We start from the raw sequence: 121,896 nt of genomic DNA, 5'->3' as shown, positions 1-121,896 counted from the left end.
AAGGAATAGAAAGGTAACCTCAAACACGGCTGAAACTGTCAGAGGATAAGGAGCTTTTGTGGGTTGTGTTAGAGGTGAGAATTGTTTGTGGGTGGTGTGGAAAAGGCATTTCGCGAGAGGAGGGGGTCGCGAGCGCAGGTCCGACGGGTTCCGTGTTACCCGCGGCCCCTCGGCCCCCGACCCCCGGCCCCCTCGGCTCGTCTGCGCCGGTGCAGGCTACCCGTCTCGTCTTAAAGCAATTATGTGGATTAAAAGAGCGTGCATCAATTTAGCTTGGACCTCTTATTCTTTATTGGACAGGAATTCATCAATGCGTTTTTGCATAGGCCAATGTTGGCCGTTATTATGGTCGTGGCGTTGGAATGTTAAGCGGTTTGATCTTCGTTTGTTATGTAATGCCGGTATAATGTTATATCACACATTACCACACCATTTTATAGAGTGGCGATTGATTAATTCAACATATTTCCATGTTTCGAGCTTTTAAAACCTCTTATTGGTTTTATTACTAAATACGGTAATGTTTTCCCACTTTTCATCAGTGAAAAGCTCAACTTATCTCATTAAATAAAGTTTACATCCAAAAGTGGACTGCTATATGCTGAAATGATGATGACAATTAAGGGTTAAATATTTCGTTACTCAATGAGGTGGTAGGTAGATTTTCAACAATCAGTGAAAAACTCTACTTTTCTTCTTTCTTTCAATTCTATAGATCCGGGGATCCCCCCACTGAGTGCGTCCACGTTCGCGATCCCTGGACCCTGACCTGACCCCGGTAACGCAGGTGGCAGGCAGGTGACTGAAGCTCAGTGCGAGCATTGCGACTCACTTAAATTTAATCATATCATTTACCACACAAACATGTCCTCAGACGACGAGTTTGGCTTTGGTTCGCCGATTTCTGGCTCTCCCTCACCGACACCGTCCAAGGCAAAAGCCGCCCCACCAAAATCTACGAAGAAAACTTCTGGCAAGCCGGTTATTCTTCCACCTTCCAAGGCAACAAATAGCTTGGAACGTNATTCTTTCTTAGTAAAATTGTGTAACCTTTTTTGACATATCCAAGACCTGACCATATTATATAAAAATAAGAAGAAGACTTTGACATTATAGTGTCACTCTCGACAATGCGTTAGAGGTGGTAAGCATGGTGATTGAAACTTGAACAGGTAGCCTGACGTTACGGCACCGCCTATGTTTAATTCCACGCAAAAATATGGAGGTAATTTAAATATGTAATTAATTTCTCAGCCATTTCTTGATGGATTTCAAAAATAACTTCAACGGCTTTTTTATTTGGTCTATATTTTAATTCTATTCAGTTAAATCGAATGTTTTCAACATCACGAAACTACTCCATTGTATAATAATCATATTGTAGGGTAATTGCGCCGGTTTTCCGTCCAGCTCCTGTTTTCGTCCATTTGACCGACTTGCCACAAACAAATACGGAAAATTAGAATACAAACCTAACTTTCCGTGCAAGTTTGGACTTGTTACAATCTATAATATCTAAGTAACAGTTCTGCCTGCATGAAATAGTAATTTGATAAGTAATAACTCCAAAAAAAATCTATGGAACTTGCTGCTGCACACAGGTGAATGGAAAACGTCGTCAAGTTAGAAAAAAAAACGTGCTGGTAGGGAACTTGCATGGTATGTTTAATTACTGTTTTAGCTACTTTATGTAAATGTTTTTGGCACGTATGTCTAATTATTAGCATAATAAACACTATTTTAAGGGTTTATTAAAGCTTTTGTATAGAAATCTTAGATAATTAAGTGGACTAATACCAGAATAACAATTTTGCAAGATTTTGGTTTTCGTCCACGTGGACGGAAACCCTGACACCTAGTTAATATTTTTAATAATCATTTTACTTCAATGGACCTACAAAATACAATGTTTTTTCTTCCAATATGATCTTTATTGCTATTACATTAAACATTTTAGTTTACGTCCACTTTTTAACAGTGATAAACCCATAAAAACCGTTAAAAAGATGTGGACGAAAACAAAAAACAGCTTTAAACGTTGTTGTGTTTTCGTCCATGACGTCATGAGCAAGCACTGGGGTGGACGAAAACCAAAATTAGCTATTCCTGTAGATTAGTTTTCGTCCATTTGTCCTTCGACCTATTGAAATATTTTCCTGAATTTAGGTAAGAAACTTATTTAAATCTTTTTGATATCATTTGAAAGCTAACAAAATTACCTTTCAAATGATATACCATAATCCATAGTTACTGTATTGTAGAGTTGGTTTTAAGTTAATAATTCAACTGCACCCTTTTTTCTACACAGTGGTCGAAAACTAGCGTACACTAGGACGAAAACTGATTTTTTTGGACGAAAACTAGTGAAATCGCCTCTTTTGCATAAAATATTTTTTATAAAAAAACCCGTGGTATTTACTTATTGTCATATAATATTAACGTAAAGTAGACTATGTAAGGACTAAAACGACATATGATACATATGAGTAAGGGTATTTTAAAATATTTATTTCGCATCACAAAGTTGGCAACTCCGATAATTGGACGAAAACTAACGCACTTACCCTACCCAACTTTACCATACAATTTTGAAAATATTTTAGTCAATCATATTTGGAGTTTACTTATAATAGCATAATTTACTTATAAAGATTAATACAATAAGGTGCGCACGCCACGGGCGTGCATTACTTTGAATTAATAGGCGTGATCCTGTTTTATCGAAATCGTCCCGTTAAGTGTATTTTTTCTCAAAATGTATTAATTCTAGTAAAAAAGTAATTAACTTAATCTTCAGAAAACTATTTCAAGGACAGTGGTTTTTAAAGAGTCCTAAGTAAATCTACGAATACTTTATTTACTTGCATCACTTAAATAATACTTCATCTATACTATTTAGTATTAAGTAAGCATACAAAAAATCATAATTTAGTAATAGAAGATTTTTTTTAACTTAAGCTAAGAATAACTTAAGACCCAATTATCTCAAGAATACTTAACTTGGTTTTGGATATTCTTAATTTGCTTAAGTAGTGCTCGATAAAGAATATAAACTCTTAAAGAGAGAAATCTCTATCCTAAGTTTATTTGGTTTTAGCTTAAGTGTAAATTTAGATAGAGTTAAGACAAGTAAGATTTTACCATTAATACCAATTGCTACTTGGGGGTGTTCCAATGATATAAGCCCACAAAAAATTCAATAGCCATTCCAAAAAACAAGGCAACAGAAAATACGTAAGGTTTCAAGCTTGGAATAGAGACGGTAACTAACTTTGAGCGTAGCCTTATAAGCAAACTTGAGTCCTTCAAAGTCCTGCTGGAAGAAGTTTCTGGACGGAGTGAGCGGGTCGTCAGCTGGCGGCGCTTGCGGCGGCGTCGGCGTCAGCACCAGGGTCACGGTCGGGAATATGCCGTCCTGCTGCAGGCAGCGCGCTTCGCGGACTGTGCACGGGTGATCTAGGCCAGGAGAGATGGTGCCACTATTATATGTTTACAGTCTCAATTTAATTTAATGGTTGTCAGTGTTCCAAGGTACTTTTAGTCCACATTTATTATCTAAACGGTATTTTAGATAATAAATGTGGACTAAGCTTACAGAAATATTGTTAGAAAATGAAAAAAACAAACCGAACATAAGCCAGCCAGCTTGAGCGACGGGCTCCTTGCAAGCAAGCTGTTTCGTGACCTCTGACATCAGCACCGGCGAGATACAGCCTGGGATGTAGTCATCATGCTGCGCGTGACATCATCAAAGCATTACAATTACTTACTTAATTTGATGACAAAGATAGAAGGTCTAAACCTTTGGTAAGAAGATAATTAAGGAAAGATATCAATTTAAAAAATAATACTGAAACTAGTGCCAATAAATATAGTTTCCAAGCAAAACCTCGGACGGACAGACATGATGAAACTATAAGGGTTCCTTGTCAGGAATACGGAACTCTAAAAAGTATCTATTATCTATTTTACCCTTTCGTAACGGTCCATCACACATCGGCGAGTTATTACTATGAATCCCATATCTCTTATCAGCTCTTTCGTCAAACTTTTGATATCTAAAAAAAAGACATGAAGGTGCTTAAGAACGTATTACTTAGTAAGCTACAGAAGCTAGTCAGAATGTGTATTAGGTAATGCTTACAGTAATGCTTGCAGGGCCAGGGTATGGTTTATAGAGTGTTATCGTCACCCTAAACAAATCTACATTATATCTACGGAAAAGTAAGGTGGTCGTCTAACATATTATAATTTTGGGTTATTCTATAGCTATAAAACATTAACTTTAGAAATAATAAACATTATAATATCGCACCTATTTTTAGATTGGGAGAAACGAGCATCATGATACGCTCTATGTCCCCTGTACTATGTAAATGTCGTCCAAGGAATACCTTCATGTGTATAAGGTGGTCCTTCGGGAGATGGACAATTAAATCTTCGGTCATGTCCTAGAAAAGTATTTATCTATAAACTTTTATAGCGGTCAACATTTTACTAAAGTTTCGGAGGAAGAGAAGCTTGGAGGAGGATCAGGAGTTGTGAAAAAACCCTGAGGGAAGTAAAGATAAAACTTTACCTTGAAAACTTTATAAACTCTATACTTTTCAAGATACGGTATGAACTTTTCAGGCATTGTAAGCGGTCTTTTTGTGGCGTCAGTTTCCGTCATTTTTACAGTTTCTTTCTCGAGACTAGAGTACTTTTTCAAGTTTATCTCCGTTAAGAAAAATCGTGAAAAATGGTCCTATTTGACTTTGACCGTGTCATTTGAGGTGTCATTCATATCTTTCAGTTTCAGTTTTCATGCACAATTTTTTTTATGAATTGTTTTTTTTTATAAATGAAAATGTTCGTGTTTCAGAACGGAATGCTAAAATGTCAATATGTCACTGTCAAACTCATGCTTCCGTGTCCATCTGTCTCATCTGTGGTGTCCATCCAGCTGATATTCCGATAACCTCAAAAGTTTACAAAACATGGGCAATTGAGTTGTTTTGGTCTTAAATTTTAATAGTTAATTGTTCAGTTCATGATATGACGACATCCGATGCCGCGGGTTAAATGTCGCCGCGATCAATGATAAGTGGGGAAGACTCGTGGTTAGTTTGATCATTGATAGGTTGTGGAGCCGCGTCGAGGTCAAACTTTTCGTTTAATTGCATCGTTATTACGTTTCACGTTTTACTAGCCAGTCGCCGCATAGCAGGCTGATGTGTAGTGCTATCTTGCGTGGTGTAGTAGTGAGTAGAAGCTTAACTAGAATGTTTTCATCAAAACACTCCTATGAGGTAAGTGTTGTATGATTTCATCAATTTGTAACCATTTTATGCTTTGAAAATTGTTTCTTTAAGTATGTATTTGTTACATTTTAGGAGGCTGTACGTAAACTAAACTCTCTACAGTCGCTTAAAGCAAGAATTGAAGAGATTGTTAAAGAGATTAAAGCAGGAAAAGTAAGTATGATCTTATTAACACTTGAGGACTCGCGCCTTAATTTGTAACATTCATACTCGCTACCGGGTGCGCTGGACCCAGTATATAAAATCCTATGTATTTTTCAAAAACTCTTAATAAAAGTGAAAACTTCTTTATTAGAAGGATAATATGATATAAACAAAGACAAAATAATAAACCAAATAGTCATATTTATTGCCTTTTTCTAAAATAACAACTTATTTAAAAAAATTAAGGTTTTTTGGCAAAATGAAGGTAATTTTTGTAATTAATTATTTAAAAAAACACCTTGTTTATTTTCGTAAACTACTATAATTTGCCTACTTATACCAATTACCAATTAATGAAAAATTTGTATAGAACATTAAAAAATTCACTTTGTTTACCGGGTCCAGTGGACTCAAAAACACGTTTTTCGTCTGTAGCAATCACATGCAGTGGGCTATTTGACGATTATGACCGCTATTGGCTGTGCTACAATATCGTGAAAAGGTACTAAGAGTGACAACATCGCAAACGTCAAACTTTAAAAGTTATTACTAGTGACCGACCGAATATTCGTTTTCGTTTTCGTTTTCGGCCATTTTCGGCCAAAAAATGGACATTCGGCCATATTTTCGTTTTCGGCCAAAAACCAGCCGAAGCTTCGGCCAAACCGAATATCAGAAATACGTGAATAAGATGGTGACGTTTATCGTTCCGATATCTTCGGGAGTGAATCTGATGCACTCATGGTTCCAATCAGACTTGAACGGACGCGGTATTGTCACACTCTTTTGAAGTTTTGAAGTGAGGTTACATTGTAAAGGGTGTCCAGCGAAAATTTTCCAAGTTCAAAATTGAATACAAATAAAACCAAAGAGTTTTCATTAAGTTTAATTGTTTCAAAATAGAGTCTAATGCGGATTTGAAATACGCCATGAGTCACTGGTCGATGTGTCTTGCTTCACAGCAAGAAGGTGTCTCACCACACACGGAGAGTACCTCGATGGAGACACTGAGGACTATTTTTTCTAGCCGCCTCGGTCATCAGATCTCACACCATGCGACTTTTTCTTGTGGGGATATCTCAAGTCAAAAGTTTACAGCAAAACAATCCTTAAATAATTCAGGTTCTGTAAGAAAATATCCGCCGTGAAGTTGCAGGAAAATTATTAGCGCGATTTGCTCTCACATAGTTGCGAATGTAAGGCTGTGAGAGTGCCTATAGTAAAACGGGCATCATTTAAAAGATATTGCCCATAAAAAAATAAATCCGCATTGTTAAACTCCAGTTCGCATTAGTAATAAATAATAAAAAATCATTAATTTATTTGTATGAATCATTTTTGAAGTTGCAAAATTCCCACTGGACACCCTTTATTTCTTCTTCACTTCCCAATATTTCAATATACACCGGAAATAATATTCTACTTTTACCGGTTTTCTTTAATCAATCCTTATCAAAAACAACTGTCAAACATCATTATGTTTTTGGTCAAAACATTAACGGTTTTCAAAGTTTTTACATAATTTCAGATTGAAATTTGAGAGTTGAAGGTCATTTTCGTTTTCGTTTTCGTTTTCGGCCGAAAATGAGACTGCAGCCGAAGCTTCGTTTTCGTTTCCGTTTTCGGCTGAAAATCCATATTCGGTCGGACACTAGTTATTACACAAATATTGAAGAACTGGGTCCGTTAGACCCATTAGCGAGTCCTTAAGTGTTAAGTTAGATGTAAGTTAAAATCTTACTTTTGAGGTATTTGTATTCTATTGTGTGCGAGTATTTTAAATGAAAAGTATTTTAATCCACTTTTTGTTTATTTATTCAATTAAATTCATTCTTTTTAATTTTATTTGTACTTATGTAGTGTTGTAACTTTAAGATTATTGATTTTATTGTTGTTATTTCAGAGATGTACAAATATGGAAGATATGGAGAATTATTTACTAAGGACTGGAGTTACTCTGTCTGACTTAGACCAACTGTCTGTGATACATGTAGCAGGAACCAAAGGGAAGGTTTGTTCATTTTTTGTTTGTAATATTTACAATAGGTACCCCTAAACTTAGTTCTAGTAAAATGATTACAATACCTATGTGGTTCTAGTTAAACCAGACTTGGTTGGTGTAGTAGAATAGAAATGATATTTTGTCACACTTATACATGATTATAGCTTATGATTAGGTTTAGGCAGTTATCTTTTTCATAACAATAACATTATTCTTGTATTATATCTTCATCAACAAAACTTGATTTATTTGGTTTAAACTGGACATGTTATTAGTAGGTAATATGTTTTAGCTTTGTTATCACTATCAGCTTCCAGAATTACAAAGTCATGTTTCATTGCAACATCTAGTGATGCTATTTCTGTTTCTAAAAAGCTACATCTGCCTTACAGCATTGAAACAAAACAGTGAAACATGTAAAGGTACTGTTCTGAACCAGGCTACAGAAAGCAGTTGCAGTGGGTTTTGGAACGTATTTCGTTTCGTCGTCAGTCGTGCAATATGCTATAAGCAGCTGCTTTTTTCGCCCACTTAGAAATAGCACCACTGTGTTGGATTTTCAATAACATAGAGCAGTGTTTCTCACGTAGGGTTCAACGAGCGCGATGTGCGAATCAATACTACGGCGGCACGGGTTTCGCACGGGGTTCTACTCGTCGCCTCACCTTGTCGCCGTGCGTGAGCGCATTCGCCTCGGTGGCCGCGTGATGAGCGAGGAGAACTTCGCACGTCACTTCCACCGGGTGTACGACAAGCTGGAGGCCTCACAGGTCAGTACACATGATAGTCAACTCACAGGGAGCCGTATGTCTTATGTATAGGGTCGATATTGCGGGGGCCGCGTGATGAGTGAGGAGAACTTCGCGCGCCACTTCCACCGGGTGTACGACAAGCTGGAGGTCTCGCAGGTCAGTACACATGACAGTCTACTCATAGCGAGCCGTGTGTCTTACGTATAGGGTCCATATTACTGTGGCACGGACTCCGCACGGGCTTATATTACTCGTCACCGCACCTTGTGACCATACTAAGGCGCTGCCTGAATTTCCAATCGGTGTGATCCCATATCCACGAGATCGTATATTCAACTCCTCCATCAGTGAGCAAACTCATGCACGGCCGTATGCGGATGAGCTGAAATGACAGAGCTACAAAAGAAACTTGTTTGATCTCGCCATTTTTATTAGCCAATTTAGTAATTTGATGCCCCAGCGCGACGTTTTAGCGAGGATAATTTTTCTAACTGGGATCTCAATCAGCGAGTCTCTACTCTTCTATCTATAGGATTACTAGCTTTCCGCCCGCGGCTTCGCCCGCGTGGAATTTTGTCTGTCACAGAAAAACTTTATCGCGCGCGTCCCTGTTTCAAAAACCGGGATAAAAACTATCCTATGTTCTTTCCCGGGACTCAAACTATCTCTATGCCAAATTTCATCAAAATCGGTTGCGAGGTTTAAGCGGGAAAGCGTAACAGACAGACAGACAGACAGACAGACAGAGTTACTTTCGCATTTATAATATTATAGTTGGGATGTTGCTGCTTTATGAAGAGTATCTTTAATGACAATTCCAGGCGTTCGAGGGCGACATGCCGACGTACTTCCTGTTCCTGACGGTGCTGGCGTACAACGTGTTCCTGCAGGAGAAGGTGGACGTGGCCGTCGTCGAGGTCGGCATCGGCGGCGCGCTGGATGCCACCAATGTGATAAGGTGAATTTCATCATCACCATTTTAGCCATAAGACGTCCAATGAAAGAAGGAAAGAAAGATACATTTATTACAATGGACATCACACAAATACAGGCAATTACATAGACATGACAGTGGCACATAATAATGGAAGAAGAAAAAATAAAAACAAGAGTCAACTGAGCAGTGCCACCCATCCACCAACAAGATGCCCACTGCAACGGGACCCCACTCAGCATATGCCGTGGCCCACGGTGACGAAGGCCACGGCGCTGGTTTTCAGTGTGCCCCATGCCGAGTGAGGGTCACGGACCATTGGTAAAATAAATAAAATAGTAAGCTGCATAAAAATTGTCTAGATAAACATACATAAATAGTAATATTAGTGCACAGATATTTATCTGTGCACTACTATTACTTAAGGCTACTATATTACAAAAGGCTTACTATATTACAAAAGGCGGGAAATCGGTAAGGATGATAAGACTACGTTTATTAAGAATACTAATGAAAGGAATACTAATAAAAAGATGCAATGCTGAACATAGGCCTCCCCAGTGATTTCCATGTTGATGGATTGGTAGCGGCCTGCGTCCAGCGCCTTCCTACTACTTTTATGATGTTGTCGGACCACCTTGTGGGTGCACGTCCCACGCTGCGTTTTCCGGTACGCGGCCTCCATTCCAGAACCTTGCTGTCCCATCGGCCGTCAGTTCTGCGTACTAAGTTCCTCATAAGTACTTTCGGGATACAGCTCGACACGTCTAGGTAGTAAAGTGCTTATATTCGGAGGTCCTAACATATTATTGACCTATGTTCAAGTTAATGGTAACTAATGTTCAAGTTATATTGTAACCAAGTAGGTACATAATGAGAAACAGCTACACCTGCGTGTCTGAGACTCAGATTCTTGAGCTCATTATAGGTGTACGAGAAATATATTACTTAAGTATTTGAATGCTTTGATCATTCACAATAATTACATCTCGTTTATAAAATAAGTGAGAATAGGTATCATCATCTAGACCAGGAAATGTAAATTTATAGTGATTAGTATTTATCACTCAAATGCGTCATTAATTGAATGATGCCTTACCCATTCAATCAGCTTCAATTTCGCATGGTGATAAAATATTCTTACGATATTGTGAAATAAATGTGGCTTATTTGTCCTTTTCAGAAAAGTTCCTGTAGTAGGCATAACGGCGTTAGGGCTGGACCACACAGCCATCCTAGGCAACACATTGCCTCAGATAGCGGCCGCCAAGGCTGGTATTATGAAGCCGGGCTGCGAGGCGTTTACAGTGCGACAGCCGCCAGAGGCTATGGAGGTGTTGAGGCGCGTCGCTGGTGACGTCAAGGTATGATGGGAGACAAAATGTCGTCGAATGACGTCCACTATTGGACAAAGGATTTCCACAACGACCGGTCCTGCGCCGCTCGCATCCAGGCACCTCCCCAAAATGTACTTAAAAATAAAAGGGACTTTAGCTAAGTGAGGTCTGCAACGATGTTACGTTTTTTTTCGTGACCTTGGAACGCCACTTGTGGCACACAAGTTTAGCACGCTTTATAATCAGTAATACGTAATTTGGGTGCTGATCACGTTCCGAAAGACATAATATAGGCAGGCCTCTCACTCGGTGACGACGATCTATCAAACACCTGGATGCGCAAGACTGATCGTTGTGGAAATACCCTTAGTCTAACAGTGGACGGCATTTTATTTAAAAATACTAAAATATTTTTCATTAGTACATTGAGGCACTAATTTAAGTTTTATCTCATTCCAGTGCACACTAAACGTAGTTCCCGATTACAAATCTTATACATTCCCGAACGGGTACAAGACACATCTTCAAAACAACCTTGACGCCTTCCATACCAACGCGTCGCTCGCCATACAACTGGCCCACAGCTGGCTAAGGATCAACCAGCTACAAACCATGAACTTACGCAACGCTCTCAAAAGAACTATTGTCAATAGCAAAGTGATACAAAACGGTTATAAAAACCTAGACGCGCCTTATGGGTTGGATGTGGAAAAGAATCTCTTGGATGGAGGCATGGTGTGTCAAGTACCAGCCGAGACAGCGCAAGGCCTGAGCGAGTGCAAGTGGCCTGGGCGATACCACGTGGTGGACGCTACGTATGCGAAGTTTTACTTGGACGGGGCTCATACTAAGGAGTCGATAGAGATCTGCGCCAGTTGGTTTAGTGATAATAACAGGTAATAATAAATACAGTAGCAAGCTATTATATTGTAGTTGACGAAGGAAGTCTTTCGATTTTCATTGTTTCTTTTTTTTTTTTTCAAAATAGAACGTAGAATTTCGTCCAATGAACCCAAGCTACCCATCCTTATCGCTCGTGCGTAATTATAAATTGCTGTTGCGTCTGAGCGACGGGCAGCCGCAGTGAGTGTGCGAGCGCGATAGCAATATAATTACGCGCGAGCGATAAGGATGGGTAGCTTGGGGTCATTGGACGAAATTCTACGTGCTCGACGACCGGACTATAGTTGTATTGACCCTACCGAGACTTGACGCTCAATGAGATTTTTCTTCCGAGTTAATTATGTTGACTGGAAGAGAAGCTTACACTCTAGGTAGATACTGATTAGTTAACACTAGTTTTATTTCATTTCAGAAATCAAGACAAAATCCTAATATTCAGCGTGACAGGAGACAGAAAGCCTGAAATATTGCTGAAACCGTTAGCAGACTTGGGATTCACGCATGTCTACTTCGTGGTGCCGACAGCGCATAAAGCGATAAACGAACACAACGACAACTATTCGAAAGTGGAGCAGGCAGATTTTATATCTAGATGTGAGAGAAACGCCGAGGCTTGGAAACAGCTGAATGAAAACGCGGGACATAGCAACATTAGTGTTCTAGAATGTGTACACGATGCGCTAGTAAGCATAAAGAATAACAACAAAAACTGCAATGTATCTGTGCTAGTTACAGGTTCCCTACATTTAGTAGGTGCCACTCTATGTATTTTGGATCCGAATTTAAATACTTAATGTAAGGAAAAGTGATAATAAATTAATATTTAAGTAAACCTATTGTCTTTTTCTATTTTCTCAAACATGTAGAAATGATTTAGAGTATCTCTGAGGATTAAAAAAGCAGTGATCTTGTTAGTACAAATATATTTAACAGCAATTAAAAAAAAGATTCAATACATCAATATCACATAAATTAAAGGCTTAATTAAACAGCAAGAGATAACGTTATAGATTTTAATTGGGCATTATTATAAACTTTTATTTTAGCACTAATGTATGTACCTTTAACATGACTGGGTTTTTTGGCCCAAAATTAATATTTGCATGCTTCGTGTAAGCAAAACATGACTGAACATTTTTCTGTGTAACATCTGTATATACCGTGTTTTAAGCAAATAAATGTATTATTCGGCATGTGACGATGCACAGCATCTGGTGAGAGAGATGCGTCTACTTCCGGTGTAGTTTTCTACCTTTTTATACCTTAAATGACGTCATTTCCGCAATTATTTAATAGGAATTGATTTGACTTACTTCCGTTTGCCGCCATTTTAGTCACCTGGGGGCGAGCTTGCTCGGAGTTCTTCATAGCGTCTTTAACTTCCAAACTAGCAACATCGTAAGCAGAAACTCTGCTCAGATTTTTACTGAAATAATTTATTTCTCAAGGTTCTTATACTAAGTTTAAAATTAAAAAGTGCAATTGACCGCGCGCGTGTGTGACCACGAACGACATGTACGTTGGTGGTTGGCGCAAAAGGGGACGAGTGTCTTCCGGACGACGAGCAGGTGGACCCAGAGCGTCGGATACCGGAGAAACTCGGACCCCGGCGAGATTCAAAACGGATGAAACGAGGTACGTGGGATTCTGATAGCTTTAACACTCTTTTCGATCAAATGAGCATTCTCGCGAATCTCTATATTGTATTAATAGATTGAATAACGTACCCACAACCATCTTATCCAATTTTAACGGCGGCCCCGTCAGCCCCAATCGCAAACATTACCAATCAAAATACGTTGTTAGCATCACCACAATCGAACGATAACTCTTTCTGGTACGAGTTTCTTAATAAATACCCATTTAAACTACAACTATTAGTAGACTGGGTGGCCAACCCCAACACTGAGCCAGCTTACAGCTTGAATTATTAAATTCTAATGTTTTTTGCAAATCAAGAAGCTTAATAAGTATGAAAAAATGTGCTAAATGCATCGAACATGTATACTTTTATTTTGCAACAACATATAAATTGTAATGTGAAATGCAATAAACGTTTTTGAATTTGAATTTGAACATGTCACGAGCGTATTCTGGCTAAAATTCCTAATAAGCATTGTGCGAGGAGCACCCTCCCAGTGCTGGATTTTTGTTCGGCAAAATCACCCTGTGCCGATCTGGTCCGAATCGCACTGGTGATATCTAAAAAAAAAAAAAAAATCCGACCTTGGTTCTCTAGCCGGTCACTTCAAGCAAAATCAAAACATAATAATATCTTTATTTGCTTAGACTGATTAAATTAGTTCTTCCAAATCAGTCNTCCAACCCGCCTGCCAAGCGTGGAGATTATGGCAAAACCCTCCACTATAGTGGAGGAGGCTCATAGTCCAGCAGTGGACTGTAAAGGGCTGTTGATGATGATGATGATGATGACTTGCCTTATTATGGAAATGGATGAGAAAGACACGTGGGAAATGCCTGATTTAGTCACGTCGAAAATGTCTCTTATTGATTACACGCAGATGTGTTTAACACGTCAACTACCTCGTGCATTATTGCCGTTTCATTCGTGGTCAGTCGTCAGAGCGTCGCCTCGTGCATGATTTAAATGAAACCTTGCGATTGAATGATGAGCTCAGAGCAGACTGGAGGAAAGCAGTTAGCACGCAAATCGGCGATCGATGGAGGCCAGCGGGTTAAGGCTACGTCCGATCGCTTTGTTTTCACTAACTTATTGATAAAGATGTAATTTTCTCTTCAAATGCTGAAGGTTGGACTTTTGCCCGATTACTGTAAATAAGGCAGAGGAAGAAGCTTGTCAAAAGAAAAGCCTGGAAATGTGTCATTTAAATTGCCATGTCACTGTAGAGGGTTTTTATCAACTCGATACTAATGATTAATGAACACTCACGTGACATTTAATTTTGTGAAATCGTGGTTTACGCTAACTCATTCAAATCTGCCATCAATTGAAGATTGAATGTAAAGGTAGGTAACTCTGACTGCTTGTTTCATTCATTTACATGAAGAAATCTCTGACCAAATTTTTAATCATAGAGACATACATAGATTGACATGAAAGAAGAATAGGCTTCTCCAGGGTTTGACGTTTAGTTGGAAGCACGTAGTGGACCGTGATTCTTGTTTTAAACTAATTTTCGAATGCGAGTCATTTCATGCAGAAAAATACTGCTAAAACATAGCCCTTCTTCTGGCGCAGTCGGATAAATAATTAGTGTTAGTAGCATGTGTCGTTGAGTGCCTTTCAAATTACCGGCTCCCATAAATATGTTACCGGGGGCTGTAATATCGTGAACACGTTTATTTGGCGATGCTATCTCGGTTGATAACAATGCGCGGTCGAGGCCGCATCGATCCACGTGGACAATCCCAACTAATATTATAAATGCGAAAGTAACTCTGTCTGTCTGTCTGTCTGTCTGTCTGTCTGTCTGTTACGCTTTCCCGCTTAAACCTCGCAACCGATTTTGATGAAATTTGGCATAGAGATAGTTTGAGTCCCGGGAAAGAACATAGGATAGTTTTTATCCCGGTTTTTGAAACAGGGACGCGCGCGATAAAGTTTTTCTGTGACAGACATAATTCCACGCGGGCGAAGCCGCGGGCGGAAAGCTAGTACTATAATAATACTGTAAAACTATGGGAAAATGCTTAATGTTGTCCGTTCATTGACCATTGTCAATCACAATTTGGGTCATATACTTTTAGAATTGTAGACCAACGACAGTTCAACTCTATTGATGCTGCATCTCGTGCTGATTAATTTCGTTGCGTGTCCAATGCCAGTTTAACTTTCCCCCGAGACAAACTTGACCTTCACTGGTTGGGTTTTTATTGGCGGTCAAGCTGTAGATCCTGGCTACACATAAGTTGTAGCGGTGGGAAAAGGCTGCATCCTGTTTTTGCGACTTTGTCAAAAAGTAGAGTTTGTCGGCAAACTTTGTAGCATCAGATGCCCTCTAGAAAGAAGTAGCTGGTAGTGTTTGGACTTTGGAAAAGGGGTCGAGGTTCTTATTTCTTCTTTTTTTCTGACAGACCAAGCAACATTACCAGGAGTCGCTTGAGCAAGCAACTTGGCAATTGAGCTTTCAATTTTTATTATTGACACGAACGAAGTCACGAGCGAATGCTAGTATAGCTACTAATACCATTATAAAATACAAACTATTATTATTGTACAAAGCAAACGGCGTACAGTGGAGGTATAAATCAATTATATCGAGCACGTAATTGATTCTGTAGAGAACATCGACTCAAGTAAGGGAAATTTTATAACCTGTACTATAACTATGAAGTAATTTGTTTATGNTAAGTATAGATGAGAAATTTATCACATAAATTGGTATGAATACCGACTTTTATAAATTAACGTTGTCGTTTCATTCCATTGATTGTTATAATGGAAATAAGCCTTCATCTCGAAAGTAACGAGATAATCCTCTTTTATTCAAAGGTAAAGGAACGAAAGAAATGTAGGGATAAAGGATAAAGAAGATACTTCTGATACTAATGGGAATTTGCAAGAATTGCGTGTGTAACGGATGGTGTACGGCACGGGAACAAAAAGACAAACTTTATTTCTATAGAAAGGAGTTTTTGTATTCCTTCCACCTTCCACCTTCGGCCGGATCATCACTTACCATCAGGTGAGATACAGGCCAAGAGCTTTCTCGTTGTGAATAAAAAAAAAACTTCATCTTACTTCAGTAAATAACTTTTTGAGAAATTAAGGCGTAGTATGTAGTTCACACAGTATCTAGTATGAAGACTCGTTCACCATTTCCCTTCTTTATGTATTACCTACCTGTATCGTTTCTATAGGTTTGTTTAATAGTTTTTTCGAATGGGCGAACTAATCGCTTGCTCAATCACCTTTAAAGACAAACAACAGGCTTTGTGCTATCAACAGTTGGACAATAGCAGCTCAGCAGGGTGCCGTAGCATCATTTCACTTGAATTCCATTGAATTCTGAACTTTAAGACCTACAGTCACGGTCTCAATTCCATTACCCACGGCTAGTGCATAGGGCTGCCACCGCTTTATCTAGCACAATGGCAGATATTAGTCGAATGGACAAAGATAAAAGAGAGATGCTCGACAATTTCTGATGTCCGCTTGCAATCGGTTGTGAACTTTGATGCGCATTGTTGTTGTCTCGATTGCTTTGTCCAGGTGCATTGTGTCTAGGGTTGTCTACTAACCGTACAATAGTAAAGTCAAAGGAGTATAGTAGCTCAACCTTTCAAATACAATATACCAACGGTGCAGTCTCATATAGTCCAGGGACTGGAGTTGTTATGATCGTCAAGTTAAGCTAAAATGCTTAACTATTTCCAGACTTATGTGAACTTTGATAACCTAGATATCATATTAAGAAAACTCTCAATAAATCAATGCGAGCTTGTTCCTTAATCCCTTAATTTTAGAGCTTGTCGTCACTCCGAAGTTTGTATTCGAACACTGGCAACCCTGTCCCGGTCACGTGTGCCTCACAATATCCGGCGGGCGGCGGCGCCGGTTTTCCCGCGCCCATTGTGCCGGACTCCACGGCCCGGAAACGCGGGCGACAATGGTCCGGGCGTTGATAGGACCCGGAGTTTCCCAGGTTTGACCGTACGTGCCGAGTGGGAAAGGGGAAAGTGGGAAATTCCGCGAAGGGTCTTCCTTCCCCTTACACAGGTTCATTATTACACAGTCATTCGTTGCAGTTTATTGAAATGCAACCTTTATCAATCGTTATGTAAGTTTCTTTGTGAAATCAGATTGTGAGCATATTTTGAAGATATTTTCATTTCTCAAGGGTCTAATTTGTGAAATATGGATATTTTTGACATCGATACGGGACTATTCCCACCTCTCATTCCTGTGTAGCCAGGATCTACAGCTTTTGACTTCTGAGATACTGTAATCTGGATGAACGGAAACTACTTGCCTTGTTATGAAAATGGATGAGAGAGACACGTGGGAAATGCATGGTAATGTCACGTCGAAAATGTCTCTTATTGATATAATACACGCAGACGTGTTTAACACGTCGACTACCTCGTGCATTATTGCCGTTTCATTCGTGGCCAGTCAGTGTCAGAGCGTCGCCTCGTGCATGATTTAAATGAAACCTTGCGATTGAATGATGAGCCCAGAGCAGACTGGAGGAAAGCAGTTAACACGCAAATCGGCGATCGATGGAGGCCAGCGGGTTAAGGCTACGTCCGATCGCTTTGTTTTCACTAACTTATTGATGATCGAAGATGTAATATTTTCTCTTCAAATGCTGAAGGTTAGACGACTTGCCCGATTACCGTAAATAAGGCAGAATGAGAAGCTTGTCAAAAGTAAAGCATTTCCCATGTGTCATTTAAATTGCCATATCACTGTAGAGGGTTTTTATCAACTCGATACTAATGATTAATGAACACTCACGTGACATTTAATTTTGTGAAATCGTGGTTTACGCTAACTCATTCAAATCTGCCATCAATTAAAGATTGAATGTAAAGGTAGGTAACTCTGACTGCTTGTTTCATTCATTAACACGAAGAAATCTCTGAGAAATTAATTCACCATAGATATAATAATCCAGGATTTCACGACATCTAAGTAGATGGATGCATAAAGAGTTTTGAAGCGCATTCTTAGGTTTTAAGTTGATTTTTAAATGCTACGTAGTTGTTTGCTGAAAAATACTACTAAATAATGTAAGTGTCAGTAGCAAAGCAAGTGCCGTAGAGTGCCTTTCAAATTACCGGCTCCCATAAATATGTTACCGGGGGCTGTAATATCGTGAACACGTTTATTTGGCGATGCTATCTCGGCTGATAACAACGCGCGGTCGAGGCCGCATCGATCCACGCGGACAATACTATAATAAAACTGTAAAACTATGGGAAAATGCCTTGTCCGTTCATTGACCATTGTCAATCACAATTTGGGTCATATACGAAATTGTCGACCAACGACAGTTCAACTCTATTGATGCTGCATCCCGTGCTGATTAATTTCGTTGCGTGTCCAATGACAGTTTAACTTTCCCCCGAGATAAACTTGACCTTCACTGGTTGGGTTTTTATTGGCGGTCGGTCAAGCTGTAGATCTTGGCTACACAGGAGTTGCAGCGGTGGGAACAAGACTTGGGAATGAGAATAGTCCCGTATGCTGCATGTTTCTGCGGCTACGTTAAAATGTAGAGTTTTTTGGCGAGCCATGTGTGTGTGCCCTCTAGAAAAAAGGAGCATTGAAGAAGACTGGCAGTGGTTGGAAAAGGAGTCAAAGCTCTTCTTGGTCCTTCCGTAGCAATATAACCAGGGGTCGCTTGAGCAAGCAACTTGGTGCCCTGCGCAATAGAGCTTTAAATTTTTATTATTGACACAAACGAAGTCACGAGTGAATGCTAGTATAGCTACTAATATCATTATAAAATACAAACTATTATTATTGTACAAAGCAAACGGCGTACAGTGGAGGTATAAATCAATTATATCGAGCACATAATTGATTCAGTAGAGACCATCGACTCAAGTAAGGGAAATTTTATAACCTTTACTATAACTATGAAGTAATTTGTTTGTATTAGAAAAAGTAATATACCTACGTTCTCCTGGGAATGGTGTTTTCCATATCTTTAATGAAAAGAGGTGTTAGCAGTGTATCGGATTTTTAGAGTTCATTACTTGAGTGTGACGTTTGAAGCATGAATTCGACGATTCGAGCTTCCTAGTGTTTTGTTTGTAAATATAGATTTTAGACTCGTTGTTATTTTTAACTAACGACATTCCATTACGCATTCACAAGTAACAAGTAAGGATTTCTTACACCCAAACGGAATCATAAATTACACTTACCCAAATATTAATTTGGAGACTTGACATATAAAAGCAGTAAAAGGTTCGCCAAATGCGCCATACATTTTTAATCGCGCATTAACGAGTCGTATAAAGGCTGTGTAACGGTAATCCCGCTTTATGAAGCCGAATAGCGGCTTCAATCTTTAATTAGTAGCGCTGAAAGGGAAAAACTTGGCTAGCTCTATTGTGACTTGACTCGTTCAAATAAGAAACTGCTTAGAATAATACCTAGTGTCCTGATCACTTGTAATCGTAGCAGATTCACAAAGGAATGTTTTCTTTGAGAAAAAAAATCTATCTACAATATTAAGAGTACTTTCCCTCCAGGTGGTATTACAAAATTCCACCCTGTAGACCGTCTTCTGGCTGGATTGTTTATTAAATGTAGCTTTCTATAAGCTTGAATTGTGCTGTTCTAATAGTTTTTTTGTAATTGCGTGCGTTTGCGACCGTTCTCTTTAAACAGAGCTCAATATTTATCATTTAGCTCAATAGTTAAAAAAAGGTTTCACGCAAATAAACTGATTTGATTTTGAAAGATTTGAGCCGAATTTATGTTAGTTTGAAGTTAAATAAAAGGTAAAATTACAATATAAATGACGTGAACGTAAAACATCTGCACAAATGATTCAGCGACCTCCTTTGAACGTTGATAATCAACACATATGAATCACTTTCAAACCCCTTCGGTTTACCAAATTATACCATTTGCGTGTTCGCGCGCATTCGCAGAGTAAACATTAACATACGAAGACGTTCGCGAGCGTGTTTACACGGCGCCATGCGTTGTGCCTCCGGGGTGCCTTATTTTGGGATGAGGCAGATGAGAAACAATAAACATATCTGCATGTACGTATCATATTTGCTGCATTTCAAATCGGTCTGCTATTTTGTTATGTAGATAAAGTTAGACTCTACGTAATTTTAATCAAGGTCTAGAAGTTATAAAAATCTAATACCAGTGGTATTATTTTGTATACGTTTTGTATGAATTGGATTCTTATCCTCTAACTGACGGCTCTACATTACGAGTATACTTGTATAATGTTGTTTCCCCAGAATTTTACATTCAATTTTTGTCTTAATAATAAGAATTTTATCAAATGTCAGACACCATTCCACGATCTGAGTTTAATCAATCAGATATTTACCTAACCCTTTATTAAAATTCAATGTTAAAGCGAAAATTAATCAGAATCCAATTTATAGACATACTCCGGGATTCATTCGTGCGAGTAGAGGGGTGAGGGGGCCGGGGGTAATCAATGGTCCAATTAAAACGTTTCAATCGATCCCTCACACTTCTTTTTTTTGCGGTAGGGTCGCCGTAAAAAAGGCGAGTAGAACAAATTCGCGGAAATACAATTTCCGCACAACTCTCGAGGGGTAAAAACAAAAACATCTAAATAAGAATCAGATGTAAGGAATACTTTGTTTATTAAGAGCATCCAAACATCTTGAAAGCCTCGACAAAGTCATGTAATGAAGCATCTTCAAAGTCAAGAAAAATAGAGTCCTGAGATCAATCAAGAATCATTACGAATTATACATTATTATTAGTAATTAAAGTATTGCCTGCAGTAATAACATAAAATATAATTCAATCTTTACTATGCGCACCCTATATTGTGATTAAAATATAAATTAAATTATGACTGTGTTTAAATACTTTCAAAAGAAATACGATAAGTATTTCCCACTTAATATTTTTGGAAACAATAATTAAAATTCTTTTAATGATGCCCAAGTTAATATTCCATTGAATATTCATACAAATGCCCCGAATTCTCTATTTAGAGACTTTGAAATTTGTAATATTAATTAATGCACGGCGGCCATTTTGGCCTTGTTTAGTCGTTACAATTGTGTAGTCCTTTCATCAGTAAACATAGCTTAATTCTCGTGACAGCAGCACTTGAATGGCGGTAGTAGTAAATTAGAAAGTTTAAGGATCAATTTACCCTCACCTCAGTCCCTGATAGCTTTTTAGGAACTTACATAAACTACCATTTTAGCATTTCCTAACCAAAATCTCAAACTCTGAATTTCATTCTTTGTTCTTTATCAATTACAACATATAAATTATTATCATATCCACATTATATTGTACAAGCCTTTGTCGCATCGTTTAAAACACTTGAACTCTTATAAAGCTAATGACTTTTAACAAGCACGAATCCTCTTTTTAGCTACAAAACTAAGTAATAAACAACAGCAAAGAATTACCAACCTCGGTCCGAAAGCATATTCCCACAGGTTTTGACGGTGTCGACTTTAAGTCAACCGGGTAAGGTGCAAAATGTAGCGGCTTTTGTACCCCTAGCTCTATAAGGGATGTAATATGGCATTCCCGGTGACTCCATTGATCTCATTAAAAGTTCGTAAACAAACTCCTTCAAACGAAGACAATTAAAATCGTTATGCTATTTTCCGAGACTTAAGTCCGTATAAGAGTTTCATGAGTTGAGATTATTTCTGGGGTATGTTTTGATAATGGTTTTAGTATATCAATATAGGTTAAAGTAGCTAATGTATTTCAAGGATAAGTTAATGACTGCTATTTAATTTTTAAGGTTTTCGTGAAAAGCTCTACTATTTCCATACCCCTGTCTACACAAAAAATCTTATAGAACTTCCATCGATATAACAACTCTGGTTTTTTCGTAACAACTTAAGTCTGAAGTAGTTACTTTTTAAGGCTTTCACAAGTCTTAGGGCTCTTGCGGTTGATAAGCCGTAGCTCATCGATTGACCAGTGTTTAGTTCAGACCCTTATAAATTAAAAAAGTAAAGACTGAAGTAATACAAAAGCTCTGTAAACTTTGTGGTACTTGCTGAATGTACTGTAACCCAAGTCAAAGCATTCCCTTTAGAGATAATTATCAACTTAAATTGTTCGATCGGCTCCCTTTGGAGATATAATCTAGGGTCCAAGTAATTTAGCTGCTGTGTCAGCTGGCGTCCACGCTGGTAAACAATCTAACTTGTCCAGGGAATGTTAATTAAATCTTTGATCTTGCCAGACGTCTGTCCACTCACACTCGGCTTCACAAATAACTAATTTTAACAGAACAGAATGGAGTTCAGAGGTAACTGTTTCGAAGATTTGCGCCTAAATTAGACGCTTGAAGAAGTACGGATAGTCTTACAGAATTATCATAATCTTTGACATTTTAGTTTTCCGATTATTTGACAAAAACGCGTACGATATCTTGTCAGGTTTAGCGATTGTTATCAATACGCGGTAGTGATCGCTACAATTATGTTTGACCTCTCATAAAATATTAATGACATGTCATCATACAGGGTTACAGTTTGGAATTCAACGGAAACGTGGAAATATCCTTCGATCAATGTTTATTTACCCATCATTTCATTTTGTTGATTTGTTGGCATTAGTTTCGTATGGACTATGTAAGTAACTTCAATTTAATCTGTTGACTTGATTTGTTGGCATTAGTTTAGTATAGACTATGTATTTAAGTAACTCATTCTTCAACCCTTAGAAAACTTGTTCTATTAGTTTTCACTGTTCTTCTTCACCAGCTGTTTGAGCTTTTCAAAAGCTTCTCTTACAACAAAGTAGAGATACCTACCACTTTTCAAAGGAAAAGTAACTGGGCGGGAAAATTCCTCAATTCGTTAGCTTTGTCATAGATGGCGCTTGTGTGGCGTGTGTACTGTGTACATCAAATAGATGTCGTTAGGGAATACAAATTACAAGTTTTACTTCTATGATTGGTTGGACAAGTGGACACGGTGATTTTCTTGATTTATGGTTATAATAAAATGAACGTCTCCAAATTGCCTTTATTATGTTGACATTTGGGTGTACTATCTTTTATTATGAGCAAAATTATAACTGGTAAGAAGTATAAAAAATTATATCCCAACAAAGTAAAAAGAAAGTAACAAAACATTCCCAATCATCTAGCAGTACATCCCATTATTGTATTGTATCAACTTTTCCCGCTCGCTTGGTCGGAGCGCCTGAAACTTGGAACAACCATACATCACAAAGTGTGTCGGGAACATCGCCGCCCAACGCCGCCCAAATGACTGAAGCCACTTACTACGATTGCTACGCGCTCACTCTGCGCGGGCGACTCGACTTGTCAATGTCAACCAAAGTTACCACAGAATACAATAACGCTCATGAACGGTTGAAAGTTCCACTTAATCTCGGAAGAGGCGCTTTTATACTTAACCTTTGTTTTATGAAAAACTTCGTGAAAACGAAAACATACTGATTACTGATACATGAGGTAGACAACTTGAATGGGCCGCTATATTCCATGCTGATTCGTTCTGTTCGTGAATCGAACTACTAAATGCGAAGGCAAATATAACAGAACTAAATGCTCTATAAATATCTAGTACTAAACAAAGTTTTTATTGGACCATAGTCACCGTGCGGTAGTAAGACCCATCATATCCCACTAACATCTAAGTAGGTCATGTCCACCATAAACCAACTTTGTAGAGGCTATAAAAAGCATGGTGACATTTCGTCGTCACGCAGGCAGCTTGACCTTTACACCTCAGACCTACGTCACATGGTGTAAGTAGACTATTCTTAGAGCCACTAAAACACGGCTCGATTACTTAATGAGTTCCAGGGTGTAAAATAATACAACGGACTGTAAAACTTTGAATGAAACAACAATTTGTAAACACAATGTTGTGTAATTTTTACAATTTAGTCGATGATTAGTATGGTTAGTAATTAAGTTACGGCTTGGTAGATAAGATAGGCCATTCAGGTTTTTCATTAGGTCAAAAAGGTTCAATGCGGTGCGATATACTAACCTGATGCGTAATTTCTCTACCATTTTGTGTGTTCTATCTCATATCTCTTCAGTTTTTTATTCTAGTTTGCAATGTTTAATCTATGATTCATAACAAATAACATTTCACCATTCCTAATAAACACCACTTTAGTGAGTCAAAAATCCGAGAATAGACCATGGACGTGTCACCGAACCTTCGTGACATGGTCACGAAAGGGTTAAAGCTCTTTAAGGTTCCATAGCGAAACAAAAGGAGACCTTTATACGGTTTCTCTTCGTTTTTGTGTATTTTTAGAATTACATACTTTTATATTCTCATTAACTAATATTTTTATAAAAATATAACGTAGATCACATTTTATGATGGCCAACTATGGAATCCTCTGCGTTTTATTTCGATCACATTATCGCAAGCGGGTCATAGCGTGTTTCTTCACCTCGTGTGGGCTCGAGTTGGCACCGCATTACAAAGATGTGGGAACTGTGTCGCAATCATGGGTAACTCAGCAAAATATCTTCAAGAGTCAACTCAAAATTGAATTTAAATATCTAACAACTTGAGTCTAATTTTCATTTCTTCTTGTTATTAAAAAGTCTGAGCTACCACTCAGACGTTTTTCATAGTGAATATATCAAGGTTCCTGCAATTCCACCGATCAAACTTCATTGTATTCTAAGGAAAATTGTCATTTTAACTTCTTCCTTTTTTTCTCGGTCCTAGGACGCAATTGGGTTGGCATGCCGGTTAGTTTTTTTTTACCCATCTCTACATTATCGAGTGTTGTGAAAACCATATCAATTGCACTTTTTATGTCTAAAAATCCTATCCTTAAGTGTCTCGATGCTCCGTTAACCTTTACAAGGACTCCACCAATAGTCAACCCTGACTGACTTGTCCGACTGAAAATAAAAAAGTATGTCATTGACAAAAAAGTTTGAGAAGCGTTGGTTTAGGAAAAAGTGGTCAACGAATGACATGACATTGGGGAAATGACAACGTCTATTAAATTATCATCACAGTGGGAATCTAGCGCATGGAGCATGGACTAAAGTGGACGCGTCAAAATTCGTTAACCCCAAATTGGGCGGCGGAACAAACAATGCTTTTTCGTCCCACTCGTCCCACTTGCTGAAATGTATTTTTCAAATGTAGTACCTAGGACTGTTGCCAAATGAAATAGGATAATGATAGACAAAGTGTAAATGCCAAACACATTAAGAAAATCTCAACATTATACATTCTACTTTCCTATAATAGTTTTGCTCTAAACTTCGAATTTAAACGCTTTACGTTTGCAGGATAAGGAAAATAAAGTAACACTGGCGCCAACATAAGTTGTCTCTACCATAGTACTCGTACCAAAGCCTAGTTTTGCCATTCTAAAAGCCATAGTTTTCATTGAAAGCGCCTATTCCGTTAATGGACTCTATCTTGTCATCGCGCATTCTGTTTCCCCGCCAAAGAGCACAAAGCTATAATTAAGATAATTAATCAAGCATGCTGCGGCAGAGTAATCGCATGCACATATTAAAGCGATAACTCGCCTTTGCCGGCTAAATTATGTATTAAGTTTCCATAAAAGCTGCTCAGTTCCTCTATAGAATATTCTATAGAAAATCTATGAAAGCTGTTATTAGGTATGACGAACGGTTTTTCCATTTTGTCCCACTTTTGTTTGATCATTACTGCTTGAAAGCTACAATTATCTTGTGTGCTTTGATGTTAATGTAATACTTACATGTCAATATTGCGTTTCCCGTGTTTGTGAGTGGAATTTATTATTAATTTTCCACTTTAATAGGATTCAAAGAAAACCTACTTAACGTGTTTATCAGAACTAACTGGTTCCAAATAACTACGGATTATGATTCTATACATGTGAAAGGATTTTGTCAAGCCCTTCAAGTTTGGGAAGGTCGCAAACAATAATCGTATTAAGGAATCCCACCATTCCTGAACTTTGCCTAACGACTCTACGAAACCGAACCCTTACAAGTTGTGCAGCAGTCGTTGCCCTCGGTGGTGTGTTGTGACGCACGCGTGATCTGTGACGTCACAACTCGCGTGCCGTGTACGAAGTAGGCGGATTAAATACAAATACAAATACAAATCTATTTATTCAAAAGTAAGTACATGCATATAAAAACAAGCAACAAATGTTTAAGTACAGACATTAATGTATCTTACAAAATATTATGATTCTAAAAACATTGAGCTTTGCTTCCTAAGTTAGGGCAGAGCCCTGTATTTTAGGATAAGCAAGCGCTCTTCCCATAGCGAAAATTCGCAAAAAGATACATTTTATAGCTAACTAGGTAAATGTAATTTTTGACACTGGTAGGTATCTCGAAACAAAACGTGTTATAACAAGTTTAACAAAATTAAAATCTATTCACATTACAATGCATTATAAAGCATATTTCCCTTGAGTGTAATGATAAAGGGCATTTGTAATCAGGACTATAAATTACAGAAGTAGAAGAAAATAGTAATGATTTGACTTAAAGTTAATAAGAAGTATTGACTATTCAATCACAGTCAATAACTCTTCAGTCTCATCGTATGTTTTCTGTTGTAGCCACGCCTTAAGAGCTGTGCTACATTCATACCTACTCAATGGATAAATTTTAAGATGTCTATTTATTTTATTATACAAAAATGGTCCAATGGAAGAAAAAAATTTTTTACTAAATTTTGTTTTTGAAATTACTCTAGATTCGATAACAATGTCTTTACGACGCTTGGTTTTTATCCTCTCTGGCTCAAAATTCAATAACTGATGTTGTCTTTTAATAGTACAAAGAATAAACAGCTGACGAACTGTAAGTACTTGACAATCTTTATATAAAAATGTCGTGGAATAGGAAAAAGGTCTAAAAGTGCAAACTTTTAACACAGCTCTTTGGGCCCTCTCTAAAGTTATCATGTTAGATTTGGGAGCACCTCCCCAACAGGATATGCAATAACTTATAAGAGACTCACACAGGGCTTGATAGACCTGTAGTAGTAGACCTCGTTGAGCTACATTTCTTAAGTTTTTAAAGACATAAATTAGTTTTCGCACACGTCCAGTTAAAAGCTGCAAATGAAGTTTAAAACTTAGATTTTTGTCTACCAATACTCCCAGATACCGAATAACTTCAACCCTCTCCACATCTGGGCACTGGCAAAGTGAAGAAAGATTGGTGGTCAACGATCGATAACAATTATGGGCAATAATTTTGTATGTGTCAATTGGTTGCGTTGTGTTACGTATTGAAAATGTGAGGTACTTAGTCTTATCCGCATTTAAAGTTAATTTATTGTTGCGTAACCAGTTTTGCACAAGATTGAAAGACTGTTGTGCCACTTGAAAAGTTTTTTCCCAATCGCTTTCCTCAAAAAGAAGCACTGTGTCATCTGCATAACAGATAGACCTTCCTGAAAGCAAATTCATCTTACAGAGATCATTTATGAAAATTGTAAACAATGTCGGACCCAAAATACTGCCTTGCGGCACACCATAGTGGACAGGTAAATAAGTGCTTTTATGATTTCCGATTTTGACCGCCTGTAATCTGTTTTGCATGTAGCTCCTAAATAGGCTTAGTTGTTTTCCGCGTATTCCAAGTTTTTCAAGTTTATTCATTAGGATTGGGACAGAGACCGTGTCAAAAGCTTTCGCTAAATCCAAGAAAATTGCTAAACATCTTCTGCCAGAGTCCAAATTCTGCGTTATAAATTTAATAACTTCTTGTATTGCACCTTCTGTATTTTTTCCTGGTCTAAAGCCGAATTGATTTTGCGCCAGTAAATTATTAGAGTCCAAAAAACTAATGAGGCGCTTATTAATAATTTTTTCCAATAACTTGGATAAAGCGGGAAGAATGGCAATTGGTCTGTAGTTGTTGACTCGGTCCCTGTCCCCTCCCTTGTGTATTGGTATTACTATCGATTTTTTGAGAGCATCTGGAAATACACCAGTATCCAAACACCTGTTGAAAATATGAGTGAGTATCGGAACAAGCACATCCTTGTGTGTTTTAAGAAAACCGTTTGAAATGTTATCCCAACCGATAGAACACTCATTTTTAAGACTCATAATGAGGGATTCAATTTCAGCTTCATCAGTGTTTATAATAACGAAAGAATTTAGGGGAACAGTTGTTTCATTACAAGAGTTGGAAAGGCGATCGACTGTTTGAATTTTTTCGGCTAAAGACTTTCCGATATGAATAAAAAAATTATTTATGTGATCCACGGCTAAATCGGGTGAGTTGTGGGGATAATAGCAGTTCGTTTGGACATGATTTGGGTTTTTTAGTGAAAGTTATATTTTTGAGTACATTCCAGAGTTTCTTTTTATCCTTTCCAGCACTAGATATTAGATCTCGTTCATATTGCCTTTTTGTGTTTTTAAGTAGATTATTGCAAAAGCACTTGTATCTCTTGTAAGTTGTTTGGATGATTTCATTATTTGGATTTTGCTTAGCTTTTCTAAAAAGACTGTCTCTATTTTTTACACAACGGAGTAAACCTGGTGTCATCCACGCCTTCAGAATTCTTTTATTATTAACGATTTTGCAGGTTGTAGTGTTTTTCAGGTGTAGATTAGATATAAGCTCAATTAATCGATTAACAGCAAGGTTGGGATCATGGATGTCGTAAATAAAACTAAAATCTGTATTTCTCATATCTAAGGTTAGATTTGCCACATTTAGTTTAAGAACTGTATTTGATTCAGATAATTTAGATTCAGGAGCAATACCAGACTTCAGACAAAACAGTACCGCACTGTGGTCAGTAACATCGGACTGAATGACAATTGTCAGTGTGGGCTTTTTTGTTTTTAGCAAGACATGATCAATACAAGTCTTACTAGCGTGTCTAGTAACCAAATTATGAGCTGGTAGAAGACCATAGAAAGCTGTCAAATTAAGATACTTTTCTGTGTGTTTATCAATATTGTTAGGTAAGATATCTAGGTTTATATCGCCCATAATTGCCACACTCCCAAACAACATCATATTTTTTAAAACATTTTCTAATGAATTAATAAAAGAATCAACACTGTTTTCTCTAGAAGGTGATCGGTAAATAGCAATAATTGCTAGTTCTGATCCATTTTTTATTAATAGACAATTTCCGCCTTTAAAAATTGGTTCTTCAATGGTAACATTGAGACCATTTCGCACAAAGACTACAACACCATCATTTTGGTTACTACAGTTCTTGGTTGCAAATCCAATATAACCGTTTACAATTGGAATGATTGGGTTGCAAGATAGCCAACATTCAGTCAAAATAATTATGTCTAATTGAGTTTTTAATCTGTCTATTAATAGAATAAAATTATCCAAATTACACCCGATACTTCGTATATTTTGCGTTATAATTTTCAGATGATTGCCATTTTGTGGGATTAGAGAGTGACATGAGTCAATCTCGGATGTAACGGCCATGGATACCTCAGTTTGATCTAGATCGTTAAAATCTATTAAGTCCCCAAAAAGGAATCCGAAAAATATACTGACAGAAATAAGTTATATGTCACAAAACAAAACTCCAGAACAGCTATAAATTCCTTCCCCGCGTCTAAACAGGTGAAGGTCGACCGCAATACCATAATATAATATAATAATACTGTGTGTAGATTAAACACTCAAATTGTGTTTTATGTACGTGTTTGACTCGCAATCAACACAAATTAAATGATATTACACCTAAATGCGTTTTACGCGTCTGTTCGACGCTTAAGTCAATCATTCGCCGGTCGCGATCAGTCAGTCAGCTCACAGCGACGGACCCAGTCCCATTCGGTCTCTCGAGCCGTGCGCGCGTTCCATTTTCAAATCGAGTTCGGAAAACTTTTCCGGGTTGTCTTTTGTTTTTGTTTTTAACGGCCACTCTGTTACACGTTTTTTTTTTGTTTGAGTGCGAGCACGCTTTGATTGCGAACTTTTTTTTATAAAACAAAAGCTTTGTCCTTTTTTGTTAAACTTGCAAACTTTTTAAATACCTTTGTTTGCAGTTAATCTGTGATATTGCAAAGAAATCTTGTGATTGTAAGTGTTAAAATTCTGATGGTGTTTCGGACGTGAGTGGTATGGTGACCATGGGCATCATAATCGGAACTTGCGTGCCTGATGCCGAGCAAGACGCGGTGGCCTACGGCAGCCAGCTTCGGAGGCCTCCTAGGAGAATACTTTATGGTAATGACTTGATCAATATTTTTCTATCGAGGTTGTTTGTTTTAAAGATCTTTCAATTTTCTTTCCTTTATCGAATATTTCTGTGCATATAGAGTTATGTAGATTGAAGAATTCAATATACAAGGATTGTGAACCTCAAAACATGTGCACAACCTACAACGTGATGTTCCGTAGCAAATTGACAACGTTGTAAACATGTACATGAATAATTCTGTCACCATAGTGACGAAATATTTTTGACGCACTTCACCTCAAGTACGCGTGTGTGAACTTGCCAGATGATTGTCTGTGGGTTTCATAACTTAACAGACAGGTTTCGTTCGCGTAGACTACAAAAGGTTGAAAACTAACAAAAAACTAGACAGTTGAATATCAAGTCCAAACCTCAAAAGTAGTTATAAGACTGTTACAGTATCTGTTTGTATAATAAATCCATTCATCTGTCTAGTTACTACAGTCCTTTATTATTATTTACTAGCTTTCCGCCCGCGGCTTTGCGCGCGTGGACTACATTATGTTCATATTTTACGGAACCCTATTTTTTTCCAAAATAAAATTTAGCCTATGTTACTCGTGGATGTAGCTTTCGAATGGTGAAAGAATTTTTCAAAACGGTCCAGTAGTTTTTGAGCCTATTCATTACAACCAAACAAACAAACAAAGTTTTCCTCTTTATAATATTAGTGTAGATAAATGCATCATCATCATCATCATCATCATCATTTCAGCCATAGGACGTCCACTGCTGAACATAGGCCTCCCCCAATGCATATTGCATATGATAAATGCATATTCATATCCTATTCAAATTATATTTTACCTTCAATATCGACGACATGCCATATCAACCGCTCAGTGGTCCCAATAACTCATCAGGTCATCGATTTTTTAATAACTTACCTGATTGTAGACACCTGTTTTTAATTTGAGCCAGTAATTTCTTTATTCTAATTGGACATTTATATTGTTTCAAATCAATTTTGTTGTCATTTGTTCGATTTACATTCTATTTAAAAACTATTATACCAATTATTACGTCATAATTACTGTATTTAACCTTTAAAAAGGCGGTTATACCCATAACTAACCCGCAACACCCAGACTGGGTTGAAAACTGCACATTGAAACGCAATGGGCCCATTAAGTTATGCAAAGCTCTACAACTCTCGCTAGCGGCAACCTCCGCTGTAATCAGCTGATCAAAGATTGCTAACAGCATTGTAACTAACGATATCGGCAAAATTAACACCTTGATATCCTTTAGTTTTTATCATGTAAAACTCTAGCTTAGAAGGCATTAGTACCTAAATTAGTTCAGCATTTTGAAAAACTATCATCATAGCAATAACTGAACGTGTTTTTGTAAACAATTCCAGGAACATTTTATCGTGCACTAAGCAAGGTGATTCATTTTACCCGCTCAAGCGCTGTCCTATTTTATTTTATAATTGTTATTTATAGAGTCGTAAGTCAGTGAATGCTCATAGTTTGTTCATTGCAAGTCATTAATTAAGAAACATAGTTGTCCATCCCGTCTTTTATGCAGAAAGTGCTTTGAATAACAAGGTGAACGTGTAAACAAAAACGTATGTAGTTCAATCACAACTAAGGTTAAATTCGTTAACAAAACCCTTAATAAAACGCATGTGAACTGCACATCACCTGTTGAGGGTATTGATTTGTTGTGAACCCAAGTAACCGATTTGGGGTACTTTCGCCCCGCGTGGGACGACTCGACAGCTGACCCAGTTCACCCAGTTCGCGCTCGCAGTGGCAGGGTTATAACTTGTGTCCAGTGTAGAGATTTAAAATGGGGAACCGACGGAAAGTTGTAGTCCGAGAGGAAAATTGGAATGTTCTAACTCCGCAAGTCTAATTTTGGACGGGAAAGAGGAATGGTGTAAATTTAGTCGGATGTGTTTGTGTTGATGTAGCTTTTGGGGAAAGATAAAAATACATAATTATTTTTACATTTGTATTCACACAGTTAAAAGTAGGAATTTAAGTTACTGCGATTGTTGATTTTTTAAACTAGGTTACCGTGACAACAATATCAAAACTAACGTTTTAAAAGTACAGTTAAATTAGGATACTAAAGATCGCGTTCACCCGATAATTTCGCGAAGTTACAACTGTATGTCCAATAATTTAATACGTGTACGATAAGTGTTGAAATTAGCTATTCCAGATAGTTCTTAGGAATAGGGAGACCCAGTTGCCCTAGATTTTATTCACTGGAATGTAATAAATGGAATGTACTCAGTATAAATCAAATCAAATCAAATATATTTATTTTGCGAACATGGGTAAATGTAGGTATTACAAGTATTTTAGTATCTCCATCTTCCACCTTTTGGCATGCAAAATTATAAATCAAACTTATCAAATTTCATTTACATAAAAAAGAATTTTCACTTAAATAATGTCAGATCAATCGCAGTCATATTATAATTGAATAAACATTCCACATTACATTTAAACANATTGAGTCTGTTGTATAGGCGAGCGGATAGAATATTGAATTGTCGCCCTGCAAGTGCAGTACGACAGGAAGGTATGGGATGAATCGGATTTACCCGGCGTCTTAAGGATGTTGTTGGATCAAAAACCGTCCTATTATGTCGACAAAGGACAGTTCTGAGGACGAAGAGCTGCCTAACAGTGAGTACTTGGGACTCCTGATATAGGAGGGAAGTGGGGTAGTCCCTTCGTTTGGAGCGCATAACCTTCAGGATAGCTCTTTGCGCTCTCTCCAATTGCAGCACGATTGTTTTATAGGTTCCGCCCCATGCAGGGATGCAGTAGGTCAAAATTGACTGACAAAGACTGAGATAAACAAGCTTCAGAGTGGAAGAGTCTGCAGAGTGTCTAAGTTGCTTGAAGATGTATATCAGCCTTCTGACTCTAACACACATGGCATTGACATGAGAGCGCCAGTCAAGTTTCTCATCTATGAACACCCCTAGGTATTTTATACTGGGGACCAGAGAGACAGACATACATGAGCATCCATTTGATGTCTCAGTATCAGAGCAGGTGTGCGCTCGAATCGTAGTTGCAGTATCAGTAGGATTCTGGTTTGTCAGTGAGAATTTGATACACTTGGTCTTATCTACATTCAGAGTGAGCAAATTTAGGGACAGCCACTCCATAACCATTTGGAGAGCATGCTCAGCACTAGCTGAGGCAGACTGCCAGTCTCTGTCATACACCAAAAGGGCCGTGTCATCGGCGTAAGTAAAAATGTCGCAATTTGGGATGGATAAGCGGCACAGGTCGTTGATGTAAATCAGAAAGAGTGTTGGCCCCAGAATACTGCCCTGAGGGACCCCGAAGCCCAGTTCCTCATCAGCACTAACAACTGTATCTATCTTCACTCTCTGGGAGCGTCCGTGAAGGTAGTCCTTAAATATGTTGAGTGCAGAGCCTCGAATTCCCATGTGCTCCAGTTTAGAGACGAGTATCGGGACAGAGACTGTGTCAAAGGCCTTGGAAAGGNCGGTCGCCGCAGTGATATTAGGACTTTATTGAACTAGAATAGCCGCTCAACTCAATAAAAAAATAGTTCTTCTGCGTTTGAAACACAAATTAGTACAGTATAGGAGAGGAATAAATTGCAAATAGTTTGTACAGTATCAGTATCGGCGCGCCGACAGCTGGTCGTCGGCGGCGGCGGCGCGCCGGCGTGGCGCCCACCTCTACTACAGACTTGAAATTTTGGATTTAAAGTATGTGATTATAGCTTACTAGATGACGAAAATTTCTGCGTTCTGGTCTTATCCAGAGGTTCTCAAATAGGGGCCTGAAAATGCGGCGAAATGGTTCCAGTAAAGGATGGTACGGCAGTGTTTGCTTCGCGCTCGACTTGGCGGGGGCACTGCCGTGCCCCCAGATAATCCATCCATAGCCATCCTTTATGAAACGGCATGTCTTCCACCAAAGTAAAGAAAGAACGACAGGTGCCAATTAAGATGATGAACTGGGAAATGGACAATCAGAACATAAAAATCAAATTATAAGACTTACAATATTGATTAACGATTACAATGTTTGTGTCATGACTTCATGGCAAGTGTACCTATCATTCAGATGGTCAAGGGGATTTTAAACTACGCAATACTTCTGAAACCACATCATTTTATAAAACGTCATACGCATACAAATATTTCTCTATCACAAGCGTATTGTTGTCTGTCTACGAATGTCAAAACATTGTGAAATTACGGGCTACTTTAAAATCAATTTGTAACATTACAGAGTATTGTTTGTATAGTTTTCACGGATTCGGATCGTGTATGCGCCATTCTCTGTGACACCTTCTCACTTTTGTCTCGGTAGTACCACAGAATAATAATAAGTACTACGTACAGAAGCTTTACTTCGCGAAAGTATTAAAAAAAAAATATGCTCAATGTCATTAACAATATGGTGTAATTTAGCCTGTCTCAAGAGTCAAGCACCATTTTGTTGACAAACGTCAGTGATCGGAACTGCGCCGAAGCTATAGGGCTGACTTCGGTAAAATGATGTGACGTGAGGTGCCAAACTGCGGAAAATGGTGGAGGAAATACATGATTTAGCATGAATTATCAGGAATAATATTAACTACTTATTTACCTCTCAGTGTCTTGAGGCAACTTAAAAAAGCACATTCTGTGTTTTTATTATTATTTAGGCAGTTAAATATTGCACAGTATTTAGTACACCATTTTCTTTATTTTCTTCCATCATACACAAGAATACGCGTGCGTGAGTCAATGTTCGCTCGTATGTGAGGCCTTGTCGAATAGTATCCTGTAGGTGGGCCATCGTGCGTGTTTTGTTTTCGATGTAAACTCGCGGAGATGAACAGGCCTGGTAGTACTTGCAAGCCGACAATATTCAATTCTTCTTTTCGTGTCGACAACAAACCTACACAGTGTGATAATATTCAATACACTTGCAATATAGAAGAGGACATCATCACTTCTTAGTGGTAATCGCGCGCGTGGTCGTGGTCATCTTCTTGATAAGCTTGATAGGAGTACTCCTCCGACTCCTCTACTGAATGCTGGGACTCGACTGGGAGCAGGCACTTTGAGAGGAATCAATTTAGTTACCTGCAGTGGACCACAGGAGGGCATCGCTTCTTCGTCGTGGTGCCGCGCGTGGTCGTGGTCCTCTTGATGAGCTTGATCGGCACGAACTCCTCGCTCTCCTCGCAGGGAGGAGGTGTCGGGCACTCTTCTCTCTCATCTGAGAGAGTCGATTAGTTACCTGCAGTGGACCACAGGAGGGCATCGCTTCTTCGTAGTGGTGGCGCGCGTGGTCGTGGTCCTCTTAATGAGCTTGATCGGCACGAATTCCTCGCTTTCCTCGCAGGGAGGAGGTGTTGGGCACTCTTCTCTCTCATCTCAGAGTACATTAAGTGGAGTCGTTTAGTTACCTGCAGTGGACCACAGGAGGGCATCGCTTCTTCGTCGTGGTGCCGCGCGTGGTCGTGGTCCTCTTGATGAGCTTGATCGGCACAAACTCCTCGCTTTCCTCGCAGGGAGGAGGAGTTGGGCACTCCTCCGACTCCTCTGCCTCTCCCTCTGCTGAATGCTGGGACTCATCTGGCGTTACAATAACAGTTATTTTTTGACAAAGAACTTCTCATAATTTAAAAACGTAAAATGTTTACCCTTTTATTTTCATCAGATAAGGAACTAAAATTATTGAATTTAAAGATCTAATCGTCATGCATTATCATTCGATAAAGAAAGAGCTTGTTATAGGTACAAGTTACAACAATAGTACTATTCTGTCATAGCTATAAATTATCAAAATAAATGGCCTCATTACTACGGCATCCTAGCGAGTAATTAAGGCTACAATTATACCGGGATATTATTCCATAATACAATTATAACTTCAAAGTTTATAGGTAATTCTATATTTTCCTCATTCATTATCAATAAGTGGAGTATTATAGGTACATCATACCTATAATATTGTTATTTAAAATGTATTCCCGTTATATTTAATACAGTTTTGATTATGAATAGGCTATTTGGTAGTTAAACCTAGAAATAGGTGTCATAAAAACATTCTAATTATTGTCGCTAAAAGTTAATTCTAGTTAGATGTTCAGTCAATAAGCACTTACGTCCACTGTGATATTCTCTGGAGTGATCATCATGCACACTATCTGCATGCCGATTCATGGATTTTTTAGAGCGGCGCGTTGTACGAGCGTCTTGTCGTTTATTAGAGTGTCCTGCCAGGGTTAATGCATGTTTCTCTAAGGAGAGGTGTTCGGTGTCTATGGGCGGGTCGCTGCTGTTTAAAGTCCTGTGAGCAGGGTTGAAAAAAATCATTATTTTGTTATTTTAATCAAAATGTCAATTTTTTATTCGATTTTACAATCATTGCCTCAGTTTATCAGCGGAAAACATTTTTATTTAGGTAGAATTGAAGTATAGTGCTGGAAACACTGCCAAAAAAAGTAAATTATTGTATGTAGGCTAAGATAATATGTTATATTTTTAATGAAATAAAAAATACGTTAAAAACAGCTCGTCCTAAGTGGTGTCCATTTCCAATACAAAAATACGAATATCTTTTTTATAAGCTTTTACAATAAAAAAAAAACTGTATAGAAAAATGATTTTTTTTCTAATTCTCCATACAAAACGGCAATTTCATACTTTAATATTGTTTTCGAACATTACTGTTGATTAATATGCACTTCCAGCGATTCCGTTTTCGGATATTGATTTAAATCTGCAACCTGTGGGATAGAGGCAGGTTGAGGCGGTCCCGGCGCCGCTGCTTGCACTCGGTGCACATGGCGCAGTGCACCTCCAGGATCAGCGGGTGCTCCTTGTTCTCCCGGCAGCGGTAGCACGCGATCTTGCAGTCCACGTACGCTGAGATCTGAGGCAGGAACGCGAGCAGCAGTACGGGATACATGGGAATCTGAAAATTAGTAAGCTTATTATAGTTTGAGCCATCTTCAAGGGCAAGTGCAGGATCTATGATAGAGACATCTTCACTTGAACAGATGATTTCTTTTTCCTTCATGTCATGAGGCACTTGCAAAATATCTTGTCTTTACTTGATAAATATCATCTAACTAGCTGACCCGGCGAACTTCGTACCGCCTTAGCGTAGAGATTTTCTTAATATTTTTTCCGTAAGAACCATCCTTGGACTTCCACAAACATTTAAAAAAAAGAATTATCGAAATCGGTTCAGCCGTTCACACGTGATGCCGTGACAACGCGAAACGGGTTTCATTTTTATATATATATAGATATAGATAGCAATGACTTAGGAAAATCACTTTTTAGGTTCCTACTACTGCAACACCTGTGTGACTGTTGATTAAAGAAATTACTAGTGTCATCATCCTCATAAAATGAGATAATTGAGTGTAATATACACTCAATAGGCTAGTTGCCTAAAAAAATTTTTTTAGTCCGTAATGTTTAATATCAAAAAAAATTGGACACATATATTTTTATTTGTCAATCTAACAAATAATTACATAGTTATGGTGCGTTGAAGTTGCGCACGACGTCACAACGTGCGGCATTTTTAAGCAAGCGTTGACGTCACGGGCCTCTTCTTATGAACTTTGGGGCGCTTTATCTCTTTAAATTTTCATTAGTTTGAAAAAGTGAAAAATACGTGTAGAGTATTTTTTGATAAGTTAACTGACGGACTAATTAAAACTCTTGCTTTTTGACCCAGGCAACATCCCCATTATCTCAGAACAGACAGGTTACCAATATCACTAAAAACGTTTTAATTACCGCAGCAATGTCGAAAATAGAAAAAATAGAAAGCTTACACCGCGAAAGATTTAATTAATGGCAACAAAAGTTACCGGCTCTCTTCGCCAATTACGGAGGCTTTGTTCCGATATTAATTATAAGGTGCCCGGAGTTTGCTCGGCGGCCAACTATGCTATACTGAACGATAATAACGTTCCAAGTTTACGAGTTTGGCTATAACGCGTTATGTAATGTAGTTGCAAAATTTTATTTGGAATCAAAGGCATTGTACGAGAAAAGTAAATTACCTTCCTAAACCACTTAAATAAAAGAAGGTTGTAAGCAAAACCAACCATTATTGTAAAACCACAATAAAATGTACTTCGGCAGTTCAGTGACATCCTGAAATTACAACGAAATAAGTATAAGTATAAACATGAGTGTGGGTCAATTTCTAACTTGAACACAAAGTTAAACGTATCTAAACAGAGCAATCAACAGCAAATCAAACTTCAGTAGTGAATCAAAGAGATTGCACAAACACAATCACAATCAGTCAATCGACAGTCGAGTACGGCTCGGCACTCGGCACAACAACACGGCACAATCGATACGTTAATGCGTGGGGCAATAGCTGTCCAAGAGCCGGCCTGCTGGCTCCCATCGAAGTCGCAGAATACATTAAAGTTTATTAGACAATAATAATAGTGTTTTTGTATCGGGTAGGCAGCCTGTAGCGAATAGGGTCGCGTCTAGGGTTGACAGGCCCAAAAACATAAAATCCGGACTCAGTTACCAACTCGGAACTACCAACTATCACACCTCATGAGTGAGCAACTATCATTATCTTTGAATCGGTAGACCAACATCCTGATAAGCACATGTGATTCTGTGGCTCGATTTTCGCGCGGCAGCCACATAAAAAGACATCGGACAGGCCGGACAAGTCCGTAAAAAACCTGACACCTGGCAACCCTAGTCGCGTCGCTACCCTGTTAATAGACTCAAGACGCCAAAGCGGAATGATTCAACTTGAATCGGACTTATGGTCCTTCGAAGTATGTAAATATACTTATTACCTACTAGGTTGATTAATGCCCCACACTCTCAAACTGTTAACAATGTTCAAGTTAATTTACAATGAGTGTGTAACGTGTGTCCTAAGTGGTACCCAGTAACATTGAGCTCTGAAAGTAGCGCACTTCTGATTAGAAACAAATGGAGGATACACCTTGGTAGTTAATGTAAAATCTTTATTATTATGTTATNACGATTATTTTTTTGTTGAATAGGAATTTGAAGAAAATATTTCACCCCCAAGGGTGGAAAATTGGGGTTGAACTTTTTTATACGCAATATTTTTAATTTTTAGTTTTTTTTTGTGTTCACGCATTTGAAGTCGGTTTTATTTTTTTAAAAAGTTAATTATTAATGAAATAAAAAATACGTTAAAAACAGCTCGTCCTAAGTGGTGTCCATTTCCATTACAAAAATACGAATATCTTTTTTACAAGCTTTTACAATTAAAAAAAAAACTGTATAGAAAAATGATTTTTTTTTCTAATTCTCCATACAAAACGGCAATTTCATACTTTAATATTGTTTTCGAACATTACTGTTGATTAATATGCACTTCCAGCGATTCCGTTTTCGGATATTGATTTAAATCTGCAACCTGTGGGATAGAGGCAGGTTGAGGCGGTCCCGGCGACGCTGCTTGCACTCGGTGCACATGGCGCAGTGCACCTCCAGGATCAGCGGGTGCTCCTTGTTCTCCCGGCAGCGGTAGCAAGCAATCTTGCAGTCCACGTACGCTGAGATCTGAGGCAGGAACGCGAGCAGCAGTACGGGATACATGGGAATCTGAAATTGGGATGTTTTTTGTTATCATATAACAGTTTGACCCTTCTTCAATTGGTGTATTTGCTTCAAGAGCTATTAGAGACATTCCTTAAAGACATCTGTATCTACTTGAACAGATGTACCACTGCAACTAAACACCTGTGTGACCAGAATCATATGCGGACTATTGATCAAACTAATTACTGGTGTCATTACCCTCATAAGAGGAGATAATTGAGTGTTTATTAAAGACGTTACCAATATCACTAAAAACGTTTTAATTACTTACCGCAACAATGTCGAAAATAAAAAAAAATGGAAAGCTTACACCGCGAAAGATTTAATTAATGGCAACAAAAGTTACCTCTCTTCGCCAATTACGAAGGCTTTGTTCCGATATTAATTATAAGGTGCCCGGAGTTTGCTCGGCGGCCAACTATGCTATACTGAACGATAATAACGTTCCAAGTTTACGAGTTTGGCTATAAGGCGTTATGTAATGTAGTTGCAAAATTTGATTTGGAATCAAAGGCATTGGTGTAAAAGAAAAGTAAACAATATAAACACTTAAATAAAAGAAGTTCGTAAGTAAAAACAATAAACTCCATGAACTACTTCGAAATAAGTAAACCTGGTGAATTAAGTACTTTGTTTTCAACTTGAACACAAAGTTAAACGTATCTAAATAGAGCAATCAACAGCAAATCAAACTTCAGTAGTGAATCAAAGAGATTGCACAAACACAATCACAATCAGTCAATCGACAGTCGAGTACGGCTCGGCACTCGGCACAATCGATACGTTAATACGTAGGGCAATAGCTGTCCAAGAGCCGGCCTGCTGGCTCCCATGGAAGTCGCAGAATACATTAAAGTTTATTAGACAATAATAATAGTGTTTTTCTATCGGGTAGGCAGACTAGCGAAGGGTCGCGTCTAGGGTTGACAGGCTCAGAAACACAACAACCGGACTCGGTGCTTAGTTTGGACGGACATTTACCCTAAAACCCGGACATACTTTTTTTAACCATGTCACGGGGAGGAGGAGGTGCAACTACCAACTATCACACCACATGAGTGACTACCAACTATCATCATCGGTAGCCCAACATCCTGATAAGCACGTGTGCTAGGTATTATTCTGTGGCTCGACTGGCACGGCAGCCACATAAAAAAGCCGGACACCTAGCAACCCTAATCGCGTCGCAACCCTGTTCATAGACTTAAGACGCCGAAGCGGCTGAATGATTCAACTTGAATTGGACTTATGGTCCTTCGAAGTATGTAAATATACTTATTACTTACTAGGTTGATTAAACCCCCACACTCCCAAACTGCTAACAATGTTCAAGTTAATTTGCAATGAGTGTGTAACGTGTGTCCTAAGTGGTACCCAGTAACATTGAGCTCTGAAAGTAGCGCACTTCTGATTAGAAACAAATGGAGGATACACCTTGGTAGTTAATGTAAAATCTTTATTATTATGTTACGAATGAACTATGATCACAAAATACAGTTTTTAAATGTATGTAATTTTGCAAGATCTAAAAGATCTTTGCTACACATGTTAAAGAAAAGGTCACGCGTAAAACAGTTCTATAACATCTGCTATAACTTCGGCTCAAAAAACAAGTTGAAGGCCAAGCATTAATATTATTTCGTGAATGTCTCTATCCCTGTAATAATGATCCCGTGACTAATAGTTTTGCCGTAGATTCCTACTTTTATTTCTCGATTAGAGTCTAATCCGTTTATTGAATTCGATATCCAATCGATGGAAAATACCGAAAACGTCAGCCTTAGAGAAAACAAAATCGATTGTCGCCGTTTAACAAGTGGTCTTTAACTGTTGATAGTCATTAATCATTGAAATAAAGTGAGCCTTAGAATAAGCATTGGTAGGTACCAATGTGTGACCAAAGGCGTCAGACAATCGATCGGCAGTCGGCACCATTCTGGGCCGCAGACATATTAGATGGTGTCATTACTCAGGTATTGTTGTTTGTTACCTGAGGCAGTATATGAGCTTTATGTTTCAGTGTGAAGACCTGAAATGTGAACCGAATTATTACCTACTGAAATGTCTTGGTATAATTTCATCTCATCTTCCGTGATAGCAAAGCAACCTTGGTCTAATTCTTTGATACTTAATACTTAAATAACATTTATTCTTGTGTCAGGGTCTCATCTTCCAGAACTGTTTTATTATTAATGCTTAGGTATTTTTTTATTTCATGAACAATCATACGTCTAACATTACAGGTTTCCCCAAGATTTTTATTATGTATTTATTAAGCCTGTAGCAATTATCACCAAAATTTTACATACAAACATAGGTTTAGTTAAAATAAAAACTACTTTTGAAATTAACCTACTGTGACGCTTGTAGCCTAGTCTTATTTGTAAGTAACAACAAGCTGAATATATCAGCATAATCTGTCTCTAGATTCTAGATAGTTCAGATTGGGTTTGTACCGATAAATCATTCTAATCGATGTTTCCATTAATAAATAACTGATTATGATTGATAAATATAGCGTGTTCTTTAATATCAAGATGATCGCTATCTCTATGCAAAACTAAAAAAATATTTAATGCCTCGACCTACTTCGTTAATGATCGATTTACCTACCATGTTCTGAAGTTCTGAATATTCTCGAAATCAGTTTCATTTTCATGCTCCTTCAGTTCAGCATAAAAATCTTTAGATTCAGTTTCCAACTAAAGTACAAGATGACATAATAATATAGAGCTACAAAGAAGTTAAACAGAAAAGTTTTTCAAAAGACTAATTGCCACAGCACTACTTAATTTTTTTATACAGATCAGATCGTCGTAACGAACCCTTGAAGAGTGACATCTGACCAGATATACCTCTCCACTAAACCACCCGCACAGTTCCTTCAGACCGCTATCAGGAGACTGATCACATTTTCCCTTCACTCCTTCCCTCATCATCATCATTTCAGCCAGGACGTCTACTGCTGAACATAGGCCTCCCCCAATGATTTCCACAAAGGCCGGTTGGTAGCGGACTGCATCAAGCGCCTTCTTACTACCTTTATGAGGTCGTCGGTCCACCTTGTGGGTGGACGTCCTACGCTGCGCTTTCCGGTACACGTGGCCTCCACTCCAGAAGCTTGCTTCCCCATCGGGTCCCCTCTTTCCCTATTTACGAGTTCCTCATGTTTTATACTCATTTGTGCCACCCATGAAATTGAACTAGGGACCTTTATACGCATGAAATCGATTCCACACTCGACGAAGCGTTATAAATACACGCATTTTTATTGACAATGTTTACACAAGTATTCTCCGAAAACAATTTTGCAGCTTCACTGCCTTTTTCAGTTACAATGTTAAATATACGAATCGAGAGGGATTGTAGGGTGGCAACGAGTTGGAATTATTTAGAATTTTAAGGTTAAATGGCTGTTTCAAATTAGTCGCTTTTAGCAAAACGATAGTCGTGCAAGAGCGTAACTGTTGGTAGGTAATTTTCATTTTCAAATTTTCCAACCCAGTTTTCCGTGTGCAAAACGGAAAGCTAACTAAAGTCCGGTTAAAAACGTCTATGTTGAAAAGGCTATAGTGTGAGTTAAAAACTTAAACCAGTTCTATCTGCTTATTGCGTCATGAGGACCACGAAAAAGTTTATTGTTGCTTAATTGGTCTAACATTTTTAACATTAGGTTGATTCTGTTAGTTTTTCAGTGTCACTTCACATGACACCCAGCAGATTCGATATTTGTAGAATAACTTACTAATGTATTAAGTATCTTGGTCAACGATACAGCACCGCAAATTATTGAATAGATATTTCAATAATTAAATATAAATTGACATTAGTTACTGGTTTTGTTAAAACAACCTGCAAATTTTCCACGTTTTTCCTAAACATCCACATCTGACACTGAGCCATGGCCATCCTACCTGTGTGTCAGTCAATTATTGGGCGCGCTCAGTGGAAAACTTGAGTGTCTGCCACCAGCCGCCAGCGGCCAATGATCCATGGGATTGTGATCCACTCCACGTTTGACGTGAATTACCAATCCCTCCAATGTTGTGTGGGTTTCCACTAGTTGCTTCTAATCTAAGATTTGTTAGTAGAATTTGGTTTTTGTACTGAAAATCTAAATTAATTCCACTCAGCATGTGTTTCGGTTTGTTAGCAAATGGATTGGTTAATTAAATAAACTTTTCAAAAATCTGTCAAACTTCATACAAAAAACGCCGATTGTCGTTTTAGTTGCGGTTAATGTAGACGGTGCATCTCGGCCTATGAGGCTTGTCAAATGCAAACAGTACCTAAATCTTCATGATTGGAAGTAGCACCTCACCAAGACTAGCGAATAATGCATTCGATTCGGCTATTGTTGTACACGGCACATCAATAAAACAGTTTGCCTTATCACGGGAGTCGAACCCATTGCCTGCAGTCTACAGTCGTGTCACGCGCGCATCCAGCCATTGGCGCTTACAAACGCCCATTCTATGGCCACTGATATATCGTAACCAAATATTGGAAAATACATTTTGAGCTCTATCGTAATTGTAAGTAGAGTTGAATTTGCAATGATATATTGGCTCCAGTCGCGAATAAAATGGGTAATTAATTTTTGGTGTTATGTTTGTTTTGCGTCGTGTGCCCTCGACGGGTGACACGCTAGTGGCGCCATCTCAAACAAAAGATCAGATTTCAAGATTATAATTAATTCACAATATTTCAGAATCGACAACTTATCTCTTTAGTTGAAATTGAAAAAGATTTTCTCGCTGTCTCAAACAGGAGCATTAAATCGTCGTCTATTTTTAAACTTAATTGATTCTAGATCCTTATGTATTTTTTTCTATAGAACTCTGGAGACAAATCGATAGTAAGTAAATTGTTATCCAAAATAGAAATCAGGTAGTTTGATTGCTCGTCTCGACATCCATTTGTTTAGCCTACCTATTTGTTGTTTCCATTAAACGCTGAAAGCTTGTGGACCTGACAGACCTCTACCTATTGATTGGCAAGATTTGCCGCTCTTATTTGTATTGATTCGACCGTAGTTTCTGTACCTAACTGATCACAAATAAGCTTGTATACATATTGGGGGTGTACTCCGGAACGCGTTTTCTTTTTTCTCGGCTGTTTCTCACTTTCCCTCTTGACTATATTTTGGCATGTGTGAAAGAGACGAAGCTTAATCAAGAATATGTTGTTCCGGAATAGGAAGCCAGCTACAAGTCGTCTTGTTTGACACGGGTTCGAACTTAAAAGGATGGCTCGATCGAACTTGCCCTCGGGAGAATTGTGAATGTTTTTGATTGTAACTCGGTAAAGATAAGAAAAATATCGCGTGTAGGAAAATCTTTGACATATTATTATTTATAAAAGATCAAGAAAAGGGATTCTACTTGGATTTTAGAAGATTCATGAAAAAACATTTGCATGAAATGTCGAAACTTGCAAGATTGTCTGCAACTTAATTGAAAAGTCCATATTTCTTTTTTATTTATCTTTTATAAAAATGCTTTTCAATAAGAACTAGGCCCAAACGAAAGATTATGTATAGATAATAATATTCGTACCAAAAAATATTTAGCATGACAGTTTTTTGCCCAATAAAGTTTGGACTGATATTTCTGAATGGGTATTATTCCGATCTAGGAATAGGAACACCCCAATCCCCATGCTATGAAAATAAATATAGATACTGCTTGGCTCCATATTATGGAAATCCTTGAGGAGGCCTTTGTCCAGTAGTGGACGTTAATAGACTGAAACGAACGAACGAACTGCTTGGTTATTTGAACAATGTTTAACATATTTTTCCTTCTTGTCCGCAGGTATAAAGTGTCCGGTGTGCAGCAAGTTCGTGCTGCCGGACGACATCGAGTGCCACCTCGTCATGTGCCTGACCAGGCCACGGCTGTCCTACAACGGTCAGTAGCTTTATTACTCTCTAAAATAAGTTACTTATTTTTTGCAATTAGGGTTTTCGCGTATGAAAAATCCGCCAGATGGCAATACAGTAGACGCAAGGTCCAGATGCTGCATGATTGGTTATTTTTGACATGACATTGACAGATATGTCAAAATCCACCAATCACGCAGCAGTCAGACCCCACATCCACGTCCCGCCATCTAGCGGATCTTTCATACGCGAAAACCCTCATTAGGCTTTTTAACGTCCTATTTAAACTTTATTAAAATGAATGGGTCAAGTTAAACATTAATAATTAATAGATCAAGAATAAAAGTCTCCTTACATACGTATGCCGTTCCTAAATGCTCCTTTTCTTATGGCTTGACTATTAATTATCACATTCACACTTACAGCCACTTTGAATATGATTATCTGTATAACTCGTAAAGTTAGAGAGAGTTATATTGCCAATGCAATATCTGAGAGCAATTGAGATAGTTGCTGACTTACCCAATTAGAAAGCCTTTTGAGAGCTACTATGGTGAACATCCCCAATTCAGTAGCTTCTGTTTAGATTTCATTGCATACGCTGACACACAATTAAATGTCCTTCTAGCCATTGCAAGAAAGAACTAACAGGACATGAACGATTTGGTAGAGTATTATAAAAATTATGCATGAAAACCGCGACTTTTGCGAATATTCTTTTTGATTCGCTCTGCTGAACATGTAAATTCGCTGCTCCAATGCATTTCATAATTCATCCCTGAGAGCGACGAGCAGCGAACGATAGAATGCTTTAGTGCATTATGTTCGCCTTATGTACAAATTTATTTTGGCATAAAAGTTTAAATAAATAAATAAATAGAAGCATAGAAACTGCTTTTTTAAAATACATCAGAGCGCATTAAAATAATGAACGAACGATCGAGCTGACTTGATGTTCGCGAGGTTTTAATATTCTCGGAATCTTTATGAACATAATTTTACCTAATACGAAGTGAAAGCTAGATAAGTAGAGCTGACTCAAACGTTTAAGTAAAGTTTGGCAGTGTAAGGCCTTTTACGGCAGCTTTTTGAGATTACATGACTAATGATCGCCACGTTTATTTATATTAAGATCGTTATTCGTTATCAATATCGTCATAGCCCGATTGAACGCCAGATTAACTGTTAGGTAGTTTAATTAATTAACCATTAAAATATTCAGTAGATAACTTTTCACATTACATCAGATAACAGGCGACGAGTCCATTAGCAGCGTGAATGCGATATGCCATAATATTTCCCTACTACGAGTATTTACTTCATTCGGCCCAAACAGACCAGTTTCCAATTCATTTGCGACGTTTGTAGGATGATGACGAGTGGCAAATAAAGTTGATTACAGAGGCCCCAAATGAATTATTGTGACGTGGATAACCTTTGACTAGGTATAATTTGTGCATCTTATGTACGTTCAGGTTCCAGGATTCCTACTGGTTGTTGTCGATTCAAAAACATAATTTACTGACATTTTGAGCTATATATTGACATTTAAATCTTTGGACTTAATAATAGGCTTTTAACGTGAGGTACCTTTTTCAATCTTATTTTCTGACCACTTATTTTCCTTTAACTCGTGGGCGGGTCCACCCAAATACCAAACTTTTACTTACAAACTTGTGCCCATTAGCTGTTTATGACACCATCTAAAGACCCGATTGTGATTTATGGAAGAAAGTTCAGGAATAACCTCTACTATACCCTTTTCGTCAGTTATCTACTATGCCATTTCGTTTGGTATTTACTAGCCTCTTGTACCCATCTCAAAGATGACAGCCATGCTAATTTATTAAGATACGTACCCACTCGGTTTGTGTATGAATTAATTGAGCGTTTAAAAAGTAAGGTCAAAGATTATGTACACGATAATAAAATGAAAGCACAAGCTTTGCTTACTTTGGGACTAGATACGCCATCTAGAGTTTGAAAAATTCCAAAGACAATTTATTCCACAGTATTTAGGCCACAGTTCCAGCTACCCATTTCCATTTTTCTCTCGCTCTCATCAAATGGTGATTCTTGGCGATAGAAAAAGACGACATGCCTAGAAATGGGTAGCTGGAACTGTGGCTGATAGTACTTCATTATTAAATGAAACCTATTTGCAATGTTTCAGAGGACGTGTTAAACGACTCGAAGGGCGAGTGCGTGATCTGCCTCGAGGAGCTGTCGGCCGGAGACACCATCGCGCGCCTGCCCTGCCTCTGTATCTACCACAAGGGGTCAGTACCACCATTGACCATTAGCAGCAGCCCAGGCCAACAGCAGGCCTAGGATGCGCGCCACGATAAACTTTGGTCAAAGCATTTTATCGGTTCCTCGTGATAAGCCCATACATTTGTCGTCTAAAATCTTCGATAAGATCTTATCACGCCGCGACGCGCATCTTAGCCCGGCAGTAGGTCTAAGATGCGCGCCGTGATAACGTTTATCGACGTCAAAATGTATGGGAAAAATCGATAAAATGGCGTGATAACCGCTTATCGCGGCGCGCATCTTAGGCCTACTGGAGTCTGGACAGTCTCACTCAGTTACAAAACCAGCCCAGTCAGCAACTCTTATTCAAGCATTAGGTATCCCTTACCTAATAAAAAGTGACATCATGTTGAAACTAATTTAAAATAACATTTCCACACTAAACGACACTTTAAACCAATGTTCAACGCGCGTGTTACTAAGGGAGTTTGTGTATAACATTGGGCGCATAATCTTCACCTCAACTGTGTTTGGTGATGATAAACTAATCTTATATTAACATAGAAATTGAGTCAATATAGCCTAATAATCACAGAGTAAAATGTTAAATAAAAACAATTTATAACAGCGAACAAACTTCAAAGCGAAAAGAGCTATGGAAAATGTGCATTTCTTTCGAAATATCCCAAGACTTGATGAAAAATATTTGCAAGTCAACCAGTTCTACCTGGTTGACTTGCGTGGTTGAGTCTGGAATATAAAATGTAAGTTTTCAGCGACGGAGCTGAAGGTATTTGAAAAATTCGATAGCTGTAAGTTGTTCAGGAACGCTAGACTAGAAAGTGCGCCCTACATCGCCAAGTGGCGCTTAAAGGCGCAGGGCTGCTGTCCTTTTGTGTCGAAGCTTCGCTATTTTATTTATTTACTTTCTCGACTAGCTCCGTTTGGATTTAGTTCGTTCCAAAAAGACTTATGTATCATCGTATATCCCATAAAACAATATTGTTTTGATTACAATTTTAACTGAAAACTACAGCATCACCTGAAAATTCATTCTGAATTACTGAAAGAAAATGTCAGATGAGAGAAAAATAATATTTTCCATACAAGAACTGTAAGAAAGTCAATGTTATGATTAAAGCCTTGATCACACGTACCGACCGAGTAAACGGGCGAGACAGTGCTGTCTCCATACGATACCAACCGAATTGTACAAAACAAACACCGAGTACTCGGCCGAGAGCACTGTCTCGCTCGTTTACTCGGTACATGTGATCAAGGCATAAATTATATTATTATCTATCAGTTTTCTTTTCTATCTCTGCAATAAACATTTTATTTAGTACCTAAATTATGAATATTATCTGGACAGCCCTGTTCGCGGCCTATCAAAGGGCCGATAAGCGCAGGGCCGCATGTAGGGCGGCAGACGGCGTGTTGACCCATCGAGATAGGCCCCCGGTAACGAGATGCTCTCGATAGGGCTTCCCTCTTCACAAGTTTTGTAGTGCTAGCTAGAATGGGGTATGAAGATGGTTGTTTGCCTTGCTTATTACCAGGATGATAACACTATTTTGTCATGGTTTAGGTTGTTTATGCACATGTTTCATAGGTACTAAAAACTCGAAACTAAAAAAAGATATGATAAGCATAACCCTCCTTCAATTACTCTCGTATTCACAAACGATGCTTGCTTATGTCAAGCAGCAAATCGAACGCACAGCGTTGAATAGAGCACTGTGATTGGTTCGTGTGTGACCCTGTGCATCCACGCGCACTGTGAGACCTCATAGTAATGATTGTGAAAAGGGGCGTTAGTCGCGTAAAATATAATATTTATGAGTTGTTCTTTGACCTATAGTTTTAACAAATGTGCCTTTACACTTATTTAATTTTAATTGTTTCTCTCTCTCATTACAGATGTATAGACCAATGGTTTGAAGTGAACAGATCGTGCCCCGAGCACCCCGGCGACTAGTGGCCCGGCTGCCGCCTGCCCCGGCGGCCCGGCAGGCTCCGGCGGCCCGGCAGGCCCCGGCGGCCCGGCAGGCTCCGGCGGCCCGGCAGGCCCCGGCGGCCCGGCGACGCCCCGGGCCCGGCCCGCGGGCCCCCCACGTGCCATGTCGCGAGTGATAATTTTATACAGACAGACTTTGCCCCCGGGGCGTGTAAATATTTATGCTAGTGAGATGTTTTACCATTTAATGATTAAAATGATTAAAAACAAAGACATTATAGTAAATCGCTAATGGGAAATTCTCGGTGGAGTATTAATGATACTATTAATTGTAAATTTTACATCGTTACTCTTTAGTTAAACGCAATATTGAAAGTTTGTTTTTTAATTTGATATGTATGTATAATGTGTATCGTACAGTTAGGATTCGGTTATGAGCAAGGGTTATGTTATGCAGTCCTGTGATCTACGCGGTTTACATATCTGTTTCGTAAGCTTATATATAATATATGATTTGATCTTTTTCATCTTGATAATAAAGTTGATTTGTTTCTAAATTTTCGAAGATNGGAAGAAATTAAATACATTGCGCAGTAGTTGAGCATGACATAAAGTGGTTGCTAACTAAATCGTCAATGTACAAGCGTGTTAGAATTTTTATCACCACTGATTTCGATATCGCAGTAACTGTTACGGCACTGAATTCGTTCGTAATAATGTTTATTTTTTTTTATTTATAAGCAAAATACCAATGGATTTGCAATACTTACATGTAGTAAATGACTCCATTGTTCCTGTAGTTCTTCGTTTCACTTGTTTTATTGCACGTAACGACGCATTATCCAAAATATCGGAGAACATTTTCTTAGTACGACTGAATCGCGACTAACCTAGCTACGCGGCCGATGTTCGTTTCTGGGCATATCGCGGAGACACGCGCCACGCCCCCGTTTCACATCTATTCCCTTCTATGATCTGAGATCGTAACCAACTATTGGAAAATACATTTTGAGCTCTATCGAAATTGCGAGTAGAGTTGTATTTGCAATGGTATATTGGCTACAGTCGCGAATAAAATGGGTAATTCATTTTTGGTGTTATGTTTGTTTTGCGTCGTGTGCCCTCGACGGGTGACACGCTAGTGGCGCCATCTCAAACAAGAGATCAGATTTCAAGATTATAATTAACTCACAATATTTCAGAATCGACAACTTATCTCTTTAGTTGAAATTGAAAAAGATGTTCTCGCTGTCTCAAACAGGAGCATTAAATCGTCGTCTTTCTTTAAACTTCATTAATTGAATCTAGGTCCTTTTTTTCTATAGAACTCTGGAGACAAATCTATAGTAAGTATATTGTTATCCAAAATAGAAATCAGGTAGTTTGATTGCTCGTCTCGGCATCCATTTGTATAGCAGGCACCTATTTACCTATTTGTTGTTTCCATTAAACGCTGAAAGCTTGTGGACCTGACAGACCTCTACCTATTGATTGGCAAGATTTGCCGCTCTTATTTGTATTGATTCGACCGTAGTTTCTGTACCTAACTGATCACAAATAAGCTTGTATACATACTGGGGGTGTACTCCGGAACGCGTTTTCTTTTTTCTCGGCTGTTTCTCACTTTCCCTCTTGACTGTATTTTGGCATGTGTGAAAGAGACGAAGCCTAATCAAGAAGGTGTTGTTCCGGAATATGTAGCCAGCTACAAGTCGTCTTGTTTGACACGGGTTCGAACTTAAAAGGATGGCTCGATCGAACTTGCCCCCGGGAGAATTGTGAATGTTTTTGATTGTAACTCGGTAAAGATAAGAAAAATATCGCGTGTAGGAAAATCTTTGACATATTATTATTTATAAAAGATCAAGAAAAGGGATTCTACTTGGATTTTAGAAGATTCATGAAAAAACATATGCATGAAATCTCGAAACTTGTAAGATTGTCTACAACTTAATTGAAAAGTCCATCTTTCTTGTTTATTTATCTTTTATAAAAATGCTTTTCAATAAGAATTAGGCCCAAACAAAAGGTTATGTATAGATAACAATATTCGTACTTACCAAAAAATATTTAGCATGACAGTTTTTTGTCCAATAAAGTTTGGACTGATATTTCTGAATGGGTATTATTATTCCGATCTAGGAATAGGAACACCCCAATCCCCATGCTAAGAAAATAAATATAGATACTTCGCTCCCGCGCAGGACCGGTCAGTATGGAAATCCTTGAGGAGGCCTTTGTCCAGTAGTGGACGTCATTTGACTGAAACGAACGAACTGCTTGGTTATTTGAACAATGTTTAACATATTTTGTTGTTGTCCGCAGGTATAAAGTGTCCGGTGTGCAGCAAGTTCGTGCTGCCGGACGACATCGAGTGCCACCTCGTCATGTGCCTGACCAGGCCACGGCTGTCCTACAACGGTCAGTAGCTTTATTACTCTCTGAAATAAGTCACTTATTTTTTGCAATTAGGCTTTTTAACGTCCTATTTAACCGATTGAGTCCCAGACGGCATTAATTAATGTCATAACAATTGATTATCTATTGTGTCTAGATTCGCGGAGCTTGAAGGATTAAACTTTATTAAAATGAATGGGTCAAGTTAAAAATTAATCATTACTAGATCAAGAATAGAAGTCTCCTTACATACGTATACCGTTCCTAAATGCTTCTTTTGCAGCTTGACTATTAACTATCACATTCACACTTACAGCCACTTTGAATATGATATCTGTATAACTCGTAAAGTTAGAGTGAGTTATATTGCCAGTGCAATATCTGAAAGCAATTGAGATAGTTGCTGACTTACCCAATTAGAAAGCCTTTTGAGAGCTACTATGGTGAACATCCCCAATTCAGTAGCTTCTGTTTAGATTTGATTGCATACGCTGACACACAATTAAATGTCCTTCTAGCCCTTGCAAGAAAGAACTAACAGGTCCATGAACGATTTGGTAGAGTATTATAAATTACATGAAAACCGCGACTTTAGTGAATATTATTTTTGATTCGCTCTGCTGAACATGTAAATTCGCTGCTCAAATGCTTTTCACAATTCATCCCTGAGAGCGACGAGCAGCGAACGATGGAAGCATAGAAACTGCTTTTTAAAATGCATCAGAGCGCGTTAAAATAATGATCGAACGATCGAGCTGACTTGATGTTCGCGAGGTTTTACCAATCTCGCAATCTTTATGAACATAATTTTACCTAATACGAAGTAAAGCTAGTTAAGTAGAGCTGACTCAATCGTTTTAATAAAGTTTGGCAGTGTAAGGCCTTTTACGGCAGCTTTTTGAGATTACATGACTAAACGTCCGACACATAGGTAGGTAGTTTCATTAATTAACCATTAAAATATTCAGTAACTTTCTATGTTAACAAGCGAGCAAGCGACTAGTCCATTAGCAGCGTGAATGCGATATGCCATAATATTTCCCTATTTACTTCATTCGGCCCAAACAGGCCAGTTTCCAATTCATTTGCGACGTTTGTAGGATGACGACGAGTGGCAAATAAAGCTGATTACAAAGGGCCCCAAATGAATTATTGTGACGTGGGCAAGACTAAGGTTGACTTCCCTTATAAATGACCGGGATAGGTACCCTTTGACTAGGCAATGTTTTTTGCATCTTATGTACGTTCATGTTCTAGGATTCCTACTGGTTGTTGTCGATCCAAAAACATAATTTACTGACATTTTGAATTGTATATTGGCATTTAAATCTTTGGACTTAATAATAGGCTTTCTAACGTGTATTTACTTTCGTATTTCTCACTAAGTAGGTAGTGCTTCAGGTACCTTCTTCAATCTTATTTTCTGACCACTTATTTTCCTTCAACTCGTGGGCGGGTCCACCCAAATACCAAACTTTTACTTACAAACTTGTACCCATTAGCTGTTTATGACACCATCTAGACCCGATTGTGATTTATGGAAGAAAGTTCAGGAATAACCTCCATACCCTTTTCGTCAGTTATCTACTACGCCACTTCGTTTGGTATTTACTAGGCTCTTGTACCCATCTCAAAGATGACAGCCATCCTAATTTATTTAGTTACCTACCCACTTGGTTTGTGTATGAATTAATTGAGCGTTTAAAAAGTAAGGTCAAAGATTATGTACACGAAAATTAAATGAAAGCACAAGCTTTGCTTACTTTGGGACTAGATACGCCATCTAGTGTGTGAAAAATTCCAAAAACATAATTTATTTACTTAAAGTTAGTTCTTAAAATTAAACTAAATTAAGTACAGTGGGCCACAGTTCCAGCTACCAATTTCCGTTTTTCTCTCGCTCTCATCAAATGGTGATTCTTGGCGATAGAAAAAGACGACATGCCTGGAAATGGGTAGCTGGAACTGTGGCTGATGATATGTACTTGATGTACTTCATTATTAAATGAAACCTATTTGCAATGTTTCAGAGGACGTGTTAAACGACTCGAAGGGCGAGTGCGTGATCTGCCTCGAGGAGCTGTCGGCCGGAGACACCATCGCGCGCCTGCCCTGCCTCTGTATCTACCACAAGGGGTCAGTACCATCAACCACCATTGACCATTAGCATCAGCCCACTGCTGTTGGCCTAGGATGCGCGCCACGATAAACTTTGGTCAAAGCATTTTATCGGTTCCTCGTGATAAGCCCATACATTTGTCGTCTAAAATCATCGATAAGATTTTATCACGCCGCGACGCGCATCTTAGCCCGACAGTAGGTCTAAGATGCGCGCCGTGATAACTTTTATCGATGTTAGAATGTATGGGCAAAATCGATAAAATAGCGTGATAACCGCTTATCGCGGCGCGCATCTTAGGCCTACAGCTGGAGTCTGAACAAAGTCTCACTCAGTCACAAAACCAGCCCAGTCAGCAAGTCTTATTCTAGCATTATCCCTTACCTTATAAAAAGTTACATCATATTGAAACTAATTTAAAATAACATTTCTACACTAAACGACATTAAAACCAGTGTTCAACGCGCGTGTTACTAAGGGAGTTTGTGTTTAACATTGGGCGCATAATCTTCACCTCAACTGTGTTTGGTGATGATAAACTAATCTTATATTAACAATATAGGCTAATAATCAAAGAGTAAAATTTAAAACGGCGATCAAACTTAAAAGCGAAAAGAGCTATTGAAAATGTGCATTTCTTTCAAAATATCCAAGACTTGATGAAAAATATTTGCAAGTCAACCAGGTAGAAAGTCGGGAATATAAAATGTAAGTTTTCAGCGACGGAGCTGAAGGTATTTGAAAAATTCGATAGCTGTAAGTTGTTCAGGAACGCTAGACTAGAGCGTGCGCCCTACATCGCCAAGTGGCGCTTAAAGGCGCAGGGCTGCTGGCCTTTTGTGTCGAAGCTTCCCTATTTTATTTATTTACTTTCTCGACTAGCTCCGTCTGGATTTAGTTCGTTCCAAAAAGACTTATGTATCATCGTATATCCCATAAAACAATATTGTTTTGATTACAATTTTAACTGAAAACTACAGCATCACCTGAAAATTCATTCTGCATTACTGAAAGAAAATTAAGTCAGATGAGAGAAATATAATTAATTTTCCATGAACGAGTTACATAACGAAAGTCAAGGTTATGTTTGAATTGATGTTATTATATCTATTAGTTGTCTGTTGTCTATCTCTGTTCTAAAGGCTGAATAAACATTTTATTTAGTACCTAAATTATGAATATTATCTGGACAGCCCTGTTCGCGGCCTATCAAGGGCCCGATAAGCGCAGGGCCGCATGTAGGGCGGCAGACGGCGTGTTGACCCATCGAGATAGGCCGCCGGTAACAACGAGAGATGCTCTCGATAGGGCTTCCCTCTTCACAAGTTTTGTAGTGCTAGCTAGAATGAGGTGTTGTGAAGATAACTTTTTGCCTTGCTTATTACCAGGATGATGATAAAATAGTTACATTTTGTTATAGTAAAATAGGAAAGTTAATCATTCCAATCATTCTTTCTTTGATGATGCTGACGAAGATAACAATTTATAGTTTGTTCTTTGACATAGATTTCATTCGTTCGTTTGAACTTTTAACCAAATGCCATCCACTGTTGGGCAATTGCCTTCAACAGACTTCCTTAACGACTGTCATATACTTGCTCAATTTTAATTGTTCTTTTCTCTCATTCCAGATGTATAGACCAATGGTTTGAAGTGAACAGATCGTGCCCTGAGCACCCCGGCGACTAGTGGCCCGGCTGCCGCCTGCCCCGGCGGCCCGGCAGGCCCCGGCGGCCCGGCAGGCTCCGGCGGCCCGGCAGGCCCCGGCGGCCCGGCAGGCTCCGGCGGCCCGGCAGGCCCCGGCGGCCCGGCGACGCCCCGGGCCCGGCCCGCGGGCCCCCCACGTGCCATGTCGCGAGTGATAATTTTATACAGACAGACTTTGCCCCCGGGGCGTGTAAATATTTATGCTAGTGAGATGTTTTACCATTTAATGATTAAAATGATTAAAAACAAAGACATTATAGTAAATCGCTAATGGGAAATTCTCGGTGGAGTATTAATGATACTATTAATTGTAAATTTTACATCGTTACTCTTTAGTTAAACGCAATATTGAAAGTTTGTTTTTTAATTTGATATGTATGTATAANCTAAATAATGTGTATCGTACAGTTAGGATTCGGTTATGAGCAAGGGTTATGTTATGCAGTCCTGTGATCTACGCGGTTTACATATCTGTTTCGTAAGCTTATATATAATATATGATTTGATCTTTTTCATCTTGATAATAAAGTTGATTTGTTTCTAAATTTTCGAAGATTGTTTTATTTGTTACCAAAAGATTGTAAGCAGGTGGCACAATTAAGGCTAATTAATATGTATTTAAATTAAGACAACCTAGTCCCGATTTTTGTAATGTTTAATCGAAATTTATATAAGAACAAGCGTTTAACACGGCTGCACAGAAAGGTGTTTTTCTGTAATGTCGACGAATAACTATTACTTATATTAAATGATGATAACTAAAAATTAAAAACATATGTTGGTTTTTTATTTAATTTTATTGTACTTATAATCTATGCATACTTATTTGATTAACATAATCACATTGAAGAAAATTTTATTTTAGTTGGTTTTTATATTGTTACATTGTGTAATCTGTGAACATGTAGACAACTATAAGGAAAATAGGTATTTCACACTGCTAAATGCTGATTATAAATAAATAGGAAACCACAAAAGTTCACAAAACTATTGTCAGTTATAAAATTAATTTGTAATGTCTCTATTTTTTATCTAAGAAGATAATATGAAAAAGAAAAACTTAGTTGTAGAACTAGTAGACATTTTTAAATTGTTGTACCACCTTCGAGGCGTAGAGAAAAAGATTAATGCCAGTTCTCAACATCAATCCCTAACTTTTACGCGACCCCTATGGTAACATTTAACAGGAAATTTGTTTTCAAAGAGGTCACTTAAAAATTAGGGATTGATGGTGAAAACGACATAAGAGTATTCACAAGAGAGACATATAATAAAATTGTAAATATTATTATCGACTGTACATTTTGTGTGGGAATAAATTTATGAAGATTTACTGAAGAAAGCTTGGAATGACAGTGGCGCCATTTTGCAATATGTAAACATGTAAACATTTTGCAATTTGTCGTCTAAACGAGAATGTGATATTTGGTTAATTTGGTTGCTAGCCCACATATCACATTTTGCATATATTTTTCTCTGATATTTCAGTAGATATCATAAAAGCTCAGGACACAGCTTACTATAACAAATTATTAAAAAACTATCTAACTTCCCCGAGATATTAGTTGTGCCTCTTTGAATTATGTCGGCAGCATTCCTTGCAAAGTTATCAAGAGCCACTGGTGAGTGGCTAAGACCGCAGCGTGGCTCGGTGGCGGCGGCCGTAGCGGTGGCGGCGGCCGTAGCGGTGGCGGTGGCGGTCAGCGCATGAAGGAGCGGTGTCGCGGCGCGCGCGTCACTCGACCGCCGGGCCAACCCATGGCACCTGTGGATATTTACGAATGTAAATTTCTAGATAATTTACTAACGTATTTTTCCACTCTTCTCATAAATATCGTAAAAGGTAACCAAGAAGGTTTCCACCAAAGCAGAGAAAAGGTGATATTTTTTCATAACCAATCGGATTTCAGAACCTACGCTAGAGAGGTGTGGAATACCTGAAAACTGATTGGTTATTCAAACACATCTTCTCTTCGTCTTGGTGGAAACTAGCCCTAAGGGACATAACAGGCCTTTCCAACCCATCAGGCAAGCATTGGAGAGTGCAGGTCAACCCTCTATTTGGCTTTGAACATTTAGAGAAGGTCATACTACTACAGAGGAGAGTCCAAAGGAGGTCCCTGACAAGACAGAAATTTGGTAAAATGGTCCCTCGTGACTTAAAGGTTAAGAACCACTGATCTAAGGTGATATTTATGCCGGTTTTCACCATTCAATCACAAATTTTTAAGTGACCCTTTTGAAAACAAAATATCCATAAGGGTCACTTAAAAATTAGGGATTGATGGTGAAAACGGGCATAAATATCACCTTAGATCAGTGGTTCTTAACCTTTAAGTCACGAGGGACCATTTTACCAAATTTCTGTCTTGTCAGGGACCACTTTTTTTTTCAAAATCCTATTAAAGGGGAGGTCGATTTCTCGCCCGTTTGCGTTGTGTTGCCTCGACTCATCACCTCACGTGACTTGTTTATTACGATGTCTTCGCGGACCACTTGGAATGCCTCCAGGGACCACCAGTGGTCCGCGGACCACCGGTTAAGAACCACTGCCTTAGATTATTTATACTAGGACCTTTCCAATACCCCCCGCTACCAACCGGGCAACATGGAAAGCATTGGGGGAGGCCTATGTTCAGCAGTGGACGTCCTATGGCTGAGATCATGATGATGAATACCCCCCTACTCTATTCAGAAGTGATTCGATTTTTCTACTGGCAATACAATTTTAAAACAATTATCATAGACACGCATATCAAGACACAATTATCTTTTTTAGGATACAGAAAGAATTTATTATAAGAATGAAGCTTTCGATCAAGAATGACGTTAAAACAAGAACTAGTACTGACCCATCATGTACTGCGATGCGGGTGCGAAGTGGCCGAAGTGTTGCGCTCCCATCTCCCAAGCGCCTCGCCCTCGACTGCGAAGGGAATAGACAAACATTTCAAACAGAAAATTCAAACTTTTTGCTAGAAATGTAAAGAGTTTTTAAACAGGTACTCGCTATTTTCTTTGTAAATAAATAAATTCAGAATTCTCAAAACTAAAACCCGGTCCGTGAGCACGTAGAATTTTGTCCAATGACCCCTAGCTACCCATCCTTATCACTCGCGAGTAATTATATTGCTGTCGCGACTGTGCGACTGGCACCCGCAGTGAGTGTGCGAGCGCGATAGCAACATAATTACGCGCGAGCGATAAGGATGGGTAGCTTGGGGTCATTGGACAAAATTCTACGTGCTCACGGACCAGACTATAGTCTCGTGTGGATCATAAATAAAAGACAAAATAGGCGGCAAAGGCCTAACTGTGTCGGTGTTGGGTTGGCCGATCCGAAATTGGAGGAATGCGGGTTCGAACCCTGTCGTCCGCTGGACTATTGTGGTGATTAAACTCGTACACAAAGATACATTTAGCTAACCACAACAATAACCACAAGGGATAAATGATTTTAAAACAGCTAGAGACTAAATGAGACTCAAAAAGGTTACTTCACCCTAATTTAACAACCAGGTAAGACCATAAAGATGAAACAAAACATAGGCACTGAACATTTGATATTATGGTTTTTTGGTATTGCATTTCACAAGAGAAAAAAAAGGACTTGAATACAGTGTATAAACTATGTAAAGCCTGGTCTGTGAGCACGTAGAATTTTGTCCAATGACCCCAAGCTATCCATCCTTATCGCTCGCGCGTAATTATATTGCTGTCGCGACTGTGCGACGCGCGCCCGCAGTGAGTGTGCGAGCGATGGTGCGCGAGTAGCTTGGGGTCATTGGACAAAATTATACGTGCTCACAGACCAGACTATAGACAAACAACTTAGGAAACTTTTTAGGAACTATATTGGGAATAAAACAGTGGGGTCATACTCACAGATGGCGGTAGTGCGTGTGCACCGGCGCGGCCGAGGCGAAGCGCCCTCTGTCGGCCACCGGCGGCCCGCGCCGCATGCCCCTGTGAAACGAACACAAGATTTGAAGCGATGTATCATTGGAGAACAAGGCTTTCAAAAGTACAGAAAACAAATCAGACAAAGGTGACTCAGTTACTTTCATTCCCTTTTGTTGTTTGTTTTCAGCTGGTATATGGAAGATTTGGCTGAGTTTAGGGATCTATGAGGGTAGACCGAGATTATTTTTTAAAGATATTTGGGTCTAAATTTTATATTACATTAATGTGTTTAGTAAAACCTTACTAGGCGCTGCTGGTTTTTAGATATAATGGTGCCCTCTAGCTGGGTAGAATCGAAGGCAAGGTAAAATGGCACGTGTGGCGATCTATGTGCGCCACAATGTGAACTCATTGGTCCGCCCGCGGCGCTCCGTGCCGCGCGCTCCTGGCCGGCAATAAAAAAGAAGATTTTATATTGTCACCTTTGACACTAGCTTTTCTCTTGCTCTTTTGATTTTGTTCAGATTGATAATTTTATTTCTTTTATGTTTTTGTAATTTAGTCAGTTGTAAATATATTTGTTTATTGAAAGCCGCTTATAATTTGCTGAACATCTATCTCCGATAAATTAATGTGAGGAGACGTTCGATTCGTCTCCCACACACGTAATAGAGTGATTTCTGTGCTCAGCAGTGGAATTTTAGGCTAAAGATGGTGATAATTTTAATAATAAGGGTATCAAGCTCTATTTAAGGCTCTCGTTCTACCCTGGAGATGGTACGAGTATTAGGGTGTTGAAAGAGTACATAGTACAAATAGTTTAACTGCGCACCCGGCGGCCGTGACGTCACATCGACGCTCTGATACGAACGGGGCGAACGCGGGGGAGGTGTGCGGGCGAGTGGGAGGGAGAGTCGCTTTCCAGCGAGGTGCGCAGTTAAAAAAGTAGCGGGTGGTAGTAAAAAATTAGTAATAGTTTGTATGTAGGTGAGGGTTCTCTCTTGGCTATGCTCGGTGTTTCTTTACGAGATCGAATCAGAAATGAGGAGTAAACCGTAAACGCTACGTAAAAACGTAAACTAGTCGCTGACATAGCCCGACGGATTAGCAAGCTGAAGTGGCAATGGGCAGGGCACATAGTACGCAGAACTGACGGCCGATGGGGCAGCAAGGTTCTGGAATGCCGCGTACCGGAAAACGCAGCGTGAGACGTCCACCCACAAGGTGGACCGATGACATCATAAAGGTAGCAGGGAAGCGCTGGACGCAGGCCGCTACCGATCGATCAACATGGAAAGCATTGGGGGAGGCCTATGTTCAGCAGTGGACGTCCTATGGCTGAAATGATGATGATGAGGGTTCTCTGGTGGGCGGTCACCTGGCGAGCGGCTGAAGAGCCGTGAAGTCGTCCACGTGCAGCGAGGGCGGGCGGACGTGTTGGGACTCACCTGGCGAGCGGCTGGTAGGGCGCGTGCGTGTGAAGTGGTCCACGTGCAGCCAGGGCGGGCGGACGTGTTGGGACTCACCTGGCGAGCGGCTGGTAGGGCGCGTGCGTGTACAGTCGTCCACGTGCAGCGAGGGCGGGCGGACGTGTTGGGACTCACCTGGCGAGCGGCTGGTAGGGCGCGTGCGTGTGCAGTCGTCCACGTGCAGCCAGGGCGGGCGGACGTGTTGGGACTCACCTGGCGAGCGGCTGGTAGGGCGCGTGCGTGTACAGTCGTCCACGTGCAGCGAGGGCGGGCGGACGTGTTGGGACTCACCTGGCGAGCGGCTGGTAGGGCGCGTGCGTGTGCAGTCGTCCACGTGCAGCCAGGGCGGGCGGACGTGTTGGGACTCACCTGGCGAGCGGCTGGTAGGGCGCGTGCGTGTACTCTCGTCCACGTGCAGCGAGGGCGGGCGGACGTGTTGGGACTCACCTGGCGAGCGGCTGGTAGGGCGCGTGCGTGTGCAGTCGTCCACGTGCAGCCAGGGCGGGCGGACGTGTTGGGACTCACCTGGCGAGCGGCTGGTAGGGCGCGTGCGTGTACTCTCGTCCACGTGCAGCGAGGGCGGGCGGACGTGTTGGGACTCACCTGGCGAGCGGCTGGTAGGGCGCGTGCGTGTACTCTCGTCCACGTGCAGCGAGGGCGGGCGGACGTGTTGGGACTCACCTGGCGAGCGGCTGGTAGGGCGCGTGCGTGTGAAGCGCCGTGAAGTCGTCTACGTGAAGCGAGGGCGGGCGGGACGTGTTGGGCGGGCGCGAGCGGAACGCGTCCGCGCCCTCCGCTCGCACGCGGGCCAGCGCCACTGGGGACAAACGAGTCAAGTTAGCTATAGTATATCATGTTAATAGAATAATAGTAGAGAGGAGCCTCTAGTAAGAGAGGAGGCTTGCCACGCTTCCTCACAACTGAGGGCGTCCGCTAAAATTTGCGAGGAGCGAGTGCCTGCGGCGGCCGTACGTGGTTGGTTAGTACATTGATAGGTTATTCAATTATTCAAAACACTTCTTCGCTCTGCTCCGCCTTGGTGGAAACCGGGCTTTACGGAGATAAATTAACTTTATGAATATCAATTATAGTAAAAAGAGAGATTTATCCCAATAGGACAAATAAGGACATTACATTTAAGTTTTTATAGCACACTTATCAACCCGTAAAGGGACGAACACCATATCGAATTTCGTCCAATGACCCCAAGTTACACTTTCTTATCACTCGCACGTAATTATATTCCTGTCGCGACTGTGGGACGGGCGACCACAGTAAGTGTGCATCCGTAGGAGAACTAGAGTGACTGACATAGCCCGCAGAATCGCTAAAATCAAGTGGCAGTGGGCGGGGCACATAGCTCGAAGAGCTGATGGCCGCTGGGGCAGGAAAGTTCTTGAGTGGCGACCAGTGGGCAGGCCTCCCACTAGGTGGACCGACGATCTGGTGAAGGTCGCGGGAGGTACCTGGATGCGAGCAGCGCAGGACCGTTCATTGTGGAAAACCTTGGGGGAGGCCTTTGTCCAGCAGTGGACGTCATTTGGCTGAAACGATACGAACGATACGATACGAAAAAAACCGTTGGTTACCTGCCGGGCGCTTGTCGTCGCTGGGCAGCGGCTCTGTGCGCGCGTCCAGACAGCCGGCCAGGCGGCGCACAGCGCTCGCCAGCGCGCCCGCCCCTCCCGCGCCGCCCCCGCCCTCCAAATGCGCGTTCGCTATCTCCATTATATCGCACGGCACCTGGAACAGTTGTTGACAGTGGTGGGCGTTGGTAGGCAGGCAAGGAATATAAAAAAAATTCTGTACGGGCGGGGGGAAATGAGACACAACGACGGACGGTTGATATCCCGCTGCGGCCAAGACACCCTTAGCCGTCGCTATGATCAGTCCGGTGAGTCTGCCGGGCTGGCAGCGGGTCCCCGCCGCCTACCTGCCGTCCTAACGCTGCTGCCCTGGGCGACCTGGGCGCAGCTTCCTTCCTATCAAACCCTTATTATGTCTAAGTATCTATTGTTAGGCAGGGCTAGGGCTCTAGGGACTTAGTGTCTAAGGGAATAGGGACTCTAGACTCACTAGGGAGTTAGTTCCCTTCCTGACCTCATATCCCGGGCACGGGAGCGGTGCCTTACAAACACTGCCTCCCACCCGTACAAAATCCTTGGACATTTACACTACCCTTCTAGTCCCAAACTAAGCGAAGCTTAAATACACATATTGTGGTCAAATAACTGCCTTGTTATGCATAAAAAAAATACACGAACGAACTTAAATACATTTTTTTTCAAATACATATTTAATATGCATATTAACACCAAGACCCATCACAGAAATTAAAATTCATCATTTCAATTTCTGCCCGGCGGGAATATTAGTCCGTTCTGAACCATTACACCAAACGGCTGACAAGGAATGAACTTTTAACTTAGTTACACTGCATTCAAGATTGATCCCAGAGTCAAACTTTGGTCGTATAAAGGTCGATTCAATATTCCATAAGACTTCCTGAACTGTAAAACTTTTGGGTAGTAGCAATGGAATAAAGTAAACAAAAACATGCTGAACCACCTCCATTTGCTTAAAAAATACATTGGATTTTCTCAATCTGCTTGACCAGGGTGGGAAGCATAGACCAAATTATCTATTTGTTACTGGTTACAATCCTCTTACTTCGTTCGTTCGTTCGTTCGTTTCAGCCGAAAGACGTCCACTGCTGGACAAAGGCCTCCCCCAAGGATTTCCACAAAGACCGGTCCTGCGCCGCTTGCATCCAGGTACTTCCCGCGACCTTCACCAGATCGTGTTGTACCCACTCCTCTGAAGGTTGGAGNAAGTCGTCCACGTGCAGCGAGGGCGGGCGGGACGTGTTGGGCGGCCGCGAGCGGAACGCGTCCGCGCCCTCCGCTCGCACGCGTGCCAGCGCCACTGGGGACAAACGATTCAAGTTAGCTAAAGTATATCAAGCAGGGTACTGTCTGTGAGCATGTAGAATTTTGTCCAATGACCCCAAGCTACACTTATCCTTATCGCTCGCGCGTAATTATATTGCTGTCGCGACTGTGCGACGGGCGCCCGCAGTGAGTGTGCGAGCGCGACAGGAACATAATTACGCGCGAGCGATAAGGATGGGTAGCTTGGGGTCATTGGACGAAATTCTACGTGCTCACGGACCAGGCTTCAGCTAAAAAACCGTTGGTTACCTGCTGGGCGCTTGTCGTCGCTGGGCAGCGGCTCTGTGCGCGCGTCCAGACAGCCGGCCAGGCGGCGCACGGCGCTCGCCAGCGCGCCCGCCCCTCCCGCGCCTCCCCCGCCCTCCAAATGTGCGTTCGCTATCTCCATTATGTCGCACGGCACCTGGAACAGTTGTTGACAGTGGTGGGCGTTGGTAGGCAAGGTCAATGAACTTTCTTTTATGTTGGTTACACTGTGTTCAAGATTGATCTCAGAGTCAAACTTTGATCGTATAAATGTCGATTCAATATTTAATAAGATTTAATAAACTAGACAAATATAAGGAAAGGCTGAAACATCACACAAACCAACTCGCTAGAGAAATAGTGGAACAAACCCACAAGACCACCACAAGACTGAAAAGATGGCAAATATTACAGTTGGACCAAAGATGCTAGTGGATTGCTGAATATTGGAAGGCTGGACTAGATTGCTACGTGAATTAGTAAAAACCGAGGGAGAGAATTTACTGGAATACCCCTCCTCATGAACACAAACAAAAATGCAAGACAAAACATAAGTCTAAGTCGATTGCAGATATAAAAAGGGGAAAAAAAAAGATTTAATAAACTGTAATTATTGCAAGCTTTTTGGTAATATGCAATAAAAAGTATTCTCATATACATAGATGATGACAATGGCATAAAGTTTAAAATTGTCAACATTGGGCTTCCTCAATCTGCTTAACGTAGCCCAATGTTTGGTCTGCATAGACCAAAATTAAATTATCTATTTATCTGTTACAATTCTTCTACTTCTTCTTGTCGTGTCGACAACAAACGTACACAGCGTCAGCCCAAAACTCCTACTTACTCCACTGCGAGAGATAGTACAAGTAAAAAAGTTACAGACATAGCCCGCAGTGTTGCCAAACTTAAGTGACTGTGGGAGTCGCACGTAACTCTTAGAACTGATGGCCGTCGGGGCAGAAAACTTCTCAAGGTAACTACAGATCGGACCGACGATCTAGAAAATCGCGAGAAGCACCTGAATGCGGGCAGCTCAAAACCAGGATATCCCTATAGAAGGTCTTTGTCCAGCAGTAACGTTCTTTGGCTGAAATGATCAAGATGACGGTGTTCCTTACCAGTTCATTATCATTGACGTCATCTTCTCCACTGGCAGCCGGCACATTAAGCCAGTACCCAGCCGTCAGCCGTTCATCAGCAGGGTGCGGCGACGCATGTGTCGCTCGAGCCAGGAACTGAGCCACCAGCGGCTCTGGCGGCACCGGCGGCGCCGGCTCCGGCTCCGGAGTGCCTGGTGCTTCTGTGTCTTTTAGCTTCTGAAGGTGGCTGCAGAGGAAGCTCGCGTTGGCTATTGCGTCGTCGTCGAAGCTGCGCTCCTGAGAAGGTAAGATAAGTGGGTATTGAGGCTGGTGGTGCCATTGATTTTGATTTGGGAAGGTTGAATGTTCCTGAGAAAAGCGAGAGGAAGTTTGAGTCTGGTGGTGCCATTGATTTTGATCCGGGAAGATCCAAGGCTATGGTTATTCTATGGAATCTTTGACGTAAAAAATAAAATTAAAGCAAGTTGGGTATTAGGCACCGTTTATTCCCAGTGGTTCCATTTGACAATTCCTTCACACGAACTAATGGGAATAAACGTTAGACATTACCAAACGATTGAGAAACCTTTTATAAGACGTTTAAACTCGATTTGTCCACAGTCTTGTAATGGAATAGGAACCTATAAAAAGTTATTAATTTTTAATAATAAACTTATTTGAAACAAAATATTTTTTGTCATTCTCAAAATAATAAATAAATAATAATAATAAATTAATATCCTTGGACATTTTATACTGTGCTTCTAGTCCCAAACTAAGCAAAGCTTGTAACATGGGTACTAGATAACGGACATAAACATACTTAAATACTTTTTTGTAAATGCATACGTATTATACATAGAAAACACCCAGTCCAATACAAGCAAATATGTTCATGCACACAAATGTTTGTACTGTGAAAAATCAAGCTCAATATCAAATATTGACGAATGCAGCATACCTTCAAAGTCTTCTCCAGCGTCAGCACAGGATGGTCTTCCTCGGCCAGCGAGTAGCCCACCATATCGGCCATCTCAGACGCCGTCAGCACGGAGCGCCGGCCCGCCGCGCCCTCGCCCTCCTCTGCCCTCAGGATGCGGATCAGATCAATATACATGCTCAGGCACTCCGCCCGGTCCTCCCCTGGACCTAACAACGCCCACTTAAAAAACTTCCCCAAAGCCTCCCGCTTCTTCGTAACGAATTTCCTGAACTGCTGGAAACCGTGCTCGTGGTCCGTCAACACGAAGTACGTTCGCAAAATAGAAGACGCGACTGCGCAGGTCTTAGTCGACGATTCCAGGCAATCGGCCGACGCTTCCAGAAACGCTGCGAGAGCGTCCCTATTCGGCAGGGAGTTCGATAGCAAAGCGTCGCTGTTCGCCGATAGAGGAGTCAGAGTGATTTCGATGTCGCAGAACGCGGCTAAAGCGTGAGCGGCGAACTCCTGCGCCGCCGCATGCTCGTTCGAGCCGTTGACCGAACTGAGCACCCCGCATAGTGCCGACTGGATTTCGGTGGCCCGGGGCCCGCCGCTGTTCATCGTGTGAAGCACCGCGCATTTGACCGACGCGTGAGACACCAAGCACGCGAAAAACCCTAAAACCCTCGCGGTGCTCGCTGTGGTGACCTCACCCTGCTTCAGTTCCCTCATCACGGCCCCGACGGCGGCCCGCGCGACCGTGAACGCCGTATTCGGCGCCAGGTCCGCAATCTGAACGCAAACGCGCCGCAGCATGTGCACCACCGGCCTGTACGTGGACGTACAGATGATCTGGACCATGTCCGTCAGGTCGTTGGACAGAGCGTGCAGGTGCGCCGACCACAGCCGCCGCTCGTTGGACGCGTCGGCCAGCTCCCGTTCCGTGGGAGTTGTTTTCGTCTGCATCGGCAGCGGCAGAGGCAGCAGCTCGGAGAACACCAGTAAGCCGGGGACGAACGTGTACGGAGCCGTCATCGTGTAGGAGATGACTTCCGAACAGAGAGACGTCCAGGGTCCTCGCCGTATGGAGTCCCCGTCGTTCGCGTCATCGGCAATCGGTTGAGCGTAAGCCAGTAACGCTCTAACGGAAGCTTCGGCGGCTTTCGCGGCGGTTCGGTATCCGACGGATCCCAGGGGAAACGTTTTGGCGATCCCGTAAGTTTTCAGAAGGACCGGAGCCGCGGTCAGGTCGCGGAACCTCGGGCCGCGGCACCGGACGACTCGGGCCAGCATCTCGTCCAGTAACCTTAAGCACGGGAGGAGCATTTGTGCCAGTTGCAGTCCCTTTGCCGAGGCGAAAAACGCTGTGTGCATGCTCGGCTGCTCGAAATGATTCGCCAGGCGATCTAAAATGCCGACCAAGTGCGCCACTCCGTCCAAAGAGAACAACTGAAGAACGTTGTACTTGTACTTCAATTCGACGTACTCGTCTGTGGAGGATTCACAAGCTATGGTTGAGTTCTTATCGTAATCAGAAATGCAGAAATGTCTCAAGATTCGCAGACACGTCATCAGCTCGCCGGGCAAATCGGCGGAATGTTCCAGACTCCCTTTTAATATTTCCACGCACTCGGCCAAGTCATCTCCGGACTGCAGTATGGTTTTTTCGATGGGTTTCAGATAAGGACTGACTTCCTGCAGCACACTGGACACGCTCGGCTCAAATCTGTCGTGCTCATTCGTCACATTGATCAGTCTTTGTCCGTATTTCTTCAGAAACGAGACGTTCGCGGAGTATCGCACGGCGGACACGATCAGCTCGATCGCGTATCCTTTGGCGGGCGACTTCTGCTTCACCGGCGAGTCGGTCTTGCCTTTGCCCTTCAAATCGTTTTCAAACACTTCCATCAAGCAATCTGCGTTATCTCCCATAACGATCACGTCGGGCACGGCGGTTTTGCCGATGTTCCCAAAACTGAGACAGTACAACGACTGGAGCCTGTCTATCAACTCGTTCTCGTCAACCTTGCCAGCTTGGAGATCGCAGATGGACTTCAAGTAGTACAATGCCTTCAATTTGTACGCCATCTCTAGTCCTAATATCTGCAAGTCGCTGGAGGTACTGAGATCTTGAGGGTAGATGAACTCATCAGGATTTTGTTGGCCGTACGGCTGAATGAGCGTTTTGAACAGTAGTTCACTCAACTGCATGTTCTGATATAGAAAATTAAGACCGTTCTCCGAATTAACCAATTCGTAAATCAAATCGTTGATAGGACTTGTGACAACCAGATTGTTGCAAGTGGCCGGACAGGTCAGCAAGTACAGGCACACTTCGAGAATGTGATGGACGTTGAAGAATTCCAAGAGAATTTCGTTAGAAGATTCTTTGTTTATTTCGAATTGGGCAGACACGGGTAGGAATCGCTTCGGCTGGGAGAGGTGGAAGCATTGGGTCCGATACATGTAAAGGATCTCTTCTAGAGCGTTAATTATGAATTCTACGTCACTCTCAGACAGCTCTGTGTCCTCATTGTGGGTGTTTTCAGCAGCTGATTTATTAAAATTCAAGACAAGATCGTGTAACTTTCCCAACAGTTCGTATATGTTGAGCTTTTTTATCAAAGCGCTGATAGAAAATTTAATTCTAGCCAGTGGATTCGTCTGCATAATGGAAATGAGGGCCTGGTAGCCGTTCTTCGGCTTATTATCATTCTCGTCTTTCTTGTCGAACTTGGGGAATATTGTCTCTTGCATGAAGTGTCCTACAGACTCCTTAGAAGACAAGCAAGCATTCAAAGATCGCAATATCATCAAACGGATGCTCAGTGCCATGTATTCCTTCGAATATATTTCCAGAAGTAACATTGGAATATCTATACCTGCGCTCAGAAACATTTGCATTACTTGTCCGTTGTGACGATGACACATCAGCGCCTCGGCGAGGCGGATACCGCATTTCATGTGCCTGATTTTGTATGTAGGCTGTTGCTGCGCCAAAGCAAATTCAAAGTTGAGACCAATCCTACAGAAGGTCACGAGAAAGTTGTAGATATCAAGGAATTCATCATCGCTGTTGTTCTTGCAAAATACGCGCAAAATTATGTCACTGTTCTTGCAGAGGTTGGTGAGAGAAATAAAAAGTTGCTCGCATTGGTGCACCCATTCTTCTCTGGCTGAATTGTCAATTTCAGTGAAGGTATTGGCGAAAAACTTCTGCTCTCTTTTCTTAGCCGCTTTTGTTAACTCCGATATTTTGAATAGATCTGGGCTCGTGGCGCACAGCTCGTCGTAAGTTGCACTAATCACGTCTTTAACGCCTTCTTTTTGTGCGTTCGCGAGGAAATGAATTTTGTTAACATAGTCATACTTTAGCCATTCACATTTGAATGGGTTATAATATTTTATAATGTCGTCTACACCGCAGTATTCGTTTACGTCATAATCTACCTCCATGTAAGGTGTTTCCTCCAGATCACAGATATCTTCGTCAGACAGGATGGGTTCAAATTGCTCAGCATCCATGGATTCTTCTGCGTTCCGATTGGGCGATTCGATAGCTTTAGCTGCCGTTGCATTGTCAACGATCGGGACAGTCACGAGGGTGGAATGCTGCGGCTCAATATAGGGAGCATTCTCGACCTCCTGGGAAGGACTGCGAATAGAACTCTTGTGCCTATAGCTTGGATGGTAGAAATCGACACGAGGTATCTGTTTACCGGCTCTATCGTAATCACCGCCCTCCTCCGATCTGACCGAGTTAATAGGGCTGGAAGCATCTCCTTCTCTGGGAGAGAGAGGTCTTCGGCTGCTCTCCCCGGGGGGCGTGCGCGGCCTCTTCCTTGGATCATCCCTACTCGGCGACCGGCTGCCGTAGCTCGAGCCCCGCATCCGGCCGTAGGGCGAATGACGTTTTCTATCATACGACCCTTGCTTTTCATACGAGGGCGCCCGTCTTTCGTAGGACGACCCTCGCTTATCGTAAGGCGACATGCGCTTCTCATACGACGGACCACGCTTTTCGTAAGACATTTTACGCTCATAAGAAGGCGCCCTTTTGTCGTAGGGCGAACGTCTCTCGTAGGACCCATCCTTGTCGTAGGATCCGGCGCGTGAGCGGTCGTACGACGCATCACGATGGCGACGGTAATCGTCTTTCTTGTAGGACCCGCGGTCCCAGTCGCGATCGCCGGACAGAGCGCGGACGCGGTCCCTGTCGATGCTGCGGGACCTGGATCGACTCATCGGGCGGTACTCGCTTTTGATCGGGTAATCCCTATCGCGCGAGCGCGACCTAGAGTGCAGACGGTCGATCCTGTCCAGGCGGGGGCTCCGGTCGCGGTGTCTCGACGACTCGCGACTCCGGCCTCGGTCGAGCGACCGGCGCCTGCTCCTTGTGTCTCGCCTATCTCGGTCGTGCTCCAGGGATCTCGGGCTGCGCCTCAGTCTGTCCTCTCTCTCGCAGCTTAAGTCCCGACGGTCCTTCTCCCACTCGTTGTCTTCCAGGTGATGGTAGGTCCTCGGGTCTTTGGGCGGCTCCGCGTCGTAGTAGGGGTCGGCTCTGTAGCTGTCGTAGTTTTCGGGGTAGTTGGTGGCCTGGTAGGCCTCGGCGGGGGCGGCGACGCTGCCGGTGTAGGAGGGGATGGGGTTGGAGCCCTCGGGGGTCCAGTCGGGCGGCTGCGCGGGGGCCACGGGGGGCACCTCCCGCGGGATGGGGGGCCGCTGGATGCTGGGCGGGTTGGCGCCGATCGGCGTGTCACTGAGGACCTGCGTTAGGTTCCCGTAGACTGCCAAGGTGATGGTCGTGTACCAGCCTGTAAATAGCAGATTCACATCACAGATGATTTATATTTCCATTATCAAATCTTTACAATTATACAATTTTTAAAACACATTGTGTTGTGAACACTATGACAAACAGAAAGCATGTTTTTTTTAATTAGTGTTTTTCATAAGTCATGTCATAAGTGCCACTTGTGGTCTAAACTGAATAAATATTTTTGATTTTGATTTTCACAAAATCTGTTAAAAATACAATAAAAAGTAAAAAAAACAAAGGCAAAATATGGCTTCATAGCCAACCACCACAATTTTTTATTTATTTTACAAATATGCTAAAGAGTGATGTTAAAATAAAATGTTTTATAGATCTAAATTCTAAAGTTAGAGGCCAAAGGTACATGTGCGGCACATGACTGTAAATGTGTTGACTGGTGTCATTTCAAAATCTAGATTTAGTACAATATAATTTTGTTATTATACAAAATAAAGTAGGTATGACGTGATGTTAAGTGAGTTGTCAGTCTAGGATGGTACAGTAGGTAGCTAGGTAATATTGTTTTCTGATGTATTTCAATCTCAGCCGAAGCAAATTAAAAAATAAGAGAAAGTATCAATAATAAACTCCAAGCAGAATAACTTATTTGTTATTTATAAATTATTGTTGTATGAATTCTGTTCTGTTAATTTTACATTAATAAAGGTAACAAATAACAATTGGTAGATCTGAAGTCATCATATTGTAAGTAAACTACACAGTAAAAGGTGGAAAAAGGTAAAGGAATGCTCACTTAATTTTAGGTCCTGATGATTCTTACTTATGATTTAAATTCGCAAACTAACCTCGCAATACAAGACCATCAGTTGGTATCCGCGGGTGGTCCAGTCCAGTGCCGCATTCCATGTGTATCTGGCCATTTTGACAGTAGTCCAGACTGCCGAGGGCCTCGAACGTAGACGCGCCAGGCTTGCTGAGGTCATTCACGAAGAAATCGATATGGAATTTCGTCGGATTCGTTGCACCGAGACGCACTCCGCCGGGAAAGTCGCCTTCTACGCGAGCCCCCAGCGGTATAATGCGAATCTCTCGCACGTAAACCGACTTCGGAAACTGCACGAGGTCCAAGTTGAGCTCCTAAGACAAATTAACACGGTTAAAACAGAAAATACAACAACAAAATCGCAACAAATGTTGGTCGACATACTTCACTCGTATCGTGGGAAAACGTATCGAAAAACAAAAGGTCGGGTTGTTCAGGAGCTGCCATGTTGGAGTCCATAAATTAGGTTTCTTATTTTGTTAAATAAACATTGTATTTTAACCAAAATACTGCAAAAAGAAGAGTAAAATTTCAATGAAAATGCTCAAAGCGCATCCGCGACTTCGCGTCGTTTCGGTATTTGACAGATGACAGATGAAATTTGACAGTTTGACTTGACACTGACACTTGACATTTTGCTTCGTCTAACACAAAGGAATAAAAATTATAATGCCAATATTTTTTTTCTTGCAAAATAGGAAATGTTCTGTGTATTTTATGATCTTTCTTTGTAATTTTCCTTCCTGCACCTTTTAATTTTCGTAGGTACAGCCAGACCACTGGGTTGCTTTATGTGACAGAGTTGAGCCCGCGTTAGTCTTGTAGGTATTACCACAGATAATATAATACGTATTACCTAAACTTACATTTTTCCACCCACTTTCTTACATAGGACAATGTTTTATGAGCTTTACAAGGCTTAGGTATTTTAAGTAGTTTAATATTATTGCCATGATCGTTTTATTTATCTTTCTAAAGAGAGCCACTTGGTGTTGTTTTGTGTGAAATTATCGTCCATAATAATGGCATCGTGACTATTCGTGACGACGACAATTTTAGTTGTTTGCTTAGCTTATTACTGCTGGAGGGCATTGGAGTCACATTTGCGATATCTCCTCTCGTGTCGTGACGTGATAGGGAAAACCTAAATGCACTCTATTAAAGTTTAATTAATAGTAGATAGGTGTATCAGTTATCCAGTGCTGGATTAAGACCACTTGGTGCCCTAAACAGTCTACACCTGTGGGTCTACCGAAAACAATGCCCAATTCTTTTTTTGTACTCTAAGTAGAAAGAGAAATTAGCAACGTAGTTAGGTAGGTACCTACTTCTACTGCTTCTAGATCGTATTTATTGTCAGCATAACAAACAGACAAACAAATAATATTATCTTTGTAAGTGTCGAATTTGCTGTCTCATGTTTCAAAAATAAGTTAATGTTGCTTATTTATTACATCACAAAGAAGTTAGTAGGGTGTCCACGCTGCGAGCTCTGGTTACTGTCTGTTTCAGCTTTGTTTTTATTTAATTTATTCGCATATGTAAGCACTATTTCATTTTTATAATTAGTTAACTAAACAATGAAATAATATTCTGTGCTGTGCCACAATCTGTATGCTCATAGCAGCTGCACCTGCTCACTTTTTTAAGGCAATTGCATTTTTACGTTACTCTAGTATATACAACATACTAGGCGCAGTAGTGACTATTCTTCATTACTAGCTTCGTTTCCTAAGTCTGGTGAACCTTAGAAAAAACAAAACCACCACGATGAATCTTAAAATCAGAATTTTAATAATTCTATCAAGAATTTAAGCGTCCACGTTAGAGGAGAGGATACAATGATTTTACTTAAAATAGAAATTGGCCAAGTGCGTGTCGTGCCACGCGCATTATAGGGTTCCGTAGCTGTCCGTCGTTTTTTATTTTTATTTTTATTACAGCTTTATCGGAATTTATTTGGCTATTTATTACATCACAAAGAAATTAGTAGGGTGTCCATGTTGCGAGCTCTGCTTCTTGCTTCTTACTTAAGCACTATTTAATTTGTTATAATTACTTAGTTAACTAAACAATGAAATATTATTTTGTGCCACAATCTGTATGCTCATAGCAGCTGCACCTGCTCACTTTTTTAAGGCAAACTCGCATTTTTACGTTTCTCTAGTAAAACATACTAGGCGCAGTAGTGACTATTCTTCATTACTAGCTTTGTTTCCTAGGTCTGAAGCTTGGAGAAAAAACAATACCACCCCGTGATTTATAAAATCAGAGTTTTTATTAATAGAACATCAAGAATTTGGGCGTCCACGTTAGAGGATATAATGATTTTACTTAAAAAAGGACGAATAACAAAGCTTCATGTTTTCCTTAATCATATCACACAGACAGCCCACGCTCACACTCGATGCCTACTCGTTATAAATGGTAATATAGCCAGCATCTTGCGAGTGTCGTCTAATAACAGTTGTTTTCCTCGTGCGCCGTGCGAGCCAGTGCCAGGGGCGGCTGTTGAGGAAAACTCCAAACAACCTCCGGGAAGGTGGATGCCAATATCTGTCCGCGAGGAAAATACTGACGCGTTTCGATAGGCCAAGGTCGATCAATTGGTTTTTGGAGTTCCTTATGGTGATGTGGATTTGTAATAATAATAAGTAACTAAAGCAGCAAGCAAGGGGTCAAAGCTAGCAAAATAATTTGGGTTCTGAAATAACTTTTGATTGGGGTTTCAAGATAGAAAAACAAGTTTATAACCGACCTCCACTCTAAAGACAATCTGATCATTGTTCCATCACTGTCGCTCTAAAAATATTAAATACCTAAATAAGTAGGTACCTACTAGGATAATCCGGTTTTATTGCGAAACAAAAAGTTGTAGCACCATCTCTGACGTAGGTTGCGTTTATAAGTAGGTATAGGTATAGTACACTACTGCGAGTTGGTGAAAAAATAATTATAGGTCTACCTAGTAACTTAAACTTACTGAAAGTTCATAAAAATCATACATGCTTATGTAGGTAGGTAGTAAAGAAAGTGTAAGTGTATTGGCGCGATGAATGTCATGATCCTAAGCCCCGAGTTCGATGTCCGATTACGACTAATTAAGTAGGTAGGTAGGTATCACAACTTTCTAACGCGTGCTGTAAGTCCTCTTAAATGCCAATTAGCTTGGGCTTGGTGACTGAACCACACTGAACCTTACAAATCATAATTGGCAAAAGCTAGACAATCAAAAATTATTGAGCAGGAAAACAGCGCTTAAAATAGCTATTTAGTGGGTAGGTAGGTAATTCTTCGTAATGTCTAGTTTTGGCAATTCGTGGCAATCATTAAAGAAGATAGCTACTACCTACATAATTATTGCTAAGTAAATAAAAAAAACTAAATGAGCTAAGATTCCATTTCTTGGGCTACTTACTTAATGGCAGCTTCATCCAAAAGTATATTTTTATATTTGGTAATAATTAGGTAGGTCCTACCTATTATTAATTACATAAGAGGTAGGTAACTAATTTTGATCATTTCAAAGTATCAAAATACTAAGGTACTTTCAACTTAATATTAGTGTTTATTACCAAGATATAAAGCTTTAAAAGAAACCTTCAATGGCGGACAGTCGCCGCTCAGCCCAGACCCAGTTCAATGAAACCGCGCGGGTAAGTAGTTGGGCAGGTAGCACTTCTAGAAGCCATCCAGATAATCCAGTGTATCATAGCAAACTTATAATTTCCATGCAAGGTGTCATCATGACAGGCGAGTAAGGCTGTGTTTACCCGCTACCTGCGACCACCTGTGTGAGCGCGGGGCTGTCAGCGCGGGGTGATTTACCCCTGGAATGGGGTAACAATTTTATACCGTAGCTTTAGATAAATCAAATCAAATCAAATCAAATCAAATCACTTTATTTGTAACTAACTTTATTGATAACTCATTCATTACTAGATTATAAGATATTGTTATCTCATTTTTACTGGAAAATTAAACTGAAACTTATTATTGGTTTTATAGTTTGAAAAATACGTCATCATTCCACTACGTTATCTTTAAATAACATCTAGTCGGGCCTTGTCGAGCGAGCCTTTGAAAAAAACAAAGGTCCCATTTCAAATAAATAAATCATTCGGATGAAAACATAATTCAGTTTAAATAATTCAAGTTTAAATCATTGTGTGCTAATAATTCTGCTATTTGCAATTATTTTGTGTGGTTTTCGATTCATGTGTTTCTATTATTCATTATTATTATATGAATTGTGCCTTGAACATTATTTCACGACCCCGAGACCAACTTCACAAGTATTACATACAAGTATTTAGAGAAATAGGACAGAAAAGAGGTCAAATCAATGTGTTTTAAACTTTTAGTTAGTTCAAAAATAGAACAACAAAAATGTGACATACTCGTACTTCACATAGTAATTTTGATTGTGATAATAATATAAATTCAAGATAAATACAAACAACATAGTTTAGTCTAACCAAGTTAGGACAGATTTATTCAGTGCCCCGATTACGCTATAACGTCTCCATTATAGACGCACTTCTTCGATTTCTTCGATTCTGCGATACGGATTGGTCAATCGGATTGGTAATCGGGGCCCTGGATTCAGGATGCAGATTACACCTACAATACAAAACTACCCACATGGACAAGGTGCAAAAATTCGTCTTACGCTGGGCACCCCGCGCGGCCGGCCGGCGCGCCAGCCAGTCGCCGTCCCGCGCCCGACTTGTTCGCACGCTCGTGAGCGTCATCGCGACAAGACACGTCACCAAACTTTCCCAACTTTCAACGCGTTCCGATTCCCTCTCGCAAGGAATATTGTGCTGTCCTGTTGTTCTGTGTTGTGTTGTTGATGTGGTGGATCGTGGTATGAAAATGCGGGGCGCCGGGGAGGCGTTCTGTCTTCTGCTGGTGGCCACGGTTGCCGCGGCCCAAGTCGACACGAGGCATCTATCAGGTCAGTTGAGAAAGTTCAGTTTTGAAAATGGAACGGCTCGAAAGCGACCTTTTTGCTGCCGACTTTTGGGCGACAATTGTAAAAATTGCGTTTTGATGCACTTTCAATTGGAATCGCACTTTTGCTAAAAGTAGGTAGGCCGTAGGTAAATACATTTGAAGCTCGTTAGACTCTGTTTTGTCCCAACTGATGATGATTTGTTAAAAATATATAAGAAACAAGTAAGTAGTCGACAAACTTGGCAAGTTTCGTTAAGTCAATAAGTATTGTGACCGAAATACGAAGCTAATAAGAACCGTTACCTGCTCAGTAACTTGATTCGCGGCTGCATTGAGACGGCGCGTTAACTTAGTTAAACCTACCTACTTCTGAGTGAAGTGTTAGTTTACCTTTTGAAACTGTAAATCAATCGTTGTTTGTCAAAGACTACCCACATAATGAATAATGATAAGCAGGCAGGTAGGTAGGTAGGAGCAATTTGGTAATTTTCTGAGGTGTTAAGCAAATTTGAACGCCTTATGCCCGTTTTCACCATCAATCCCTAATTTTTAAGTGACCCCCCATGGTAACATGTAACAGAAATTTTGTTTTCATATAGGTCACTTAAAATTAGGGATTGATGGTGAAATTTTGTTTTCATATAGGTCACTTAAAATTAGGGATGGAGGGCATTAGCTATACCTTTTTAACGACTTCTTTCTTATTTTATCGATAGAATGATAAGCTTTTCGAGTTTAAAGTAAGTAACGATGAATACAACAAATAAAGTAAAATTTCCTAATAACGAAAATAGATTTATTGTGAAACTAGTGTTGATTAATGTTATTAAATTGACGAATGGCTATAAAAATAAATCAGTTTGTTTCCCAATTAGTAAGACAGTAGATTTGGCTGCAAAAAATATTGATATTCGTAATGATACAATTAATTTTATTGCAAATAATAAAGAAATACGAAACAAAAAAGTCTAAACAAGTAATAATATAGAAATAGTAGACAAGATCCTGATTTAGATAAGTAGGTAGGTAGTCCTATGTTAGTTTAATGATTTTCTAGGAAACGATTTTATTTCAAAGTAGGTAACTAGGTAGGTAGGTAGCCTAACTAGTAGTGATTATAGTAGGTAGGTAGGTACCTACTTACGTGTCAGATAACAAATTAACTACATATCCTACCTATTTAATTGTATGCAATAATAAACACAAGTTATTCGTTATTGTGTTGCAATACCAATACGTGTCTGGAAAATCACGTTCGGTCTATAAAAATAGTTCATATTTTGTCACGTAGGTGGTTACTTTGCAGTGGATAATGAGAAAATCACCTTGACCAAGTAAATAACAGGTAGGTATGTCGCTTTAACTAGAACCAGTTTGTGTAAATCTAGATATTCCCTAATAAGTTGGTGCGTCAGATCGAAGTCGAACCAGTTGTCGAATTGTTGTAGGAGTGGTACAAATTAGCATTAGATATACTACATACTACCTACCTCCTACCTGATATATTATTACGTTACTAGCGGGCACCCTGTTTGTTGCGGCGCTTCTTCTCAGCACTTGCCAAATGTTGGTGTCGAAGCGCTGCATGTAGGGTAAAAAGATTATCAGACATGTAGAGACTCCTTAAGAGCAAAATATTTGACGATTTGTAAGAGCTATTAATAGTCTATACAAATAAAGAAATTTTGACTTTGACTTTGACCCGCGACCTCGTAGGTACTACGTGTGGATCCCGTTTTACCCCCTTAGGTGTTGAATTTTGCAAAACCCCGTCTTAGTGAGCACCTACGTTCTAAAAGGAACCCCCATGCAAAATTTGAGACTCCTAGCACTTGTAGTGTCTGAGATTTCGTGATGAGTGAGCGAGTCGGTGACCTTTCGCTTTTATTTAAATAGATTACTAAAGAAAATCACTATTTAGCCTAAGCTGCGGTAGATAATAACAGCAATAAGGTAGGTACGCAAATTAATAACGAAAATCAGTACTTCACGTCACTACCTTGTTTAATATACCACGCAATTTTGTATACCCATTCTTATAAGATACACTATACAAGAATGCATGGTAAATTCAGTGAACTGGTCCTGAATCGAATGTACCTACTACTGCTATTTCTATTTATTTATATTAACCGGCAGACAGTGGTGACTGAGTTTGTTGCGGCGCTTCTTCTCAGCACTTGCCAAATGTTGGTCTCGAAGCGCTGGTAGGGTAAAAAGATTATGAGACATGTAGAGGCTCCTTAAGAGCAAAATGACGATTTGTAAGAACTATTTATTAGTCTAAACAAATAAAGAAATTTTGACTTTGACTTTCAAAATTGGCTTACTAAAAAACAAATGTTAGCCACTGCTAGCTTACTGACTGAAGATGATTGAATTTGACTGGTTTATTGAGATAAACTGAATGTTAGTAAGAGATTACGTAAACTAATAGGTAAACCACAGCGTATTAATTTATTAACACACGTTTGAAAAATTCCTTAAAAGCCGCATAGGCTTATTATGTGCCTTAGGCTTCAGCCTACTCAGCCTGCTGGTAAATCCACCACTGGTAGTCAGATTTTAATAACCGATTTGGGTCAGTAAAAAGCTATTCCGTGGTTAGCCACGTAGGCAATGTCTAACTAAATACCTACCTAGATTTTTCTTACTCAGAGATTACAGACGCAAAACCCAACTAAAAATAGCCCGGCAACTTTTCTTTTTATTAGGTTCTTAAGAGAAATAATTATGTATAATTAATATTTAGTATCTACTCGTAAATAACCACAGCCGTTATTATAAACCACTGCACGTCACTAAATTGTGTTAAAATCCACTTGTCATTACGCGCTCTTCCTCAATTTAACTAAATTAACGTGGCAATATTATTATACTTTGTTAACCGCAAATTATTTATTAGTTTCCCAATTTATTTATTGTTCTGTCACGGAAACTACATAAATTACAGGTTATGTAATTTGAATTTAAATTATGAAGTAATTAGGACTAGATTCGTAAACATCTTTAATGTTACGTGTAAGCAGTCTTATAAAAAATAAAATATTTTTTTTTTGTTTAAAACTGGCCAGTGTGCAATGTTTTGAAATTCGAACGTCCATTTTCGAAGAAAAACGCGCGTAGCTCACACAGCCGGTTTATTTTTTATCTATGCCTCATGGAAATAGGTACCCTAGTAAATGTCGTATCGAAGGCTGACTGCTAGTCCATACCGGGTGTTTTGATTAATGTTTTTAACGTAATTTAATCGATTTACTTAATTTTACGCTCGAGCGAACTCGACGACGTTCAAAAGACATCAACGAGCGCTAGTTTCGAACAAAAATACAAGTTATTGTTTATGCTACGAGCCGAACGGTTGGTTATCTGTGGAATACGCAAATGTCAAGTACTACATGATTCCTAAAGTTGGAGTGAGGGGCTCATTTTAATAATTTTCAATAGCCACACTTGTGCTTGAGTCAGGCAGGCGTGGGAGTGGTTCAGTTTTAAATGTTTGATTCTTCTCTTTTAAATCAAAGTCAATCAAAATCATTAATATTTTGTTCAGTTTAGACCAATATTTTGGTACTTATGCACTCTGTTACATTCCCTCCAATACGGTCGAGTGAAGCGATGGCTGGTTCACTCGTCATGTCTGTGAACAGACGCTGCTTTCGGGGACTGGTCAATCCAAGTTATTCAAATTTATGTATGCGAGTCATTTCTACTAGTATCTTAATATGTAAGTCTAGATATTAGCACGTCACTACCTTGTTTAATATACCACGCAATCTTGTATACCCATTCTTATAAGATACACCATACAAGAATGCATGGTAAATTCAGTGAACTGCTCCTGAATCGAATGTACCTACTACTACTATTTATATTAACCGGCAGACAGTGGTGACTGAGTTTGTTGCGGCGCTTCTTCTCAGCACTTGCCAAATGTTGGTCTCGAAGCGCTGGTAGGGTAAAAAGATTATGAGACATGTAGAGGCTCCTTAAGAGCAAAATGACGATTTGTAAGAACTATTTATTAGTCTAAACAAATAAAGAAATTTTGACTTTGACTTTTTGACTCTGTCAGTAATTATTTGCTATGATATTGCTTTGATTGGTTTGGTATCGATTTAAATTGTCATTTTATTCAATTACGTCGTTAATTTTAGTAAGTTTGCTGTTCGTTTATGAATTATTTTTTTTCTGTTAACTGGGGCAAGGTACGTAATACAATAACAAGAGGTCGGATCTATTATAACTGAAAGTGTATAACAAATAATTGTTTATTGTTTGGTAATAGTTTATTGATTTGCTTTTGCAGTTTTTTTTTATTTTTACCAAACTTTCATCATCTTAGTTCAGTCTAACTCAAGTCATTATAAAAAATAAACTATCGGGAGTAAATAATCGATTTCGCACTCGATTTGTTTCGTGCACGAACTGAAGATTCGAATGCGTTAAACGTCTACAGAGCTGTAGTGTAGACAATAACAACCGTGATAGAATTAATTTCGCGATCGCTACGCTAAAAAGACGAAGCGATTATGAAATTCAATCTACCACGAATGTTACTTTGTCTACAGGCACAGAAGGCATTTTTAATAAATTCCAATTACAATAATAATTAATATTTAAAGAACCTCGTTTACGAGTTCGTGTAAGACTTGTGTTTTCGTGCGAATTGAAATTCTATTGATTCAAAATACGTCTCCTGCGCCGATCATTCGTTGGCGAGCAACGCCACGGCACGTGACGAGTATGTCAGTCGACATTGACCGGCGGAAGTCTATTGAGACGTGCATGCCCCTACAATAGGTCATTTCCGCCTACACACCACGTCTGACCAGCACACAACACATTCTCAACCTTACACCAACTACACATGGTACAAAATAGAAAAGCATTAGAGCACATCATCAGAAGCAACACTGCAAATGATTTAGAACTCTAATTGGTAAGTGATAAGGTGCAAATGTTGTGATCGAATGAGAAGTTTTTAGAAATAAATTACTTTTTGTATTCACTAGTTATTGAAGTGGAATGATATGGTAAATGCGTGAAATGGACTGGACATTTCATTCATTTACAATGTACATATTTCAGGTATCATTAAATACTTAGATTAGTCTAGGTTTTTTTGTTAACATTAACGCAACGGCTGTTCGGATTTAGATGTGATTCGGAGACTCAAAAAGTCTAAAAAAAGTTCATATTTACTTATTATCATCTATTCAACATTGTTAGTTGTATAGTCAACCCAAGAACAACATATAAACATGTTATTTATCTATTTCTCGATTGAAGGTTAAGGCTTTCTTTGATATTTGGATGTCCACAGACCAAGTACTGCTTACTGAACAATCTGAAATGAGATCATGAAAATGCTAGATCTAATTACGAATCCACCTACAAGGTGGACCGACGACATCGTAAAGGTAGCAGGGAAGCGCTGGACGCAGGCCGCTACCAATCGATCAACGTGGAAAGCATTGGGGGAGGCCTATGTTCAGCAGTGGACGTCCTATGGCTGAAATGATGATGATGATGATGAATTACGAATAAATAAGTAATTGGTATCTCAAAATATTTGAATTCTCAGAATTTAGGGGACTTATTTTTCCAATGCTTAGGCTTTCCCGAGCCAGAATCAAGTGAAAGCCCATGTTAAAACAGAACTCAAACTGTTCAGAAGATTTATTTAAAAAATGCCGTTAGAGCAGTCGTGATTTGAGATTATTAGCCAGTTTTACGGTGCACAAAAAGTCTAGTTTACAGTAAGCTTAGGACCTAACTGGACCGAGTTCTGCGGTTAAACGCGCGGAGAAAGCAGATGTTATTGTGTTTTATTTCCGAGTTTAACCTGTTCGAGGTGAAAGCGAACTGGGATTTTAACTTGATTAATACGTTGTAAACAAATGGGTTAATAACTNCGATTATAAATCAATTTGAACGATTATTTTTTTGTTGTATAGGTATTATCAAAAGGGTGGTTTCATGCGAATTTGAAGAAAATATTTCACCCCCAAGGGTGGAAAATTGGGGATGAACTTTTTTATACGCAATATTTTTAATTTTTAGTTTTTTTTTGTGTTCACGCATTTGAAGTCGGTTTTATTTTTTTAAAAAGTTAATTATAATAATATCCAATAGCCACACTTGAGTCAGACAGACATGGGAGTGGTTCAGTTTGGAATGTTTGATTCTTCTCTAAATCAAATCATTAATATTTTATTCAGTTTAGATCAATATTTTGGCTTTTGGTACTTATGCACTCTGTCAGTAATTATTTGCTATGATATTGCTTTGATTAGTTAGGAATCGATTTAAGTTGTGATTTTATTCAATTACTACGTCGTTAATTTTAGTAAGTAAGTTTGCAGTTCTTTAATGAATTTTTTTTCGAGTAGATAGTTCTTAATTGAAGACATTTCTGTTAACTGGGGCAAGGTACATAATACAATAACAAGAGGTCGGATCTATTATAACTGAAAGTGTATAACAAATAGGTAATTGTTTATTGTTTGGTAATAGTTTATTGATTTGCAGTTATTTTTTAACCAAAATTTCATCATCTTAGTTCAGTCTAACTCAAGTCATTATAAAAAATAAACTATCGGGAGTAAATAATCGATTTCGCACTCGATTTGTTTCTTGCACGAACTGAAGATTCGAATGCGTTAAACGTCTACAGAGCTGTAGACAATAACAACCGTGATAGAAATTATTTCGCGATCGCTACGAAAAAAGTCATGGCGATCATGAAATTTGACCTGCCACGAGTTACTTTGTCTACAGGCACAGAAGGCATATTTAATAAATTCCAATTATAATAATGAATGAAGAACCTCGTATACGAGTAATACGAGTAACAAAGACGTAAGACTTGTGTTTTCTTGCGTATTTAAATTCTATCGGTTCATAATACGTCTCCTGCGCCGATCATTCGTCGGCGAGCAACGCCACGGCACGTGACGAGTATACCAGTCGACATTGACCGGCGGAAGTCTATTGAGACGTGCATGCCCCTACAATAGGTCATTTCCGCCTACACACCACGTCTGACCACCACACAACACATTCTCAACCTTACTCCAACTCCACACGGTACTAAATGCAACAGCATTAGAGCACATCATCAGAAGCAACACTGCAAATGATTTGGAACTCTAATTGGGAAGTGATAAGGTGCAAATGTTGTGATCGTAAAAAGTTTTTAGAAATAAATTACTTTTTGTATTCACTAGTTATTGAAGTGGAATGATATGGTAAATGCGTGAAATGGACTGGACATTTCATTCATTTACAATGTTAATATTTCAGGTATCATAATTGAATATGTACACAATACATCTATTTAGTGTCCGATACCAATTGGTAGCATTATCGCAATGGCTGTTCGGGTTTAGATGTAATTTTGAAACTCGAAAGTTCACTGTTCATGGTTATGTCATGGATTTATCATTATCTAGATCAAATTAAAATAATATAATAATAATAATGTTTAAAGATAACTACTTAATTAACCTAAACTAAACCTAATTTAAAAAATAAAATAAAATACATGGCTTATAAATAAAAAAAATCTTTAATCCGCTGTCTTGGGGGAAGGTGCCCAGAAGGCTGGCCACATTGCCACGCTGGATGGCCAGGCTAATTCTTTGGCCAAGGTATAGGCCAGCCTTTGGATCGTAAGATGTCTCAACTAAACGTTACAAATAGTACCTATTTCAAAATATTCGACATCCAAAATTCTAATCTAGAGAAATCATTCCTTCCAATGCCTTGGCTTTTCCAAGCCATTCTCATGTTGGAGCAAATGCCTAAGCACAACTCAAACTGTTCAGAAGATTTATTTAAAAAATGCCGTTAGAGCAGTCGTGATTTGAGATTATTAGCCAGTTTTACGGTGCACAAAAAGTCTAGTTTACAGTAATCTTAGGATCTAACTGGACCGAGTTCTGCGGTTAAACGCGCGGAGAAAGCAGATGTTATTGTGTTTTATTTCCGAGTTTCAACCTGTTCGAGGTGAAAGCGAACTGGGATATTAACTTGATTAATACGTTGTAAACAAATGGGTTAATAACTGAAGTTAAAAAAGTAGTTATTAATAAGCACATTTTAGGAAGATTAAGCAGAATCCGGCCATAAAGTTACGAGATAAGATCTACGCTAAACAGACGAACTGTTTCACTGACCGTTACGGCAAGTTAATCCACATCAAATAGATTATGTGGCGACAAAATTAGAGTCTGCATTTTCTATTAGACTTCTGCCAAAAGCTATCTTAAACTAAGCCGCATTTTCAAGTAGGTAGGTATTCTATGTTTAATACTGCATGTCAGATAAACTACTAATATCTGTGATGACTTCTTCTTAACGTTTCAAAAATTTCAACTGTCTGAGAAAAAGATGATTTCTTGCTTTGATTTTGGAAGGTACCTGTCACGTTAAATTAGCCTACATGACACCCAAAAGAAAAAGGGCGAATCCGGGTCACGTTGTTTGTTAAGATAATCGCCATACTTTGTGTTGTACCCTATCATGATACTCAACCTCTTTTCAATACTTAAAAACCATTAGTCCAAGTACCATGGTCATCTCGCAGAGTTCAAGGTGACGCGAAACCAGTTCGCTAACTCGATCGCCCGTCCCTGTCGGACAGCTGCGGAGTGAAGGGGACGCAGTTTGTTTGTCTAATGGTACCAACTTTGCGCAGGCGTCGTTTGAGGCTCGTGTTATAATAAGATGGGTTTGATTGGTACCGGTCTTGTTGGTACTTGGGGAAATACTGTGTTCGTGGAATGGCTGGGTGCGAAGAGAAATATCTTTGTAGTCAGAATTAGAGAAATAACAATTCGTCGATTAGTCTTTATGATATCGGCTCTTAGAGGATCTTGAGTAAACTAAATCTTCGATATACAGGGAGTCCCAGAATGGGTGAATCAAACTGCTAGGGGAGGTAGCTCTACTAATGTACTGTCCCTAAAAAATATGAATCGCGTATTAACGAATTCATATCACATGTAGCGACCATATACTCGGAGTAGCACTATAAAATATGACATTACAGTCTAGTAAAAGTCTTAAAACAGTTTCTTTTATAGGAAGACACACATGTCAAAAAACTGGTGTCAGTCGTCTATTAAAGTCGTGAATGTTATCGGACTGATGGCCGAAGTTGTAGCCAAATCGTATTCTTTTTCCACCAGTTTACCGATCTTTTACACTGTGTTGCGAACAATTTACCATACTCCAATTTGGTAACAGCCAAAAAACAATTTCTTTGCCAAAACAGCAAAATCATCTCGCGCAATAAACCGTATCAATTTACGATGCTAATCCAACTTTCCGAAATTACTTTCAGTCTCTAACGAGCGTAATTTTAATTACATGCGTAAGATCAAAAATGTCTTCAGCATACATATTTATATGTCGTGCAGGCTTCGAAGACTTTAATTAAAGGCGCCTTGGATATATAATTTTTCAATTAAGAATGTGGCAGGCTCGAAATTAAAACTATTTTAAGAGAAGCGTCTTAGGGCTTAACTAGGGCCCGCAATTGTTTGAATGAACAAGAAAATGGCGGTTGTAATTGAAGATTGTTCTTGTTTTTATCTTTCTCGCGAGCGGCACAAACTAGAAAACAGTTGAGTTCTTTGATTACAGAGTAAAAGAGTATAAAAATGTAGTCACGAGGATATGGCTTTTAGTATCTGACATATTTTACTATGTAATTGTCTAGGAAAACCTTGTTTTATATCTGTTTATTTTGTCGTAAAATATAATGCATATTTTCCCTACCTGCATACATACAAGTACCGGAAACGCACTAACGAAAAGGTAAACCTTGTGTTAGTACGTGGTATCGATTCCAATTTACATGTAATTACATAAAATTAAATACACGAATCGTAGTAGCACATTTTTGTGTTACAATTTCTTGTGATTGTGTACTGAAATTGAAATTAATAGAGCGATTCATATACTAAATCAGGTTTATCTTATATTCTTTCGTGCCGCTCGATTCTACCCAAACTCCACTAGTTCTAATTCTTACATAAACTCGCGAGAGCGCCGCGTGCCCGACTAGCGATTACCCGCGGTTTCTCTTGCATAACGCAGGAAGCGGGCGCAACTCGCACAAAAACGACGCGCGCGCACGCGACCCGAGTGAAAACCGCTTATGAAATGCTAAGGAGTGTTTAAGTACGGGTAAGCGGCCGAAATTGATGCCTCTTCCGGGAACCGAACCGAGGCATCACTGCGGACCGCGACCACTAATAAATTAATGATGAACCGTCGCCAACAATCTCCTTCATCTGATGCTGATGATGAATGAGTGTTGAGTAGTTCGAGGTATTAAACATTGATTAAAGCACAGTACAATCTAATTTTGGAAATAATGGAGGTTTATTTTAAAGTCTACTTATCTACATCTACATTTCTACACTAATATTATAAAGAGGAAAACTTTGTTTGTTTGTTTATTTGGTTGTAATGGCTCAAAAACTACTGGACCGTTTTTAAAAATTCTTTCACCATTCGAAAGCTACATTATTCACGAGTAACATAGGCTAAATTTTATTTTGGAAAAAAATAGGGTTCCGCAAAATATGTAGATAATGTAGTCCACGCCCGCGAAGCCGTGGGCGGAAAGCTAGTAATTTATAATCAATCCTAGTATAATATAATTTTGGTGTTGTGTAGTAGTAACAAAGAGTACCTACCTTCCCTTCTATCTAAATTAATGTGGGAACAAAGTTAATTAAAGATTTTTAACTAGTACAGTACACCTATTGCTGTAGCTAAAAATAAAACACCTTGTGCCACCATAACAAACCTTCACCTTATCACGAACTTGTAGTTTAAGGCCAAAGCCTAAACCCGCATGCGCTTCCTTATCACCGCCAATGCCAGCGCCGTTACCATGCGTGTGCGCACTCAGCATACGTCGGAAGTTTTACAGTAGTCCGTTGTACATTGACGTGTTTGCGAGGTTGGTAGTTCTAGAGCGCTGAACTGGATCTCGAATGGATACTGTATTAGAGCCTCTTTTAATAAATACATACTGCTATTGCTGTACAGTCTACACTGTCACTAATTTGTAGGTGTGGTAGGGTGCATGTCCGATACACATACATAGCTAAATAGCTTTGATAAGAACTCTATTATTTGTTTACTTTATTTTTTGGAAACTGTCTTTTGCTGTCACATGTTTAGCTAAGTTTTTTTTTAGAAATTACTCGTTATTTCTTAAGAATATTATTAAATTATTGTAATGTTAGTTACATTAATACATAGTTACCTGATTACAAATATTTCAGCACTCCTGAATAGTCTCCATTATTAAAATTAGTAAAGACCCCGGGGAAACGAATTTCTAAATAATGAGCTTGTGCTAAATGATGAAATACAACGGGTTAGCCTCAACGCTCGTCTTGTGTTTTTATACATTGATGAGTATGCAGGAATGCCCGTTATGCAGCCTTGCCTAGATGCGGCGATGGTTAGCGCCGAAAGCGACAGTCGCAGGTCGTTGACCGGTGCGCATGAGTGACGTGACGTGGTAGACATTTTGTTGGTTAGTTTTTTTAATGCACGTGGTCGCAATAGGCTGTTATTTTTTATACATTATTGGGTAACTATTAGTTACGTTCTTAGCACGTGTTGCGTTAAAAAAATGATTGACACCTAGCTACTCGCAGTCGCAAGTTGGTAATACCTAATTAATCATTTTATACTCATTTTATAAAACAAACCTGTATGTTAGACTCTTTAGTTTTGTCCGTGTGTTGACAAGTCAGTCAGTCAGGACAGGACAAATGATTTATAAGACAGGCTTTAAAGCCTGCGCATGCGATGCTTGATGACTGTTAATCTAGCCGACGTTTAGTACGAGTAAAACAGATTCTGTTATTTTCAATACAAAACTAATCGACTATTAATAATTTCACTGTGTGCTGCTTTGTGATTACAATTTTCCTTCGATCTTCGGGTTTGAATTATTTTTAACTAAATAGATATGAATTTTAAAATGAGATAGCTGGTATGGAACATCACGACAATCCTACAAATACCACCGTAGTCCAGTCAATAAAGCATTATAGATGGAAATCCGTGGAACACAATTTCTGACTTCGGGACTTTATTTAGACTAGTTAGGAGGTGAACATAGCAAAAGTCCCCGCCCTTAGCCCTTGAGCCGGCGGGGTGAGGGGGGTTTAAAGGTACCACTTTTCGGTTTTTCGTTTAATCCTCGGAAACTATGCGTCCTAGTGACATGACCACTATGAACCAAAAAAAGCTTATTCAATTTTCTACAGGTGAGACAATCAAGTTTTTCTATATCTTTTATAGTTTTCACGGCATTGGCACTAGATGGTCTGTAATATTGGAAATTTTATTTTTGTCTTACATGTTCCCATCAGGAGAAAATCGACTAAATCAACATTAAGCAAACATTTTAGACATGCGGGAGCATGTTAAGCCTAGTTCCAGGGAGGGGACTGCACCGTGCGTATATTTAGACGACCCAATTGGAGCCACTGTTGACTCCTCATCACTCAAAAACTACTGTGCATTAACACTTCAAATTTGGCTCATGTGTTGAGACTTGCAAGATAAACATCAGCTTCAAATTTCATAAATATACCTCAAACGGATCTTTAGGTATTGACGTCCAAAAATCTACATATCTGATCTATAGACCAAATTATAACAACTTCCAGATGACCTTGAAGGTTCAAATTTGGCATCCAGATAGGTAGATGTGTAAATACAAATGAACAAATAAAAAACCAGTAAATTTTAACATTTCACAGGTGATAGATAGATTTTAGTGTTCTAAATATCGATTTTTGAACGTCAATACCTAAATAACCGTTTGAGGTATATTTATGAAATTTGAAGCTGATGTTTATCTTGCAAGTCTCAACACATGAGCCAAATTTGAAGTGTTAATGCACAGTAGTTTTTGAGTGATGAGGAGTCAACAGTGGCTCCAATTGGGTCGTCTAAGTATACGCACGGTGCAGTCCCCTCCCTGGAACTAGGCTTAACATGCTCCCGCATGTCTAAAATGTTTGCTTAATGTTGATTTAGTCGATTTTCTCCTGATGGGAACATGTAAGACAAAAATAAAATTTCCAATATTACAGACCTTCTAGTGCCTATGCCGTGAAAACTATAAAAGATATAGAAAATCTTGATTGTCTCACCTGTAGCAAATTGAATAAGCTTTTTTTGGTTCATAGTGGTCATGTCACTAGGACGCATAGTTACCGAGGATTAAGCTAAAAACAGAAAAGTAGTACCTTTAAACCCCCCTCTCCCCGCCGGCTCAAGGGCTAAGGGCGGGGACTTTTGCTATGTTCACCTCCTAACTAGTCTTAATAAAGTCCCGAGGTCAGAAATTGTGTTCCACGGATTTCTCTCTACACCGTCGTTAAAGCATTCATTGACTGGACTACCGTGCGAATGGTTCAAACGAATAAATTAACTCGCACTTAGGAATAATATAATTAATAGGCACTCGTCGCTTTCCTGTCACTCCCTCCAGTTAATCTTTTAATTAACATTTAAATTGGCGAATGCGCGAAACACGGCGGCTTGATGGGTGTTCGCTGTGATGTGGTTAGGGCTTCGCCCCAAAGCTGCGAGAGCGATCCGCGTCGATAATTCTATTTGAAGTTTAAAGGGCTGTAAAACGTGTTCTAAATCTTATAATAATTCGAAATGTTTATTGTTGTTTTGCTAAATAAAGGAGTATAGAGCAAGTGGGACAGCATAATGTGTAGTTACTTTGTGCTTTCAAAGGGATATTTTATAGGTTCACTGCAAGTAATTAAAGGAAAAATCCACCAAATGTCAACCCCGTTATTTTCTTAAGACATGTTATTTAGCAAAGTTACCCTTTGCTATAGACCCCCGAAGTTCCGATCTCAAATCATCAGTAGTACCTACACGTTACTTACAATAATCATCACTACCCTCCTTTTGGCGCAGTCGGGTGAAAACCAAGTCGCTTTCCTGTCTGTCTGTCCCTATGAATAAAAGATCTAATCTTTAAAACTACGCAACGGATTTTGATCAGTTTTTTTAATAGATAGAGTGATTCAAGAGGAAGGTTTTTAAGTATAAATTGTACATGTGCGAAGCAGGGGTGGGTCGCTAGTTATAAATAAACAAACAACACCCATACCCATCACATACCTGTCATGAACATCCAAAACTCATTCACTTAACCCTCCGTTGACATGCACGGTCTCAAAGACCGCTCAATACTTGAAAGACTCCGACGGACTTCGACGGGTGAGCGGGGTTAATTTAACTTAGTTCGCGTGACGGGAAAAAATACCCCTTCACCACATAACTAGTTAAGTTGGCCAACTATTTGGACCTATTCAAGTTTTAAACGAGAAGTTTGTAAGTTTACCCGGGCTTAAGTTGGACAAACATATCGATTAATTAATTAACATGATGCTAAGCTATTTCAGATTATACGGCAGAGTTGTAATCTTTGATTGCAAAGTGAGAACACTTGACACATAAATACATACAAAATCTAGAATGTTCTAGACTTAAGCTTAGTTGTTTTATACTGTAATGCAAAATTGATAAATTGTGTCACTATTCTGTAATTATTTCTACACTTGAAAAAGTCGATACATAAAAAACAAACCACCATCAAAATAATTACCTCCAGTTGCTGATCACCGCTTTCTACAAAATTGTTACTGTTTTCCTATGCTTATTATTTCTCATAACGCAACCAAATAATGTTTTTTAAATTAGTAGGCAGATGGTAGACTTGGCCCAGATCCGAGGAAATTGATGACAGCAGCAGTGAAAGGGTTTGGGTTATTTGGCGAATCTGTGTCGGCGTCGTAAGCTGAAGTGTGTCCATCAATTCGCACCTTCGGTAGAACAAGGGCACAATTGTCAAAAATTGCAAAAATGAGTTAAGTATGCAGAAATACTTTAAAAATGTGTAGCTAATAATTAATAGCTCTCCTGTAAAATTGCAAAAAGTGCAATTGTGCCCTTGTTCTACCGAAGGTGCGAATTTCCTACTGATGTTGTAGTTTTGTCGTCATTACTACTGATTGCAGACACATCTGCATTGCTAAAGTTGCCTGCTCGTTTGCTACTCCTAACTCACACAATTCTCAGATTTTCTTAGAAGTTTTGAAGCTTATTATTTGCGTTGGTAAAAGTAAATTATCTGGTCAAATTCTTGAAATTATAGCCATTATCAGGTACTAATTTAACCAATAATGTCTCGGCTGTAATTTCAATAATGAAACAGGATCAGGATCTGGAATCTACGTTTGAATATAAATAAACTTTGACTATAGTTTCAGAATAAGCAATCTAAGAATCATTTGCTTGCTTACGTCGTATTCTAAATCATTTCTAATACTCTTGAATCTTAGTCATCATAATCTTTTAGACTCAACTAAAACAATCATTCAAAAGCATGACATTTCAACCAAAAGAGATTTACAATCGAAGCAAACGCGCAAGTACGCGTTATCACGCGTTAATTCGCTACTGACTCACTTCTAACGACTTGCGTGTTCAAACTAACTCGTAAGTTTGTGCACACGTTAAGTTTAACCATAAACAATGTAATTACGTTATTGTACTTTTGAGTTATTCTAACCGAAGGTTATTTACCCCCACTTGTTATAAAATTGGTCACGAACTTTGCGAAGTGTGGGCTCAAGAATGTGAGCTTTTAATGGTTTTAAAATTATTTGCATTACAATTTATGAACGATGGACTGCGTTTAATATTCGTAGAATGTTGTTTCTATAAGTATGTTAGTAATTGGAATATTGACTTTTATTGATTGTGGTTGTCAAAGTCAAAGTTTTTTATTCAGTGGGTAGGTACATAGTTGATTCAAAGATCACTGTTAGTTAACTGACGTGACCATTTCTTCACTTAGAATTTTCCTAATAATTCTTGGGTGTCATAATCTTTTGCTATGCACTCACTGCTATAAATAAGGTCAAAATTTAGATTTAATATTTTTCGTAATAATAATTTTGATAAAATTAATACACCCATCTTCGCATTAAATGATGTTGAAGTAGTGTTTTGAGTTGGGTAATATTACAATGATACTGGAACTAATTACTTATTGTGTACACAACTGTTCAGTTAGTAGCTATATCAAGTCAATATAAGCGGGTGGACAAAACAAAGTGCTTGTTGATTGGCTCATTTTAAAAGAAAATTCAATTGTTTGTAATGGTTTAATGATTTTATTTAGATTTTGTTTTTTTTTTATGCTACATTCAATATATTTGTAATTTGAGTCTACATACATTCAATCGTGTTACGAAATAAAGTGTAAGTTAAAATTACATTCATCAATCAAAAGTTACGTCCAAAAAAAATGTAGAGATTAAAAAATCTCATTACGTCAAAACAACGTAACTGTACTTAAGTGTAAAATAAGTTCTAAACGAGTTGTAGTACAAAATGCAGTAATTGCTAGAATGCAGCGGCGACGTGACGTCACGAACGGGAAGGCGCGACTGGTTCTGGTGCGCGTGCGCCACTAGTGATGCGCGAAGGTTCTACTTGATAAACAACTTTTGTTTAAAAAATATAAGTACAAGAAACAAATATGACACATATTTTGACCACTGAAATACACTTTCACTGGTATAGGATTCAGGTCTAAGCTTCAGTATTGTGCATATATTTCGTTAAATAAAGAACCTGGTTGGCTTACCTGGAAGTCTTTAAATAGACTTCGGACGCAGGTTGGCCGTAGTAAGGACAATCTGGCCAGGTGGGGATACTTGGATGGCTTGAACATGGAGTGCAGGTGCGGTTTTGTTCCCCAGTCGATGAGGCACCTGATGTCATGCCCTGAGTGCCCAAGGAACTGCACTCAGGAGGATTTGATGAGTGCTACTGACAACGCCACTCTTGTGGCGGAGTTTTGGGCTGACACTGTGTAGGTTTGTTGTCGACACGAAAAGAAGAAGAATAAAGAACTTCTATTTCTATTATAACTATGTATGTCAAGTGACACTTATGATATTGTACCATTAGAGGACGTAATAACATAGACATTACGGTCCACTGTCACGGCCGTTTGTAATTTACTGTTAGGAAATTAAAATGCCTATTCCATTAAGGTAAATTGTCAAATTAAAAACGGTGACCACCGTGTTTTTTACTGGTCACAAAACGACAAGTCAGTCACACAAATAACCACTGATTCAACAAACAATTGAAAGCTTATTAACTGCTAACAAAGAGCAATCTTAATTAACTGTGATTAAGTATGATCTCTTATCGTCATAGTCACTTAGATCGCTTCAGTTTGGTAACCCAATCTATATTTTCAATTCCACATCGTACCGTATTTAGTAGATACGAGAATTCTTGAAACTTCCATGACCTCTAATAGTTCACATACAAGGTTTTACTAGTTTATATAATTTACCTACTGCATGTATATGTTATTAGCTAGCATAGCTCTTGATATTATCCTCATTTCAAGTATGTAATTCTGTTTGGATTTGTGAGCCTGCATCAAGCAGCCTTTCCTGTAACCTAAAAATTGTATTGATAAAAATATCGAAGCTAGCTTACTGAAAACAATCCATTGATTCTCGAAACCCTTCCATTCAGAGGCCGCTGTGTGTTTGCTAGTTGTTGCAACAACACGAGCGCGGCACTACGCGCCTGGCACCGGCCGGCACGGCGCGGGCGCATTGTGTCGCACTTACTTGCTATACACTTACAATGCGGTACTTGGACCGCTGTTTTGGTTGCTTGTTGACGTTCATTTGACCCTTGAGACCTGGTTTTTGTAACACAAATCATTGTATTTATGGTTCTAGTCTTTATGTACGACTAGAACGCAAAAGAGGCTACCAACTTCCCATCTTAATTTCAACTTTTTAAAGTAAAAACATCTGGTTTTTGTAACATAAATCATTGTATTTATGGTTCTAGTCTTTATGTACGACTAGAACGCAAAAAGAGGCTACTAACTTTGCATCTTAATTTCAACTTAAGTAAAAACTAATTTTGTTGCGATACAACTTAAGTTTAACCTAATTATATTCTATTTTACGCGATTTCTCGTTCCGTACAGGGATCAACCATGGATCAGCATTTCAGGATCACACAATTTCAGGTTCTCACGAACTCACAAACACTTGTAAACGAATTCAGTCTAAAAATAGCTTAATATTCATATTATACTGCGATTTCGTGAAATAAATTAACGAAGTTGCCGAAAATGACGTCAGTGTTTGTGTCAAGTGTTTCTTCAATAACATATGTTGTTCATGTGTGTCACACAGTGACCTGCTGTCTGTGTGCAACGCATCACTTTTCGTCAGGTCAAGTTTGCTCGTTGAATTTTGCTAAATAAGGACATATTTACACGATTTGGCTTAATATCTAGGTCGAAAACGATTTTATAATAATTTTAACATTTTAATGAAATGTCAAGTTTTAGCTGTTAAGTCAACATCAACAAAATGCAGTTAAGATTATCTATCTAGGATTTATACCAAATGGTAATGTGTTAGATATTTTTAGCACTTTCACTGTAGCTTTTTTTGTTCTTTGAACATTATGGATAAAAAATGGGTTAAACACATTTTAAATCAGAAAGTAGATATATTGTTGCAAGAAATAAAGCTATAAACACGATAACTGAATGTGTCTGATTCGCGTGGCGAATCGAAGCTTGTGGAAGCCATTGAAGTCTTACTTTCTTCTTGTTATCGTTTCACTGGCACGATAAATCACATTACTTCTTATTCATCAAAATTAAACAGTCTTATTAGGTAATTAGATCAGATCACAGTTTTAAATCAAACATTGTTTTGTTTCTTTTCAACTTGAAATTAATATTGGACTGAAAACTGATAGTTTTACTCGTTGGTGTTGCTGTTAAGCGTGCTTTTTCAAAAATAACATTAATAAAATCTATCCCTATAATTACGATATTTTTGTTAATCTTATGGTTTTTTTAGCGTTTATCGAAATCGGTATTTTGTCTTATTCAGCAGCATTTGTTGGTTAGTTGCTAACTACGCACATTGATCCGGAAAAACTTACCCGTATATTCTGAAATGCCTAAATCTTTAGAAGAACTATTATGGAAGTTTATCAAGCGCGGCAGGCGGCTTAATTATTTAGCAGAGTTAATGCTATCTGCCGCTGCCAGCCGCCAATAATATGCATCGTGTTTGTACAATATAATTGTCTGTCTGTTTGTTGGCTGTTTTGCGTAATCGTGTGGCACTTACGGCTGCGCTGTCACCATTTTGCTGATACTTTGTGCTAATGAGATACGGTTAATTAAATATAAATACGCGTCGAATTATTTATGCAAGGAAATAAGTACGTCATGTGTACGAAGTATTAGAAAATAGATTGTCGTTTGTATACAGCCAGAAGAAAACAATTTTACCCGACTGCACCAGAAGGAGGGTTATGTTTTTCGAAAAACGTACCCCGTCACTAAACTGTCAATCAATTGTTACTTCAAACTGTTTTCAAAATTCAAGTTAACAAAAGACGATTGAAGTTGAATTATTACTCAAGTATAATAATAAAAATGACTCGTGCATTATTTGTATAAATAAATTATCAAACACCTAAGCAAATAACATGCTATTGTGATCACGTCCTTGCATGCCTTCTTCGTTTTCATTTATAACTAGTGTTTCTTTCAGTAAAACCATTTTTTGTACCTAACTCTTTTTTTTTAACTTTTACATCACGAAACAAAGGGGGCAGGGAGGAGGCGCTGTACAGTGTTTATGAAATAAAATAAATAAAATAAAGTTAGATCCAGTAGAGATAAAATACGCTGAAATTCGTAAAGTAGAAAGTTTTAGGACATTGGTAGCTTATGTCTGACACCAGGTTTTGGTTTATATGGAGAGCTTGGTGTTTCGAGAGAAAGCCTCTCACGTTAATACCAAAGTAACACGCATTATACGTAAGTTAATTTTAATTTCCAGCGTTATGGCATCCTTCCGGCCGCCATAAACGTGCCTCTGTAATTGCATGTTTAGCTAAATATTAACGCAAAGGTCGAGCAATTAACGGAACTGGATAAACTCGGATTTACTTTCAGGAGAATATAAAAAACTTTAATTGTATAAATTGTTCTAATTTCTTACTTTAACACACGTCGAAGTTATAGTTACGGTGAAAGATAAAATGATGTAACTCGGCCTTAATGTAGACTAAATATCAACAGATGAACATAACGAAAGATATTTTGTTTGTCATCTACACTGACAGCACTATTTCAAAGAGCTAGAAATTAATTGATAAGATGCAAGAAAACGTCAAAACACCCTCGTCACAGCGAGTTGGCTATTGACAACTTATTTGCTTACCGAAGGGATGAGCCAAAGCTAACTAGGTGTCCGGTACAGTGGTCCGCCGTCCGATCCGCTTCCGGCCCGCGTCCGGATCGTCCGGCGACCGGAAAATTTATCTTGACCGGGATACAGTGAGAGAGTGAGACTAAATATTTTTCCAGTGCAAATCTTTAGACTCTAGCTGCTAGAGAATAATTTTGGGGATATAGGAAAAGAGCATAAAAATTACATATTATATATATCTATGTTTAAAATCCGTCGTTCACTCGATATTTAATACATAGTTCTATAGTAGGTAGAACATAAAATTAATGCCGGAAACATCATTTCAAAACTATCCAACCACAACAAATAAATTGTTTAATTCATTAATTGACTCTATTATCTTTCAGGTTCTTAACATCTACATATTATCATAGCTAAAGACATGGTATTTTGAACTTTATTAGTTTGTGGTAAAGTCCATTAAGCTTTGACGCCATGGCTGCGCAAACGCATCATCTTAGAGCGATTTTGTTTCCTGATCAGCGAGTGAGGAGTGTTTTATTATTATGTGATCTTTATGTTAAGTCGAATGGACACGGTAGCATCCAATTCACATTAATAATAAAATATAATGAGTAATAACATACCATAATAATAAAGCTTAAAGGTCTTCAATTTGTACATGGTAAGTTAGTAATGGTCTTGTTTATTAATATGATTTTTTATTTGATTAATTAAAAGAGGCTGACAATAGTAGTGACTGAGTTTCTTGCACAGCTTCTTCTAAGCACTGCTGCCCTAGCCCATTTACTGTCCCGAAGCAGTGGTAGGGTTAATACTGGGACGTGTAAAAGTGCTTTTTAAAAGCCTACTTGCAAAAATAAATGAGTTTTATGAGTAAAAGTTAAAAGGACTGTCTAACTTTAAAATTGTAACATATTTTTTTTCAATTGGTTAAACTGGCGTTAACACAGTTGCGAATGAAAACAAATACACAGATATTTGCAGAAAAACGTTTATTAAATGGTTGTAGATATATTATGTAGTTTAGGTCAATATAAAACTGATATAACATGGCGTCCAAATATTTGACGTAACAAAAATGTACCCTCAGTATTACATACAAAACCTAGTTCTCAGTGTAGAGACACGCGGGAGCGGGGAAATGTTCACTTTACAACTTGTTTTATTGAAATAGAGACGTAACTCGCGTGGAAGAGTGTTTTTCGCTTTGTTTTACAAAATGCACTGCAGACTTGTTAAAAGTTAAACGTAGTAGGTACTATCTGCCTTTAAAATTAAAGTACATAGGTACTTGGTATTATTTCATTGACGGATGTGTTGCTTTTTATTTTGAGGCGATAAACAAACGTGAAATTTATACTTAGATGCCAAAAAGTAAATTGTAACCTGCTAAAAATCGCTTTAATGTTAATTTAATAGGTGCTTGAACCTATCTTATCAGCTAATTTAAAATACTGCATCGTATTTATAGCATTAATGTAAAGAACGTGCAATGTAACATTTTCAATCCTTTTTTCTTCACTGAAGCGTAGCGCTTATCACAAAAACTTAACCTGAAAAAATCCCCGATTCCCCAGACCGGGTCCAAACGACCTGGGACGTGCGGCGGCGTAACTCATTTTGTGCTTTGATCTGCTAACTCGCTGCCCCGTGAAGGTTTTATTAATTTTGCCTTTTTCGTATGCGAGACGAACTTTGTAGTTATAGGACTAGGCTTATTACTACATTTTGTTTATTTGTCTATACGCCTGCATAATATGTATGTGTTACTGTAAAAGCTCGAACTACGGTTAATCTTAAGATTTAAGTGTAAGTCTTAGGATTTACCGACATGAGTTGGTAAATGTAAGTATTTCTGAAAATACGACGATTTTTTCGAGCTTTTACCATTCGAATTCAGTATATGCTAGGTTTTACCTCTGTCAGCTGGTAGATGTTGGTTTTAGGAATAAAACAATGAGTAATTCTTAATGGGGAATAATAAAAAGATCGACCAAAAAATAACTTAGCGATTGATGATGGCATACTTACTGTTTTAATAACTTGAGCGGTATGAATTTGAGTAAGCGAAAAATTAACTTAACTAACGACGAATATTGATTAATATAATCAAATGCAGAATGAGCTTACAAAAAGTGGGTTATGTTTAATCTATTTTAGATATTAAAATTCTGTCCGTGCGACTAAATTACTAAGTGAGCGACTAGAAATACAAACAGGGAAACTTCAATATTAAGATAGATTCGATTTTTTCCAATTGAAGTAATTTCTGATGATGATGATGATGATGATGAGATGCGCTGAGCACATTATGACATGTTTTGTTTTTCAACATTTACCGTGCCATTAATGTAAATCCTAAGATTTACCAACGAAATGGTGGTAAGAGTTCGAATCGCAAACCTTTTGGGACATTTACCATTAGAATTTGGTAGATCTTAGGTTGTACTGGAATATCTTAGGATTTACTGTAATTCGAGCTTTTACAGTAACATATGCATGCACTGGTTTTGCAAAAGTAAAGTTACTTTACCACAAGGTGGAGCGACGACATCATAAAGTAATAGTAACCTCGATATATTTGTAGCGAATCATAACACCTTTCGACGAACCGTCAAACGTATCCTCGGCTGAGCTACTGTTCTCTCTTTGCTTGTTTGCTATTGTGAGTAGTAATTACATATATGCTGAAACTTGTGAATTCTAACGCAATATTATTTGTTTTTGTTTTCCTTTGCGAGTATTCCTTTATTATGTGGTATTATACCTGCCCGCCCACCTGTTCAATATTGTTACAATTGTTTTACTTTTATGATTTTATAGCGAACGGGTTGCGCCTGTGCATTACTTGACTTTATGGGTAATTCATGGGCGCAGCTTACTTTTGTGTTACTTTTACCTCTATAACACAATGTTTGCGTGATTGTTATTGCATGCTGTGTGTACACATTTTTAGGTTGCAATCTAGATTTATAAGCATTATTCTGTAATAATTGCAATTATTTGTAACTACCCTTGTATCCCTTGATTGTTACCTGTTGTGTATGCCTTAATAAATAAATAAATAAATAAATAAATAAAGGTAGCAGGAAGGCGCTGTACGCAGGCCGCTACTAACCGGGCATCATGGATAGCATTGGGGGAGGCCTATGTTCAGCAGTGGACGTCCTATGGCTGAGATGATAAGGATTATGAAAGTTACTTTAAAGCTTTAGGTACAAGCCTCGTGCCTCGTAATTTTCGAACTGTCATAAAAGTGATAGATTTCTAGATTTCTTTTTATGGAAACCTTTACTATATTTATTTATTCAATGAGAATACAACGATACAAAGTGAACATAGACAGGAACTTTTATGTGGTGTGGTGTGGCCAATTACAGAATTCTCTAATTACAAAATATTTTATGTTCTGGGCTTAGAATCTTTTCCTCTCATTAATTAGGTTATATATCTGCCTACGTATTTACACTTACAGTACATTCTGCAAAACCTATTAAAAGTGTCTACAAAACTTATCTAGCCAACAAAGTAATATGTCGGAATGAAGCGAGGTTGCGAAGGTTGTTTCCAAACAGCGAAGTTCCCCGAAGTCGGATCAATGGCGCGAAGTACCGCGGAAGACGCGCTTCCGGCGCCCGCGCAGCGTGAGTCGCGTGCGGTAATAAAGCGCCTGTTTATCATTTAATTGTTCCTGGGTGTTGGGGGTAGTGTGAAAGAAAAAGAAATAGGCATGTTTACAGCTGGACTATGAATATACTTTCTTAATCGTTTAAAAACTTAACACTTATTTTAAGGCATGAATCTGTATAATTCGTACACGAATTGGTATTGCACATTTTTTTTAAATCTTCTACTCTAATGCGAAAGACGTCCACCCCAAGGTGGATCGACGACCTCATAAAGGTAACAGGAAGGCGCTGGATGCAGGCCGCTACCAATCGTGTGATGTGGAAATCATTGGCATATGTTCACCAGTTGACGTCCTATGGCTGAAATGATGTACTTAATGATGAATAAGTAGTGCAATCGCTTCCTTTTATTATCTCTTCCGAACCTCGGATTTTGAGCTAAACCCCCTCCAAACTGTGTCGTCAAACGTCAAGGCTGAGGGCCGAAACTTAGTTTCGGCAAATTTCGGTTTCAATCACTCCGCAAACGGAACTGAACCCGCCACTAATCGCCAAAGCTATCTAATATCGGCATTCGCCGGTTCCCATTTACCAATCCACCTGCAAGGCTTGTGATCAAACGAACACCCATTCAACTGAAAACAACCCTCCAACGTGACCACGGGTCTAAACCACCCTGTTGTGTGAGAAAGTTCAGGAATCTTGTGTAGATACGTCACCAATTTGTCAAATCTAAATTACTTTTTAAGTAAATGAGCAAATTAGAATTAATTTCGGAAGTAAGAACTTGTAACAACTATGATGGGCATGATGGCTCACAATTTTAATATTATAGCACCAACGATTCAATGAATCGACCAAAATGATTACCGAAAGTCAACCGTTGTAAAAAACCGTACAGCAATTTCAATAATTTTACCGGAAATTATTAACACGGTATGCACAAGTTTAACCCGTCGTGTGCCCATTATCCACATTTCATGCGACTCTGGCTTTAATAGTGAACGTAAACGTAACCCTAAACCACCGGCCCATGAGATCCGCGGCCGATTCGACCCGCAAGGCGCGGATGCCGTGAGGACCGTAATGTGCCAAGGGTTATAAATACAGCTACTGCTTAATGGAACTTTTATAGGTATTATAGGTGAGCCTCTTCAAGCAAACCCCAAGAGTAAAGAGGCACTTACATGACATAAAGTTATTTTACACTTATGGCCCAGAACAGACGCGGACGGTGAAACGCAACTGCAACGAAACTGCAACTTTCTGATGATTCTGATGAATGAAACTGAAAGTTTCAAACTGGTCGCGTCATGTGTGGTCTCTCAACGGACGCTATGGCAGAAACTTAGATACAACTCAAAAGTAACTAGCAGTTGCAGTTTTGTTGCAGTTGCGTATCACCGTCTGTTCTGGGCCTTAGAAGAATCCAACTGCTCGTAACATCAAAGTACCTTTATAGTATTTCCAGAAACTTTATAACATCATAATATAACCCTAAATGGGATCTTCTTAGATATTAGATTATCATCTTTGAAGGATTTATGTACAGCCTGACAGGTCAATAATGATCTATCATTGCCGAAGATTTACTTAGGTTCGGCAACTAAAACATCATCTTCAACGTTCAAACCCAATTTTCTTCTACACGTACTTTCTTACGAAGCACGCAACGCAGTTTAGCTCGGGCTGCGGTGTCGCCGCGATAAGCGCGGGGTGCTAATTCAATTTTGTTGTCGCGGTCGCCGGGACCGTGTAGGCTTGAGAGGGTTATATTATCGGGAATTTAGTGGATTTGCTTGTTTTTATTGAGTTGTTAATTTTTGAAGCATTTTAGTAGCTTTGTTGTCGTACTGTATGTTTTGTTTGAGTATGTTTTAAAAGTTAAGGGATATCGAATACTAATTTTACTTGATAAGGTCTTGAATTCTTGGCTCTAGAACTACCTTTAAAACTTTTTAACTTCTATCATATGTTTTTTGCGTTGTCTGTGTAAATATGTTTACCGATAATTAAATAACCTAGAGTCCTTCAAACACCCTTTCAAACTTATTTCTTTTATGACTAACTAGCTTTCCACCCGCGGCTTCGCCCGCGTGGAATTTTGTCTGTCACAGAAAAATTTCTTCGCGTCCCTGTTTCAAAACCGGGGTAAAAACTATGCTATGTCCTTTCCCGGGACTCAAACAATCTCTATGCCAAATTTCATCAAAATTGGTTTAATGGTTTAGGCGTGAAACCAAGACAGACAGAGTTACTTTCGCATTTATAATATTAGTATAGAAGTATATAGATTTTTGGTAGAGTTAGTCAATATTCTCAAGGAAGATTCCTTGCTTAACCTCTAAATAAACTCACAAACAAAGTCACAGACAGCAGCTAGCACATCTTAATCATCGAGTCGCATCATCGTCTGTCTTCCGTGCAGACATTAATTACCGTCGCGGCCGCCCCGAGGAAAACAGAGCTTCCTCGTCTTAAGCTGGCCTCTAATGCACTTCACGAGGCCAGGGCTGCCTGCTTGGACAAATTAAATACATATCGTAACATACATTGTACGAGTAAAGTTTTATCAAAATCCGTCCAGTAGATAGTCACTGTAAGATATGTTTTAACTGTCTGAAATAAAGTAGAGGCATTAAATGAATAACAACGATAAAGTAAAATATATCTGTTGTTGTATTTCAAACTAGAAATTTCGAAAAATTTTGTCATAAAAATAGCAGAACGCCAAAGCTATTTTTTGGTTTATAAATCCGTAGAAAGACATAAATAGGACACATAGACAATACTGCTCACTTCTCTGAAATGTCACAATGAACAGAGAATACATTGGTTATAATAAAATAGCATAACAATAGTTCGATTGTCTGTATCTAATTTACATTAAATGAAAAAATGTGCATTCACATACAGGCAACCCTGCAGAGGGACGGTCCGAGAGATTGTCAAGTGCAATAAAACAAAGACCATTGTCACGTTATTTGTGCAACGCTAACGCAGCATTCGTCACGTATTTAATGATTAAATGATTTCGCAGCCCGGGTATATCAGACAACCCACAAGTATACGCAATCATCATCATCTCAGCCATAGGACGTCCACTGCTGAACATAGGCCTCCCCCTACTCCCAATGGGGAGTATACGCAAATCTACTTGAAAATATCACCAAGGTGACTAAGGCTGAGTTGCATCACCTAACTTTAACGATAACCGCTGTTTTGTATGGAGTTAGACAGATTTTTGACGTTTGTTAAAGTTAAAGATGGTACAACCCAGCCTAAGTTTCATCCGACACTTCTTCTCGGCATCAGCTCATATGTTGTCCCGAAGTGGTAGGGCATTAGGGACGTGTTATAAGCCCTGAAAATAAATACCAAAACATTTAGATTTTATCATGAGCGTCAATTAATTAACACTGGAGGTGAATTTTACCACAAATTAGACGGTATTTTAAATGATTGCGGTATTATACGAGTATATCGTTGTATACTATACACTAATGCACCTAAAAACCTTGGCAGCATATCCCGGTTTGACAAAAGTTTAGGAATAATAAGTTATGAGATCTTTTGCAAAAATAGAGTATCAGATTCTTAACCATGGAATTGGATTCTTTTTTTGGAACGATGGTGACCATTTCAAAATTGTCGTTTAACTTAGCAGTTACTTTCTGCAGTCGCGTAAAAAGTGAATAGACCGTTTTGGTCGGGCTGTAAATATTTGGCAAATGTAAGTTTCGTGACAAACGCATTCTGGGACGGTTATGGACAAATACTCTTATACTTACTTGCGGTTTCGGGGCCCAAATATAATGGTTTAGAAAAGAATCTTTTCAAGTTTTCTAGACTGAGTTTCTATAAAAGTCCTTCATCCCCAATGGATGGCTTCTCCATTGTCTTCGCTGGACGTTGAAGAATATAGGGCGTGTCTAATGACAAATCTCGTGAGGAACGTCAGCCGGGACGTCTCTCATATTGGCCGCACAATAGGCCTGTAACAAAGGATGCAGTTAGGGCAAGTGCACACTGGAAATGTAGAAAATGGTAAAGTAAAAATATGAAATTAGTTAGAAAACTTCCTTGAATCCTAGAGTTTTCCCCTAAATTGAACTACTATAAAGATTTTCAGAGCACACGTTTTAAATGATGACGCAAAATATTCTCAGTCTCAGACTTTACAAAGCGCCATTTGGCTAAATGTAGAGACACATGGTGCCCATAAGCCTGGTCTTTATTAAGCCCCCGACGCAAATAGATGTGTTATCTCATACATATTATTAATTATTATGCTTACGGAAATGTGTAACACAAATGGGTATGCCATTTGGCTGTGATGTCATCGAGCTGGCGTCCAAGCCGATTTCGATTATCATTTGATAATGTATATCGTTTTGTCTCCCATGTGCACTCGGCCGTACATATGAGATCTATCTTGAAAGCGTTGCTCATATAATGGACCTGGCCTGCCTTTGTCTCCAGGCAAACATGTACTAAATTATAACCCAGGGTTAATAGGAATCTGTCTCCATTTTGTCGCAGGGAACGCCTTTATTTAGGTACATGAAATCATCCTATTTTACTTATTGTTGTACTATGTTAGTCAAAATGGAAGGCATACTCATTGCTCACATTGTCCATGAATCTGTCTGTGAGTTTTTGGGAATTCTCACGGATTTACAATATTTTCAAAATTCCGAGTTTTATTTGTTTCCGAGTACAATTCTACACTGTTTTGTATTTGGATTATGTTTGTTTTAGCCTTTCTCGTACGTCGAAAGCACAAAAAATCTGATAGTAAAATGTTACAGGGAACTCTCTCGGGTATTTCATATTTTAGTTTGATAATATGTAGGTACTATAAAACAAAGCTTTTTGTGTGTTATGGTATATAGCGTAGCGATTTGAGTAACAAAATTTTGGACAATGGTAAAATTTTGGTAAAACAACTTTGCTACAAAAATTAATAAATTAATAACATATTTTAACAAAATGTTCTACTTGTTTCAGGTAACTATTCAACAAAAAACTCTGGCCAAAGTTGCTCAATTGTTGTTAACTGGTAAGCTCGACCGATTGAAGAAATTAAACTGCGATTAATCAGAGTGCGGCCGAACCGAAACAATTTAACAAAACGAAATNAGCACAAAAAATCGGATAGTAAAATGTTAAAGGGAACTCTCTCGGGGATTTCATATTTTAGTTTGATAATTTGTAGGTACTAGAAAACAAAGCTTTTTGTGTGTTATGGTATAGCGTAGCGATTTGTGTAACAAAATTTTGGACAATGGTAAAATTTGTAATTTACAAAAATTTATATGTTTTATATTATATTTATACCTAATTAAACATGTTTTAACAAATTTTCAACTTGTTTCAGGTAACTATTCAACAACAAACTCTCTCCAAAGTTGCTCAATTGTTGTTAACTGGTAAGCTCGACCGATTGAAGAATTTAAACTGCGATTAATCAGAGTGCGGCCGAACCGAAACAATTTCACAAAACGAAATATGATATTTTGAGTTTAAAACTGGTTGAAGTTTTAATTTGAAATTGAAGCGATAGTAAAGGGGATAAAGGACATTATGCACAGACGGTGCGGCCAGTTGGCTGTTATAGCCATAAGTTGTAAGTTGGCTCTAGGGATGCGCCGGCGCTGTATCGATAGTAATCGAGACACCGTCCCCAGCGAAGGATACGCTCTCGATTTATGGTTCACTGCAGCAAGCGGCGAACGGCATCCAATATGCAGATGAGGCATACTGGAACCATTGCGGCTTATTTATTAGGTTCTATCACAGAATAAGTACGTTCTATGTCGGCATGGTGTGGTAATATCAGATAAATTAGTGTTTGGAGCCAAATATGTATTTGCGTTATTGAAGGTATTGTTTAGGGACTGGAACGGTTCATTGATAGTTTCATTATAATTTTTGACCTGTTACGAAATAATAAAATGATGCCGCGAGAGCCGTGATTGCAAATCGCGAGAAAATTAAAATATGTAGAACTAAGTGACACATTTTACTTAATTATCGATAAAAATTCTACCGCAGCTAAACCCTACCTCCGTTCGACACTTTGACACTTGTCGATAGAACGAAGGCATCCTGGGGGCGCTTTAATGGACAAACCTGCAGCAGACTGAACGGAATCTACATTTTTATGAAATACTACAGTTAGCCTTTCGAAACAATACTTACTAAACAAGTAAACATAATGCCTGAGTACTTACAGTAAGTTCTGATTAAAAATTCATCTAAATTATTTAAAGAATAGCTCTGCTGTTCAGTATGTAAGATAGGCACGGTTAAAATATATACTGGTTTACTCGTTCAAAAAATGCTTTAGGATTTGTACTAAATATTAGTAAAGAAAATGATAGTCTTTGAACACTGTTGTAGGTATGTCAGTTTCGACTGATGAACATTAGTCAGCGATGAGTAAAAAGACAGTTCCTTCCTATATAGCTAAGTCTCCTTGTTCTGATATTAGAGACTAGCTGTGCCCGTGACTTCGTACGCGAGAAAACCCGTTTCCGCAACATTTTTCGTTGTTGCTTTGCTCCTATTGATCGTCGCGTGATGTTGTATAGCCTATAGCCTTCCTCGATAAATGGGCTATCTAACACTGAAATATTTTTTCCAATCGGACCAGTAGTTCCGGAGATTAGCGCGTTCAAGTAAACAAACAAACTCTTCAGCTTTATAATATTAGTATAGATTCCATCAGCTTATAGCAGCACATGCTTGAGCGAATGGAGTAATTTTGTTTATTGCGAGAAATACAATATGTCAGAGAAGAGCTAAATACTAAAACACAGTCATTGTATCAAATAATTGAACCGTTTTCGATGTACTCTTCAAAAGCCGCCATCCAACGTACGACGACACTCCAAGTGCTTACGTCTGAGATTAGCTCCGTACTCAGCGTAATGAGGCTCAGGCCTGATGGATGGCCCGCAGGGCTCAAGGCACGGGTGATAAATACGTGTAGAACGACGATACGACGTGGTTACTTTTACAGTTAAATTTTAGAAAGAAAGAAAGAAAGAAACATTTATTGCCATGGACATCACAAAAGACAAAAGAGGTAAAATAAAAATAAAAAAAGCAAATAAGACAGAGGTGACATAAAACATACAATGAATGAGCAAGTAAACTAAGCAGTGCCACCCTGTCGCACAGCGATGCCCATCGCAATGGGACCCCACTCAGCATATGCCGTGGCTCCCGGTGAGGGAAGCCACGACGCTGGTTTTCAGTGTGCCCCATGCCGAGTAAGAGTCACGGACACTAACCTATACTGCATAAAATATACATACATTTTACTTGGTTTCATACAGTATTGGTAAACATTACTGTCCTGAATCGTGTTTAAAAAGTTGAGTAAGCTCTAGGTAGGTAAGTAGCTCTTTAAAAGTTACCTTAGTACTGAAATTCGATGAATTTTACGCAAATGGCATAAAGAGAACCTCCAAGACGTTACTAGATTCGATTCTAAGGTGGCCCAAACACTGTAAAATCATTCATTTAGCATGGTTAGGATCTTTTTGAAACAACAAAAACTATCCTGCATTTTTTGTGGATTTCAATTCAAATCTCTATAAATATCAGCCTTAGAGACTTACACATTCTTAAACATTAATAATGTAAATGCTTCTAACATATTTAACCTCACTCTACTTCATTAAATAAGAATTAAATATCACAACGGACGCTTCCTTTGAACTTTTGAATCCCTAATATGGTAAAAATAGAGGATTAAAAACCGTTGTCGCTTCTCCCTTGGAGTAGCAGCAATTGAGAATGTTCCAAAGCTCTCCAAAACCACGAATCCTTTCTCGATGATTAGCCCGACTTGTCTTTACTTGTCCATTATTTAAATTCGCATTTCAGACAACATATAGCATCGGTAAAAGAAACAGCCCACTTTGAATAATTAAATGATTGACGGGCACTACAGCAAATAAATGTGTTTAGCTCTATTCAACGCTGTGCGTTCGATTTGCTACTTCACAGCAAGCATTTTGTGAATACGGGCGTTAGTTTAGACTCTAAAAGCAATATTTAGGTGCTTTTTATCTCTATTTGAAAATGTGTATTGTAGATGATTTTGAGTCCTAAATAATATCTTGAATAAATAAACATGCGTTTTTTCTTCTGCTGTTTCTTCTAGAAAGGTCTACTGCTGGTCCACTTATTGTTCCGGAGCAGTAGTTAAGTTCTGTTATATTTTTTAAGATGATTGTATTACACAAATTACTAGTAGTCCCGTTATCCCCTCGTGGTAAGCTAAATGCTTGCGTTACGAGTGTGCTCACCACAATAGTCGAGCGGGTGGTATTCTACTGGGACGTGTAAAAACGCTTTATAAAGAAGTTCATTTAATTTTGTAAAAATCTTTTATAACTCTTTTAAATTGGAAGTTTTTTTGTCTATTTCATTTGGGCTGTAATCGGAGCGTTGAACTTGACTGAAATCGTAACGTTTAAAATTATTTGGAGTTTGAAGTCTGAGTCTGATTTACATGTCTAATAAGTTTTATTACTCTGATTTCTTATTAATAATTGTGATTGACTGAATTTCAAGTTCATAATTTAAAGTCTGCGCCTCTTGATTTAGTTTTCATGGGCCTTTTTAGTTTAAATTACCTCTTTAATTAGTGGTTTAGAAAATTAGCAGTGTAGTAGCAATATTTATTTATACTCCCTTAATTCGACTCTGTCACAACCCTACAATAACCTTTAAAAACTTTTTATAATAAAACCGCGGATATCACAACAAATTTTTAAATTAAAATGTTCACACATAAATCATTTAAATCGATTGATCACCTTTTCAATGGACGCCGGCGTTCGTGCGGTGTATTTGTATGGATTTACATGAAAAGTGACGGCAAGTAGACAATGGTGTCAAGTGTTTTATTGGGCCTGTAAATATCGGGCTGTGGGGGCGTCGGAAACAGCTGATTTATGTGCTGGAACCTTCTACGAGAGAGGTGGATATGGAGGTAGTTTTATTGGAAAATTGACCACGAAATTTCTATTGGGAATTGATCTTGTTAATTGTAAAACTCTTTTTTGCCCACGGTTTCAGCCGCGTTTATTGCGCGCGTCCGTTTAAAAAACCGAGATAAAAACTATCCTATTTCCTTTCCCGGGACTCAAACTGTCTCTATGCCAAATTTCATCTAAATCGGTTCAGTGGTTTAGGCGTGAAAGACAGACAGACAAAAGTTACTTTCGCATTTATAATATTAAAGTAGGGATTAGAATGTATAAGGTTCTATACTTTCTAGAGGTCTCACAAATTAATTAGTCTTTATTATAGAGGTCTGACAAATAGTCTATAATATACATCTGAGAATATTATGAAATTAATAAATTTTTAACTTAACAATCATCGAACAAACCACTGCGCGCAACCCAAAGTAAAAACTTTTTTATTCACGCTTGCAGTACATGAAACTTTAATATCTTTTCATTGAAATATTAAATTGAAACCCCTTTATTTTACCATTAAAATGGAATCGTAGTTAATTTGCATTAACGCGGTAACGAAAATAAACTGATAGCGTGTCCTCTCGACACAATCAAGTTTATTATCGAATAAAAATTAATGAAAGCTCCAATTGATTGCATTTCCGACTTAATTGACAATCAGAATGAGGACCGGTAAGTAGTATGTGTGAAAATACAAAAGTAGTAAAAATAATAAAGGGTGTTAAAAGAGGTATTGAAAACCTTTTACGCGTGTTCAATATTGTCGGGATAAAAATTGTTAAAAAACTGTCACAAGACTCGTGTTTTTAGTATTGTATCATAGAGGTAAGTTCCTGATTATTTTAGTTTAGATAAGTTGTGAATATTGTTTTTTTTGCTCATTTCGAACTTACAAGGGGGCAAATTATCCCCCATAATGACGTATGACGATACACTGTCTATCATTACACTCTACACTGTCTGTACTGTCACTCATTCCAGTTCCCTGCCCCCCTAGACAAAACGCACTTTTTGATCGAATCGAAAATCGAATCCGTCAAAACTCCATACAAAAAAGGGGCTTTTCGACCACTTTTCGACTGGTTTGCGATTATAATTTGCACTTTGTCTAGACCCACTGTACTGTCACTAACGCCCGTATTCACAAACATTACTATGAGGTCTCACAGTGCGCGTGGACGCACAGAGTCACACACGAACCAATCACAGAGCTCTATTCAACTCTGTGCGTTCGATTTGTTGCTTCACTTAAGCCAGCATGGTTTGTGAATATTGGCGTAAGTCTAGTTGCTATTTATCGCAATTATAGGACTTTAAAAAGACTACAAGGTCAGAAATACCTGGTCTATAACTTATATTTCTGGAGCCGTTCGGGCCTTGTAAATACCGGAGCAGACAGACCGAGACAATGGCGTGACGTCACAGGCCACTCACCTTAGGTATTGTATGGTAATGCACAGGGAGCGATTTGTCGTAATCGCGTTCGAATGTTTGGAGAGATTAACTGCGCCGAGATAACTGAGGTTTGTTTGAACTGTGGTTTTTTGGTGGTTACTAGCCTCAGGCTACATGTAGATTACGATGATTAGAAATTATTTTTATAAACAAACTGGTAAAAGTTACAAGTAGGACTCTTGATTTTTTCATACAAACTTTGTTAGTGTGTAACTTCTATATCCCATTGATTTCGACATCGATCCTATCCGGTAAATACCTTGCCTTGATGAATAAAATAAATCGTTGATTAAAAGTTTGAGAAGCGACTCTAATCGTTAAGTTATTTTAATAACCATTGAATCTTTAACTGATATTTATTTGCTTTGAAAAATATGCTTGTTTGCGTCATTTGCATGTCACTTTAGTAGTTTAAACTACAATTTTATAATCATTGTTCGTAAATCAATCGTTCACCTGTCACAAGTCAATCTTCGCCTTCGAATTAGTTGGCATTTTCCACATGACACTGAGTGGACAAGCGCTTAGCATGCGGCGTGCGCTCGCGCAGCGACAGTCGACGACCGAGGCGTGGCCGTGACGTCATCGGAAATTGACAGTCCAGAGGCCTATCCTGCCGTCATCTTGATAGGGTATTTTATTTTTAAAGCACTGAATAACAAATATGCTAGTCCTATTAATACAGTAATCTGCCTACATTTTTATCGTTGGGCCGATTGAGCTTTCAGTGCTGCAGTGTGAGCTTTTGTTGCTAAANTAAGTACCTTTTCTAATTAAAATATGTATCATTTGAACTTACTTGTTTTATTTAATGCTTTTCCAATTTCTTCCCAAATATTGTCTCTCACAGTATTATCTTTATAAGCTTGAAGTCTCGTATCGAATACAGGTGCGTTTTTACTTACTAATTCTATTAAAATTTCGTCTTCGTGCGAAGAAAACACGGCCATTTTGCATCTGTCGCGCCGCGGCACTGCCTTGTGAGCGACCGAGTCGCGCGACGCAAGTAGCCGGCAGGCCACGCCCACACGTCGCGCGACTCGGTCGCTTGCATCCGTCAGCACTTCCTATTAATTCATATAAAGCAGTGGGTCGCGGTCGCCGGTCGCGGTCGCCGGTCGCGGTCGCCGGTCGCGGTCGCGCGTCGCGGTCGCGTTGATCCGAATGCTACCTTTAGAGTCACGGACACTAACCTATACTGCATAAAATATACATACATTTTACTTGGTTTCATACAGTATTGGTAAACATTACTGTCCTGAATCGTGTTTAAAAAGTTGAGTAAGCTCTAGGTAGGTAAGTAGCTCTTTAAAAGTTAACTTAGTACACTGAAATTCGATGAATTTACGCAAATGGCATAAAGAGAACCTCCAAGACGTTACTTGATTCGATTCTAAGGTGGCCCAAACACTGTAAAATCAGTCACTTTGCATGGTTAGGATCTTTTTGAAACAACAAAAACTGTCCTGCATTTTTTGTGGATTTCAATTCAAATCTCTATAAATATCAGCCTTAGAGACTTTTACACATTCTTAAACATTAATAATGTAAATGCTTCTAACATATTTAACCTCACTCTACTTCATTAAATAAGAATTAAATATCACAACGGACGCTTCCTTTGAACTTTTGAATCCCTAATATGGTAAAAATAGAGGTTTAAAAACCGTTGTCGCTTCTCCCTTGGAGTAGCAGCAATTGAGAATGTTCTAAAGCTCTCCAAAACCACGAATCCTTTCTCGATGATTAGCCCGACTTGTCTTTACTTGCCCATTATTTAAATTCGCATTTCAGACAACATATAGCTGCAGTAATACCAACAGCTCATTTCGAATACTGGACTTACTTCAAATAAATAGTAATTGACGTGCGCTTTAGTTATTTTTAGACGGTGCTAAAAAATTATATGTCGCTTTACTTCTTTATGTAACTCTACCTAATGTGATATGGTATAACGTATTCTTTTTATTGAATTTCAAGGCTTTAGTTGGGCAATGGGGAGTAACTACTACTCTACTTTTATATTTTGAAACAATTTTTTTGGGTGCGGTCTCCGTTCTGCAAACTCTCATTTTAGGCAAAAATGGAAAATGAAATAGACGTTTCATTACGAAAGTGGTAATAACTCTGGCTTTTTACTTCGCGCTGTATTCGGAGCGTTGAACTTGACTGAAATCGTAACGTTTAAAATTATTTGGAGTTTGAAGTCTGAGTCTGATTTACATGTCTAATAAGTTTTATTACTCTGATTTCTTATTAATAATTGTGACTGACTGAATTTCAAGTTCATAATTTAAAGTCTGCGGCCTGCGCCTCTTGATTTAGTTTTCATGGGCCTTTTTAGTTGAAATTACCTCTTTAATTAGTGCTTTAGAAAATTAGCAGTAATGTAGCAATATTTATTTATTCTCCCCTTAATTCGACTCTATCTTGTGATAGAGTCGTGGTAAGGTTGTCCTTACCAACTAACTTACCTTCAAACACTTATTATAATAAAAACAATCAAACAGCGCATATCACAGTGGCGTAGCGTGGCTTTTCGCCGNAAAAGTGTAGCACTTTGTCACGTCACGCGGAACTTCAACGCATCATAACATCGTAATTACTTGTTTGATTGACAAACCAAAAAATACGTGTCCAATATTTTTTGATAATGTAATTGACGGACTAATGCCCGTTTTCACCATCAATCCCTAATTTTTAAGTGACCCCTTTGAATTCAAAATTTCTGTTATATGTTATGTTTCACTTAATTAGGGATTGATGGTGAAAACGGGCATAAATGTATTTTTTTTTTTAAAACTAGCCTATTTTGATGAAGACTTTTGCTTATAACTGAATTTAATCCCTTATACAAGTCACCTTGAGTACTATGCATATAACGTAACAAATAATAACGCAGTGACTTCTCACGCGAAGTTGCGTGTTGACACAAGTTGTAGAATTGATATAAATATAGGGTAAAAAAGAAAACTCACTTCTAGAGTCTAGAAATACACGCGGAATACGGATGTTGTGGAGGGAAACTTTGAAATCATATCAATTTGAACTTACTATAGCAGTTAGTTACTTAACTGCCTAACTCCTGTATACACAAACATTACTATGAGGTCTCACAGAGTACTTTTTCACGAGGAAACCGCTCAACCGATTTTGATGAACTTTAGTATGGATAGTTTGAAATCCAGGGATACTTTTTATCCCGGTTTTTTGGGATAAAAAGTATTATATTATATAAGGGAAACACAGCCATAAAGTATTTCTGAGACAGATAAATATTGACGCGTACGAAGCCGCGGGCAAAAGCTAGTTTATAAGTTTAACCGATTACTGAACTCGATTAAGTCTCGCCGGATACGAATCGAGTTTAATCGGAAACTTGGTGCCAATTAATCTTATAATGATAAAAATAAGAGATTAAATGAAATCACTTAAACAAACAGTTTATAAATAATAATGCAAAAGTTTCCAGTGTTTTGTTTCTTATTATTTTTAATAACAAAAATAAGGTTATCACCGGAAAATACAGGATGTGGTCAATTTATTTCGATTTAATTAATTTAAAATATGATTCTTCCACTTTATGCACCTGACAATAAACTGTTGTTTGCTAAATTAATACATAGACTGACGCCCGTATTCACAAACATTACTATGAGGTCTCACAGTGCGCGTGGTTGTACAGGGTGACACATGAACTAATCACAGACAGAACTCGATTTCTTAAGTGCTCGATGCTTGCTTAAGTGAAGCATCAAATCGAACGCACAGCGTTGAATAGAGCTATGTAATTGGTTCGTCCACGCGCACTGTGAGACTTCATAGTAATGTTTGTGAATACGGGCGTTAGAATCCTACGTTATTTCTGATGAACATAGGCGGTACGAAATTCGCCGGGTCATCTAATCCATACTATAATTTTAATATTATAAAGCTGAAGAGTTTGTTTGTTTACTTGAACGCGCTAATCTCCGGAACTACTGGTCCGAATTGAAAAATTCTTTCAGTCTTAGATAGCCCATTTATTGAGGAAGGCTATTGGCTCTGTGCACGATTACAGCGCCAACTAGCGTCCACAACTTTGTGGGCTCTGTCACATTGACATTTAGGTCGTATATTTGTGAAAAAATATCGAAATGAAAAAATAACAAATATTTTCAACTAATAAATTGTTGTGATACCAAGATTTGGGTGGAAAAAAGGTTTTGAAATCATTTTGGTCATTCAAATCAAATGAGGTAAGTCCAAAAAGTGTGTTTAATTTTGATTGTGTCAGGGTTTGTTCACTTCATTTATAATTGTAGTTTTAGTAAAACAAAAAGAAAAAGCTACTTTAACGGTTTAATTATATAACAGTAAATATATTTAAATGTTCCTGTATCGCTAGTAATAAATTAAATATCGTTTTCAGATCGAAATGAGTATTGTTTTGAAGACCGGGTTTGCGAGTTTTACAATATCAAATTCCAACCACAAACCGTATTTTAAGGAAAGTTGTTGGTATTGGCTGGACAAGTCCGAGATGTAGAAGAATTAAGAACAAAACAAGGGCAGAGTTCAATAATTCACGCTCTCATCATAAGGCAAACATCTGTGCACAACAACTACTGTGACTCATTTTTGTACTACCACGTTGTATAGTCTAGTTATTTCCAAATTGTAAACGGCTATTAAACCAACCCTATCGAAATACAGTCCACTCTTTTATTTAAGTTCCCAGTAGGACCCTTTTCATGCGATTAATTAATGATATTAAAATGTATTATGTAGAATCGCTTTGCCATTGACAGATACATCTGATGACAGAGGTTATATTATTTTTACTTTTGACCACCATGAGCGCTGCGATCGATTATGTTACCCCCACCTAGTACTTCGCACCCAGCGAATAATAAATACACGGTTTTAAAAGTAGCTTAGATATTATGGCTTTAACTATTTACAAACCACTTTTTTATTTCGGTTTGTAACAAGAGAAATCACGAAAGATTATCTGTGGCGCAAGTTTTAGAGGGGTAAGTAAGCTCCTTAAATATTTTTGTTACTATTACTTAAAAAAATAGATTAAAAATGTGCTCTTCGTGCTTTTTTCAAAGCAAAATCTTTTACACAATCGTCGATATCAAATTGTATCTCATTTTCAATTGCCAGTATAGCTAGATTTGTTAGTCTCAACGTAGACATAATCGACCTTTTTTTTTCTTGTTCATGCAACGTTTTTTTTTCTTATCCGCCGCCCCCTTTCATATGCCGCCCGGGGCCATGGCCCCCCCTGCCCCCCCCAAGCTACGCCACTGGCATATCACAACAAATTTTTAAATTAAAATGTTCACACATAAATCATTTAAATCAATTGATCACCTTTTCAATGGACGCCGGCGTTCGTGCGGTGTATTTGTATGGATTTACATGAAAAGTGACGGCAAGTAGACAATGGTGTCAAGTGCTTTATGAGCCTGTAAATATCGGGCTGTGGGGGCGTCGGAAACAGCTGATTTATGTGCTGGAACCTTCTACGGGAGAGGTGGTATATGGAGGTAGTTTTATGCTGGAAAATTGACAACGAAATTTCTATTGGGAATTGATCTGGTTAATTGTAAAACTATCTTTTTTGCCCACGGCTTCAGCCGCGTTTATCGCGCGNGTCACATGAAGTATTAATATCAATCAGGTATGTACATAATATAATTAATCTAACACGCGCGTCCCTGTTTCGAAAACCGGGATAAAAACTATGCTATGTCCTTTCCCGGGACTCAAACTGTCTCTATGCCAAATTTCATCAAAATCGGTTCAGTGGTTTAGAGGCGTGGGAGACAGACAGACAAAAGTTACTTTCGCATTTATAATATTAAAGTAGGGATTAGAATGTATAAGGTTCTATACTTTCTAGAGGTCTCACAAATAATTAGTCTTTATTATAGAGGTCTGATAAATAGTCTATAATATAACATCTGAAAATATTATGAAATTAATTAATTTTTAACTGAACAATCATCGAACAAACCACTGCGCGCAACCCAAAGTAAAAACTTTTTTATTCACGCTTGCAGTACATGAAACTTTAATATCTTTTCATTGAAATATTAAATTGTAAACCCTTTATTTTACCATTAAAATGGAATCGTAGTTAATTTGCATTAACGCGGTAACGAGAATAAACTGATAGCGTGTCCTCTCGACACAATCAAGTTTATTATCGAATAAAATTTTATGAAAGCTCCAATTGATTGCATTTCCGACTTAATTGACAATCAGAGTACCCGTAATTAGTATGTGTGAAAATACAAAAGTAGTAAAAATAATAAAGGGTGTTAAAAGAGGTATTGAAAACCTTTTACGCGTGTTCAATTGGTGTCTGGATAAAAATTATTAAGAAACTGTCACAAGACTCGTGTTTTTAGTTTTGTATCATAGAGATAAGTTCCTGAGTATTTTGGTTTAGATAAGTTGTGAATATTGTTTTCTTTTCTCATTTCGTACTTACAAGGGGGCAAATTATCCCCCAAAATGACGTACGATTCAATCAATTTGCGAGACGCTACACTGTCTATTTTTACACTCTTTACTGTCAGTTCCCTGTACTGTCACTAACGCCCGTATTCACAAACATTACTATGAGGTCTCACAGTGCGCGTGGACGCACATGGTGACATACGAACCAATCACAGAGCTCTATTCAACGCTGTGCGTTCGATTTGCTGCTTCACTTAGCCAGCATCGTTTGTGAATACGGGCGTAAGTCTAGTTCCCATTTATTGCAATTATAGGACTTTAAAAAAGACTACAAGATCAGAAATACCTGGTATATACTTCTATTTCTGGAGCCGTACGGGCCTTCTAAATACCGGAGCAGACAGACCGAGACAATAGCGTGACGTCACAGGCCACTCACCTTAGGTATTGTATGGTAATGCACGGGGAGCGATTTGTCGTAATCGCGTTCGAATGTTTGGAGAGATTAACTGCGCCGAGATAACTGAGGTTTGTTTGAACTGTGGTTTTTTTGTTGGTTACTAGCCTCTGCCTACATGTAGATTACGACGATTAGAAATTATTTTTATAAACAAACTGGTAAAAGTTACAAGTAGGACTCTTGATTTTTTCATACAAACTTTGTTAGTGTGTAGGTAACTTCATATGCCATTGATTTCGACATCGAGCTTTCGGTGGGGTAAATAAATACCTTTTCTTGATGAATAAAATAAATCATTGAATCTTTAAATTTAGTTTGAGAAGCGACTCTAATCGTTAAGAAGTTTTAATAAACCATTGAATCTTTAACTGATATTATTTGCTTTGAAAAATATGCTTGTTTGCGTGTCACTTTAGTAGCTTGTTGCCTTTAAACTTCAATTTTATAACCATTATATTTTATGTTCAAACCATTATATTATTCGTCCAAAAGGAACCAAAAAGATCTCTGACCTCACCAATAAACTTATGGAAGAGAGACGAAACTTGGTTCTGCAGTCCTCTGAAGATGCTGCTCAGTATCGGCATCTTAACAGACAGATCTCCAAGTCTTTGACTCGCGATCTACGCCAATTTAATACAGATCGTATTAAAGAGGCGATTGAGCGTAACAAAGGCTCTAAAGTGTTCGCTAGGGATCTGTCTGTTGGCCAAAGTCAACTGACCAAGCTGAAGACCGAGGATGGCAGAGACATCTCGTCGGGGCCTGAGTTATTGGAAGAGGTTGAGAAGTTCTACGGACAATTATACACGAGTGTACGTACACCTGTCACAAATCTAGCCGAAGACCCAAGAGCTAGACTGACCCGACACTACACCGAAGATATCCCGGACGTCAGCCTGTACGAGATTAGAATGGCTCTCAAACAGCTGAAAAACAACAAGGCACCGGGTGATGATGGAATCACGGCTGAGCTTCTGAAAGCAGGAGGAACGCCGGTACTAAAGGCTCTTCAGAGGCTGTTCGATTCCGTCATACTTGAGGGAAAAACGCCTACGGCATGGCACAGAAGTGTGGTGATACTTTTTTTCAAAAAAGGCGACAAAACCTTGTTGAAAAATTATAGACCCATCTCACTTCTGAGCCATGTCTACAAGCTCTTTTCGAGAGTCATTACGAATCGTCTCGCTCGCAGGCTCGACGACTTCCAGCCTCCCGAACAAGCCGGTTTCCGAAAAGGCTTTAGTACCATAGACCACATACATACGCTACGGCAGATTATACAGAAGACCGAGGAGTATAATCAGCCACTTTGTCTGGCGTTTGTGGACTATGAAAAAGCCTTCGACTCGATCGAGACCTGGGCAGTGCTACAGTCTCTCCAACGGTGCCAAATTGACTATAGATACATCGAAGCGCTGAAGGGCTTGTACGAAAACGCCACAATGTCGGTCCGCCTCCAGGATCAGAACTCGAAACCTATCCAGTTGCAGCGAGGGGTGAGACAGGGAGATGTCATATCTCCGAAACTGTTCACCACCGCCCTGGAAGATGTTTTCAAGCTTCTGGACTGGAGCGGATTCGGCATAAATATCAACGGCGAGTATATCACCCACCTTCGTTTCGCGGACGATATCGTAGTCATGGCTGAGACCGTGGAGGACCTAAACACAATGCTCGATGGCCTCAGTAGAGCCTCTCAACAAGTGGGTCTTAAAATGAACATGGACAAGACAAAAATTATGTCAAATGCCCGTGTTGTACCCACTCCTCTGAAGGTTGGAGACACTACACTCGAAGTTGTTGACAATTATGTATACCTGGGACAAACAGTCCAGTTAGGTAGGTCCAACTTCGAGAAAGAGGTTAATCGTCGAATCCAACTCGGCTGGGCAGCGTTCGGGAAGCTTCGCGAAATTCTCACGTCCGAAATACCGCAGTGTCTCAAGTCAAAAGTATTTGACCAGTGTGTGTTGCCAGTGATGGTGTATGGCTCTGAGACGTGGTCGCTTACTATGGGCCTCATAAGAAGGCTCAAGGTCACCCAAAGAGCGATGGAGCGTGCTATGCTCGGAGTTTCCCTGCGTGATTGAATCAGAAATGAGGAGATCCGTAGGAGAACCAGAGTGACTGACATAGCCCGCAGAATCGCTAAAATCAAGTGGCAGTGGGCGGGGCACATAGCTCGAAGAGATGATGGCCGCTGGGGCAGAAAAGTTCTTGAGTGGCGACCACGAGCTGGAAGACGTAGCGTGGGCAGGCCTCCCACTAGGTGGACCGACGATCTGGTGAAGGTCGCGGGAAGTACCTGGATGCAAGCGGCGCAGGACCGGTTTTGTGGAAATCCTTGGGGGAGGCCTTTGTCCAGCAGTGGACGTCTTTCGGCTGAAACGAACGAATGAACGAACGATATTTTATGTTAATCAGTCGTTCACCTGTCACAAGTAAATCTTCGCCTTCGAATTAGTTGGCATTTTCGACATGACACTGAGTGGACAGCGCTTAGCATGCGGCGTGCGCCCGCGCAACGACAGTCGACTACCGAGGCGTGGCCGTGACGTCATCGGAAATTGACAGTCCAAAGGCCTATCCTGCCGTCATCTTTGACAGGGCTTTTTGTAGTTATTTTTAAAGCATACTGAATAACAAATTATGCTTCTATACTAACATTATAAATGCGAAAGTAACTCTCTGTCTGTCTTGCTTTCACGCCTAAACCACTGAACCGATTTTGATGAAATTTGGCATAGAGATAGTTTGAGTCCCGGGAAAGGACATAGTTTTTACCCCGGTTTTTGAAACAGGGACGCGCGCGATAAAGTTTTTCTGTGACAGACAAAATTCCACGCGGGCGAAGCCGCGGGCGTAAAGGTACTATGCTATAAGGTATAGCGCTTAATTCAGTGCCTGAGGTATGCGGCACGAGAGGTTAATTTTATGACGGTTAAAAGTCAGCGAGAATTTAGATTTGTATGCCTGGTCACGTCATAGTTGTATGTAATTTGTTTTTATCCACAACGAGGAAGCTCTTGGCCTGTATCTCACCTGATGGTAAGTGACGATCATGCCGAAGGTAGAAGTGAGCTTCACCCGAAATCTTCAACCAAGAAGGAACTGGCTATCTTACCTCTAACTGCCGGAACACAACAATGCTGTTATCATTGTTGTTATGGCGACAGACTTAGGTAAGATGGTGGTAGCTAGCCAGGCGGACTTCGAACAAGCTCTACCACCAACCAAAC

At 39.1% G+C, this 121,896-nt stretch overlaps 5 protein-coding genes across 6 annotated transcripts; 3 read left to right on the top strand and 2 right to left on the bottom strand.

Moving 5' to 3' along the window:
• Window positions 1-851: 851 nt before the first annotated feature.
• Window positions 852-4,856, bottom strand: LOC114352444 (adenylate kinase 8-like). Its single transcript, XM_028304056.1, has 6 exons — window positions 4,580-4,856; window positions 4,316-4,451; window positions 3,973-4,058; window positions 3,628-3,733; window positions 3,235-3,456; window positions 852-994 (listed from the first exon to the last, which is right to left on the bottom strand). Exons 1-6 carry the CDS (start codon window positions 4,670-4,672, stop codon window positions 852-854), a joined length of 786 nt encoding a protein of 261 aa, XP_028159857.1. The 5' UTR covers window positions 4,673-4,856.
• An 83-nt stretch (window positions 4,857-4,939) lies between these two features.
• Window positions 4,940-12,201, top strand: LOC114352426 (folylpolyglutamate synthase, mitochondrial). Of its 2 annotated transcripts, none has more exons than XM_028304037.1 (8): window positions 4,940-5,291; window positions 5,376-5,456; window positions 7,351-7,458; window positions 8,040-8,219; window positions 9,023-9,159; window positions 10,319-10,499; window positions 10,932-11,368; window positions 11,788-12,201. In XM_028304037.1, exons 1-8 carry the CDS (start codon window positions 5,214-5,216, stop codon window positions 12,167-12,169), a joined length of 1,584 nt encoding a protein of 527 aa, XP_028159838.1. In that variant the 5' UTR covers window positions 4,940-5,213; the 3' UTR covers window positions 12,170-12,201. The 2 variants fall into 2 exon arrangements, with proteins under 2 accessions (XP_028159838.1, XP_028159839.1); XM_028304038.1 differs by having other exon boundaries at window positions 8,026-8,219.
• Window positions 12,202-29,814: 17,613 nt separating this feature from the next.
• Window positions 29,815-50,474, top strand: LOC114352437 (E3 ubiquitin-protein ligase znrf2-like). The gene is made up of 4 exons (XM_028304049.1): window positions 29,815-30,220; window positions 45,636-45,731; window positions 47,877-47,982; window positions 49,877-50,474. Exons 1-4 carry the CDS (start codon window positions 30,115-30,117, stop codon window positions 49,932-49,934), a joined length of 366 nt encoding a protein of 121 aa, XP_028159850.1. The 5' UTR covers window positions 29,815-30,114; the 3' UTR covers window positions 49,935-50,474.
• A 1,740-nt stretch (window positions 50,475-52,214) lies between these two features.
• Window positions 52,215-56,468, top strand: LOC114352441 (E3 ubiquitin-protein ligase znrf2-like). Its single transcript, XM_028304052.1, has 3 exons — window positions 52,215-52,334; window positions 54,341-54,446; window positions 56,061-56,468. The coding sequence occupies exons 1-3, from the start codon at window positions 52,301-52,303 to the stop codon at window positions 56,116-56,118; spliced, it is 198 nt and encodes a 65-aa protein (XP_028159853.1). The 5' UTR covers window positions 52,215-52,300; the 3' UTR covers window positions 56,119-56,468.
• A 58-nt stretch (window positions 56,469-56,526) lies between these two features.
• On the bottom strand, window positions 56,527-72,895 carry vir (VIR_N domain-containing protein). Its single transcript, XM_028304053.1, has 10 exons — window positions 72,694-72,895; window positions 72,332-72,623; window positions 66,749-71,523; window positions 65,827-66,084; window positions 64,709-64,862; window positions 62,526-62,537; window positions 62,190-62,325; window positions 60,022-60,102; window positions 58,989-59,062; window positions 56,527-57,901 (listed from the first exon to the last, which is right to left on the bottom strand). The coding sequence occupies exons 1-10, from the start codon at window positions 72,766-72,768 to the stop codon at window positions 57,837-57,839; spliced, it is 5,922 nt and encodes a 1,973-aa protein (XP_028159854.1). The 5' UTR covers window positions 72,769-72,895; the 3' UTR covers window positions 56,527-57,836.
• Between the last annotated feature and the right edge of the window lie 49,001 nt (window positions 72,896-121,896).

The sequence above is a fragment of the Ostrinia furnacalis genome, unplaced genomic scaffold (genome assembly GCF_004193835.3).
Source record: "Ostrinia furnacalis isolate ACB-3 unplaced genomic scaffold, ASM419383v2 OfSCF1353, whole genome shotgun sequence".
Taxonomy (NCBI): Eukaryota; Metazoa; Arthropoda; class Insecta; order Lepidoptera; family Crambidae; genus Ostrinia; species Ostrinia furnacalis.
Note: the sequence above shows the minus strand (reverse complement) of the source record. Positions and strands in the feature narration are given on the sequence as shown.

What these genes read in the sequence shown, in the direction of transcription:
- LOC114352444 (XM_028304056.1), bottom strand. Translation starts at nt 4,672, where the DNA reads ATGACGGAAACTGACGCCACAAAAAGACCGCTTACAATGCCTGAAAAG. An exon ending in GAGTTTATAAAGTTTTCAAG is followed by an intron (nt 4,452 to 4,579) that starts GTAAAGTTTTAT and finishes ATACTTTTCTAG; the next exon opens with GACATGACCGAAGATTTAAT. An exon ending in AGCTGGCTGGCTTATGTTCG is followed by an intron (nt 3,457 to 3,627) that starts GTTTGTTTTTTT and finishes CTCCTGGCCTAG; the next exon opens with ATCACCCGTGCACAGTCCGC.
- LOC114352426 (XM_028304037.1), top strand. Translation starts at nt 5,214, where the DNA reads ATGTGTAGTGCTATCTTGCGTGGTGTAGTAGTGAGTAGAAGCTTAACT. An exon ending in ACAAGCTGGAGGCCTCACAG is followed by an intron (nt 8,220 to 9,022) that starts GTCAGTACACAT and finishes TGACAATTCCAG; the next exon opens with GCGTTCGAGGGCGACATGCC. An exon ending in GATGCCACCAATGTGATAAG is followed by an intron (nt 9,160 to 10,318) that starts GTGAATTTCATC and finishes TGTCCTTTTCAG; the next exon opens with AAAAGTTCCTGTAGTAGGCA.
- LOC114352437 (XM_028304049.1), top strand. Translation starts at nt 30,115, where the DNA reads ATGGTGACCATGGGCATCATAATCGGAACTTGCGTGCCTGATGCCGAG. An exon ending in GCCACGGCTGTCCTACAACG is followed by an intron (nt 45,732 to 47,876) that starts GTCAGTAGCTTT and finishes GCAATGTTTCAG; the next exon opens with AGGACGTGTTAAACGACTCG. An exon ending in CTCTGTATCTACCACAAGGG is followed by an intron (nt 47,983 to 49,876) that starts GTCAGTACCACC and finishes CTCTCATTACAG; the next exon opens with ATGTATAGACCAATGGTTTG.
- LOC114352441 (XM_028304052.1), top strand. Translation starts at nt 52,301, where the DNA reads ATGTGCCTGACCAGGCCACGGCTGTCCTACAACG. An exon ending in GCCACGGCTGTCCTACAACG is followed by an intron (nt 52,335 to 54,340) that starts GTCAGTAGCTTT and finishes GCAATGTTTCAG; the next exon opens with AGGACGTGTTAAACGACTCG. An exon ending in CTCTGTATCTACCACAAGGG is followed by an intron (nt 54,447 to 56,060) that starts GTCAGTACCATC and finishes CTCTCATTCCAG; the next exon opens with ATGTATAGACCAATGGTTTG.
- vir (XM_028304053.1), bottom strand. Translation starts at nt 72,768, where the DNA reads ATGGACTCCAACATGGCAGCTCCTGAACAACCCGACCTTTTGTTTTTC. An exon ending in CCCTACCAGCCGCTCGCCAG is followed by an intron (nt 60,103 to 62,189) that starts GTGAGTCCCAAC and finishes TTCGTTTCACAG; the next exon opens with GGGCATGCGGCGCGGGCCGC. An exon ending in CGCATCGCAGTACATGATGG is followed by an intron (nt 57,902 to 58,988) that starts GTCAGTACTAGT and finishes AAATATCCACAG; the next exon opens with GTGCCATGGGTTGGCCCGGC.